General features: G+C 42.5%; 4 protein-coding genes across 8 annotated transcripts; 2 read left to right on the plus strand and 2 right to left on the minus strand.

The window, feature by feature from the left end:
- The first annotated feature begins 23,214 nt into the window (after positions 1-23,214).
- On the plus strand, positions 23,215-26,062 carry fzd9b (frizzled class receptor 9b). The gene has a single exon (XM_083984625.1). The coding sequence runs from the start codon at positions 23,684-23,686 to the stop codon at positions 25,481-25,483; it is 1,800 nt and encodes a 599-aa protein (XP_083840751.1). The 5' UTR covers positions 23,215-23,683; the 3' UTR covers positions 25,484-26,062.
- Positions 26,063-54,374: 28,312 nt separating this feature from the next.
- Positions 54,375-69,373, minus strand: baz1b (bromodomain adjacent to zinc finger domain, 1B). Of its 4 annotated transcripts, none has more exons than XM_083984501.1 (21): positions 68,558-69,373; positions 67,105-67,221; positions 66,018-66,162; positions 65,614-65,806; positions 65,377-65,498; positions 65,027-65,224; positions 64,730-64,918; positions 63,313-64,582; positions 62,981-63,154; positions 62,750-62,888; positions 62,486-62,646; positions 62,178-62,292; positions 61,984-62,082; positions 61,597-61,774; positions 61,237-61,419; positions 60,948-61,095; positions 60,075-60,222; positions 59,355-59,470; positions 58,368-58,507; positions 58,118-58,224; positions 54,375-57,258 (listed from the first exon to the last, which is right to left on the minus strand). In XM_083984501.1, exons 1-21 carry the CDS (start codon positions 68,674-68,676, stop codon positions 56,529-56,531), a joined length of 4,791 nt encoding a protein of 1,596 aa, XP_083840627.1. In that variant the 5' UTR covers positions 68,677-69,373; the 3' UTR covers positions 54,375-56,528. The 4 variants fall into 4 exon arrangements, with proteins under 4 accessions (XP_083840627.1, XP_083840626.1, XP_083840625.1 ...); XM_083984500.1 differs by having other exon boundaries at positions 62,178-62,295; XM_083984499.1 differs by having other exon boundaries at positions 63,313-64,612.
- Positions 69,374-71,399: 2,026 nt separating this feature from the next.
- bcl7bb (BAF chromatin remodeling complex subunit BCL7B b) lies at positions 71,400-73,729 on the minus strand. The gene is made up of 6 exons (XM_083984301.1): positions 73,553-73,729; positions 72,972-73,047; positions 72,763-72,850; positions 72,506-72,664; positions 72,236-72,339; positions 71,400-72,064 (listed from the first exon to the last, which is right to left on the minus strand). The coding sequence occupies exons 1-6, from the start codon at positions 73,663-73,665 to the stop codon at positions 71,993-71,995; spliced, it is 612 nt and encodes a 203-aa protein (XP_083840427.1). The 5' UTR covers positions 73,666-73,729; the 3' UTR covers positions 71,400-71,992.
- Positions 73,730-76,403: 2,674 nt separating this feature from the next.
- Positions 76,404-121,246, plus strand: hip1 (huntingtin interacting protein 1). 2 transcript variants are annotated; one of them, XM_083985217.1, is made up of 31 exons: positions 76,404-76,710; positions 95,848-95,911; positions 97,588-97,730; positions 97,917-97,973; positions 99,597-99,677; positions 100,919-100,995; positions 101,713-101,774; positions 103,071-103,211; positions 104,283-104,340; positions 104,602-104,677; positions 105,483-105,626; positions 106,833-106,930; positions 107,327-107,399; positions 107,594-107,777; positions 108,184-108,272; positions 108,525-108,641; positions 109,613-109,714; positions 111,454-111,648; positions 111,850-111,997; positions 112,179-112,265; positions 112,717-112,824; positions 113,744-113,880; positions 114,031-114,141; positions 114,328-114,386; positions 115,751-115,844; positions 116,714-116,814; positions 117,100-117,205; positions 117,440-117,563; positions 117,798-117,859; positions 118,597-118,714; positions 118,811-121,246. In XM_083985217.1, exons 1-31 carry the CDS (start codon positions 76,594-76,596, stop codon positions 118,819-118,821), a joined length of 3,144 nt encoding a protein of 1,047 aa, XP_083841343.1. In that variant the 5' UTR covers positions 76,404-76,593; the 3' UTR covers positions 118,822-121,246. The 2 variants fall into 2 exon arrangements, with proteins under 2 accessions (XP_083841343.1, XP_083841344.1); XM_083985218.1 differs by lacking the exon at positions 76,404-76,710 and adding an exon at positions 85,140-85,507.
- Positions 121,247-124,129: the final 2,883 nt, after the last annotated feature.

A 124,129-nucleotide genomic window follows, 5' to 3' on the forward strand; every position in this document is an offset into this window, starting at 1 on the left:
TTGCCAAACCTTTTGGGCCTGAGTGAACCAAGTCAGGTTAAATAAATGTTCCAAAGCAATGAGCCACAAAGTGAAGAAACTCACATTTTGGTTTGGCTTTCACCAGTAACAAAGTTTACGAATTTGTCAATCAAAAGAACTAATGCATCCCAGTGCTGTGAGTTAGCACGAAAACATTGTACTAGTACTCTCCTCTATCTACAAACTGTGTAACTGTTAAAGTACTGAGGATCAGTTGTTTGCAACAACTTTCTACTGAATAGGTACTGGCTGTTCATATGTACAAACCCCAAATTTGAACATACACATGATGCTTTATCTGAAGCTTTTGTCACTTGATACTTTGTCCAGTTTGTTTTAGCCTATAAGTCTGCAAACTACCAGAAAACGTCATGAGTTTAGTTTGAACCAAAGTATTGGACAAACTGAAATTTTATTTTGATGATGCTGCTGATGGAAAACTCACATACTCATTTTATCATCAACCCTTTTCATTAGCTGCTGAGATGTTATTGTCTGTCTGATAGGCTGGCCAGATCATACTTATCATACTTACATCAAACAACCACAATAGCATTGTCTTCGGACGATTCAACATCCGCTCCCTTACGAGCAAGGCTCCTCTCCTCCAGGACGTCCTGACAGACCGTCAGTTAGATTTTCTGTTTTACAGAAACGTAACAATCTAATGACTTTTCAAAGCTGAATGAATCTACTCCCCCTGGGTTTGTTTACACCTGTTAACCCTGTGTCTCTGGCAGAGGGGGAGGTCTCACGATAATTTACCAAAATTTGATAAGATCACTGACTGCAATATATTTGGTTGAAGATGTTTATGAAAATAGATAATAATAGAATAATAATAATAGAAATTTGATATCTTTGCTTCAAGCAGACTATCTTTGTTGACTTCCTTATAGGCACAAGTTGCTGGTTGTTGGATTTTAGGTTGACCTTTGTTTTTGTCTTAATTTCTCCTATGTTTGAATTTACATTGGGTTTTGCACTGTTCAGGCACTTGAGTCACTGAAAAACATTTAATATGTTGAACTGCCATGTGACCTATAGGGCTCTGGCTATTGTTTTATTGCTTTGTTTGATTGTTTATTGCCACGTGTGGTCTCATGGTCCTACTGAAGACCCAGAGTAAGGGGCCTTGGTTTTCCACTGATATTTAGTTTGCTAAGGCCCACAACTGGATAGCTTAGTTTAGCATGCTGACTGAAAACTGGGCAAAACAGCTCTTGGCAAGAAAGTAAATACGCCTGTTTTCCATAGAGTTAAACCACTCCATCAAGACAAAAAGACTCTTTTTTTTATAACTGTCAAGGTTGAGTGATTACATAACCAAACACAAAGACCACAATTAAAATGTGTAAAATAAAATAAAATAAGAATTGGTCAGAGTCATGTAAGGGCCTACACATGTGTACACCCACTGCCAAACAAACAACACTGAATTTCTGACGAGTCTCGTGGAGACACTAAAAGCTTTGTTTCCTTCCTCCCTGACCATATCTCTCACTTCTCCGCATGTCAAATTCATTCAAGGTTTTCCTTTCATGCCTGCTGCTCGGAGGAGGTTGTTATGAGTCAGAGTTACCAGCTCGAAACCAGCGTTTTAGATCTTTATTATCTCCGAGATCAGTTTTCTGCTGAACAGTTTGGCATGGGGGCGCTTTATCTCACATCATCCTCCCTACAGTCGACTCCTGCACTCCCCTGCGTGCCTGAGTGTTATGGGGGCATGAGGTGACAACACACATACACACACATGCATACAGTAGTATAAAGTTAAAGGCTTAAGACATTCTTTTTATTGCTATGTAGCCTTAATAGCTTATATCTAGCTTATATCTTACAGTTTACAGCACTGATTACAACCAGATTGAATGTGAATGCATTCAATATGCTACAAAGAGTCACTGCTCCCAGATAAAGAAAAAAACCCTGTGCATGTGTCAGTGCACAGCAGCTTCCTGCATTGATTAACGTTGGAGAGTTCAGGGTGGAGGTTTATCGGGTGTTATTCGTTCCACAAGAATTAAAATTTAATGAAGCAAGGTCACTGGCAGATAATGAGTTTTTATAATCTGTTTAAAACAGGAAGAAAAAAAGTCAGTCCAGACTCAATAAATGCCTGGAAATGCCAGCTAAGTTGAATAAAGCTCTCTCTGTAGTTTTATCTGGTTGGAAATCTACAGAAATCCAACTTTAGCTGTGATTGTCAATAGCTGCCTCTGGGTCGGGCATGAGTAATTAGAGGCCATTTGATGTGGAGTCCACAAAAATACAAACAGTCTCATTGGAAGAAGTCAGAATGGAAAGGCTTTGGCCAAATGTAAACTTAATTTGTTGTTTTTCCAGATCCTTGGAGTTTTAATTTTTGAGAGAAGGGAGTAAGGTGAGACGGGATTAAAATATCAAATAGGCTTTTGGGACGATTACAAAAGAAACAGGATTTTTATATGTCCTCTTCAGCAAACCAGAGTAGGCTGTGTCCATTGGCAGCTGGTGAATGTGTGCTCTATGCTCTGACAGACAGAAGAATGAACTGCTTTATTACCTTTGCACTGGGCTGCCAATCATCATAGGTGTCCCTTGCACTGCTGCAAAAACAGCTTGACTGTAATGTATGAAAATATATGGTTCCATGTGCACCGATATTAAGTGTTATTCTTATATTGTTACACCCAGCGCATACAGTAATCCTGTGATGAATAATAAATCCATAGTTTGTGTTCTCCACTGCTGTCATTTTATCGCTTATCAAATCCACACTCTCCGAAGTTTTTCACCTCTTTAGTGGGAGTTCAACCATCTCCACTATCCACCTACTCCCAGTGTCACACTCTCAATCCGGCTCAAATCCCAGCTGATCCTGTTTTATCACCAGAATCACACCAGGAAGAATCCTGGAGCCAGCTGCTATCTGATGGCTTTGGTTGCTGTCTCCTCTAACTTTCATTTCCACCGCCGATAAGCATCAAATACGATATTCACCTCATGCTGCACGGTGGAATGAACTGAAATGCAGAATGACCCAATCATGTCTGAAGGTCTTTGTCAGCACATGGAATTTATTCAGTTGTCATGAAGATTTACCTGTTGACATGCTTTAGCTCCGTAGAGTAGCTGTTCCCAACTTGAGGTCTATATATTAGCTAACTATAGAGCCAGAAAAAGCTAAACTGGACTTTGAGTTAACACTGTGTCGCCGAATTACAATGATTCATACTTCGTAATGGCAAATCTATCAATCAAACTTTATTTACAGAGCACTTTTAATACTGAAAAGCAGCCCAAAGTGCTTCACATGATAAAATAATAAAGGACATTTACGAACATAGAGGTTCACACAGACACACACATACACAAAACTACAAAACTATATGATGACTGTGCACCAAGTTGTGTTGAATGTTCATCACAAACACAAGAAGCAGAGTGTCCTGCATGCAACAAGATGGTGTGATTAGTTATGAGTGAATTAACTGATCATAAGCTGAGATACATGTTGGTTTGTAAATGTCTAATAGGCCTCTGTAACTCCTGTCTCCATAGTCTATCAATATGATATGAAACCTGATTACCATATTTCCTAATTTTAAAAAATAGATGGAAACTTGGGATAATATATATACACAACTTGGCAAGAATATATAACATAGGCCCAGTTATTTTAAGGTATTTTAGTCTGAATATCAGTCACTTATCTCAAAATCTGGTATTTATGGGGTGTTATGGCTGATCTATTCATTTTTTATCAATTAACCAGCCAATGTCCATTAGTCTCATTGGAAGGTGATACCAGAGATACCTTGTTAAAAAAGTTTTACAACCACATATATTTGTAACGTATGTGATTTGTGTATTTTTAAAGCCTGCAGCTGTAACTCTGCAGTATTACTGGAAGCCGTCGTAGCCTCTGAAGCATCCACGGACAGTAACATCAGTCTCCTCAGGGGCCTGTACTTGCCCTACTGTAGTGCTGTTGGCACGGGGGCAGTAAGGTGATCTACGGGCTATCAGCAGGCCATCAGCATCATCCAGGGTATCTGTGTCATCTCTGGCATGTCGCAACCCAGGAGCCAGGTTCTGTCTTCATTTCCATTGCTGCATCGTGAAATCAAAGATAAAAAAGATAGCAGCGTGCCCGGGACTACACACAGCCCACCATCAGCGAGGAGAAGCGATCTTCTTCGTTTGAGTTCTGCAATTAAGTCTTTGTTTAATCTCTGGCTGCTCGGTGTCTTTTCCACATGTCACCCAAATTCCATAACAGTGCTGCTTTATGCAGCAGGATATCCTGCCAAGACCTATCATATCAACATTCAACTGGAAGGAGCTAAACTTCACATTTTCCGGCGTGCTCGAACAAAAACTGCAGCTCAGTCAGTAAGTTAGTCACTCTTGTCAAATGGCACTGGTCGGGTCTTGCTTAAAACAAAAACCTCGAAATCTTAGACAAGTATCAGAACAAGGCCGAACTCTGTCTTGCCTGCAAACCCCCACCCCCCCTCTCTCTTATACACACATACCCCACCCGCTGACCCCCACCACCATATGCCAAAAATTATCATACAAGTTTCTCTTTGTATCCATATTTAAAACATGATGGAGAAGAATTGAGCCTTTATATGAGTAGGAGGTTGTGTGTTTATCCAGCAGCGCCAGCACCAGGAAACAAGAGAAAGCCCCCATTGCTGCTGGTGGAAGTAGGAAAGGGTCGGAGACTGCGGGACTGGTGGGAGGAGAGGTGACTGGAGACGGAGAGGGAGAGAAAGAAACTCTTTGAGTGACAGTAATTTAGTAACCTGGACTTTTTATGATTTTCCTGCTTTTGGGAAAACACACAGACTTCTGGGTATAGCACTTGGGACCAAATCAAAGACGTCTTTTACCATCAAAAGGTGTATGTGTGTGTGTGTAGGGTTGTGTGCGTGTGTGTGTGTGCAGCACGTAAACCAATCGGCAAACAAATACCGGTAAAAAAAAAAAAAAAAATCAAAGTAGACTGAGTTATAATTTTTCATCCAAACACATACACTTTACTGAGAGGGCAGCTATTGTGCATATTTTCCCATTTTGATGTAAACAGTGTCTGAACTTCAGGTCGTTTCCCATGGCAACACTTGGCTAACATCTGAGAGCTGGCATATGAGATCCATCTTGTATATCAACATAGATACAGGAGGTTTGTTTGTTGTTTGGTTTTCTCCTCCACATAGAGCACATGTTCAGGCTAGCCTCCGTTCCCCTGGCCTCTGTAACTCAATGCTGTCTCTTTGGTTTTCTTCAACCGGCATTTATCTAAGAAATATAAAAAGGGGTCAGGGTTGGGGTTAATTCTGGGGTAAACCCAGAATTGAATTGCTGAAACATTCATGGTTTTAATAAAGTTAAACACTTGTTTTGTGAAAACAGAAGAAATATAATATACGTGCATCTTCCATAACATCATAAAAATCATCATTGCTTCATTGCTTTACATAAATGCTGTTGTTTTTCCAACCACCTAGGTGTGATTGATTGTTGCTGTAAACACACTTGACATCAAGAACTATCAAGTCGTCTCCTCTGTTGTTGTCTCAGATTCACCTTCCTTCAACGACTGCACAACTGTTCTGCCAGTTACTGCACTTGCTGCCTTGTTTTTTGTGAGGTGGTGACCTTCATGGCGACGAGGCGGTTAAGACTTGGTGGTTAAGACTTGGTGGTTCTTCCAAGCTGCTTGAATCATTCAGGTTGTCTGTTGTAAGAGAGCGGCCGGCGGGGTCATTGCGTCTACCAGGGAGAGTGAGAGTGTAGAGTTGAACACATTTTGTACAGTCCTTATCTGTTGCTCACACACCCCACCAGCATGACTTGCATGAGGTGCATTCAAGACATAATCATGTTCTTTTTCTGCAAGAAAGATTTTCCAATCTGTCAGCATCAACTTTCTGCAGAGCTGCATTGAGCTCTATAACCTGGTACGTTGGTCTGACTGTAGCTCATTATGAAATAAAGCAAATGCAAAGTCAATGTCCACTGATGAAAGCATCAGTCAAGAGTTCATCGAGCATTGCACAAACGCTAAGGCATGTAAATAACAGATAATATCTACAGTATTGTGCTGTTTCTGTCCAAAACCATCCCTGCCACAGTTTATGAACAGTGGAGATGGTTCTTTTTGGACATCACCCATGTTATGGTTGTAACAGATTGACTCAATGATGGGATTCAATAGCAACAATCTCTGGAATTCCCTCCCCCCTCACATCCGAGTCTCCCCCACTGCTGACTCCTTCAAAAATGATCTTAAAACCTCCTTTGTTTTACATTGTACCTGATTTTGTTTTTCTTCCTATAATTATTTTTCTATTCCTTTAATTCTACCATCTCCCTGGTCATGGCCTTGTATTACTTCTGTCTCACTCAATTTTCTTTTCTGTTGTGTTTATTCTCCTTTTTGCTGCTGTCTTTGTATTCGTTGTACTGTGAAGCACTCATTATATTATTATTATTATCAGTGTTTCTGGACTGACCTGTCTGGTTCTTGAATGATCTCTTAATCCGTCAAAAAAGACGTGAAGATGATGTTTCCTGTTAGCTTTGGCCCAATACAGACTTAAATGAAAAATATCCCGATTTTTAAGCTGAAATTAATTTTAATATCAGTTTGACTATGAATAAGTGCACTTGATTGGACTTGGCCGAACAACTCAAACTGGTTCTTTTTTTAATGTGTATCACATGAGGCTCGCACAATGGCTGTAAACATTTTGTGTCATTAAACCCTGTATCCTCAGGCACAGTAAATTCTGGAGCTCCAGTAAAACTTTTACCAGTATCATCAGAAGCATTACTGTAGGCAGCGTCTGCATCGTTCCTGGCATTTCCTTCACTGTTGCGTTGAGAGAGTAAGATCTTCAAGACTATATTAGAATCATAGCTGTGAAGTTTTCTGCCAAAGGGGAACAAAATGTAGGAATGCAAGGGTTTGTAAATGGTCCTACTGATGGATCTGTGTTTTTGCTTGTGTCAAAACAGAGCCAGGACTGAATAGGCCCCCTCATGACCCTCTGGCCTCCGTTACCATGTTCAGGCAGCTCAGGAAGGCCTGAGGTTTGGAGGCTTCAAACCACAATGACCTTCTCGCTTCTTTTGCTTCGTTTTTGGACTTTTTTTTCCCGAAATGAGACACTGGATAAATTACGTTGACTATGAAGGGCCCCCTTGTTCACTTAGAATAATAAAGAAAGAGTACCCTGGTGGAGAACTTTGCAGTAATTTCGCCTGTAAGTGTGTGTGAGTGCGTCTGGGCTCAAGAGTTGGCTGAGCGAGACAGAGTCGGGAGAGAGAGAGAGAGAGAGAGAGAGAGAAAGAGAGAGAGAGAGAGAGAGAGAGAGAGAGAGAGAGAGAGAGAGAGAGAGAGAGAGAGCGGGGGAGAGCCTCATTTCCTCCATGATGGATGAGCCTATTAGCTGTCTGGTGTTAGCACAGGTTTAGCCTTACACCTCAGTCTCGTGGCGCACACCACGGCTGATTGTGGCACCCAAAGGGGGGAGAGGAGAGGAACTGCTGAGGATGAGATGACAAGCTCAAGTTTGGAAAATGCTTAAATCAATTGAAGAAACAAAATTCAGGCTCCTGCACACACATATTCATAAAAACAACCAGTCATATCATGTCGGGGACCTCACACTCAGACAGCAGTGTTGTTTTTTTTATGGATGGTTTGGACTGTTTGGTCTTGGCTTGGATGTTGTTTTTCTTAATATACATAGTTGGTCTAATTCTGAAAACATGGCTACTAAATATACTGACTTTAAGTGTCAGTTATTGTAGCTGGTAATTATGAAGGTTTGACACCTGTTTGAAACTGTTTGAAAATGTACAGCACCAATATTTGTTATGTCTCTCTGGGTTAAGACCTTTGTTTAGGTGCCATTTGGTTTCTTCTCTAATATAAACAACAATCCAAGCCAACATATTTGTATTACACAAAAAAAGAGCAGTCAAATCACATTTAAAGAGACAACGAGGAGTGTTGGAAAGCGAAGTGTTCTCATACTACATTTAGCATGAGCCTCCGCGCGCACGGTGAAATTCTTGGACCGGCGCAAGACGGACGTGTTGCCAAGAATGTTTTCATTCATCAAGAATGAAAGTCAGAGGTTCGAAGACGATCAGATACCGTCGTAGTTCCGATTCGATTCGGCGGCGTTATTCTCATGACCCGCCGGGCAGCGTCCGCGAAACCGAAAGTAAGGAAACGCTGGTCGGCTCGCCAGCATTTCCACCACTAATAATAATAACAAAATAACGAAAGAGACAAAACGATAAATTTATCGAAAATGGAGCCATTAACAAGTGTGGGTAGCGTAGATTCATCCACATAAACGTGATACTTTTTTATAACCAAATAGAAACTCCTCGTTGTCCCTTTAACAGAATAAACAAAATGTACTGACTCTGGCAACAACAACAACAACAAAAAAGCAGACACAACTCCTCAAGCTACAACACAGCACTTTGTTGTCATTATCATTGATCACAGCCCTGGCATCGACTACGACCAGGCAGCATCCCTCCTCCCTGAATTAACCGCTTTGTCTACACTTTGGTAGATTGGTCTATTGGTTTCCAACCTGGGGGGCTGCCCCGCTCCAGAGTGTCACAAGAAAAGTCTGAGGAGTCATGAGATGCTTAATGGAAACTTCTTTGGTCGTTGAAAAGTTAAATAAAAGTTGACTATTATTATTATGGCCTTTTGTTGAGTCATATTCTGTGATAAATCTTTTCACTTTTTAGTTAAACCGTAGATTCCTGTGTCTTCATCCTGCCAGGTCCTAACACCATGCAAGAAATAAAAAACAGACATGAAAGGAAATGTGTTTTTGCTGAAACCACAAACAACTAATAGACATCTGAGGCATGACAAGGAGGCCTCAACTAGATTTCATAAGTGAAGAAGGTTGGAGGTACAGTAAATAGTACATATAGGCTATGTTTTAAATATAAAATGAGAATTTGAAATGTAAGTACATTTGCCCCTGAATTATAGTAGAGGTATAAATGAGCAAAAATAAAAACAACAACTCTCACACTATTTACCAGTAACTTGTACTAAAGCACAATACTTGAGTAAATACTTTCCCATGCTTTATTCATGAATAAAAGAGAATAAATCAATAAGTTCATTTAATGTCCCAAATCACAAATTTGTCTTAAAGCTCTTCATGAATGTGTACAGTATAGCTACTCTCCAACAAAGAATACAGGAAGTAGCCTTTATTATTTATCTATTTATTTTATTCATTTGTTTGTTTATTTAGACGGGACAATGCCTATTAATGAACACTGCATACATGAGATATGCAGTGTAAATACACCAGAATTAGCAAGAATGCTAAATTTCATTCATAGTCCCCAAACAATACAAAAAACATCACAAAATCACAATAGACCAATAGACAAAAAAGCCAAAACCATAAATGTCAATGTACAATCATCTATGTGATTGACATGACATATATTGGTTATATAAACATACAGTTACACACACAAGGGAGATCCTAGACTGAACATGATCCTATAAGTCCGACTGTATTCGATCTCTGTGCTCACAACATGTGACCTTTGTCAGATATCAATAACAGCAGCAACACATTAACACAGTAGAAGTCTTGGGATGCATTCCCATGCAAACTAATGGGGACAAATGCACATTTGATAACATCTCCACATGCACTCGCATACACACACACACACATTTGTACATTAACGCGTACACACACCCTTCAGATGTGGAGTCTTTCCAGAGGAGAGTCCACCTGATTCCCTCATCCATCCACAGGTTATATTTAGGACTTGTTTGACGTCCCAGTGTTGAGGCTTATAGAGTGGGCAGACGGGGGGAGGAGGGGTGAGGGAGGTGGAGAATGGGTAGAGGGGGGGAGGAGGGGTGGTTAGAAGGCGATGGAGGGTCAAAGATAGTTGATATGCCTGTGTGTGTCCTCCAACCGCTCTCACTCTATATAACCTCCCGCCTTCTCTCTGCTGCCAGCTTTCACTCACACTCAGATCTTCTTTCTTTCTTTCTTTCTTTCTTTCTTTCTTTCTTTCTTTCTTTCTTTCTTTCTTTCTTTCTTTCTTTCTTTCTTTCTTTCTTTCTTTCTGTATCTCAGTGTCGGCCCACCATATGTCCTCCCTCACTCACTCTGTGGAACATGTGTCACTCGCACTCTCCCTGGCATGCGCCCTATCGCCCAAGCTCTCTCGCTCTTTCTCTCTCTCCCCAGCTGACAGCATGTAATTGAAATGGTCAAACACATGAAAACATGACAAATGGCAAGAGGTATTTGTGCCTCATCATCATGATTGCAAGAGCCACTCTCGCTCTCTCTCTCCCCTCAGCTGGAGCTCGGCTGACAGCTTGTAATCGAACTGCTCAGACACATGGCAAATGGCAGGAGATATTTGTGCTTCTTCATCATAATTATAATGGACAACCAAACCCTCCCCCCTCCAAATGTATCTACACACTTGGCTGCAGCGCAGAATGAGTCAACATGTGTCAAAATATGAATTATGACTCTTTGGCCTGCACATGTTGTATTTCCCATCAGAGAGTCCCTGAGAAACGGGATACGCAGATTAACAAGATTAAGGAAGATCAGTGTGATTAAATGTGTTTAAGTGAGTGGAGAACAACAAATTGATTTTAAACCCATCTTACGTCTGAGCATATCATTTTTGGCTCGCGCTGTGTGATCACTGCTGATCCACATCTGAAGTGCTCTAAACTAAACAAGCCTGGAGGATCACACTTCCTGGTGCCGTGTTGAGAGCCTTTTTTTCTGGTAAGAAAACAGTAATCAAGATAAGACAGGAGACACCATGCTGGGCCACTGACCTGGGTTTGATCAACAACAGTCAGCCCTGTCACTTATCACAACACGCTGATAAAACAGTTACTCGGTGTCACTCAGATCCTCCACAAATCTCTGAGATGTAATAAAAGCTGTGTTTACAGAGGAGTTACACTGCAATTTACAGCCAAATTAATCTTTCCTCTTGGTACTTTAATGTAACAGAGGAACAGAGGAGATATAGAAACTGGATACAGCCGGGCTACAACACTGAGAAACTTTGAAAACAAAGTGTTACCACTGATCTTATGCAAAACTACAATATTTATTAGGTGGCACAGTACAGTAAGGTAATGAACGTACATATGAAATACATAAATGAGATTGAACTAACTTTTTCCTGAGGTCACAGTCTTCTTCATTGCGTGGGATGAGCTCAGTTGACATGTTTGTTTGAAGTGGATCTTCAGTTAAATAAATAGTTCAACCTTGAAATATCGTGGATTTTTTTTTCTTCCTTTTGTGACCTTTATTCAGAGCCAAGCTTTTTCCTCCTGTTTCATCCTTTGTGTTTGTCTCAGCTTCCCATTTAATGAACAAAAATGTGAATGTTTTTTTTTATATGAAATGTCAGCACACAAGGATAATTATTTGTTCTTCATCTCTCATGCATATAATGGAGATAGGCATAACGTATGGTGAGAGTGAGGTGGAGAAAATATGCAGCAAAGATCCCCAGTAAGATTCAAACGATGTTCAAATCGTTTGTCTCCAATGATGCCCTATAATTACTTCTGTGTGACAAAACAAATAAAAATTTTGTTGAGATACTTGAGATACAAAAGATCCTGTTCATCTTATAGCGTCTTTTCTTTTTTTGTGTGTCTGAGCTTAACAAGCCTTTATTATGTTAACTTATTAGCTTGTGAAATAAATATTTTGTGATAATGAGAGAATGAAACATGAGAGAGAAATTGCACAGATGTCCATCTGTAAGACTACACCGTCCTGGTGGGAGATCCCTCCATGAACAGACTGGTTTTCTTTTCCTAATAGTGTCTTAAGAGTTTTTTTTTCTGCTTTCACTGGGAGTCTTAAATTAATGGTGCCTGGCAGGTGGTGGTGGGTGTTATGTCTTTTAAACAGAATATTTGTGCTTTGATTTGTTTACTTGTTTGTGTTCCTTTGCATGAAAGACACATTCATTTGATTAGTTTGATTGTTAGATTCATAATTAGATTTGTCTTGGTACGCTGGGTTTCTGTTAAAACTCTTTAGGCTTTATGAGCAACCTTGGGTTTGATAGCTGAAGGGGTGGACAGACTAACAAGAGCATGCTACACGATAATGCAATCCAGCATAACACCATAACCAGTTCCTGAATGAGAACCTGTCTACAAAGAAACAAACACTTCATACGGTTATATTTAATGTCGAGATTACACAGCGAGGTGTTCCTGTTATTCTGCCCGCCACATATTTATCAAGCCGCGCTGTCTATTTGTGTTGTGTGAGATCTTTTTTTGATTGAGGTATCATTTGAATGAGGGTCCAAGTAAAGATCAGTGGTTAAAGAGTCGCTGAGGTCTTTTCATTTCACAGCAGAGCACAAAGCACAGCAGGCAGAGTTAAATCATACTGTCCTGCTGTTTTATTGTAGCTAACTCATGTTGATAATGATTTGATAACACGACACTGCAGACAATTACGCGCACAGGAATGTCAGCAGGGAATGCAACGTCTGGAATATCAACAACTGCTCCCCGCTGCCAAATGCATAATGAAGTTGTTTTGGTATCTCCAGCTATCTAAAGCAGCCATCTTTCAGCTATCCTAAGCAGCTATCTTATGTCTCTGTCCCCTCCGACATCAGACGGAGGACAGAACAGTGAGAGGCAGACAACACTGGATACACTGATAGTGCAGGGGTCTTGTTTTCCCATGTGCGTTGCCAGGATGTGATGTATAAATAGGCACCAGGCTGTTTGTGTGTGAGTGCAGGCTCAAGTTATGTGACTATAGCTTGATAGGGGCCGTACGTGGCTGCGAGGCCGCGGCTGGGCGGGGAGCTATGGTGGGTCGGTGCTGTCTCATGTCCTGAGATCTGAGAGGCCTCTCCCACGAGGTGGTGACGGGCAGCAGAAGGGCACGGATTCAGAGTATTTTCGTGTTAATTGAGCTTATTGGCCTGCTATTCACAGCCTTGACGTGATTGATTTAAAGGCTAGTGTGAGACTGTGACAGGGTTGACCTCTCTGGTGGCGGCTCCTTAGATATGGACTCAGGACTGCACAGCTGTGAGGAGTAATCCTCTCGCTTCATATTTTTTTCAAAGAAGAGTGAGCAATCCGCCCTCCTTCAGTATTTTATTAGTTTTTCCGACAGCGCAGAGGAGAAGAAGAGGGGAAGGGGAGGAGAGTATAGGAGGGAGAAATGTGAGGGGCTGGCAGGAGCTGGGATTTGAACCTGTGCTCCACTGAGGGTTTTCCACACTGGTGCACTAGTTAGACCAACAGTTATTTAACATGTACAACATTACCAAGTTACAATGAAAAGAGTCTGTAACTAGAACCTAACACGACTTGGTTCTGGAAAGCTCTCTCAAGATTTTATTGCAATAAAAAAAACAATGTAAAATTATTATTTTTTACGTTCCACATTTATGAGAGCAGATTTAAAGGGACAACGAGGAGTTTGTATTTGGTTATAAAAAAGTCTCATATTAATGTGGATGAATCCACGTTACTCAGACTTGTTCGGTTCGATTAATATATAATTTTGTCTCTATCGTTATTTTGTTATTATTATTAGTGGTCGTCTTCGAACCTCTGACTTTCATTCTTGATCAATGAAAACATTCTTGGCAAATGTTTTGGCTTTCGTCCGTCTACCGCCGGTCCAAGAATTTCACCGTGCACGTGGAGGCTCATGGGAAATGTAGTGTGAAAACACTTCGCTTTCCAAAACTCCTCGTTGTCCCTTTAATATACGTAGTAGCCTACAATTTTATATCATTCTTACATCTGTAGGGTCAATTTTACATCTGCTATCCCAAGCTGGTTAGCTTTGGAAAAACAGCTACATAGCCAATATTAGCATTAATTGCTTACTTACCAGTCTTTCCTAGAGCTACTGCCATGGATACCTTTACCGTAAAAGAAGTAATACAACCTCTGGACACTACAGTGACTCGGTATCGGAAAGTGATGAGATGAGATTGACCAGACCACAGCTAGCTTGTTAGCAAGTTCTTCCAACTTCAGTGGAAAAAAGTAAAACATTTGATTAACGTTCACATTGCTTTCTCACAGCTGAATGAAAAAAAATAAGTTTAATGCTGAAACTAAGATGTTTGTCTGGTGTTAGAGCTAACGTTGGCTACAGTAGGCCTAGCTACAAGACGTACAACTACATACTGCTACTACATTCAGGCCCTTCTCTGAGTAAGACCTCAAATACCAAGAGGGGGGAACTGAGTATACCCAATTTCAAATTCCAGTAAAGATATGTTCTTTCCTTTGTATTAAGTACAGTTTACAAAGCTGATTGACAGGCCTTGTCAAAATAAACGGCAACTGCAAGTGTTATTTCAAGTCAGTCATGCTACTTGTTCCTTTAACCTTGCTCACTCCACCCCCCACCCACCACCACCTCCCCGGTCCATTTTTAGTCCCTCTAGCCCGGCCTGGCTGACAGTCTAAAGTCATTCACTACATGCACTCCGACCCATAGTGAAGTACAATCAATCCCAGTACTTACTAGTGTCAAGTATTCACATTCTGGGGAACAGGAATTTAACGTCTCCTGTTATACAACGTTGGCAAACTGACATTTGTTTCTTATCATATCCTCCCACAGAAATTCAAACAATTTAAACAACAAAATGTCATTGTTTAGGCTCTGCTCAGTAAAAACTTTATCTTTAAATATTTCTAAATCCTCTGACCCCACTTTTCCTCTGCGCAAAGCCTCAGCCATTCAAAACACCTCCCACCCCTCTCCACTACGCCTGCATGACAGCGCAGTAGTATTGCTTTCAACTGCATTGCTCCCCAAGGACATATGAGAGTGGACCTGAGTGTGCCTAGAAACTTCAGCTTTTAAAAACAAAGACAACGTTTAACTGTTGCAAATTGAGCCATTCAGCATTAGTCTTCCAGTGCAAACATTAACATCCACATATAGCACGCAGACTTATATAAACACACACAATATCTCATTAGTTAAATCCATATTTCTGCCATGGCCAAGGACAGAAGATTATATTCAATATTTACAGAAAAATGTATTCAGATCTTTTTTTATTGTTAATATTGTTATATATCTCTCTTGTCTATTAATACATACTATACTGTACACAATAAGGACACTTGATGCTTTTACAAATCTGTAACTCCATTTTGGGGTTTGTCTTGTTTGTTTGTTTTAGTTGATTCAGCTGCAGAATCGAAACCCTATAGACTTCTTTCCCACGAGGCCATTTTGATTTAATGTCACAGTCAGGGTGGGATAATTTAAAACTAGGACAGCTGTTTTACCAATGATTTCACAGTAAACAAAAACAAACACATTTGAATCATAGGAACCATGTGTTTTCAGTTACAGTTTATTGCTATTTTCACTTTTGTTAATCTAAACAAATCATTACGGAAATGGAGACAGTCTGTGCGAACATACAGTAGCTGCAGCTCAATATCAGACAGATGTCCATAGATTGCTCCACATGTTGTTTGTTCTAGCCAGTTTTGCAAAGCACTATCCCTATCTTCTTACTTAATATTCAGTAGCCGTTATCGAATCTGGCAACTCTTCACATAGTAAGTCACTTAAAATGCCATTATTTTCCGAATGATTGATTTTTGGCTTCTTATTGTTCCTATAAAACACAGTAAGACGTTGTGTTGTGTACCCAAAGCAGGATGCAGAGGCAGAGCCAGGTAAGATTAAAAGGCAGTTTACTTGGACTGGATTCCAAAAACAAGGTCAGCAACGGTCAAGCTGTTGGAAGAAGAAAGAGAGATCAAAAAGGGTGCAAAGAAGAAAGCAAAGCAAAGTAAAAGAAACACAAAACTTGGGCTGGATGTTGATTAGCACAATAGATGACCTGACAATGGAGAACTGCTGTTGGACCGGTATGTGGAAAACGTGGCTGATCAGGAGCAGGTGTGCAGGCAGGTGGTAATCAGGTGGCTGGGGAGTGGCAAGAAAAGCTGTGTTCGGGTGAAACAGAGAAAATGCAGGTAGCAGCAGACAAAGAAAAAGTTCTTCACATGGTCCAACTAGAGCACCAATAGTGTCGAACTAAAGGTTTTTATCTTTATTCCTGAAATGCAGCATCTCAAGGCTTACACCTTTACCAGTGTTTTACAGAAGGCCGAAACCAGTTTGACATTGGTTAGCGAATCCAATGCTACCATAACTCTGTACTGTGCAACAATGGGCTCTATGCACAGCTCGACTTCCTGAACTTAATGCTGCTCCTTTGTTTCCTGTCTTACATTATTGGACAAACTGATTAATCCAGATGTGTCTGAGTAGTCACAATAGTCAGACACACCTGGATTAATCAGTTTGTCCAATAGTGGAGCTGTGCATACAGCCCATTCTTACATTTTAAACAGGAAACACGTCTTTGACTGAGCTCAACGCTCTGCAACGTAAGAAAACACATGCAAATACACAGTGCTGCAAATTCAGAAGACATCTCCATCAATTTGACAACACATAGCTCTGCAAAGTGTGCTCTCAGGGCCACCATATAAGCAAGGCTATTAAAATGTTGTCCGAAACCATCTAGGAGCAAAGACAGATTACCTCTAAATTGAACTGGTAACTTAGTTTTCCGTGGTCAATGTTTGATTTACATAAATCCCATGTTCAAGTGTCGAGCACTAGTTTAATAAATATGACAGTGCAGAAGGGATGTTTAGTTCAGAACAGCTGCAGGAAGCTAGAAGATGTGTTTATACTGTACTCACTGTAGGTACAGTAGCACAACACTGTTTTAGCAGCACCAGAAGATATTACTCTACTAAACTGATGTTTTACAATCAAGAAAAGGTCTGTATTAAAGTGGAACACCACCACCAGTATAAAACATTTCTCCCCATGGACTTATTGCCTTAATTTCTGTGTTTAGAGCTGCTGAAGCCATTCATTCAGCCGTTCATTTGTTTCACTGTTTTTTTTCCAGCTGTGCGTAGCTCCTCCATTTCCGTTGTGTACAGCGCTGTGGGACCATCAACAACAGAAACAGTTCTCAAGTGATCCCAGAATCCACGGTGGCTTTTGTAAGTGGACTTTCAAGTTTTTCAAACACTGCCACCAAAAAGGTTTAGCATGTCTAGTCGCAGAGTTGTCTCGAATTATATATTTTATAATATTTTCAAAACAGTTATCTATTGTGTATGCAACTGCATTTGAAAAAAAAAAACTTTGTTGAAAGTTTGTTCTGTTGAAATAGCTGCATTATCCATGTGTTTAAATCTAGTAATGCTGATATTTTGAGGATATAACAGCAGCGTCGGTCTTGCTACCTGCCACAGGCTGTAAAGGACATTATCTAGTTTCAAAACACTGTAGGATGAGGAACACAGATGGACTGAGGTGATGAACCAGGCCTATTCACTTCAGTCACCTAATAGCACTACATAAAATTGCATAACAGTGTAACTGAGACATTTTGTGCACACTGTCCTCTCATTACAGCAAATAACAACTCGTGCATTTGGAAAGAAGTGAACAATGTCACTTAAACAGATCCTAACTCTGTAGCCGTGGTTAAAAAACAAGAAAACTCCAACTCCTGCTGCTAACTTTCACTTGTCTCCTGTGCCTGCTGATTCCCATAGCACTGCATAAATTACAGATTATTACAACACAATACCAACAAAGAGGTAATTACACGATCCAAGCCTCAATAATTTGCTATTATACTCCCTGTCAAAGGCAGCATACTGGTTCAGACGTATTGCTTTAAAGTGTGAGGTGTCTCTTATTACACCCATAACAATCTCAGACAGCCCGTGTCTCTGGGATAGTAATGTCATGCCAGGCTGTGGCAAGGCTCTCCCATTGTTCTCCATGGGATGTTTATAGCTGTGTGCCTGATATATGATAACCAATAAGTGAGAGGTAGTAATTACAAGGCCCGCACTGTACCAGATTGCCTGATGAATGCGTGAAAGAGAAGATGAGGGGGGGCAGGGGGGGTCTTTGTGGAGGCTAGTTATTACAAGACATACAGAAACTTGACATACAGCAGTACTATGAGCAGGAGAGTGTTTGCAGGGGGAGAAATAAATAGCATATATCCATTTCCTTCCACCAAATGGCAAAGTAAATAGCACTGACCTTCTTAAAACAACGTAGCTGCAAGCCAGCGAGTGTCTAGATCAAAATACTCAGTTGCACGTATTCCTAGTCTTTCCCCATCCTCTGTTCAGGTCAAGAAGAAATAACACAATTAGGTGATATAAAAACACACAAGGAAAGCCCAACGGTATCCTATTGTAGGGCCCAGGACACAGATTAGTGATGCGGTCAGACCTTGTGTCTCCTAAACTAATCATCAGCACAGTGCCAGTTATTCTTTATAGATGTTGCCCCAGGAGCACAGGGGAGAATTAAGAGCCACCCAAACTCAGTGTATTCTTAATTTTATTAGCAAACACAGCAAGTGCTATCAAAATGGATCAAACAGGTAGTCTGACTATTGGAGAAACTACACTTATTATTTATGTGTTTTCGCACAGTTGAATGGGAAGATACCAGTCTCAAACAGTAAATATTAGGATAGGCCTACAGCAAACTAGTTTATTTTAGTGTAGAGACTGGGAAAAAACAGCTGGCCTGGCTCTGTCCAAAAGTAACAGAATTTTCTAAATTTACGAGGGTTATGTGGCTGACTTTTTCTTGGCCTGGCACAGTAACTTCCTGAGATAAAAATCTGTTAATTAGTGAGTTTTATAGGTGCTGCTAGGTAGATTGTGTTACCTTTGGACCGTTAAACCAAGCTGGGCTAGCTATTCCATTGTTTGCAAATTTCTTACAAAAATTGTTTGATATTTTGGGAGATATAGCTAATTGCTTTCCTTACGTTGTTTAGTTATATAATTTCAGTCCTGTCCTGTTTTCAATAACATCTTTTCTGTTATTCCTATCAGTAGCCTAATTGATACTTCCTTAAAGCAGAAGTAAGTGGTCCGGTCGTTTTCGCTAATGCTGCGTTCCAGGCAGGCTTTTGAAATCGTAAATTACAGCTTCAAGTCACAACTTACGACTTTGTAGCGTTTCAGGCAACCCACTCGTGTTTTTCCGACCTGTTTTACCGGTGAAAGTCACTATAACGGCCACTCGTAACTTCCGACCGGTGAACTCGTACCAGATCGAACTGGTACCACTTCATGGTCGGAAAAATATGAGTTTCCTTGAACGCACCATAACAGTCCTCGTCCCTACGTCGCCACATTCACGGCGTTCCTTGGCTGCACACACAGCCCTGCATGCCGTTCTCTCTCCTCATTGGATAAAAACTGTAGGATACGATAAATGTTTTCTCCTCGGCTCAGAGCAGAGCAGAGGGACTGAGAGACCCGTGTTTCAGTCCAAACACTCTATGTAAGTGATTGCTGTCGGAAGATATAACTATTTAAGACTTATATTAACACAAATATATCACTTACTTCTGCTTTAATTATTGGTTGAATGTACCCTGTGTGTGAACTGAAATTCTGAGATTACATTTCTCATCGAAAGTTGTTGAAAAGTACATTTTGTTTTACTTTTTCACCACAGCCTTGAACAATGAAGGATTCTTCTTGTAGGCTAGTAATCCGTTAGCTTCCGAGGCTACATTGACTAGAAAAGCTAGCCTCGCTCTGTCTCACTAATTGTATCTGGTATTAGAAACAGGACAAAGTGTTTCCTCTCAAGCCAACAAACTGTTTCCTCTTGTTTCTGATCTATAGCTAAACTAAGCTTTAGCTAAACAACAGATCCAGATTTTCAAATATAAAAGTTGTGATTCTTTTCTCATTGTCAAACTGTTGAAGCTACACAATATCATCTTTGAGTGAATAAAACATAATCAAGGCTTTTTCAGGGTTACTGTTTGCAGTGCAGATAGCTAGGCCTACAGACTAATGGTCACTTAACCACAATCCAAACTGCTTTTAGGGTCAAACCTTGATCTACCAGTGTTCCCACCTTAAGAGGCTTTGTGACTTGGATACTAATGCATCCTGATTTCGGCTTCTTACCTTGGAAAGACATATCTCTGATAATAATCTGAGGCCTTCTAAGGGCACACTCAGGCTTCTCCTGGCCCTCTCCAATGACCCTGTGCCTTTGAAGTGTGAACTTGAAATGTTAAAGTGGAGAGGCTGCTGAGTAGTAATGGAACTACAGTCAAAGCATTTCTGTTTGATTCACCAAAACCCTTAGCACTGACGTACAATAAGATATCATCTCGGGGTCTGGAATGTATTTCCTCCCCCGCTCGATCGCTCTTAATTTGAAGTTGGAGGCTTTGTTTTTTTTTTCTACCTGACGCCAGATCAGATAGAGCAGCACATAGCCTTCATCTAGCCCAATTTGTCATCTAGAAAGCGTAAGATAGGGCGATTTCCTTTCATAAAGCAGGAGTAAATTTACTGATCATACAAAGTGCAGCATTTAAGCAGCAGTATTTTCACACCTCACTGGACAAGATCAAAATATTATGTGACACAGTTAAAGAAATAGGTCATCATTTTGAGGAAAAATTTGCTTTCTTCCTCACAGACCAGCAGAGATCCATCTGATATGACGCTGCAGTCGTCTGGGGGTTAGCTTAGCTTAGCTTTGCAGAAACACTGGAGCTGTAGCCTGCCACAAATCAAAACATTCATCGCGACTGATAAATCTACACAAAAAATGATGCATAAAACAAAAAATTTTGGAAGCTTCTCTCTGTAGAAAAACAAAAACACAAATTGATTATTTTATGCAAATCGAAGCAATGAGATGGTATGTTAAATTATACATGTTTTACATATTAGCCTATTAGTGAGCTTTAATGCTGGTTTTGGCATTAGGCAGGGCCAGGCTAGCTTGCCGTTTCCAATCTTTGTGGTGGCTCAGCTAATAAGAGACGTACTATACCATTAACATGTTAATATAGAGTATCTTTGTGTTAATTCATTGTAGTCTAAAAGAAACATTGCAAGTTCAGTTAATACATTTTTGTCGATAAGAGCTGTCTCCAGCAATATAAAACAAGAGAAATTCATCTCTGCTTCTATTTCTATCACTTATTTTCTTTTACCAAAGCAAGCATTGGCTACTAACCAGCTATCTGTTGCCTGCCCTTTTGCCGTACACAAGAGGCCACAGAAATATTATTATATCTCAATTCATGTGTTATTAGTATTGGTCTAAATTACAAAGAAGTTGTTCTCGGGCCAGACAAGTGCAAAACTGCCTTCACCAGACACAGTTTTAACACAGGGACTAATAGAGACAGTATGCAGTTGACAGCCAATTCAGTCCTACAGGGCGAGAGGCCAAAATCCTTGAGTTCCACCCGTTTGAGAAAAGATCAAATGCTCAGTGCAACAGCTGTGGGGCTGCAGGCTCTCCCCATTCAGCCACTAGATGGAAACAATAGTCCTCTGCTCAGCACAGTCCCTCTAGCATTCATTTGTTGCATGTTATGCCTGATTCTGTGCACCGCTTTGTCATTTTTTCATCATGCCAATGCTAATCAACCTATTTATGGACTCAGGGGGTGCATGGATCTGGTGTGTTTTCAGAGAGAACATTCTTCAGCCGCTCCTCCCTCACGCACCTGCCCCCGCTGAAGTGCCCGTTAGCAAGGCAATGAAGCTTGCACCAGCTGCAGGAGCACTTTGCTTGTGAAAGAACTGACCTGCAGGGCTCAATAAAGTTTCATATTATATCACATGAAAACATTAGCAGAAATGGTGACAGAGTAATTATGAGTCAGCAACGGTAAAACGCCAGTGGGACTATCATTTTACAATTTTACCAGTCATACTGGAGTAAAATAAACTACTCAGTGTTTGACTCAAAACTGTGGTGGCAGATTTTTTATGATGGATCCAGTAGAGAAAGGTTGTTACCTTTTTAATTATCCTCCACACTTTACTACAGTACATTTAACTGCTCATCAGTATTACTCAAATACAAATACTACCTCTGAAAAGGTTCAAACTGTCTGAGAATGTTTACTAGTAGCCTACCATTTAAAGTTGTATTTACTTTCTGTTTCCATGTATGTTTCTTTATACTTTATACTGCATTTCAATTTACACAGTGATTCCATATACAAAATGGAATATGCAGTTGTGAATGTTAAACATTGCTATATATATAAACCTACCAAACACTATATAAAGTTGTGAAAATTAGGTTAATCTAGAATTTATTTGTGCCGTAAGCATTGCTATTCACTGATATTATGTAGAATAAACAATGACAGGCGCTGCTTTTACTATAAATAGGCGACTTGGCAATGGCTTGGAACACTCTGAATTTACTGTGCAGAAACTATTGAGTAGTAATTTGGTGAAATTTACACTAAATTTGGCCTTAAAACATCTCCTACTATTTTAATACATAAAAAATCTACCTCTTGCTCCAAAAACTTCTTTTTTTTTTCATTTAATCAAATTGGATGAGGAATGAGGAACACAGAGCTCAATGACCAAGTATAATTTTGCAGGATCTCCTATTTGTGGAGTGGTTTTAACATATTAGATGTGAATAGACCTACAACTCCCACCACTGAACAATGACGGGAATTCAGTTTGTGCAGCAATAGCACACTAGAAAATGCTCAATACAGTGCACTCACTGATATCAATGTCTGAGCAGTACGTTTTAATTTAAAGTTAAATTAATTTGTTGTAAAGAGTGATGCATTTCCCTAATAGTGAAAGCTATTGTAATGCACAACACTTGACTTTTGACATTTTATATGCACATTTTCCTGATGATCTGTCTTTAATTTTAAACCATGAATGTGGTAGCTTTTAGTGGCAATTGAACATTTTACATTGTGGGTGTTTCTACTTTTAGCTACTCTCGCAGCACTCTCAAAACTATTCAGGGCAGAAATGTCAGAGGTATTTGACCATCCTCCAGCATCTGTCTGATAATTTTCCTTGTGTGCTGCACCGGTTGAAATGTGAGCGTCTCAGAGTCCCCCCTCCCCTCCCCTCCTCTCCTCACCCCTCCACCCACCAGCCTCCTCCTCCTCCTCCTCCTCCTCCCCTCCCCTCACCCCCGCCCCCTCCCCTCCGTGTCTCTCCTTGACTGAAGTCCCACTGAGCGGCTCTCAAACTTCAGTGTCGAGCCTGAAAGCGGCGGAGGACGAAGAGCTGGGGGCCGACCGACAGACGAGACACACAGACACCACGCCGACCAAACAGCTCCGTGGACCCGCTTTGATACCCGCTTCTCCCCCGCGGTCGCTTTGAGGATTTAACACTCAGCTCTCGGTGTTTGCTTTTTGATGATTTCTCCTCCATTGTTTGTCAAAGTTTCCGACTGTCACGTTGTAGTTACGGACCTCTCTCTCTCTCCCTCTCCTCTCGCCTGTCTGTGGGATTAATCGCTTTAATTCAATGCTAAATCATCAGACTGCGCGCCAGTGTCTGCGTGCAGCTGTTTTTGTGTGTTTTTCTAACGGAGCGCTGACGGTAAAGGCAACATTTTGGACCTGCCTCCCCATGGGGAAATAGCGGGGATCTCTCACCAACCGACCCAGTGTTTTTTTTTTTTTTTTTTTTTAATATATTATTTTCTAAACCTTTTTTTTAATGGTGCTTTTTGAAACACAGACCTCAGCTCTCTCCAAAAGAATGAGCATGGACGGTTGTCCGTTAAAGGTGGTGATTTTCCTCTGGTGCCTGCTTGTGATTTCTGGCTCCAGCTTTGAAATAGGCTCCTACGACCTGGAGCGGGACAAACCGGCGAAGTGCGAGCCCATCGTGATCCCCATGTGCGAGGGGATCGGCTACAACCTGACCCGGATGCCCAACTTCATGGACCACGACGATCAGAGGGAGGCTGCCATCAAGCTCAACGAGTTCTCCCCTCTGGTGGCTTACGGCTGTGATGTGCACCTCCGCTTCTTCCTCTGCTCCCTCTACGCCCCCATGTGCACGGACAAAGTGTCGACCTCCATCCCCGCCTGCAGACCCATGTGCGAACAGGCCAGGGAGAGGTGTGCACCCATCATGAAGAAGTTCAGCTACACCTGGCCGGACTCCCTGGACTGCTCCAAGCTGCCCATCAGGAATGACCCCAACGCCCTGTGCATGGAGGCGCCCGAGAACGAGACCAGGACGGAGGGCAAGAAAGGTGAAGGCATGCTCCCGGTGCCCCCTCGCCCCAGGCAGACGGGCACCAGCACCGGGCGCTCTCCGGGCAGCATGGGCTCCTGCGAGAACCCAGACAAGTTCCAGTTTGTGGAGAAGAGCCAGTCCTGCGCGCCACGCTGCTCCCCCGCCGTGGACGTCTTCTGGTCCCGGCAGGACAAGGACTTTGCCTTCATCTGGATGACGGTGTGGTCCATACTTTGCTTTGTCTCCACCGCCTTCACCGTCCTGACCTTCCTCCTCGAGCCTCACCGCTTCCAGTATCCGGAGCGGCCCATCATCTTCCTCTCCATGTGCTACAACGTCTACTCCGTGGCCTTCATCATCCGCTCGGTGGCCGGGGCCGAGAACATCGCCTGCGACCGGGAGCACGGCGAGCTGTACATCATCCAGGAGGGGCTGGAGTCCACCGGCTGCACCATCGTCTTCCTCATCCTCTACTACTTCGGCATGGCCTCCTCCATCTGGTGGGTCATCCTCACCCTCACCTGGTTCCTGGCTGCAGGGAAGAAGTGGGGCCACGAGGCCATCGAAGCCCACAGCAACTACTTCCACATGGCGGCTTGGGGCATCCCCGCTCTGAAGACGATCATCATCCTCACCATGAGGAAGGTGGCCGGGGACGAGCTGACGGGGCTGTGCTACGTGGGGAGCATGGACTCCGGGGCGCTCACCGGCTTCGTCCTCATCCCTCTGTCCTGCTACCTGATCATCGGCACCTCCTTCATCCTCACGGGCTTCGTGGCTCTCTTCCACATCCGCAAGGTGATGAAGACGGAGGGCACCAACACGGAGAAGCTGGAGAAGCTGATGGTGAAAATCGGCATCTACTCCATCCTGTACACGGTGCCGGCCACCTGCGTGATCGTCTGCTACTTCTACGAGAGGCTCAACATGGACTACTGGAAGCTGAGGGGGCTGCAGATGAAGTGCGGCTCCTTCAGCGGCCACAGCAGCGACTGCTCCCTGCAGACGTCCGTGCCCACCGTGGCCGTGTTCATGCTGAAGATCTTCATGTCGCTGGTGGTGGGGATCACCAGTGGGGTGTGGGTGTGGAGCTCTAAGACCCTGCAGACCTGGCAGGGCCTGTGCAGCAGGAAGCTGGCGGACAGGACTAGTAGCAGGAAGCCGTGCAGCGGCGTGAGCTGCGGCAGCACGCACTGCCACTACAAATCTCCTGCTGTGGTTCTGCACATGGCCAAGACTGACCTGCACTCAGACAACCCCACGCACGTCTGAGAGGAAGCATGCACGGACACACACACGCACAGACGCACACTGCCAAATGCAATTACACACACCACATACACATACACATACATATGCCCTGTGTAAGGAGCTGCTAAAAAGACTTTACAAGATGAAGAGTGGTTGAATTGAACTGTCAGTTACTCCTCTGCTGCTGCCAAGGGACACACAGGTACAGGCATCACTATGAGAAACTAGCTGTAAACAGTATTCAGTGCGTAAAGGGAAATGTTCAGTATTGTTACCCATATTTTTCTGTTCATAGTGTTCTGTGCAGTAGTCATGCCCAGTGTTGTTCACAAAGCTGAAAAAAAGAAAACACACACACAAAAAGAGACTGTTTAGTGGGCTGAGGCATCTTGGGAAATATTACTTTATCCTCCTCCCCGAAAGTGGCATGATTAACTGTATAAATCTGTATAAATGTTTTATTTATTGTAAATATATTTAATTTAAAGTTCACCTTGGCTCTTATCAGTTTTTGTTGTTTTAGATGCATTTATTAAAGGTCAAGGGAAATGAAGTGCCTTTTATAAGAAGTCTGCCCCCCCCCCCCCCTTTTTTTTTTTTTTTTTTGGAGGATAATAAATTAGTGGAATTCATGTTCAACTTTCTCGCTGCCTGGTGTTATTTTTATTGTTGTTTTGCTAACTGTCTCACAGTGTCCCGTAATGAATATTTAACCACTTCATCAGAGATCTAGTCACAAGTGAATGCTCATTTCACTTCAGTTTTTTTTCTGCCATTCCTCACCAGGGACTCACACACTTCTTCTTTTTTTGTGGCAGCGGGACGCCTCGCCAATTGTGTTGTTTTCCAAGTTTATGCCACACACCCCAGAGGCGTCCCCCAACAATAATCCTCAAAGAGAATCGCTGATGAATAGAGTGACAAACCGTGGCCAAGTATTAATGTTTGCATCATGGTCTTAAAATTCAGGAGCAGTTTTTGCAGAGGAATATATTTAATTAATGGGTGTTTTAATCCTTCCACAGATTCACTGTTGTTGCCCTCTCGCTGCTCCATTTGATCCCCGAGCAAACACTCAGCACTTTGATCTGAGAGGACAAATCTGAAGTGGATTTCAGCCTTATTGCATGGTTTCACTGACAGATTTAAGTTTAGCGCAGGCGCTCAGATTTGTGGTGGTTCATTGAGGAGATGGATTATGAACTTAATATTTAAGTTTCTGTGCGGTTTGTGGCTCTGAAGCTGTATTTTTTGATATGAATTGAGGGAACTCCAGGACTGGAAAGATCCAAATTTCCATATTCCAAGTGTTTGACTGTGTTACACTGTGAGTCTTTTTGTTCAGCTAAAGAAACAATGCACCATAAATCCTGCAGAAACTACCAGTTGGTATAAACTGACTGATTCACAGAAAAAGTATGCATAACATTATTTTCAAAAGTTAAGTCCTGCAACTAACTTTTCAGTAATAAAGTCCATTTTACTACGCACAAGAGCCACCGTGTTCTCAGATGGTCTATAAAAAAAGTGAAAATAAATAGCTTTTACATTACAGGACTTTAACATTTTAAGTGCCAACGTAAATTGAAGCCACACACAGCAAAGTCATTTCACAGCAAAAACACAGTGGGAATGACAGTGTTTGACAGCAGTGGAATCGATTGTTTATTATGTCTGTGTGTTAATTTTGTGCCGTGTCACCACCAGCGGCAGAAGCAGCAACACATGGGAGTGATAGCATGGAAAAAGACTGTGACGACCGGGAGCTTGTTTTCATTGCGTTACTGGAACCTCCGCAGTGTGAACCAGGCGTGTGCTCGCTGACATCTCCAGAGGTTAAAAAGTTGTTGTGTTTTCATTTTTCCACCATTTGCATTCCAGCAGAGTTAAAATAAGACCCGTGTACTACAGCTTGTTCCACGCACATGTTAGTGTTCATTTACCAAACGCACACCAGGTTGAATCAGAGATGCACTGTGTGTCTCTGTAGTAAATTAACCACATTTCCACTCGGTGCGGTGCAGTGTGTGGATCTGTGCAACGCATGAGTTCACTTCAATTACTTCTTCTTTCCTTCTGCAGAACAAGATGTGTGTTAACTACCAACATCCTCCCCTTTGTTGTTTTCATTACTCCGTCATTGTAGACACTGTCCGTGGCTTGGCAGGCGGTTGCTAGTGAGGCCTGGACTCTGACACTGTGTGGATCACATTTAACTATTAAAAAAAAAAAGGAGGGCTGTTTTGCTTGGAGCACGCTCGCAGCCAGAGACCCGGCTGCTGGTGTTTCAGCCACATGTTCCAGTTCATGGGTGCCTGAATGGGGGCGCGTGCTTCCTCCCCAGTTTACACTCCAGTGACATGACCCAGAGAGGCCAAACACTTGCTGTGTGAGACACAAAACAGCTTGTCCCACCTGCCCTGAGCCGTACTGATTAGATAGGAAGGAGGTAGCTGTAGAGGGTTAAGGACATGGGGGTAGACCAGAGGGCAAGTTTGTCTTTTTCCTCAGCAGAAACCTTTGTTTAAACCATTTCCCCCCCTTCTCAGTATTTCATTCTTCACCCCCGTTTCCCCCCTTTCTGTATTTCTGTTTTTAATTTTTCCATTTATTGCTGAATATGACTAAGACATGTTTCAAAAAATTACAAAGGTCAACAGAAATTACTCGGTATAGCAGCAACAGGATGTCTTAGCTCTGTTTCCTTTTCCACAAATATGAATTCTATCACTACATTTCCAGGTCACTGACAGCTATTTTTAGCTTCCCCTTCTCTCTCTCTCTCTCTCTCTCGCTGAGGAAAGGAATCACACGGCACAGTGCTTCAGATAGAGGCAAGAAAGAAAGAAAGAAAGGTTCATTCCAAAAACAGAGTTTGTTTGAGCTGTGGTTCCTTTGGCGCCAGAGATGTGGCTGCCGGGAACACCTTCCCCTCACACACACACACACACACACATATACAGTATATGCACACACACACACCTGAGGGCTGCAGTGCTGGAGCAGCGCCAGCCAATCAACACCAAGCTTGTTTTGAGGAAGACCCCACCCCATCTTCCAGAAATGTCCAATTTCAGGGGTAACTAAGCTCAGTCTCGTTTGAAAGATTTAGCTTGGCCGAGTCTCCACGCTGTTTTTCTTCTCTTCTGGCTCAGGAGGTTAAATAGTGTCAGAGTCAGTCGCACTGAGCAGCGAGTTTGTCTGGGCCAAAAGTGAGACTACTCCCAGAAAAGGCAACACTTTTCCTCAAAAGGTTTCTCAGGAATAATTCATTGTGTTAACCGTGAGCCGAAGAGTGTATTTGTTGATTCTAAAGCAACAGCGAACACGTCTATTTATCCAGGATTTGTAGAATTTGTTTTTGGTAAAAAGGCGTAAAAACACCTCAGCGGTTATCCCGCTTTAGATGCTGACACCATGTTTTTGTCTGCTCAGGAGAAATCCCTCCATCTGGTCATGGGTCTGATTAAAGGCGATCATTATGGCATCAATGCACCTCCCTCATAGACTTAAACCCCTGCCCACCCCTGAGGGGAAAAAAGAGAAAATAAAGCATCCTTCATTACCCTGCCCTCCCTCCTTCTGCAGTCCCTCACCCCCCTTGAGCACTATCCCTTTCCTGTGCTGTTTTGATGTGTAAATGAGCGTATTGAAAACCTGCAGGCCCCCAAAGAGATGCTTTCCATGAAAATGCAGCAGTCAGAGAGCACCAGAGTTCACACAGCTCAGCACTCCTCGCAACCGGACTCCAATCAAACACCCAGTAGTTACTGTTAGTTAGTTGTTGTTGTAACAAGGCACAAACACAAGAAAAAAAACACAGACAGTTGCACAAAAAGCATGCTGACCCGTATCATCGCGCAGACACAAACATTTACACAAGTGACCTCTGAGAGGATTCCTGCTCCAGAGGTGAAAACACTGAGAGGGAGTTTGAGAGTATTTGGCGTTGCAGTGACTTTTTTTTTTTTTTTTTGCTGAAATGAGGATACAGTGTCAAGTGGCTGAAGTGGCTGAAGAGATGCAGCAGCTGAAATTTTTCTGCAGCATTTATCACGTCAGTGAAATGAAAGCACACAGGCCCAGAGATTAAATGTCCGTTGCGCAGTACAGAGGGTCGTTCAGTGTTGTGGAATTCCAGCAGCTCTGCAGAGGAAATACTTTAAGGGTTTTTTCTTTATTTATTGTGTGTTATCTAATCAACAGTGACACGCTAATCAGAAGTTGATATGCAGCCAGATAAATCCTGAACCTTCATCACGTCTCTCTGTCTCCATTTTCTCAGCATTCATCTTTCATCTTGGGCGCACATGATGCCAACTGTCACTGTATCAAAGCAGGACTGGTAAATGAGGCAAATTGTTGCACTAGATTAAAGAATGTATTTAAAGTTATGTGTTGGAAAAAGCACATTTTCATCGTCAACATTAGGCCTCAATCAGTCACTGCAGTGGAGATGTGTTGCAGTAGATATACTGTAGTCTAATGTTGTAACTGGACTCGATGTGAGCTGAAGGACATGAATCGTCAGTCTCAATTTCCGGACGTCAGCCTTTCATCTTCATCTAAAGAGGGTAGAGACACGAACTGGAAGAAATGTCCTTTTGAATTTAAATCAGAATGAAGTATAAATTAAACATCAGCCAAAAAGGACTTAAATCAAGATTTATACTTCAAATGAACAGAAAGACGTGGAGAAAAAGGAATGATAAACTTTTAAAAACATGCGATATTAGACAAAGGACATCTCCTGCTCTTGGCTGGGTACGTATTGATCCGCGATTGGCTTCCAAACTAGTTTTCATGTCATAAAGTCACGTCTGCATGTTCAACACAAACAAATAGCAAAACACATTTATGATACAAGGGTGACCTTGACCTTAGATGAAGAGCAGCAGCTCATAACCACGTGGCACCACAGGGATGTAGGAGGTGGCCTCATCAGGACAGTGGGTTAAATGGAAAAAAAGATAAAGTTTTGTTCCATCCAAAGCTCCAAAGTGTTTCTGAGCAACACTGATACTTTTTTTCAGTTCATAGCGAAGTTCAAAGTGACAACCTGACAACAAAAATGAGACAATGTTTTTTATGCATTTCGTTTAAAAACATGAAAGGGTGTGGAGTGACTTTCAACTATACTGACTGATGTGTAACTTTTGTTAGAGACAGTTGCTTGATGCAGATCTTTGGTTACATCCAGATTAGTTATTCATACAGAGGCTGAATGCACTTATATTGTGAAGTAATGTAACATCACAGAGGTCAAAGGTGCAAGGGTCGGAGATGATGAGGAAGCTGCAGCAGGCGAGCAGGACCCGGGGGCCGTTCAGATTATATTAAGAACGCGGCACAGGAGGAGAAAGTTTCACAAAAAAAGTTTCCAGCTTTATGCTGTGTCTTTTTTTTTTCTCCATGTGTTTTTTCATGTCCTTTGATCAATAAGCAGAAGACAGAGAAGTAAAGCTTTCTCATCCCTCTGTACTCATTCCTGTGCTCTGTCTGCCTGTGGCTGAAGGAGAGATGAATCAGTGAACAGAGGGAGGTTCCGCAGCTCGCTCTCGCTCTCTGAAGCCAACAGCATTGCTGTGATCACTGTTAATCTCCTTTGCCACTCTGCTGCCATCTCCTCAAATACATTCATCTCATTTCCAATAGTGTTCACGGCCTCTTCTTCCTTTCTAATTAGGCACCGTCAAGATTTCAGAAGTCACCCTTTGGTGTTCTGCAGCGGGCGAGATCGCTCTTTGAGTTAGGGGGTCAGTGATGGCAAGTATTTGTTTGAGGGTTAAATCACAGCAGGCCTTTCATCATGTTGTTATGTTGCACGATCAGAGGCTTGGGATTATGTAGGTCAGACGTTGGAGAGTGAGAGCGCCCCTTTTGTAGCTGCCATTTTTATTCAGTTGCTAGGCAGCACCCGCTCTAATCTCTTGTACCAAAGAGTCTCTCCCTGGAGAAAAAGAGAGGGAGCAGGAGTTACAAAGGACGAAAAAAAAGAGTGAAAACAGCATCAACAAAGAACACAAACCCATGCAAGGGCTGCTTTTAGAAACACTCCAAAGGGAGGGAGTGTAAAAGGACAGGATGTGTGAGTCTAAGCTCAGCTCTGAAACCTGCCCCGGCCCTCCTGAACATCTTTAAACCCCCTGAGGTTTTGTTTGTGCCATTGACTGAATAAGTAAAGGATGATCAACCAAATCAAATCACACGACTCCAGCAGCACGCACGGTAGATTCAACTTTCAAATCTCTGCTCCCCCCGTTTTTTCCCCTCGCAAACGCTGGGAAACATTATTTCAGTGTCAGGGTATGACAACTCGGCATCTTTCAACTCTTTTAGTCTGGCTTTTTTTTTCTTTTCTTTTCTTTTTAAACAAGGTGGAAATGCCCCAGTGCCTTCTGTGAACGTGGGACAGCTGACGTGATCAGAACCCGCTCAGATCCTCGACTGGGTCGTCGTCTGGCAGCAAGTGCATGTCACACTGCCACTGCTGCGGTTACCCCCACCCCATCCTAAATGTGCTCATGTCACGCTCAGCCATCAAAGGCTCACCCCTCGGCTCTGTGTTCTGAGAGAGGAGGCAGACCCCACCTCCCCCACGTACTGATCCCCCCCCCCCCCCCCCCACCCTCCATCCCACCCCGGGTAAGGATCTGCTATTCTCCGCTGCATTTCACACTCTTTGATTTGGAGTTTTGAAGTTTGTTCTTGTCTGCGTCCCCCCCCCCCCCCCCCCCGTCCTCTTCTTTAAACCTGGTTGTTACATATTGACTTGTCTTGATTCATGAAGTTTCCAGGTGATGCACGTAGCCTACGCTCTGCAAACTTGGCACCACGTAGCTACAGCACTCCTGGCTCCGCTGCTGCCTGTGATCACTTGTAGTGTAGCTGCTTTTAATCATTTAACATGAACCCAGACAGACAAAAGACAATACCTGTGCGTGAGGGAAGAGAGGAGACGTTTTCACTTTCTCAATATACTTTCATGTCAGTAGGCTACAGAAAAGCCAGCAGCTGATTAGCTTAGCTTATCTTAGCATAACTGGACATGTGTGGACAGAGCAAGGCTAGCAGTTTCCCTCTGTTTTAAGTGTTTATGCTGAGCTAAGCTAACTAGCTACTGTGAGTGAGTGAGTGAGTGAGTGAGTGAGTGATTGGGTATAAAAGTCCTTTGTGAAGCCACTCTGAAGTGTGTATGCATGCATGCATGCGTGCGTGTGTGTGTGTGTGTGTGTGTGTGTGTGTGTGTGTGTGTGTGTTGGGGGTATAATTGGCTAATTAGGGGGGAACTGTGCATGTTTAGTTCATGCAAGTGTGTGTGGACTTATAGTGGGGCGTGTGTGTGTGTGTGGGGGGGGGGGGGGGGGGACCTATCGTAACAGTGGAAACTATTCTTTCTGCTCTTAGTTTCTGCAAATGAACTTGTTAATTGACTCACATTTATACTTTTTTTGCACAGTAGCCTATATGAGTGGCTGGGGGAGTCTGTCCAGGGTTGTTTGTATTTTTATGAACAAAATGAGGCATAAAATTGAACGGGACGTTTTTGAGGCAGTTCAAACACATTTGTGCAAAAAAAAAAAGAAAAAAAATTCCTATCATCAATTGAGCTCTTTTTCGGGCCAGGACTGTTGACTCAAGCTGATCACTGTACATTAGCCAGTCTGTGTAGTAAAGGAAACCAGCTGGGGCCACACTCGCTCTAACACTGGACCTTTTGTCAAGGTCTCAGCCCCCCTACAAGTAAAATAAAAACCTTGTTGCATGAGAGATACTCTTTGTGCAGAGGCAGACATTGTTCCTATTGTGGCGTGTCAAAGCTGACATGCCAGGTCCAACACAGTGCTGAATAAACTGTGGTTTGTGTACATACTGTAACTGTAGGCTGTGGAAAAGGAGTGAGGCAGCGGTCTGTGATGATCTTGGCGGCCAGTGAGGATTTGGCATGCAGAGCAAGAGCTAGAGCAGCAGTACCACATGCAGCCCTTTCCCTCAGGATAATAACTACTTGTGGAGCAGAGAGGGAGAAAACCTGCAAGGATCAGCCTTCCTGTTCACACCCCATCATGCATGAGCTGGCAGGGTCTTTGTGTTGTTCTGGTCATGAGACATTTCCTGTGTGTGTTTTGGGGTTGTTTCTGGGCTTGTTTACAGCCCAGGGTAGAGCCTCATTAAGTGGAACATGGTACAAGGCGAATGCGGACGGGGGGGCTCAAGTGCCTATTAGTGGGGCCAGTCTGTAGCCCCAAACCAGAACCCAACTGGGCCAGGTGCTCCATGCTTCAGCCTGGTTTCCACAACACAGCCAAACAGCGCTAAACAGGCCTTACTCATTAGAAAAGCCTGCATCGTTAATTCCCAACAAAAAAAAAATCCCCCCCTCACAAAGACCACATCTTTTATCATCTACCATAATTTCCTATCTTGAACACTGAATTAAAAGACAACTGATACTGACTTACTATTATTAACATAGACTTTCATTATAAGAAGAAAAAAAAACTAGAATATTTCTTAAAACCACTGGGCAGCACTGCAGATTTTAAGTAAACATTATCCAAACAGTGAGTGAATGGTGACTACTTCTTAAAATGTTTTTGCTAGAACATTAATTATTTTCACTATATTTTATTATTTAACCAACCCTTTGCAAATGCATAATTATCCTGGGTTTGTTGAATTTTGTGTTTTGTTTGGTTACATTTCACACGTCATTACATCATTACTTCTGGTTTTAATAAAACATGATTGCTGGCTCAGTTTTAAGTTCCACAAATTAATGGTTTTCTTTGTCTGTTACTCACCGTACCCACAATGTGCTCCTTTGACTAAACACTTCCTGTCTTAATACACTGGGTACATCATTAGTGATGTCATTGGGGTGGACTAAGTGCGAGGGGGAGGGTGGATTAATTGAGTGTTTATTTGGTGAATATTTATGAACGGGGGTGAAACGGTTGACTGGAGAGAACAATATATAGGAAAGGTTATTGGGTGAAGAAAAAACATTGATTTTGTGAGACGCTTATTCTAAGGAAATGTGGATGGCAGATATGGTACAGTCCAGGTTGGCTGCAACTGATACAGGGGGCTATTTAAGCAGTGCGTCTGGGAAGAACATCAGTGCAGCTGTGTGCACTTGATGTTAAGTTTTACTTATTACTCCGTGTTTAGGTTTGTTCAGTGAAGCCAAGTCAACAGTGTTTTGGTTTGTACATATTTTTCTGACACATGTGTCACGGTGTCACGCTTACTGTAATGTAAACAAATCACCACTTGGAAAATGGATAAAGTTTCTCAAGTCTGCCCCCTACGACACACAGTGGGGACTAGTTGTCTAGCTCATGGATTGTTTGAATAAAATGACAGAGCTCGATGTCACAGGAATGCGACATACTTGGCATTAGTTACAGTGATACCTCTTGGTTTTTATCCTTTTTGTGATACAGAAAAAAGAGAATATCACCAGCTTTATCCTTTAAGAGAATAGAATTTAACTGAATAGGTTCTGCAGTTCAACCCATGAATAAGACTGAGAACAATCTGAGCACACTGAGCTGTCCTTGATCCGTTCCTCCTTTCTGCTTATGCATGTGCAAGGAGCCCTTCCTCATTCATCTTTCTGTGCACACAACCATGAGACCCTCACAGGTCCTTCGCTCAGCAGCCGCTACATGAATTCCTCCCCAGCTCCAGTGTGAAGTGTCCTGCGAAGACTAAAGCTGTGCAGCAGAGGACAAAGCGGAGTGGGATTAGTGTCCCCCGCCTCTCGGCTCAGGCACACCCGTACTGTGTAACACTCAACATAATCAAACACTCACCCAGTGTGACACACAACACAACCAAACACTCTTCTGGGGCTGTGCTACTAAAACAAACCCTGCGCTGGAACCCCTGGGGCGGAGGAGAGTGGCGGAGGAGCTGAGGAGACGGATGTGAGGGAGGCCAAGAACTCATGGTGTTTATGCTGAACAGCCAGAGAGTGGGAAACGCATGGAACACGATCCCCATGTTTTCCTTACCCCAGCTAATCCGACAAAACGACAGAGGGAGCAGATTCCCTTACAGAGAAAGCTGCCACTTAGATATTTATCCTCACTAAGGCAAACATCTGGCCCCGGCGGGCTCTTTTCATAGGGCGATGTGAGTGGGTGTGATACTCAGCTACATTTATTTGGGTGTGAAGTTTTAATTAAAAGTGAAAGTGATGCCCGCCAGCCAACCCCCCTCATCTAGCTCCGTCTATCCCCGGAGCTTCATCTGAGCGTGAAGGGAAGACAAGACAAGACAGAGAAGTACAACTAAAGAAGAAGAGACAGACGGATGGCAGGAGAAAAAAGAAGAACAAAATAGACAAACAAATGCGGAGACAGAAGCAGAAGAGGTACAGCCGGCAGATATGGAGTAATTTATCCTCTCAGGAGGTGCTTGGGGTGTGAAATTTCCCTTCTTGTTGTTTGTTTTCATTTGCAATCAGATGGAACAGCCTGAGTTACAGACAAAGGGCCCATGCCCCCCATGCACAGTGGAGGGAGTCTGGTTTTCCAGAGGTAGGCCGACCCTTGCATGCAAGACCACCTCCGACTCAGAACAGGAAGGAATCAGGAGAACAAGACGGCGATCCCTAACTTTCACCCATCCGTCATGTTCTGTCATTTTCATGTCCTACAGGGGACTGGCCCTCGTGTAGTGGTCCTCTCCTAAAACATGAAGACATTTATTTATATTAAACTACGTCCTGACACCACTGCAGCTTTTTTGAAATTGTAGTCACATTCGGAGGCAGCGGTTAACGAGTGAGACTGAGCTCACACTGTGTTTACCAATCGCCTCAGGATACAAAGTGCCGGGGCCTCTTTTATGAGCGAGCACATGGATGCCCTCATCACTTTAAACTAAAAAAGCTCATTGTACACACACCTTGTTTAGAACAACACAGGTAATAAAGCTCAAAACTTCCATCTATCAGTTGCAACTGCCTTTAGGGTGCAGGGAGGGGAAAAAGTGTGTGAATGGGCTTCAGTGTCCCTACATGATAAATGTTCCAGTTTTTTAATTAAAGCTGGTTGGGCTGGTTTTCCTGACACAGAGCGCGGGACTTTCTCACATTTGTCAAGTTCAAGTTAAAATAAAAAAAATACATAGGTATATTTCTGCTAAATGTAACAGAAGGATGTTGGACTTTAACGATCCTAACATGGCACTCACTGTGATTTTTATTTGCACATGAAAATCAGGTTGACGTCAAAATGTAAACTCGACAGTGTGACATGTAGCAGACGCAGGGTTTTGGTCACCAAACCTCACAGCTACAATGTTATGTGTCAAGGTGGCGCCGGCATAAGACGTTTGGAAGCTGGTGGATTATTGTTCACAATTTGAAAACTACAAAACATTGACATGGCATTAGAAGCTTGCCTAAGTTTTGGTCACCCAAATCCTGGCGCAATGTAAAGTCTCCCAAATATCAACAGCTTACGACGTTGGTAGCCTGCCACATGGTTGCAGGGAATCATTTATATGTGCTTATTTACTTGTATGAGTTTCATTTGACTCCACTTTGGGAGTTTTTTTCCTGGAGCATTAACCTTATTTTATTTTAGTTGTATTACCATTTTAAGCTCTTAACTGACCATCTTTTATTCATCTTATTTAAATCTTAAATGCATGGAGTTTTACTATAATACTATGCTGGGATGGACTTGTTCAAGGTTCAAGGTTCAAGGGGGTCAATTTGTTGTGCAGACGGGAACTCAGCAATCCCAATATAAAAAGACATCAGACATCATGACAGACAAATCACACAATAAGAACAATACAATCATCCCAAAAAAATAGATATAGTCATAGAAAAGTGCTTTAACATCTCCCTGGATCTAACTAAAGTTCAACATGAACAAAGTCACCTTGTGGCCTTATACTATTCAGCATTACAATTGGCTTCCTTTCTCCCTGTGGTCCACCACCATTGGCTCTCAGTGTCAGAAAAAGCACTTGCCTCGGGTTGTATCCCTGACAGATGTCCAGCGCGTGGATAGGTTAATGAGTCTAACCCCACCTGGCTGTCTGCTGGTCTCTTAGCTTGAAAGAGCATTGCCTATCATGTGTTACCTGGCCATGCTCTCAGTGTGAGAGGATGTTAATTGGCAGTAAGGCGCCAGTCTCTCCCCAGCCCTCTTCTGGCGTCAGTCGGAGCCAGGAAAGGTGGCATAAAGCCTGGCCTCGGAGCGATCCAGACTCCCTGGGTCCAGAGGGAACCGGGAGCCATGATCCAGTACGTGGAGGCCATCCCCTAAACACACACCTGGCCTGAACTTCTACACTTGAATGGAAAAAAACTTTCCCAGAGAGAAACACAGGGAACTCAAAGTTTTTCTTTCAGGAATAAAAGGGCGAATTATTTTCTATTTAAAAGCCAGAGTGGCTCAAAGAAAAACTCCTGTCTCCTGCTCAGTGCTGTGCAGAGTTCCCTCCTGGCTGATTGGAGTTCACCCAACGTGTGTGTGTGTATGTGTGTATGTGTGTGTTTCCCTCCTGGCTCCTGTCTGCCGTCCGTCTGCCTCCCCTGGATTGGACTCCTGTCGCCTTCACAGTGAAGGGCCACTCAACCTGGGTGGATATTCTTTCCTTCACATCTGCTATGAATTTACCAGAGCCAAGCCATTCAAAGGCTCCTTTATGGAGCCGTCAGGAGCTCTGTGACTGCTCGCTATTAAGACACATGCACACTTAATACACATGCACACCTTGGCACGCACACGCACGCATAGAGCACACATTTTCTATTCATTTACACACACTCATGCCTTCATTTAAATATGCAGTGTGGTGTCTTTTTCTCTCTCTTTCTTTCCCATTCCCATATAGTTAGAAAGATACACACACGCACTCACACACAGACACATGCACTCACACACATAAATACACACACACACACATCTCCAGATTAGACTAAAATCTGAACTCAAGTCAGCCCCAACAGCTGCAGACTCTCTTTTTTTTTAGCAACTCACCCATGCATGGTGGAGTGGTGCATGGGTGGCCGTTGGGTCACTGCCATTACACACTGTAATCTATTTATTGCTGACATCCCTCTCAGTGGGCATATGCACACTCCAGAGAAACACGAGCTGTGACATCGGCAGGATTAGTGTGTAACAATCAACTTAATTTTGCAAGAAAAAAAAGCCTTTGGGAAGCAGGGTTGGTGTGACAGGAACTTATTCAGCATTTTTCCCTCTATTAGATTAAACTTTTACTATCAAATGACATCTTAAAAGCCAATTTGCTTTCTTGCTGAGAGTTAGGTTTTAATACTGATACCACTCCTGTGACTGTACGGTATTAAACTATGGCCTGCAGCTAGTTAGCTTAGCGTAGCTCTGTCCAAGCATAATTGCATCTTACCTCTAAAGTTACTTAGTTAATGTATTGTTATGCTATGTCTTTTTTCTTTTTTTTTCACACAAGTGGAAACACAAAAGGAAATCTGGGGTTCTGCTACGCCCCCGACCCGACCTCAGATAAGCAGATGGCTGGATGGACGAAACACATTAAAACAAAAAAAGGGCAACATTTTTAATATTTTGCTCTTTTTTTTAGCAAGCTTACTCTTTGAAAAATTATAGCTAAACACCTCCAACTCACTAGTTAACATCTTCTATCTCAATTGTTTGACTTGTATGAAGACCTAAGAGTAAAAACAACACGTTAAAGTTTCACAGTTGGTTATGGTGAACTATTTGTCAGCCTTTATACTTACCAACGTGACTACTGGCTCTGTGTGTAACAGACCAATACATCAGTGTTTACAAGTACACAAATTATTGTTTTTCCCAAAACGTCAAATGTTGAACAGGAAAAGAGATATGATGGACTGATATGATCTGGTAGTGGTTATTTAGCTAGTGTATAAAAAAATCAGGCGCAAATTCATTCTGTATCTAGGGTTAGGGTTAGGGTTGTATTGCTGTTTTCTTTTGACATGAACAGGCGATCACAATCCCATCAATTAGGAGACAGGAGGAGAAAACCATATGCTGCTTCTTGTAATGCATCACTTTCTGTAAAGTATCACGGACTCAGTTCAACTTTTTCAACCAGGCAACCTTATATCTCACATTTCATCGAGAAAATAAAAGTAAAGATCTAGATGTTGTCAAGGTTGAAAGACAAAAGGTGCTGTACAATGCAATAGTTGTCTAAGCAAAAATCCTACACAGACCAGACAGTCTCAGTCCGTTGGGCCTTCTCACTCTACGACAGCCACACCTTCAGAGACCGTAGACGCTGAACTGGGACGCAGCAGAGTGCACTACGTATACCACCTATTGCATTTTGTTACTTTTGGATTGGACGCTGTTTCCAAATTTCTAGTCACTAAGCTGAGCACAATTTCCCAAAACTATTCCTTTAGCAGGAAGCATTTCTAAAAAGACATAATTTCTGTTACATAAACTGAATAAAGTGCAGCTCTGTGTAAGGTGCATGTGTTAGGCGAGAGGTCTGTTAAATGTTATTATATATTTTTTAAAACATCTTTGTGCCCACTCAAAACAGCAGGATGAAGTTAATTGGCTTTCTATCATCCACTGCTAAGCTTTACAATGAATCCAGAGATATACAGTACATAAGCCTATTCAACATTTGGGATCACTAGCTTCACTGAACGGTAAGATGAAACCTCTATATGAATCATGAAAGGCCTCAGCCCACTTATTACGTCTACAAGTTTGACTGCCTTTCATCTTCCCCGTAACACACTTATCCAATTGTTGCTGCTGCCATATCTGGATCCCGGAGTTCAAAGAAATCCCTGGGTGATTTTGAGGTTATTCTCCGCGGTCGTTTTTCAGATTGCCGTTAACATTTTTCAGATTTGTGCCTTCATGTAAATCTTGAATTTAAATGTTTTTGATAAAGACGGAAGCAACACGAACAGGAATACTCTGCATTTACCTGTTTGATGAAATGCCAGCTTGAGGATATAAACACCGCAAGCAGGCCAAGTGTGTATCCTGGCACTGCTGCTGCGGCTCTCATGGCAGAGTGGATATATGACTGATATGTAAATGCTGCTGTTTGGAGCCTGGTCGACAGGAAGATTCAGACTGTTTCAGAGGAGTGCAGGATCCCCTTTGGGATGAGAGCTCTGTGTTCCCAAGAGAAAAACCATCCTCTGAACTCCTCCTTTTCTGCGCTCTCTCACTTTTTTCTCCTTTTACTTTGGTTATATCATCAAAGGAAGAGGACGCACATCAGTGGAGAAAATTGGGGGAGAAGGCTCTGTTTTGTGAATAATGCATTAATAATCATTTGTACTTGCATTTAAAGCAGAAGGGAAAGAGAAATTTAGGGCATGTCGCCGCTGCGGTCATATAAGTTGGTTTTGGCACTCAATTTCCAGGTCAACTTTATGCTCTGTGAATGATTATGTTACTTCACTTCTCTGTTCTGGCAGACTGTCAGGATTCTTCTGCCCCCCCCCCCCCCCCCCCCCCCTGTCCTCATTTTCTCTGTGTGCGTTCCTGCGGCTGCCAGCATGATAGACTACTGACTGAGCTCATTCTGAAGTGTGCCGTGATGTGACACAAATCGAGTTTACGCTTACAGCTCAAAACTTCCCTTCATTGCACCGCAACACCGACTCCAGCAGGAGAAGCTTGACTCACTGTGTCACGATGTGAGAGAGACGACGCCGGTGGGACAGGTGTCAGGAATGCAGCAAGTGCATCGCAGTATAACCTCATCTGAACCCATTCAAAATGTCGAGTGATGTTATTAAAGATCACTGGAGTCATCCAAAGGTGACAGCTATTAAAGGTATACATCTAAGGCTAAGTGACAGCTTCACTTTGATCTCTGAACTCTATTTCCCCACTCTTTGATCAGTGTTGATTTTTAATTTGTCACCTGTCCCTCACCATAAACCACAATGAAATATAAAAGGCAACTTAACACCAAGGTGAAGAGCCGTGTTTCACTGACCTTTCTCCACCACTAACTACAGCTAACAGCCAGGTCACAGTGCACCAACACGCAGTGTATTTCTACATCACTGGCTGCAGCAGGCTGAGAGGTGAGGCCACTGGAGGTCAGCAGTAAACAAACGTACAGCAGCAGCTCCCAAACATCTACATGTCACGATTAGCATTAGCTACAACTTCTTACCACATTTTATTATTTTCATTAATACAATAATAAGTCTTTTCCTGGTCAAACGTGTCCATTTTTGTAGCACTAGCTAACTTACAAGCAAGATATTGCAAGATATTCAGGTAGAGCAGCATGGTTTTGGCAATTGACAAATGAGTATAGCAAAGACTTCAATATGAAATGAAATACATTTTATAAAACAATAATTTGATTAATTTTCCTCTCATCTTCTTTCCACTTTTCTGAGAACCCACTTTGAAAACCACTAAGCAATAGCAATAAGTAGACTACAATATCACCAATGATGTTATGTGCAGTAGTTATTATTATTATCGCAGTGGTTTAAGGAACAAACCTCTTAAATTTGCAAATTACGGGTTAAAATTTGTTTTTATTTTGATAAAAGAGTGAGATTCAGGCAGGAAGATCAGATAAGACACAGAAAAGGAGGTGGGTTGGACTCAAACCCATGGCCACTACAGTCTGGACGTCTATGTGGTACGAACTCCACCAGGTGAGTCACTGAGGCACAGTTAGTCTACTGTTTTAAGTTTTAACGAGACAGTAGAATAGGGATATGTAGGAAAATTACTTTTTTTGTCTATCTTGTACCTTTTAGCTTTTTCCAATGAGATCTCAATGAGGTCCACAAATCACAAATAACTGAGTGATAGTTATATACAGAATAATGGTCTGTGATGACATCCGAAGAGTTAACATTAGGCTACATATAACATAAATAAGGCCAATATAAGAAAACAGAATCAAAGTGTTAAATAACGTAACATAATATCATGGAGGCTTAGATTGAAATAATATCATCACTGTTCATAACTGTATTTATGTACATCTCATCTTCATCACCTTTCTATGAGTACTTCATTCATGAGCTGTAGACCCCTGTCAGTATTAAATGACTCAACTCTCTTTAATGTGGTCACAGTAATGTTAGATTCACTTGCAGCTCATCGTGTGGAATGAGGGCGAGAAATACACTTGTTCGCTCCTTGCCAAATGCCCTCTGCACCGACTTGGACTTGGAGGTAAATATTTGCAGGGTGGGTTGCTCTGCTATGCTCTTAGACACACACACGCACAGTGGGCGGATGGCTCAGTCGTACCCTGCTGCTGTCAGTTTGCACAGGGTTCAAAGATTAGTCTGCACATGGCCGATGTTTGCTTGTTCGAGAGCAAGAGCACCTGCTGCTGCTTTAACTTGGCGAGCTGCACTGTGTGATGTAATAGCCAAGTCAACGTATAACCTAATATATGACCTATAGTATATATATATATATATATTGTTGTATTTGAATTTGGTTGAAGTCTATGTATCCAGACACATTAAATGAATGACATGTGTCCTGAGTTGACCTTCTGTTGCTCAGTAATTTGTCCTACACACACATGCACACATATTATAAGTATTATTAGGGGCCACGGGCCATCGCACCGGGCACTGGTCCCTACAGCACACACACACACAAACACACACAGGTAACTTCATGTGATAAAAGTTAGAGATACACGCACACACACACACACACACACACACACACACACACACACACACACACACACACACACACACACACACAGGTAACCTAATGTGATTACAGCTCCTCCATATCAGTGCTTATAGAAAGATGATCATGTGTCTATTTGATCAGGTCTGTCTTGACCTTAAGGTCGTGGGTTTGATTCCCATGTTGACAGAGATGGCAAAACCAGCCGTAGCTCCCGTGGCCCTCTCAAAATTTCCCAGAGGAAATTTTCTAGTTTTTATTTTTTTATTAGAATTTTTTATTCTTTTATTCTCTCTCAAAACCAGAGACCCAATGAGATATATTGAGGCTCAATTTTGACTTTGACTACAGCTAAAAAATAAAAATAAAAGAGAGAGAGAGAGATTCAGAGATTCATTTCTGGTATTTCTTGCATGTGTTTCATCAGTGATCAGAGCATGTCCGTGTTTGGCTTTCTAATGAGAGGTGAACATATTGGCTACTGCTACTCACATTCAAATTGTGACCCAAGGTTTACAGCGGACTCCAAATCAACCACCGAAATGAGGCCACAGTTGTCTGCTTCTTTTCGTGTGAAGTTTTTCCCACTTTCCACTGCTCATATTTAGAAATAAAACACAACACAAAATGAACATGGTGTTTGCAACATGTGAACAGTGACCAAACTCATCACAGTCATTTGAGGTCAAAGGATCAAGTGCAAATAATCTTTATTTATTGATGTTGTCCTACTTCCAGACACGGATGACGACAGTGCATGATCATGAAACATATAATTTGTGTTCAAACTGGATGGGAGAGACTCGACATGCATTGTGGGTTAGGCACATTCATTTTGTTAAACTTTATTTCCTTGAAATACAAAAGATCTAATGAAACTACATTATAATCAAAGTTAATACAGTAGAAATTCTATCAAGTTATATATCCAGGCCAGTTCAGTTAGAATGGGATTCTGGCTTATAAGTCATGAAAGGTAATTACGAGCGACAACAAAGAAGTGTGGCTACAGAACTAGGACCAAAATGTGAATGTGAAGCGTAATTAGCAGCAGAGTTGTTCCATTGCGAGGCAGGTATGAGTATATTTTCAAGAGAACAGAACACAGACATCATGTTGATGTCATAGATGTTACAAACACACACTCACTCACGGAATGAGCTAATACTGATTCATGACAATAAACTATTATTTGGAAGATGTATTTCCCTCCAATTTGAGGAAATATGTATCATGTAAATGTCAGGAGAGCCCACTGCTGTTTTTTTTTCAAAATCTGATGTTAAATGTGTTTTGATTTAACACAACTATAACACAACAAATGTGTGTGACATTGTGCAGCATGCAAGCATTTGACTGCGCTCCTTAGATCATGGTAGACATGGCTGGATATTAGATGTGATAGAAGAACACACTGAATGTAATCCAATCACACATTTTTGCTTAACCTTGAATGATGCTTACTGCTGTAAAGCCACTCTTAAAGGGATGAGTGGTTACATCAACAGCTCAAAAAATAAGATTTTCATTTTATTTTAGAACCTTGAAATATAACAATATGCATAACGGGTTGCACATTACTATTAATTTGTCTCACCTTGTTGATGCAAGTGGATTACAAGGCAAGTCACAGAGAGGTTTTTCCCAGTAAGGACACTGACTGGTTCCACTTCCACCTTTAACCCTATATGAGCCTTTTCAGTTTAGTTGCTGTGAATCTATTCAGGTTGTTTTTTATAATGAGGAAACATGACCTACATTATTGTTTTGTTTTTTAAACAAATTTTCTCACTCAGCTGTACTTAATGATGAACATGAGTTCCCTCTTTCCACATTTAGGCTTACTTAATGGGGCAAAGTCAAAGACACATTTCAACAACAACATGTTAGGAATGAGAAACCACTCTACTTGCCAAGATAAATGATTGTGATTGCTTCATTAGACAAGGTGAGCCCGAGCCAACAAAACAGGGAAGTATGTGACGTCACTAATGCATTTGAACATGCACAGACACCCACACACCCACACACATTAAACCACATGATTATGTGGAAGCCTAGTTTAAAGACCCACTCCCATGAAAATCGTGTTTTTCGTGCTTTTCACATGTTCCTGTGGCATTTTTCTTGTGTTAGAGGACATATCAGCAGAAAAGGAAGTGCAAAATTGCATTTCTGAGTTTTTCTGCCTTCAATTGCTGTGAACCAATGGCAGACTCAAACTGGCAGTTTCAGGGAGACTGGAGCTGACGTGTCACAGCTCCAGGGGAGGGCACTAGTGCTACAAGCTCTCGCCCCGCTCTGCATCTGGCTCAGAGGTAAAGGCTGAGGGCAAGTGAGCGAGGGAAACTCAACCTGTTTTTGGAACGCAGCCCAGCTGTCAGCAAGCGGGGGGTGGGGTCTAGGAGGTGGCTGGGCGGGTGCAGAGCAGCGCAGTCTCCGCCAACCCCCCAGAGGTGCATTGCTAATGTGCATGGCTAATGAGCTGGTTTTAAAATGACCGAAAAGGGTCGCGGGAGTGGGACTTTAAGCTGCATAACAGTAACTTACATGCTTGTTGAATCTCATTCAAATAAACGGTAGTTAAATACAGTGCTACATGTGTATCACTTTGCATTAGGAAGATCAAGTTTTGTGCCATAACAGGACTATAAAACAGCAGAACAGTGTAAAAAGTGTTCAGTCCAATGACTCATCCAGGCTCCGCCCAGACCCTACTAGAGGAAGTCCCTTGAAAATATGTTTCACACACAAACACAGCAGAGGAGAAAGCAGCATGATGGTAAGAGCTTTCTTCTTTCCTTTCTATTGTCTGATTTAAAAACAGTTGATTTTATTGTTGTGATTTATTATATAATTTGTCAAAATTAGCTATAAGCACCGTTTGTGTGCATGAGCTGCTTCAGTGGTCTTTGACCTTGCCACTCCAGTGCACTCTTGCATGCAGTTGTGGTTGATTCATGAGATACCAAATCAAAAGAAATCACTGTGTTTATTTTTCCAACAGGCATCCCATTACAACAGACAGCATCCTCTGTAAGTACCCTCCAGCTTTCCATCATGTCATGATCATATTTGAACTTTTAGCGGTGCATCATGCAGTGATAAGATTCAGAAGATTGCATTTTTGTTTTTATCATTAAAGAATGCATCAGTAGTTCCACCCTCACCAGCACTTTTGGAGGATATTTTAATTTGGGTGGGGAGGTTTCAGTAAAGGAACTGCCAAAGATGTAGTGATGGAAACAGAGATTGCTTAAATCCATGCATGTATCACTGTTATGATTTAGACGCCCCCTCTTCTCCATAGCTCGTATGATGTTATGACCCTGAATCAGTCAGTGGTGAAAGTGGGTGTCAAGGTTCATCAACATGCATCTATGTCATCTAAAAGATCTGAGAAGATTCTGAGAATCTCAAGTATCTAGATAAATAATTTGCATCTTCTTACTGGTGAACTGTGATCAGGGGCTTCACATTTACCACATCCTAGGTGTGTAGTTTTTGTTTTTTGTGGGGGCAGAGGTGGAGGTGGCACACAAAGAGTGACAGTTGAACGTCTGCTCAGACCACATGCCACACTTCACAGGCAGTGACTGGACTATTTCAAGACATTGAGCAAAAAATAACCCACAGTTTCTGTGACTGTATGTAAATCTGTGTGTTACCATAAAGCTTCTGCATCACCTGGATAACCAAGTAATCAAGTGATTTTACTTTGTCTCCTTAAGAACAATAACGATGTGCCTGGCAGCTCTGGTTTGGATCATCTCATGCGTCACTGATGTGACAGGTGAGAACTTTTGTCTTATCCATGCATCATCGTCAACTTCATCTTCGCAATTAAATTAGATGTTACTGTAAAGAGTTACTAAAATAAAGTCATGTGAGATCACACCACTATGCTTTGTTGCACATAAATGAATAAATGTCAACTGTATTGAGACAAACCAGCTCGGCTGCCAATTCCCTGAACTTAGCATATTGTTGCTGACTGTAGCTTCATATTGCACGGGTATGACAGTTGATCAGTTTTCTCTTTAAGGTCTGGGCAGGGGAGTGTTTGCCTAACTATTCCTCTAAAGCCCATAAATCTACTATCAAAGTCCCACTGTCCCCTATTTCTGTCTTCTGTCTGCAAAATAGCTATGATAAAACATCTGCCATGAGAGTGAGTGACAAACAAAGTTGATGACAGGATGGTGAGGGCAGCTGGATATCTTTCAAGCAAACAACAGGCATCTTTCTCAGATGTTAGTGGGCAGCTTTAACCTATAGCTCAATGAAATGTCATTTCTGAAATTGCGACCTTTATCATACAAAGTGGTAACAGACAGACAGTCATATATTTTACTAAGAAGGCAAGAATAAAGAGGAACTGAGATTTGTCTACTGCGTCACTGAGTGAAGCTCTCAGAGGGCCTAAAGTAAAACTCCTGACCTTCACACCCACCCACGGTAAAAAATAAAATAAAATAAAATAACCCTCTACAGTTAAAACTGTTAAGTCAAGTGTTTTGAACCAATCAGGAATACCAGGCTTATACAGGGTAGGGCCTCCCTTTGCTCTCAAACCTGCCTCACTTCTTCATGGCATTGATTCCTTTCCTTTGTCAACATGACTGCATCACAAAACTTCTTTCTGCAGACAAAGTAGATCCAATCCTCTACCACACCATAAAGATCTTCTACTGGATCTTGGTCTAGTAAATGAGGAGTTAAATCATTGTTATGGAAAACAAAATGAGAAAACTTCTTCAAGATTTGTGCAGGAAGTAGACATTAAGCACAGTAAATTGTGGCCATAAAAAGAAGCATAAGGCAACAATGCTAACATATGCTGCGGCAATCAAACCATGATTGATGATGATCTATCACCACCAGCCTTGAAGTCAGGCTGGGTTCATGGATTCATGCTGCTGACAATAAATTCTGACCTTAAAGCAGAAGTGAGTGATATATTTGTGTTAATATAAGTCTTAAATAGTTATATCTTCCGACAGCAATCACTTACATAGAGTGTTTGGACTGAAACACGGGTCTGTCAGTCACTCTGCTCTGCTCTGAGCCGAAGAGAAAACATTTATCGTATCCTACAGTTTTTATCCAATGAGGAGAGAGAACGGCATGCAGGGCTGTGTGTGCAGCCAAGGAACGCCGTGAATGTGGTGACGTAGCGACGAGGACTGTTATGGTGCGTTCAAGGAAACTCGTATTTTTCCGACCGTGAAGTGGTACCAGTTCGATCTGGTACGAGTTCACCGGTCGGAAGTTACGAGTGGCCGTTATAGTGACTTTCACCGGTAAAACAGGTCGGAAAAACACGAGTGGGTTGTCTGGAACGCTACAAAGTCGTAAGTTGTGACTTGAAGCTGTAATTTACGATTTCAAAAGCCTGCCTGGAACGCAGCATTAGCGAAAACGACCGGATCACTCACTTCTGCTTTAATGCAACCAATCTTCCCTTTGTCCTGTGACTCGTCTCATTGAAAAACTACCGCTCACCTGGATGTTTTTTCTCACCATTCTGACGAAAAACTTTAGGGACTGTTGAGTCTGAAATTCCAGATTAGCAGTTTCAGACCAACTCAAACTGAGATCACATTTTATTTTTATTTGTCTGTAACAGTTCCTAATAAAGAATCTCCCATGCAATGTGACAAAGCAAACTTTTGGTGTGACAAAGTAGATAATATTTATAACTCAAACTATCGTTCTTGCAATACATAATTATTCTGTGATTCAAGTTAATACATTTCAGATTTTTTATATAATTTATACATTTTTATAACATACAATTGTAACTGATTGAGCTCCAAGTCTTTTTAGGACTTTGAGCTAAATTTTCAATGAAGTCGTTCGTATTCTGTTTAATGAAATTTTTCCCAGTAGCTATACCTTTCTTACCCTTCTTTATTTTCCAGGAAGTTCTCCTCCAAAACAAGTAAGAGGGGAGATTGGAGGAAACGCGACCTTTAACTGCTTCCCTGAGGAGAAGGCCAACGCTACATTTTTCTACTTTCAATTCAAGAACACATTTGTCAATGGCTACTATGAAAATGAAGATGTAAACAAATTTGAACCATGGAACAACACAAAGCTGGATGGGACAACTGTGCACATGTACAAGCTGAAACCCTCACATACAGGAGTCTACAAGTGCATCATCCAGTACAGAAATGGGACTGTAAATCAAGAACACCTTTACCTCAGTGTCACAGGTATGAGTGTGTTGAATTAAAGGTTTAAATGTTTTGATTATTTACACACAGGTTGTTGAACACACTATGGTAAAGTAATGTAGACTGTACAGGATTTTCAGTTAGGCACTCTCCTAACTCATCTCTAACATCATGGAGAAGTTGCATTTCCACCTAAAAGTATAGTGCCTATAAAATGATTCGAATTTATGGAGAAAGAAAGCCCATTTTCTTTTCTCAGTATTTGTGACAATCATCGTTGAAAAGAAAATGCAAATCCTCTGTTTTTCCAGAGAATGTGTTTCAAAACATAGAAAAAAGAGCAAACTTGTCTGTGTAGCACATATGAAATATCTATAATCACATGTTTTTTTGATCATGACCCCTCCAACACTACCCATTTTTTAAAGTATATTTTGGGGGGCTTTTTTGCCCATTTAGAGGGTAGAGACAGTATAGTTGAGAGGGACAGGGAATGGGGAGGCAGAGAGAGGGGGAATGACAGCTAAACAGCACCCAATAACTACCCAAGATCAGTAAAATCGATTAGTTTTCCTCATTTCAGAAAACCTGTTCTGATGGTGATCGCTTCCCTCTGTGTCTTTTAGCCAAGTTCAGTGAACCGACAGTCACAAAGTCGTGTGAGGAGGGCAACAGTTGCTTCGTGACGTGTGCTTCCCATGGCGGGTACCCTGGCGCTCGGATGAAAGTGAACGTCCCCATGTCAAAGAACACCAGTGGTCAGATGTGGAAAGTCGTGAAAAGCAGACAAATGTCCAATCCAATCACCATGTTGTACAACAGCACCAGTACAGCCGTGTTTAACTGCTCAAGAGGAGAACTGACACACATCACCTGCTCTGTGGGCGACGTCACCTCTCCCATGTTCTCAGTCTGTGAGTATTGACAGTTAAAGTCCTGATGCTCGCTTTACCGACAATCTGAACAGTTTTGGGAAGTGTGAACAGCAATGAAAAACCCCTGGCATAGATCCCCTTTGATGGCTACTATTCAAGGAGTGTGTGAGGGAAATTTCCCATCCATTTACATTCTAATTACAATGTTTGACTGTTTGACTGTCACTGCCACAGATTTCACAGAGCCACCTGCCCCACGAGGCCGTGACTGTGCACAGTTGGGCTTTAAAGCAGAAGTAAGTGGAATGTTTGTGTTAATATAAGTCTTAAATAGTTATATCTTTAAAATTAGTTCTTAACCCTAAACTATTTATTCTGGATCCTGATAGACATCACATGTCTAGAAAAATAATCACTGCCCTGGATTTATGTTTACTGCTTGCAAAAAGAGTCATAGCACTCTCATGGAGGAGTACCAGTAAACCAAAACTCATCAACTGGGTTAAGGAAATATCCACAACTTTAGCCTACCTATGGAGAAGATAACTTACATTATAAAAGGAAAACTACCACTATTTCAAAACATTTGGGGTCATTTTATGGAATATATGGAGTGTGGATTTAAAGGGACAACGAGGAGTTTTGGAAAAGCGAAGCGTTTTCACACTACATTTATGAGCCTCCGCGCGCACCGTGAAATTCTTTGACCGGCGCAAGACAGACTCATGTTTTCATTCATCAAGAATTAAAGTCAGAGGTTCAAAGATGATCACATACCGTCGTAGTTCCGACCATTAACGGCGATTCGGCTGCGTCATTCTCATGACTCGCCACGAAACCAGAAGTAAAGAAAGCTGGTCGGCTCGACCAGCATCTCCGCCACTACTAATAATAACAAAATAACGATAGAGACAAAACGATATATTTATCGAAAATGGGCCCATTAACAAGTGTGGGTAACGTAGATTCATCCACATTAACGTGAGACTTTTTTATAACCAAATAGAAACTCCTCGTTGTCCCTTTAAGTAATGTGGGGAATGAAGCTGACGAGGCGTAGTTGTTGGTAGTCCTTTGCAGTGATCCAAAATAATTTATTTTCTTTTGATATTTGATTTCTTTATTCTGTGTGAATTGTACATCTAAATTTGTATTTTTGATCCACGTGCAATAGTGAAATAAAGGGCTAACTCTTGATAAGGCAGAGAAACCTTTATTGTTCGGGTTGTTGTTGTTGTTTTTTATACTTATACTTTCACCTAAGTGTTGCTCTATGTTATCTCATAAATACCTGACTTGCAAGGAAGGACAATTTAAATGCTGGACAATAATTTAGTTATCCCCGACGTCTTCCTTGATGTGAGAGCACTCTTATTTCTGTATATTTCTGTATTTTGGAAACATTGTGAAAACTCAATAAAGATATTGTTGGGAAAAAAAATAGTTATATCTTCCGACAGCAATCACTTACATAGAGTGTTTGGTCTGAAACACGGGTCTGTCAGTCACTCTGCTCTGCTGTAGCCGAGGAGCAAACTTTCCTTGTATCCTACAACCTTTATCCAATGAGGAGAGAGAACGGCATAAAGGGGCGGTCCTCTCTGTGTGTGCAGCCAAGGGATGCGCGTGAATGTGGTGACGTAGGGACGAGGGTAGGGACTGCTAACTCCATCGGCTGACAAGAAGTTAGCCAAAACCACCGGATCGCTTACTTCTGCTTTAACGACTACAAAAGTTTGAGACCAAAAACAGAGATAAAAAGGGACGTGAAGTGTTGAAAAAATGTTGTTGTAATCAACAACATGCAGATGTTAGGCTCAGAGGCAACTGGAAGAAATCTTCACTTCTGAATTGTTCTTTGAAAATGATGTCTGACTGACGAGAAAAAAATATTTTTGATTGACAATCATTTTTGAAAAAAGTGTCCTGGAAAAAATGAATACATAAATAAATAAATAAATCAGTATTACAAAATTAAGCGTGTTTTCTACTTTCTATTTCTTTTTATTGTTGTTGATGTTGTTTTGTTTTACTGATTACTGATATTGTTTTTTCCATCTGTAACAACAACACTGAGACATTTTTTCCCTAATGGAAAAAAAAAACCTTAGAAAAAATTGTCCTTGCAACAAAAACAAGAAAACTTGGGATAATGATCCTGAAAATATGATATTGTAGCTTCATAACTGCTATGAGTAGATAAGCAAATGTGTACTGTCTAGTTCAGTGTATTAACTTAAAAGAGGTGATTAGCTGTAGATGAGGGTAATGTACATGTGCAGAAAATGTTATACTTAGTTTATGGAGCTAAAGAAAGAAATCTAACGGTTTATTCTGTTATCTGCAGTTTTATAATATTCCAGCCAACTTTATGTAGCTGAATGTGAATTATTTCTGTACCTTTGCGTCTTGGTACCTGTGAAACTCAGGAGAAGCAGCATGTGCAGTCATTGATTCCTAAGATCTCAACAGGGAGTAAATGTTTGGTGATTAATGTACATCGCAGCCACATTTTGAAGGCGTAGGCTGCACCAAGTGAGAGATGAACAATACTTAATGTTTCATGAGGAGTTTGGAAAGACCCAGATAGACTTCTATGTGTTAATGAATCACGGCTCTATTGTATATTATCCAAGTTAACAAAGAAATTCTTTTATGCTGAGGAGACGAAGCCTCCTAAGAACTAAGTGATTTACTTCTCGGAGTTCATTAGGAGTTCAAATCACACCAAGTTCATTTTCAGTATACTGCAATCTTCACTTGGGTTGGGCTCCATTATGCAGAACAGTCAGCTACCAAAACTGGCTATGACAGTGTGATCCAGTCAACATTAAGCCTTGATATCAACAAAACAGACAAAGGCTGTGATTTCTCTCTGACACCTCAAGGCCAAGTTAGACCGACTTAGTAGACTTTTATTTTGAAATACAGAGGCTATAAGCAGTGAAAAGTCAAATTTAGTTTTTGATGTTTATAGACAAAAAAAATGTAAATGTTTTAAAGGTCAATAATGAGGATCGGCGGTGAGACATTATTTAGTAACACTTTATAATAAGTACACATTATTAAGCATTAGTTAAGCATTAAATACTGAACTCATTATTTATAACACATATTCATTAGTGTGTAGTTTATAAACACAGTTAAAAACGTTTTACTCATCATTGATAAGCACTAACTGTATTTATAAACTACATACTAATGAGTATTCATGCGTTATAAATGAGGAATTCAGTATTTATTAATGCTTAACTAATGCTTAATAGTACTTATTATAAAGTGTTACCTATTATTTTAGGTTTATTATAGCTGAATCCAGCTGTTGCCATGTTTGAACTGTCACTAATGAAGTGCCATGTTTCCACTGACTTTTCACATTCTGACCTTTACTCTGATCCATCTTTGCTTCTACACCTGTTGCCAAATTACAGATGGCTCACAGGCTGTCAGCGCCTCCCTGCAAGATATTTCATAAGATCTCACCGTCCTCCTTGCACTCTCCTCTGCTCCACACACGTCAGTCTCACACTTGCATTTGTGTTTTTGTTTAGTCGGTGGAGACCGTTGCTGATGACGTACCCACTACCTGTTCAGGCAGGGTAAAGGGCTCCGTGAGACAGTGGTTGAAATCACAGCAAAATTATTATTTTGGTCCATAAACAACTTTAGAAAAGTACATTCATTGGCAGTCTAGACACTTTAATGACCCTGGATAAATATCTGGTGCCTCTTGCGTCCACAGCTTTCTACTGGCCAAACTGAATTGGTCTTTATTTCCTTTTCAGTCTAATGAAACCATGCTGTTGTGTACAGATGTTGAGGTTGCACCTTTACAGACAAAAAGAACATTGGGTCAATTCTGAGTCGGCAGTGTGCGATTACTTTCAAACTAACAGCTTCAAATTTTCCACTAAACGTTTTCATGGAACCGACTCGGTCCAAGGTGCCCATCTTTCTCTGTGAATAATGAAACTGTTTGTCTTCTGTGATGACAGTTCTGGCTTCGATGCACCATATTTGAAGCTAATTTAGCCTCCATGTGAAGATGCAGATGTTTCTGAGAAAAGAGTCCACACCAGAGGGAAAAGACAACTGTTTGATATTTTATTAAAAAGTAAAATTAGACATCAGTCGGTGGTCACGGCTAGCCCGTTTTTTTTTTTTTTTGCTCCCTGTTCATTGTCTTATCACAAGGTTTTACAGATGGCAGTGATGTCTGTCAGTCTGACCTGGGGATGCTCATCAACTCGACACAAAAGGATAAAAAATAAAAAAAATAACAGGGAGAACTACGGTCTTCGTCCATAGCCTTTATTGGAAATTCTTTACATGTAAATCCTTCGAACTTGCCCAAACCCAACTTTAGAGACTATAAATATATATATAAAAAAGGAAGTGTAAAAGACTTTTGCAGTTCCTCCAAGAATAAAGAAAGCATTTACAGTCAGGTCTCATTTTGAAAGGGGCAGTTAGCTTTTGCTTCATGTCAGGAACAAAGCTGAATTTTAGCAAAAAATAGTGGGGAAAAATAAACAATTAGTGGCCAAATCAAATCGGTAAAGTCTTGATGATAACAGCACTAGAAAAAGACAGGAGAACAACACAGCACAGTACAGACAGAAGAGGGCGAACCAAGCACTGTCTTATCAGAATGTATATATTATGTATATACACACACACCTTGACACAGATTAGAGCAACCTCTGCACCCTCAAAAAGGTTTTCATTTAAAAAGCGCTTTGTCTGATTGTAAATGAAAACTATTTGCTGCAGCACTTTTCGGGCCCACTGTGTAGAAGTTGCTACAAAAAACAAGCTCAAGATCCAAAATACACCACCAGCACTTACAGAGCTCCCCTGCTTTAGTGGACAGTGAAAGCACCAAACAGTGGCAGTCAGGTGTCCCAGCAGTCCAGCAAACAAAGCGGTTTAGTTGATCACTGTGTTACTTGGAGGAGGCTGGGACAAAGAGCAGGAGGAGAGCACCACCTGGTGACTGGACCAGGACATGCTGGGGAAACCTGCATTCGCTTCTGAGGAGTTTGTGTCACTGATTCTACTGTAGGGAACGACAGAGGGGCATTGGGTGTTTGTAAAAAGCAAGTGACGTTTTCTGCTGCGACAGTGAAAAGTACAATAACTCTGACATGTTCTCTGTATAGACTACGAGAGCCCTGGTTAAACCTTGCAATTTATTGGATGTGAATAAGATCAAGTTATCATTTACAATACCAAATAAAATGTGCAAAAAATATCAAATATTCAAAAATGCCCATTTTCTTAACAAACATCACATTTGTTGTTTTAAACACTGTTTACAAATGTTTATGCACAAAAATTCAATAAAGTATGGTCCTGCAGCTGCTGGCATAGTAGGCGCACTTTACACAGGAGTGCAAATTGACGGAGCATTGAGGTACCGGTTCTTTTTAAAGTGGCAGGGCACTACCGAGGAGGAAAGGCTGGTCAGCTCTACGCACCAAGAGTGAGACATGAAGCCTGGCACCAAGAGCTGAGATGATTTTTTTTTTTCTTTTTTTCCTTGCATTATAGTGATGCGACTACACTGTGTGATCTGCAGTCTTGACTCAGCTTTTCACAAGAAATCTGAAAAACGACGACTACATCTAGTAAAATCCTATTGTGTTCATCTATAGACTTGCATTTTCACCCAAAGATCATCTTGGTGGCAAGAAGTTAAGAATAGTAAGAGCGATTTACAGGTGACAGAAAAAGTCATAATCAGCCATCAGTGCTGTTTCTAAAGCTGAGAAAGAGGGTTTTCAGCTACATTGACACCATCTCTTTGAGAAGTACTTAGTGAAAACATGATGACTTGTGGAAAGAGATGTGAGTGGGACAAACATTTTACAGCTGGACTTAGTACTATTCTGAAATACCCCAGTTAAATGATGGCTGGACTATGAATGAGGACATATATCTGGTTACACTGCACTGGTGTATGGGAAGAGCAAATGTAAAAAAGAAAGAAAGACAAAAGCAATGTCTGTGAGGTTGTCAACTTGGAACTGAAACTCAAATTAAGAGCTATAAGGACCTCTCCATTACCTCTATTCTTGGTTGGGGAAGAAAAACATCACCAATATTAAACATGTTACAAATATAAATCAGTTTTCTTGTTTTTCAAAATATGAACATAAATTCAATAAAACAAAGAGTCCTTCTGAGGATTGAGCCCCGCTGGCTGTGGGAGGAGGACATGGAGGGGTCTCAAGCTTTTTTCTTTTTTTTCTTTTAAAGGAGCGGGACAAAAAAAATATTTTTTTTTAAAGCAAAGAGACATGGAAAACAACAAAAAGCACCCTGGACTTCACGAGCGTTTCTGCCTCTTGGAATGTCGCTGCTGACTGGACCGGTCCTCGTCGCTGCTCCCCCCCGCTGCGTCACCCCGGCCCCCCCGCTGACGAGTTCTCCGTGTGTCCCGCTCGCCATCGCTATCCTGCTCCCTGTAATCCTTCCTGCCTCCGGAGGTAGAGGTCCTCTTACTTCTCCTCCTACCGTTGCCCTCCTCCTCATCATCCTCCTCCTCCTCCTCTTCCTCACTCCCGCTCTCCTCATCCCTGCGTCCTCGACCATTCCCGGTTTTCTTCCTGTTTGATTTGCCATTTTGCATCTTCTTCTTGGGCTCCTCTTCCTTCTCTTCCTCATCTTCTTCCTCCTCCTCTTCGTTTTCCTCCTCTTCCTCCTCCCCCTCCCCCTCCTCCTCCTCCTCCTCCTCCTCCTCCTCGTCGTCTTCCTCGGATGTCGCAGGGGCTTGGCGGACGCGTGTGCGTGATCGCCGGCGGAGGTAGCTGAGGCCAGGAAGCAGCTTCTGGAGGAGTTCGGTGAAGCTCTGCTCCGTCTTGACCATACAGGCGAGCACGTGGCTGCCCTGCTGGTTGTACTCCTCTGCGTTGGAGAAGACCAGCTTCATGTCTTCCATGAAGTCCTGGCCGTGACGATACGAGCCCTGGCCGAACTTTCCCAGCATCGTCTGGAAATCCATGGGCTGGGAAATAATGTCCAAGTAGTCCTCTGCCTCGTCAAGCGAGACGGGCTCTCTGAAAGAGGAGCAGAGCATGAGCCAAGGGCCGAGTCAGAATTTGAGTAATTCAGGTGGCAGGACACACATTTACAACAAAAACAAAAATAAATTATTTAATTTAGTGGATCTTAATGACATGTTTTGTGATGTCTGCCATTTCTTGATGTTACCCTGATTACTTTTTTTCCATTTCTATATTTATTATTATTATTTATTTAATTACATGAATATGCCTGATCCTGCAGGTACCACCTTGACCTTGTGTGTCATGATGATGAAGCGTAATTCTGTCATCCTAAATGATCATTTTAGCTTTTACAACACCAACTAAGTTCCTTAAAGGGGGACTATGCAAATCCGGTTCACTTTTCCGCTGTTTTGCTAACGCTCCTCTCGTCCATGTGCATTTGTTTACAACGAAGCCGGCGAAAAATCAATAAATGGAGCAATGGATAATGTTACATAACATATACGATGTTGTGACGTGTGTATTTGTGTAGTTTTAACCATCATAAACAAAAGATTGCCGGTTACGGAGGCGTTTGTGTCACGGTGTGCAGAGACGAGAGCTGGGACACCGGGGGGGGCGACCGAGTAACTACACTGATGATGCAAGGTTGGTTTTCAGCCATGAGACGCCAGGTGGACGACAGAGAGCCTCCGTTCTCACAAGTCATGTAGTTAACTATCACAATTAGTCCGGAGCTTTTTTATTAAGGTAAAAAATGGAGCATAGCCACGGGAGAAATCCTGCTTAGTTCCTCTTTAAGCCAAAGCTTTGCTGTATAAACTGGAGCACTTCATTGCTTGACGTGAACTCACCACACTGAACACCAACTGTATTTTAAAGCATGCAGAGTCGGCTCCTGTCTCACCTGAACGGCCAGCTGTAGCGGAATTTCATCAGTTTCTTGAGGATTTCTTCGCACCTCTCCAGCTCCAGCGCCTGCCTGCGCACTCCTGAATGGGAACTCTGTCGCACCTGCAGGAACCACACACACACACACACACACACAAAACAATGACACAGTAATTTATGCTCTAAGATTTTGATATGAAGTTTATGAAACACAGGTGAACTCCTGCCCACACCTGTGTCCTACTTCCCGGTCTTTTGTCTCTTACCAGTTCGTCGATGTCTGCGGGGCTGCTGGGGCCAGTCCTCTGCTTGCTGCTCTGACTACTAGAAGACGACGGCTTCTTGGATTTACTCTTTGAACTTTTCTGCCGAGATGAGGTCTGCTTATTTTTCTTCCTTGGTCTCACTGCAGAGAAACAATGAGGCACGATTAGGACAAGGAGCAGACACTAACATCATGGATATGCTGCAGTTTTGTCTTTGGCATCTGAAATGTCAAGTTAATTCCTGTTTAATTTGTCAGTTATGTTGTTGACATTTCCAGGTGAGCCAAACCAATCCCAGGCCACTGTGGACTTGAGCCCTAGACTGTCAGCAGACTATCGTACAGTCTCACGCTCAGAAATGAGAAACATAATCCATTTGTAGGTGCAGCGCTGCCGTCTTATCTTGGACTATTCAGCATCAACGTGCTAAACTCCATAATCGCTGACCCTGCCATGCAGGCCTGAACTGACAGAGGGGGATCATCCTGCCACATACTCTGGGTGAAGCCAGAGTGAGACACGGCTTCAAAGCAAGATCCCGACCTGAGCTGTGCTACATGACAACACACAGACAATAGAGACAGGGGCAGAAATTCCCCATCAGCATTCCTCTCGTTCTCAAACCTTCAGCCCCAAGGACCAGCGTTTTGCAAAACCAACTCGGGTTTTCAGGTCGCTATGAAGATCAAATTCTTTTTTACTAATATTATTCAATAATGTATACTTTTGTCTACCGTGTGGATTTTTCATAGAGAAACTTGATTAAAATGTGATTTGCAAAGGCACAAAGACTCAATTTGTGAATGGGTACACAAAATGTAAATGGTCACCCGGAGAGACAGGAACAATTGGTCGTATTCATCACCATCTTTTAATTCATTTGTTTAGGGAAATGTGCGACAGGTGGAAAAAAATCCCTCATGATGAACCATGTTGTGATAATGTTGTGAAATCTCATACAACATTTCTTTCCCTCATGATACTCACAGCTGTGCCCCATGGCTTTGTAGTCATTCTCCTCCTCATCCTCTTCGTCTTCCTCGGACTCCTCCTCCTCAGACTCCTCTTCATCGTCTTCCTCGTCTGTGTCTTGGTTATAGTTCCTGCAATGGAGAGGTTGCCTTTCATCAATCTCAACACAACTGATATATATTATTTGTAGATATAAAAAGGGATTGCAAACTGCTCTCCTGGTGGTGCTGTGCGATATTACGATATACAGTAGTGCGATATAAAAATGTCCACCGTACGATATAACCCTCTATTGTTTACATCGTAATTTTAACATGTGGGGTAGTCTACTGGGTTACTATGGGTCGCGGGACCAGTGATACAAGTCAGCAGTGTAAAACTCGAGGATGTGGGACACTGAAACATCCCTGGACACTACGAGTGACAGGCAAACAGTCAATCATTTAACAGCTGTGTTGTTGGGCTGCAGCACGTGTGTTTATTGACAACAGAGCAGCTGTAGTGAGAACGTGATGCTGAAGGAGAGGAGATGATAAACTAAAACGGACACGTTAACGAATGAAGGCTCCGACACGGTTAACGGTAGAAGATTGTTTTCTTTTTAGGTCTGACGGCCTACAGGGTCCATGAAGGGACATTTACTCTCTAGTTATCCCAGTGTAATGCAACACATTAAGTTGACGATGGGCAGGACACAGAAAGGACGACCCAGACCATGTTGGGCAGGACAGTTACCTTGAGCGGGAGCCACGTCTGGCCACGGTGGGCTGGCAGGCGGGACACAGCCACTCTCCATCAGGGATGCGGAAAAGGGCCGGTCGCAGACATAACAGGTGGAAGGCCTTGTTACACTCGTCACAGAGGATGAGTTTCTCATCGTCACCTGGAAGACAGCAGAATAAATTGGTCTGAGCTGAAAGGTGTTTTTTTTTCAATTAATCAGTGTTCCTCACATTTTTTGTCAGTCAGTCAGTCTAACTTGCTCTGGTCTTCCCTCCCTGACAATGACAATAGTTTGCACATCTTCCCTGTGTCTGTTGCTGTGAAAGTAACTAAGCTCTTATTACTACAGGTTCACCTGTTGTCCTGAGGAGCTGCCGTCTCTCTATGTAGACCTGCCTGACACTACTTGTCTGTTCTGCTTTGAACATGTGGCTGATGCTGTCCTGTCTGGATCTGGGCCTAGACTCCTTCAGCTGCAGCACAGATGGGCTCTGCCAGAGCACTAGACAGTGAAGCACAAGACTGGTTGGGTATTGCAGCACCGCCTCACCCAAAACAGGGCTGACCGACTGTGGGCTATGTTTATACGCACAATAATTAATATTGTCATAGCACAATAATCTAGTCAGTTAGGTGTACCGACTCCTAGTTGTAGACAGAAAGAAACAAAAAGCTGGCAGCAGTGCTCTCGTTCTGTTGAGGTGTCTGGGGTGCTTTTGTTCATCCTCTTTCTGCTTGTAGAACTACTTCTGCTTTATAGTCAAAACACAGACAGCAATGTGACAACAACCATGTTTATAAAAGCAATAATCAGCTTTAATCTTCTGCAAACAGGTTTGTTTAAATATCTAACTGAAGTGGACAGCAGTTGGAATCAGTTCTTACCTTTCCTGCGACAGACTTTGCAGCGAGCGTTCTCAGCAGACATGTCCCACTTTATGCAGGCGTCCAACATCCCCAGCAGCACGTGCATGCGGGAAAAGGTCTGGGCCTCTCTGATAGCAGTCTTCCATTTCTCTACCGCTGTCGCTACCTATGAGAAAAAAGTTCAAAAATAGCACTGTGGTTAACAGATGACATTTATGCAGCTGCTGTGGTTAAGTTAAGCAGTTAATACCTGTGCAAACGTACACAGCTGAAACTTGACACAACAGAAGGACAACTTTTCTCTTACCCTCGCCTCCTCTGCCAGTCTCTTCTCTTCATCCACCTCTTCAGCCTTGCTGCTTTCTTCACCTTGCTTCCTCTTCTTTTTCTGTTTGGGGGCCATGAATCCCTGAAGGAACTTCTTGATTACACAGGCCTGAATGGTGATGATGCACTCGCCAAAGTCTTTCAAGCTCTCGGTGTCTTTCAGCTGCGTACAGACAATGACAAATAATTACAGATTACACAACGCAGGTTTCACACACACCCTGACAAACATGAATGCATCAGCATCGAACACATCCCAGTTACCAGTTGACACATCAAAGACAACAAACATTTCACTTGCTTCAGTGAATATTATGTCAAGATTTTAAAAACGAGCTACCTCATCTTCAATGTCTACGTTGTCCTCCAGGTATCCCAGTCCTCCCTTGTGGAGCCGTGAAGCAACCTCCTGAATGTCACTGCGCATGAATTTGAGCAGCTCTGTGTGACCGTCACATGTCCTGAGGCCCAGTTTGCCCTTACGGGTCAAATGGATGGAGTGGAGGATATCCTGATACCTAAACAGGGAACAGTTTTCATAATCAATTTAGTCTTCTTTGTAAGGAAAACATGAAACTGTTCTTCTGGTGTGGTATAGAAATATCAAAGTCTATGTTGATGAGGATAAAAGTTTAGACTTGAAGGACGTTGGATACAACTTTGCCAGCAACAGATTCATGAATGTTAGCAATGCAGGACATATTAAGCACAGTGAGAATGTGTTCACCTGCTCTGTATGTTCGCCTTAAGTTCACTCTCTCTGACGCCCTGAGGGTGGAGACTTTCCACCAGTTCTTCCAGCTCAGCTGTGTTGTCGCATATGAACCTGGATCAAAAAGGCAGACAACGATGTCAATGGAATAAAGCAGTGAAATAATTTAAGTAAAAGAGAAAACTGAGAAAGAAGGAGACGGTTCTTACCAGAGGTTCTGTCCCTGCTTGGGAACAGTGGTTTCTATACAGATGTCTACTGCTGCCCCCTGCTGGGCTCCTTCGCTCATAGCACCATCGATGCTGCCATCGTCCTTTTCGGCTCCTGCTGAACGACATTAAAACAATCATGTCGAAGATTAAAACACATTGTATACAATTATTTACAAAACTGTGCACTATGCAAAAAGGCACAGATAGCAGGACCATGTTAGTGTTAGTACAAATGCTGATACAAAACAATGCCAGAAACCGTTATAAACAAACATTTCGACATGAGAGCAACTTTAATACTTTACCTTGTGAGTCCTGAGTAGCAGCTGGCTCACCCTCCTCCTCCTCCACCTCAGGCTCAGCTGGTTTGTCTTCAGGAGGAGGGGTGAAGTTGTAGTCGATGCTTTCGTTCACCCAGCCTTTCTCGATGTACAGACCAGGAACTACGTCAGAGAATAGCCAGTATCTGGAAGAAACACATCCAAATCACAAACGTGGTTAAAATGTAGTCAAGTTATTAAAGGGGTTTCCATTGATCTGTCTTTATCAGTTTGTGTGTTATCATTCACCTGTTGTGATTCCTGTCAGTACCCAGAGGTGTTCGGCGCATGACCAGTTTGGCTTTGGTGATCCCGTCCTGGAAGACCCTCTCCGCAGCAGCCCTCTGTTTACGCATTCGCTCCTCTTCAGCCTCCTTCTCCATACGCTCTGTGTCATAATGTAATATTGTACACGGAGTCACATCTCTAAGAAAGACCCAGTCACATTTGAACTTCTCTGCTGCCTGCTCAAAAGTTTACCTTTGTTCTGCCTGTCCATCTCCTCCTTCTCCTTCTTGGCCTGCGCTGCCATCAGCCGCCTGCTCTTCACCGAGCTGATCATGTCCTCCGGTTCCGGCTCCGGCTCTGGCTCCGCCTCCGCCTTTACTTCTTTTTTGGCTTCCTTCTTAGCACCCCCCTCTTTTTTCTTCTCACCTATGAGTCCAGCACAAATAAATAAATGAATATTAAGAAATAATTTGGTGTATTCAGACTAATAAATCTACAGTTAAACGAGTGAGGAAACTTCTCATTTGTCTTCCTGCTACATTACAACTACAGGTAAGACTCTGCTGATCCTCGTCTACCTTTACCTTCCATCTCTTTCCGCTTCATCCTCTCAGCCTTCTTGCGGTCGTTGACCTCTTTTAGCATCGCCAGACGCTCCTTCCACAGTTCAACCGACCGCTGCTGCTTTGCATCGACGTGGTCCTCCACCGAGTAGGTCATGAGGATGCGGTGGCACAGCGCCGCCAGCAGGCTGACCTTCTCCTCTGGACTCAACTCAAACACCTCGATTGTCTCAAGCTTTTCCAGGAACTCGCTGGTCACCACATCATCAAAGCCTCCCATGGGTCCTGAGTCATCTGAGCCCTGGCCGCTCTCCTCGCCGTGGGCGTCGCACGGCCGCAGACACAACCGCGCCAGCTCCGACGCAGAGTGCATGGTAAGGGGGATCTCAGATAAGGGCATGTCGAGCTCGCTGTAGCCCTCTGCCAGCTCGTCCTGCAGCAGCGTCTGGAGCAGAACCACCAGCACACGGTTCAAGTAGAGGAAGCCGGACCCTTCCCCGGTCAGTGCTTCGGTCAGAGCCAACGCCGTGATGGGGTACTGGTCGTCTGGCATCAACAGCCCTGCGTAGCAGTGCAGGAAGTCCACAACCATAGCCACCTCACCAAACAGAGTGTTGGGCAACCCCTCGGGCATGTCGACCAGCTTGAACGCTGGCAGGGTCTTGCCCCCTTCGATTTCCTGGTCCTCGTATCTACGTGATTGTTCGCGGCGGACGAGCATCTCCTTCTCGCGTCTCTCCTTGGCCTTTTCTCTCAGTTTCTCTCTGACTTCTTCGCGGCGCTTCTTCATCTCTTCCTGCTTTTCCTCTTCGCTCATGGCTGCCCATCGTTTCTTTTGTTCCAGAAGCTCCCAGCGTTTCTGCACCAGCTCTTTGAGTTCCTCCGGCAGGCGGCCACGGTCGTCCGGGGACAGGGTCTTTGCGGCCTTGGAGATGAGAGAGGAGAGGGCGTTCTTTTTGTCCTCTTTGCCCTTATTCTCCTTATAATAACGGAGGAGGTGGAGAGCCATGGGGTGCAGAGGCTTCCCCAATTTAGGTGTGCCCATGCCAGAGCTACGGGCTCTCTTCTTGGGGCTGCCAGCTGCAGTGCTTTTGGCCAAATGCAGCAAAGTCATCTGCTTCATCTTCGGTGTCTTAGCACCAGCTTTACCGTTTTTAGAGGCTTTGAGCACATTGAGCTTCTTGTCACCAGTCTTTCCAGTCTTCTTTCCTTCTCTCTTTCGGCCTGACTTCGGAGTGGAGGGTGCGGAGCCTTTGCCTTCTCCTTTCTTGGGAGTTCCTGAGTTCTTAACCTTGAGTGGAGAACCATTCATATTTATTTTCTGAAATACAGATAACATGAGCCCATTAAGCAAAGCTTTGACTATAAAAAAGGACATCCTGTACTCAATGAGTTTTATCCTTACAACACTAAATTATGTGCACAGAAGCCTGCTAACCTGCATGTGGCCCCAGATGGTGGGACTGAGAGGCATGCCCAAAGCATCTTTCTTGTTTTTCCTTTTCTTCTCTCCCTTCTCATTTCCTGAATCCTCTCCCGGCGTGTCAGAGGTCTTGAGCTTCTTGCTGGGTTTACCCTCTGGAGATGACAAGCTCTTGCGTTTTGTCGAAGGATTCTCTGCTAAAAACTTTAACCAAAAACAAAAAAGAGAAGGGAGAGAGAAAGGGTGTCAACCAGAAAAAAGCAACATTTTTAAAAAGAACGAATATGCAGCGAATGATCCTGAGTAAATTACCTTGTAGGGATCAAGAAGAAAGTCACTGAATTTGCTGGGAAGGTTGAACTTCTTCACCAGTTCGTCCTCAACAACCCAGGGAGCGCTCTCCCCCGTGCCCAGCCTCAGAGCATAGTGTCTTATGAAATAGCGCATAATCTCCTTGGTTGGAGGACGCTCCGTTCTGAAAAGACTGTCTGCTGGCACATCGCTGATCACCTACGAGAGAAGTAATACACTGATGTTAACAAATCATTAACCACAGAAGAGTCACAAACTAGTGTGTTTCAAATATGACCAACTGTTATCCAGAAACAACATGGGGGAAAAAAATCTGAACAATCGATTTCTATCAGTGACATGGTATCTACCTTATCCTCAGTGATAAGCTTCACGTCGTACTTGTGCGGGAGGAATTTGGGCATCACCCACTTCTTCCTCTCTTCCTTCATGGCAGTGGGAAGTTTCCTTGGAGAGCGCCGTGCTCTGTCGCCTGATGAGAAGCAGAAGAGTTTTAGAAGAAAAAAGAACCTAATCAAACCGAAGATGACTACACCACCTTTAAAACTCAAAGCTCTTCTTCTGATTTCAATTTCATTTGTACTCACTGAGGCTCTCCCTCCTGTTCTCCTCCTCTCGGGGAGGGGGCTCCTTCCGCTGGTTCTCCTGACTTGCGTTCTCCTTGTCACTGGATGGGGAGTCACAGGCACCTTCGAGCTTCTTCTCTGCTGTCTCACCCTCTGGGTTTTCCAGGGGATGGATCTTCACCACCTTGACCTGCAAACTTTTGTCTTTCCCCACCTGAGGAGAAGGAAGAAAAAAAAACAATCAGAGTACACCAACAGGAAGTTTCCAATTAAATATTTGTCATTTTAGTGGTGAGTGTAACATCACACTGCAAATGTTATGAGACTGATTCCCAATGGGGACTTGGTATGACCAAATACAGAGTTACGAAAAGCGTACTCAACACATAAGTTGTTAAAAAAAAAAAGTAAAGTGTCAAACTGACCAGGAAATCACACTCTTCATCAACAGCGTACTTGGTAAGGATTTCCACCCATGCCATTTCAACCAGTTTGTCTAAAGACACTGTGTTGTGGTGGACCATCCCCAGGACCGGCTTCTCGAACCACTGGGGATACTCCTCCTGAAGCCTGCGCACAAGAACATGAGGGAAAGTGTTAAGAATATTTTGTAAAGAATATATATTTTCCATCATTTTGTGCTATAAATGATCACATATAAAAGTCAGACATTGTTCATTATGTCCCTACGTCATTTGGAGATGAACTCAGTTGCCACATCAGACATAAATTGTCTTCAATCATTGGTGTTATACACTCTCTCTCTCTCTCGCAAGATTTCTTTCACGCTGTTTGGATTCTTGGCCTGCTGCCACAATGGGGACCAGAGCGTTACATAATAGGACAACAAAGGACTGACAGTGGCCAGTAGGGGGAGTAAAGTCTCCTCCTGACTGATATAATTAGACAAGGCTTAAATACAGCTCATGATCCTGAGTGACTTGAGCTCTGGGCAGCTGAGCACCGCTCTGCCCAGTCTTTGCTGCGGCATCTCTTTGGGCGACATGTATCGTTCAGGTCACCTTCCTCTCGCTGGCAGCACATGCTCAATATTATAATACATGTACACCTTGGTTGGTGAGTGAACTTAAAAAGACCTCAGCCGGACTAGCCAGCCATTTGGTCTATAATTCTTCCTGTTTCACAAATCAGAATATGGCAGCTCTCACCAGGCCATTGCAGATTCGAGGATGACTCAATCATACGCCCTCGAAATAGAATGAGAGGAGGAGCACCAGATTTATCCAATCGTGGCAAAGGAGCAAGCCTTGTGACCTTCACTAGGAGAGTATGGCTCTTTCACGATACTATTGCGCTTCTGTAAAAAGAGGCTAATCTGTATTTTTAGACGTGTGCATCTAGATAAGCAGTAAAGGTTTACACACACACACATACACACAAGCTTTACTGTGCATCTAATTGTATTGAGTGAGTGAAGAAACAGCTCTTCTTTTGGGTGAATGGGTTCAAGAACATGCACACACACACACAAACTCTGGATGAGATACTGACAGTTCGGTGACTTCTTGTTCCTCCTCCCATGCTTCCTTGTGTGTCAGCTGGCTACTTCCAGTGCTCTTGCAAGTCCAGATGCGCTCACTGTACCTCTGCAAGCGTGCCTCATACTCTCTGTAGCAATGTTGTCAAGGTAAATTATAATAGTCATATTCATACAGTTGCCAGCTGCTTGGCTTTGTGTTTCTCACTAACAATACAGACATGGAAAAGTCTCACTGGTTGCCACTGATGTCAAACGTTTAATAAGGTCCAGGCAAAGGGGCACCATAAGATTTGAACGAAATATAATGTCCATATACTCTACATAATAATGAACTAAGGATGTAACAAAAAGGCAAAACTGGGAAAAACTCAGGGGTGACGGCTGAGGGACACAAGAAAAGGGTTGAGTCTGTTTCGAATGATGTGAGTTTAGGACAGAAACATCAGTAAACACACTTGCGTAATGAATTGTGGATGTGAAAAGTTTGACTGTAAACAAAGCCACAATATTTCAGTGAAGGGACAGGCCCAACCCAAACTCTGTTCATCTAAACAGGTCGGTGAAAAAAAGTGGACTTGAGGCCTCTGATTCACTCAGCAGTTCTTCAATTAGTGATGAAAGAGAGCAAGATATTAAAGTCAGATACAGTTGGGTAAACAAAACAGTCATGCCAGTGTACGATTTCAACTCTATTACAATTTATACTTACAAAAACGCAGCGAAAGCAAGTATTAATACGTGTGTCACTCCGAGTTGTCGAAGTTAGCGCTCTAATCTTTTCCTGTCCAGTTTCAACTTTTCATAAACATCTCCTAAAGCGAAAGACTGGCTGTCACCTGACTGTTACACACCTGGACCATAACTACACACGAAAAAGGGTTATTCCGACACAAGAAGCTATGTGTTAGTCAGCTGTTGTCATCTCTTTGGTAACTAAAACAAAACAAAAAAACTCACAAATGTACCACCGGCAGCTAAGGTGCTTGTATGCTAACGCTAGCACAGCTAGCTCCAGTCTATTGTGGCATTATGGGGCAGCATCAAGCGTTAGCATCGTGCTAACTGGCTAACTGGGCTGAAAGTGAAAGGACCGCTTTTTAATGCCAGCTCTCTACATTAAACTAAACATTAAAAATAAAAAAAAAACCACTGTGTGCTTTAATTTCCATCTTATTTCTGCTTTATTGCCGTAGCGAGTTGCTTAGCAGATGTTGCCTAGCAAAGCTTGACAACCACTTGAAGAGAGTCGGCTACATGCGGGGAAAGAAAGATACTAAACGAAGGTAAAATTCATCGATAATATCAAATTAGCTTGGTTAAGCCTGGATGCAGTCCGTGTCTATGTAGCTGCGTGGACATCATTTTAACCCAAAAATAGACAAAGCCGAGCACACTGTATGCCGACTGGCTGGCTGGCTCTTAATAACGGGGGAGACTGAGCATCAACACCGTGGTAAAGGATACTCTTTGTTCCTGAAGGCCTCCTTGCTGTGCTCGATGATGTAGACCTCCTCTCCCGGGCCTGGTGGCTCGGCTAGCGGTTTAGCCAGCGGGTAAGGTTTCCGGCCCAGAAGCGGTGCCATTTCAAAACCCTCAAATGGCACGGCTTGTTGCCACTTGTTAAAAAAAATCAAATCCTCAAAAAAAAAAATTGTACTATGTTACACAATACAATGTCCTCCGCATGTATCCAAGCGTCCCCGAAATGTATCTTGGCGAGGCTCACTCACGTTACCGCCGGCAGGCCCGCCCGGCACCCAACGTGTAGCAGCAGCAGCAGCAGCTAGCCGACTGAGCTAGTAGGCTGGATCGCTATCTGGTTGCAAAACAATAACAGTGCGCGTCTTGGCAGCCTCCTCATTGCATCCTTCTTCTCTTCTCCTGTAGCTGTGTCATGGCGGTTTCACGCTATGTGCATCGGGTTCCTGGACTTGTCTCTCGTGGGTAAACTTGGTAAACTTTTTTTTTTTTTTTTTAGCTCCGATTGAACAACATGAAAGGATGCAACAAAACCCCACACCGAAATCAAACTCGCGGCAACAGCAGCGGAGGCTCAGATCAGCATGAGGTCTCTCTCAGCGCGCGCTTGGACAGTTCCCACAACTCTGTGCAAACTTAGGCCTTGATCAGTTGTCCTCGCTGCATTTTCTCGCTGTCGGAAGTTGTCCCTGTCAGATGAAAGCGTTAGGAAGCGTTACGGGAAAAAAAGTAACCCTGTATCAATCAAGAGGTTAATTCCTTGTCGAAATGGCGGGAGTTTCTAGCTCACCGGCACAATTCCCTACTACACCCTTAGAACTCCGTTTCCCCGGCAGCAAGCCGCGTTGCACACAAGCCCCGCCTCCTCTCAACGTTCATTGGTTCTCACAGCCGAACGCCCTCATCGAATTAGTCCGAAACGCCCTCTGATTGGTTGATGTGACCTGTCTATTTTCTAGGACAGCCCCGTCTCATAAACCACGCCCGCGCAGAAAAAAAGAGGCTGGGGGTCAGCTGATGACAATACAGATCATCGTAGCCTAATCAGCCTGCACGAAGGTTTTGTTTTGTGCATATTAAGGAATGTGACTGTTTCCAGTGCCTCAGTGTACCACTAACAAGCAGATACACAAATTTGTAGCAAAAAACAAAAGAACACAACTCAGCAAACTAAACAACTAGGCCTACTATGTACCAGGTACCAGTTTGGTGGTAGAGTGCAAAATTTTTTTTTTTTTTTTACAGCTGTAGATTAAAGACAATGTGTGTGAGTATGACTGCTAATATGAATAATTACTTAATCTCCTAATTATTGACCCAGCCTTTTACATATAATAATGAAATTATTGGCTATATAATAATTAAACACACCTAACGGGGTATAGCACTGCAGCATCCATTACAATAGAAAAATATCTTATTAGACTACATGTTATTACTACATATTTACTACATTAAAGTAGAATTACAGTGGCAGGGATATCAATAACAAATTCATTTGTCAAATTATATAAATCAATGCAATCACAAAGCAGAGAGGTTTACACAGGTGCTATCATTTATGGTATAACCCATATGAAGTTATTTTATGGATTGAGATCCATTTCAATCCAGATTGTATCAGAATCAGAACTTCTTTTTTAGTCTTAGCTATAGGGCTAATTCTTGCGTGTAAAATGAGTTTAAAAAAAATGTTCAATTCAGACTATTTGTCTCTATTTCTTTCAAGATGCATCAGAAACAATTCAAAGAAGAAAAAAAAATCTCAAAAGCTGAAACCAGGTCCCAATACTCGTTATTGCTGGGTGGCGCTGTCCTGAAAAATCAGGGTCCTACAACTGTGGTCCTGGCAGTGCAGCCATGAAACTGCAGCCTCTGGGTCCGTTGGAACCTATTATTGTCTGGTTGAGCAGGATCCTGCCTATAGGTCTCCTCTTTGACCTGACATTGCTGCCTTATTTTAGGTGTAATCCAGGCTTTGTTAGTGGGTCTAAGTGGGCTCAGATATTTTCACAAACAGGACCACCAGGTGTTTTGGACCCCATGGAAAGATAACACTATAGGACTAGGAATGGTGGATGCCATGCACCACTTGAAAAAATGTATCATTCAAAATATTGACCCAAGTTACCTTTCATTGTGTCTCACCACTAGCAGATGTCAAGTAAATCACCATATTCCAGTCTGTATCACAGTATTATGAAAGTATTCTTTACATTGGCTGTCACTTTACTACAGACTGAGATACTCAGTGCTTCAAACTGTCTAGCACCCATTTTGCTGAAAACATGTAAATAAAAAGTGTCTTAGTAATACACTTAAAATACAATACAATACTATATAAATGAAGGTGGATTAATGATTTAATAATTGATCGTCTCATAGGGCCCCTGTCAGTCACAGGCCACAAGAATCATATCAACTTTTCACCCCCATGCAGTGTCCCTGCTCACAAACACTGGTGTATGACGGCAATGTCACTGAGTGCATCCAAGTCTGTAACTGCAGTTTCAAAAACTATTCAATCAGTGCAGTCAATGTACGTCTGTATTTTCAGCTCCACACCATATTATTGACCACATAGTATGTGGTAATTTAACTAAAAAAAATCACATTTTATGTTTTTATCATGTATTTGTTGATATTGGTGTGGTATTCATACCTCTTTGAATGTTGAAATCAATTTCTAAACCCATTGGCCCCATTTTGCACATGTGTGATTAAACCGCCTTATATGACACCTTCATTATTTATATGTACACAGTGATCAAGATTTTATGGTGAATAAATCCCAATCTTGCAGTATCAATGAACTGACATGGAAAGTAGCATTTATTATGGTTTACAAAACACTTTCTTTTATAAACATGGGCAAATTATATTACAAATATTTAAAAAAAATTCTTGCATGAGATAAGCCAAAAGAGGACCCGTTTTAAAAAGGGCATCATGTTTAACACAATGATGGCACATCTAAACATCTATTTCCACAGAGCTACACATTTAACATCTTTTCAAAATGGCCTTTAAATCTCAAAAATAAAGCAATAAGATATGGAAACATGCAAAGGTAAAGTTGAACTGCATAAAGAGTAAATAAGGAACAATAAGTTGCCAGCAAACTGGACATTTATAGCATGTGAATGGAACTAAACACTGCCTGCCACAGCAGCGACTTACCACGCAAAGTTTTGGAAGTCGTCTCCATTCATTTCAGAAATCGCTTTAAACAGCAAGACTTTAAAGACTTTTAAAGTGAACAAAGATTCTGCAGTAAATACTTGTTTTGTCTTTTGCTGAAACGTAATATTTGTGTAGCTATGTTAAGAGAACCTTGGAATAATTTTGAAAGCTTCGCTAATCTGACAACAACTGAGGACAAGTATCATGTGCATTTTGACAAAAATAATTATAAATAAGCTATCTCAGAACAGCATTTTCTCCTGTGCAAATCTTCTTTAAAGGAGGTGCTCCTGATTCATCCAGTTCCTCCTGTTAGATAAAAAAAAACACCATATGAAAGAGGTTATGTATGTTTTCACGTGGTTAGAAAGGATTCTAGTTCAAATCAACATCATTTTTACATCAAGCAGCAGAGCATAAAGGTGTGAAATGAAACTGTAATCCATGTGATTAAGGAAAATGTTTGGGTCTGCCTTGAACCTGTGTGTCCGGAGTGCTGCGTCTGACAGTTCCTGATGAAAGGAGATCCTCCTTGATGAGAGTAGGAGGCTCATCAGCCCCCTCCTGTCCTGAATGAACTGGCTCTGCATTCACAAGGAGCGCTGGAGTTACAGCCTGATTAATGTCGCTTCTTCGACAACGAACAAACTCAGACACTGCACCACACAACTGGGTGACTTCTGAGTGTTGTTAACTGTTAATTACTGTTACCACTAATGAAACACATAAAGACTGATGCTCAAAACATACCGTCCACACTCTCCTGGCCCAGCATCGGTGGCTGGGAGTCCTCAGTGCGGAGGCTGGATGTATGTGGAGGGCTGACTTGCTGCGAGCTGGAGGTGCTGCTGCTGTTATCCATTTTAGGCTGGTAAACGTCCGACAGAAAGCTCTGGTTGCTGTTTTCATCTGAAGCGAGTGAGTGCAGCTTTAGTTTTTTTACACACATCATTATGCCTTCAAAAGCCATGGTGTGTTATTAACATACTATAGGCCACAAGACTCACCTGTGAAATCCAGCAAAGAGTTTGTGTTTTCCAGGACCACATCTTTCAGTCCTCTTGCATCTCCACCTGTGGATTTGGTTCGATAGATCTGACAACAGAGAATCAAATCAGATTATAGGCTTGGGACATTCACAAAAGTTTGAATTCATGACCAGCAAGAGTGATTCATATATGTGTCTATATGTATTGTTTTGACAAAGGGACCCCACCTGCTTTGTTTCTGTTACTGGCACCCACTTGAATATGCGTAAGGACGTGTCTCCAACTGTCACCCATTTCTTCTCCCTGGACGTACAATCAGTTTTATTAATTTCAGAGGGCAGCTCCGTTTAGCTCTGACACCTACATTATGCTTTGTTAGCGTTAATCTGTAACATGTCATGAAGGCTCAGGTCCGCTCTGCCCCACAGTGGAGGTGACAGGCAGCTAATCATGTATCGTTATCATGCTGCTGCTCACTTATAGGTGTCGTTTACGTTGCATAGGCATGTTAAAATAATGACGAGAGGTCGCACAGGGGAGGAGGGTTGTTATTTCATTAAGAAGTGATTATAGCCTGCATTACGGCGCGACATGTGGGGCTGTAGCCATATTGACAGCTCTCGACGGGAGGAAAAAAAAAAACTCAGCTAAGCCCCGCCTTTTCTGTCAACCGCAGGCATTGATTGGTCAACAGCCCCGTCAATCATCTAACTTTTCCGACTGAAGTTTGTTGAGCGACGCAGCAGATATCAGCCCACGGTGTACTAACACATTTCCCTCCATATTGCCCCTCAGACAGCCTACATACCATTTCCGCACTTTCTCGATGGCCGCCAGCACCTTTTTAATGTCATCTTTAGCCCGACTTCGTGTCTCAGCGCGGCCTGATCGTCCCGACATCTTGATGCTGTTATGATTCATCTACAGATGCATCTGAAAACTTCAAGACCAAGCCCCAATCCTCCGTTACCCTGGTAATCTCGCGAGATTTCATAATCCCTAATCTGTCTTTTTTTTTTTTTCTTCATTCTTCATTGGTATGCTCATACTGTTACTGTATGTGGACATAGTGTGGGCACTGTTATTTATTTATATATTTATTTAACCATTTCATATTTAGTTTTCTCTTAATCACCATGAATGGAAGTGGTTTATAATCAATATAGTAGCAGTATTATAGTGGCAGAAAGAAGAATAATCTGCAGTGTTTTTTAATTTTTTTTTTTTTTTAATCTGTGGTACACTCCACTAAATCAATGTTATACTTTTTACTCAACTACATGCATGTTATAAATGTATCGTTGTTCTCCATAATGCACTGTTAAAGATAAAAGCAGTGGGGCCCCAACCATTTGGCCTGTGGCCTCATATGAAAAAAATAGCAGCATCAGGTTGGGGAACCTTGTCATGCAATGGAGCTCTCTGGTCTCTGGTATTTCACCAGAGACCATTTTGTTCAACCAAATGTTTAGGTTTTAGGTTTATTTATTTAGTACACATTTATAGGCTATTCGATGGTGCAAGGAGGGAACGAAACCGATTGGCTTGTACATAAGTTCCACCCCTGTCACTTATTACAACAAAACAGATTTCTGTGGCTAACAAATAAACATAGAGGAAAAAAAGGAGATAAACTGCATACATAATCAACGTTATATGAGCCAAATTAGCAAAAATGAGGTAAGTTGCAAAATCACTGTTTGTAAAATAGTTTCACTGAAAAAAGCTCCTACAGCTGTAAAATGCTTCAGTATGCTATTGAAAATCTAATATTGTGACATAATGAGCCAGTTTTAAGATAGAGCATGCAGCAAATAATGATTCAGCATTGCCCAGTTTTACTTCTGTAGCCTATATTAAAAACATGTTTTTAACTTTTATTTAACATAGCTTATTTGTATTGTGGCATTATAGGCCTATTTATTATTATATTTTATATATTGCATTATATTTTATTCTGTGTACTAGAATCCAATTTTGCTTTCTTTCCTTTATTTTTGTTTTCTTTACCACAGCATCCGTTAAAGCAAAAGTTTGTGTACACTAGGTTTGATTGGTGGTTCCCCTGTTTGAACAACAGAGGGTGATCTTGAGGCATGCAGACTTGGCAGAGAGCAAGAGCTCACAGTATGTTGCAATTCTTTTTTCTTTTTTTTCTCTTTTAAATAATGTGGTATGGATGATTGCTGACTGGAAATTGTTTATAGCTTACTAAATGTTTTTAGGGTGTACAAGAGCACTGAGACTAATCCAGGCGAACAGGTCTGTTCAACCAGACAAAAACCTCTGTTAAAAATTGTGTGGTGATATAATGAGAAGCAGCATGACAAGATCTCAGTCAATAATTTATAACATACTGTACAGCATCACTGATCAGACAGTGCTGATAGTGTTTACTGACAATTGACAATATTCAGTCCTAGTCGTTGGTCTATTATAATGTTTGTACTGACAACAACAGGCATATAATTTCAGCACCTATTAGCACCTATTATGTAGGCCTATGCTCCACATCCATTGTTTGTCTTAGTCTTGCCTCAGCGATATGATATCATACCCATCAATAATCACTTCACAGTTTTTCAAGCATTTCAATGTGAGCCTGAATATTATAGTACCTGAAGTTGCCTGCATCACACAGCTCAGCTCAAGAGGGTTTAATATTCCCGTAAAAACGTATACACCATATGCGTTGAGTATGATAAGACTGCTGGTGTAGATTTGAAAATGAAAATCATAACAACACATTACTGATGAAGGATGGTGTGGGTGGGTCCTGCTGGGGCTCCAGCCAGTGGCTGACTACACTGGGAGGAGTCAGAGACAGTTGCTGGAGAAAATACCCGAATAAACTCAACAGTCTGTCAGTCATAGTGGCTACAGCAGCTAAGGTGTTCATGTAAAAGCTTCTGTTTGGAGACAAATATTGTGACCTACAGTAGCTGAAATTGTAGTTCTGCTGTATACTTTTATACTTATTTATTTATCTTTCATTGTTTTTGAGTAGGCTACTCTGTCCAAATCATGTCGATACAGCTGTTTTTGTGCAATGGTATGGTTGTATTGTTTGTGAAGTGGATCTATGTGTTTTTATTGGTGGCAAAGTAGTTTCCCCTTGGGGATCAATAAAGTGTTCTATCCATCTATCTATCTATCTATCTATCTATCTATCTATCTATCTATCTATCTATCTATCTATCTATCTATCTATCTATCTATCTATCTATCTATGCTTGTTCTAGGAATGCACCTGTTTACAGAATATGCCACACTCATATGAAGGTGTAAAATTTTGAATGGGGGCACATATCACATGCAACACCAGAACTCACTCTTTATGGTTAATTAGTAACAGACCATAAAAGAAGAGGTTAGTAATAGACCTTTTATGGCTGCAGTAGGCTACAAATATTGGCCGCTGTCGTAAATGTTAGGCTATATAAGGTCATTAAAGTTAAATATTATTGTTATATAGTGTATTTGTTATTGTTATAGTGCATAGCCTATTTCCATGCACTGACTTCACTTAATTTACATATTCTCACAAACCCATGTGTAGGCTATAAACAGGAGCTTTATTTTGAAACCGGAAGTGTAGTTTCCAGACACTCTGGTTAACTGTACACTGGTGCCGTTCAGACTGCTCCTGTCATTGACTGGGGTGTTGGACGGACAGGCCAAATGATTCAGTGAAGGGGGCGACGAGTCCAGCACAGCATGGACTGCAGCCCGCCATAGTTAGAGTGCAGCTTTTTTATTTTTTATTTTTAAAGTCTAGCCCGTTTATCGGCTCAAAGTTCGTGTTTTTTCTTTCGCTGCTGTGTGTTTTTTTTTCTGTCACAGACGACAATGGATCGAGTGAAAAGCTCCATGCAGCAAGTACCCAACGCTATCCCCAAAGTGATCCGACGGACTGGAGGGGCCAACAGCCTGGAGCTGGAGAAGGAAAACTTTGAGAGAGGGCAGGTAAGCAGCGGATCGCGGGGTTGAGTTAATACAATAACATTTTTTTTCTCTCGAAAGCGTGGGATGAAGGATCTGGCTGAGAGCCGCTTTACAAGGTGGGAGGATGATAGTCATGTCAGCCTGGTTTGCTGCCAGCTGCTAAACTAAACTATGCATTGTGAGATTTTGACTGAAGTGAGGAATAGGCTCAAGAATCCATTAGGGGAGGAAACACACTCATGGTTATCTCCATTGTACTTGTTTTTTGTTGTTGTTGTTTTTTTACGTGGTTTTGTAATTCTCCTCCAGTTTTGACACTTCAGTTATGTGGTGACTACTAGTAGGCTACTTGATCCAGATTATGGGTTTATTTTAGTGGCACTTTCCCTGATGTCTGCCTGTGATCAGCAGATACCAATGAGTTCCAGTGCACAACAAAAGAGCTGTTGAAATGTAGGTCAATGGCCTTTTGAATTCAGATAACTGTGTTGTTTGCCTATCTGATGGATAAACCCAGACAAGAGGGAGGCCAGCTGAAGCTCAGTGTGACAGAGCTCTGCATAGTAGACCCATCCTGATGATGATGATGATGATGATGATGATGATGATGGTTTAATGAGATCTTGGAAGTGAGTTGGGTTTTTTAAAATCATTTTAAGGCAGAGCAGATAAAGGGAGGATGTGTTGTGCATGTGTGTGTTTGTACTGTTTAGTTGCATTGTGATGGTCGCTGATGAATAATGAATGCTGTGTAGTTTCAAGAGCTACATCTGACTTTGCATGAAGTGCTCTCTCTCTCCCTGTGAACATACGTATGTATGTAGGCTGCTGTTTGGCTGCGGAGCCCGCTGCTTCCTGCCTGGTGGTCTCCCCTCCCCACTCCTCTCCCCCAGACCAGGCACAGGGGAGGGAAAAGGGGGGTGGGAAAGTAGGTCAGATGAATCAAGGCAGTCAAACTGCCATGGTAGTGCTGCAACATGCTTCTCCCATTTACAGCGGCTATCTCAGTCGGACAGTAGAGTCAACACAAGCCTTAAATGCACACAGCAGATATTTGGTTTGAGTCTGCATTTAGACAGTCACACATAGTTTAACCCCCCACCATCAACCTCATGCCATTCCCGTGCCGGACAGTAACAGCATGGATTAAAGGCAGGGAGAGACGCATGCGTGGCTTTATGTGTCCCGAGCCAAGCTTGGTCACTAGGTCACTGTCAGACTCCTGGGATCTCACCCTCTGGAAGTGTGTCAAGGCAACAACATAACACATGCACAGAGTTTCTTTGCATGTGCTTCTGATAGCAGAGCTGAAATGGCAGCAAGGAAAATGAATTTGGCCCTGCTCTGACTCTTTTTATGCATCTGCCTTATTCAATTTGGGGTCGTTTAAACAAAGCAAACAGCTTTGCAGTTGATCAGCTCACAGCTGCTGTGAAAGAGCGTGAAAATATTCACACAGGATAAAACAAGCCCAAGCTCGATTTGTCAGATATCAGCGCTCCAACATGACCAGACCGCAACACGACACACTCGGCTTGTTTTGTTCTTGACACTAATGGTGCCACTCTGCAAAGCTGTAATAGCAGGTTTCCTCCTGGGCTCTAACAGCTTTTAAATCACTGATTAGGATTTGTTACCGCCGTAGACTTGTCGCATGTGTTTTTTTGTTTGTTTTTTTGTGGTTGATTTTTGACTGGGGATCTGGAGCTGTGGCAGGCGGTACAGGAATCAATGAATCTGCTGTCGACTTTACAGGGGATCAGTGAGAGATAATCTCATCTGATCTGTTGTGCTCTAAAGCTGCCTAAATCTGCTGGGTGGCTGGCTTTCACCTCCTGTACAGAAAACCGACTGTCTGCCTGCATATCTGTCTCTCTGCCTTTCTGTCTGTCTGTCTCTCTGTCTCAGATATCCCGTCATCTGCTGCCTTTTCATAGTAAACCTCTGATGTTAACTATACATTAAAACATTAAGTTCTATGGTATCTATCTGACAAAAAAACTGAAAAAATTAGTTGCTGGTGTTGCTCAAAGTGCCACTTTTGAGGTGACGGAAGGATTATTTTAATTTGTAGCATGATAGACTAATGGATATAATACATTATCATAGCCACAAATATGGACTCTACTACTATAGAAAGAAGTTTTGCTTAAAATGACCAAGTTTTCATCAGTTAAATGACAAATCAACTAATTCAACTGTTTTCAATGGACTCTGGGAAGTGACAGATGTCAGCAGCAGTGTGCAAAAATGTATAGTATTAATATGAACGGGGTCTCTTTAAAGCCATGGCTGTGTAAAACAGCGATTCAGAGGAGAGCTCGCCTATCTCTCCACTGAGTTGGATAAACAACCAGGGTGTGTTCAAAACCGTCTCTGACATACTGTCCACACTGGGTTATAAAAAGAACGAACCAGGGCAGCCACATAGCACACAGTGCTTGCTTTTAATGACATGTTTAGCCTCATAATAGCAGCTGACTCTTTAATTTAGAGTTTAGGGGGGGATTTCATCTTTGGCCTGTTTGTCACTGGCGTCATTGCATGTTTTGGTGCACTATGGTGGACTTGACTGCAATGAGAGAGCCAACAAGTAAATAAATAGTTAGCGCTGAACACTACATATTGTGTAATCTTTATCTGATGGCCACAAATTTGTCAGAGATGTCAGCTCCCTCCTAGATTTTATAACAGTCTCTGGGCCGTCAGGAGCCAGAGGAGGTTTCTCATTTGGAAGCTGGTGGAGGTAGTTATCTCCAGACCAACAGGAACCACGATTAGTGCTTGTAGAAAAACTTCTGGGCACCAGTTCCTCAGCTGAGACATGGAGGGGGAGCCACAGTGTGACACCACACTTCATGTTTCATAATTAAGGCCTTAAAATTAGACTCCCTGCCTGCCTACCAGCCTCCTCTTCCTCTCCCCTTTACTTGTCTGTTGCATGCCATGTTTGTGTGTGTCTATTTGAGTGCATGTGGATGTTGGTGTGTCCACGGTGAATTCCAACCAAAATGTCACCACATCCCCTTTTTACAGATGACCTGAAGTGTCTGAAGTACACAGTCACTGACATCAACACACTGTCATGTTAGTTTTTGTCAAGTTTACGTTGCGTTACTGTTTTACCACTTGAGTATGACAAACTTTCAACTTTTAGCGATATTTAGCTACTTTTTTTTAGTTTTTTTAAAGCTACTAATCCATAACTTTTATTTATAACCTTTATTTTTTATCTATTAAATCTATATCTATCTAGACTTTATATAAAGAAACATTTACTGTTATCTGTTCATTTCGGCTCTTCATTTGAAACCGTTTCTCTATACTTATCGATAGATGCAACTGCTGAATTCAAGCTTTACTTTAAGATATCTATTTCAATCACTTTAACATAATCCATTATTTTAAATACCTATACCTATATTTAACACTTGCCCTTCATTTCAACTATAGCCTATCTATTAAAGCAGAAGTGAGTGATATATTTGTGTTAATATAAGTCTTAAATAGTTATATCTTCTGACAGCAATCACTTACATAGAGTGTTTGGACCGAAACACGGGTCTCTCAGTCACTCTGCTCTGCTCTGAGCCGAGGAGAAAACATTTATCGTATCCTACAGTTTTTATCCAATGACGAGAGAGAACGGCATGCAGGGCTGTCAGAGCGATTATATCTATCGCTCTGAGGGCTGTGTGTGCAGCCAAGGGACGCCGTGAATGTGGCGACGTAGGGACGAGGACTGTTATGGTGCGTTCAAGGAAACTCGTAGACTCGTGTTTTTCCGTCCTGTGAAGTTGTATCAGTTTGATCTGGTACGAGTTCACGGGTCGGAAGTTACGAGTGGCCGTTATAGTGACTTTCACAGGTAAAACAGGTCGGAAAAACACGAGTGGGTTGCCTGGAACGCTACAAAGTCGTAAGTTGTGACTTGAAGCTGTAATTTACGATTTCAAAAGCCTGCCTGGAACGCAACATTAGCGAAAACGACCGGATCACTCACTTCTGCTTTAATTAAAGCTAACAATTTCATTTTTCAGTTGCTGTTTCAGCTCTTCATACTTATCTATTCCATATTCATCAATCAGACCTGCTGTGCTCGCCTGCTAACTGGTATTTACGCCCTCCTATATCTTCAGATCAAATCAAAAGTTCAATTAGTTGAGTCACTCCGTATCCTCCCTACAAGTGCACCTGGTTGTGTGTCACTGGTGTACAGTAAAAGTGAACCTGCCCCCTCGTCCCCCTGCACCGTGTCGTGGTGCTGTGTGCGGCGATGCCCCGGCAGCTGTGGAATTCAGGGGAGGAGCGGGGCCGCGGCCCTCAGGCACAGTCAGGACTCAGCAGTTGCGACGTAGACAAGCTTTTTTTTTTTTTTTAATCACCCTGTCTCTCCGCCTTTCTTTCTCCTCTGTCTTTCTCTTTGCCTTGTTGTTCTCTCCTCCAACGCTCATTGTCTTGAGTCTTCCTTGCCTTCTTTTACATCCTGCAATTTAAAATGCTGGGAAGTTATGAAGGGATATCCGCATACATACATCCAGCACACACTCATATACACACACACACACACACACACACACACACACACACACACACACACACACACACACACACACACACACACACACACACACACACACACACACACACACAGACAAGCATGCAGGCATGAAAGCGAGACCATTAAAAGCACTGAGGCAGCAGAAACAGCAGGCGGTGGTTTGTGGCCTCATTGCACTGACTGGCTGTAGAATAATAGAGCTGGACATGAGTGACAGGTCAGTAAGTGGAACAAAGTGCACCGATGAGTTCCTGGCGGCAATAACAATGGCTTTGATTTACAGATTGTTTTGGCGATCTCCTCTGTGTTTTACAGCACAGTAAAGCGGAAAGAGAGCGAGAATGGAGAGTTGTTGTTTGGTTTCTCATGCAGCAGAGGTCAAAAGTCAGTCTGAAACCTACATTCTCAGTGGAAGTGTGTGGTATGCAAATTATGCAGCTTCACCGTGACACATATCGCTTTAAATAATCATCCAAATACAATACGGTCCTCAGCTATGTGACAGTACACATCCTGCACTGACGTTGATAAATAACTATAGTGGAATGCTGACCATGCTATTTCACATGGATTATTATTGTTATATAAAATAACAGGATGAAAGTGAAAGCATATACATGGCTAAATAATCACTATGGACGCCCTTTCTAATCTTATAGTCAGATAAACGCCTAAACCTGAACTATCTGCCTTAAATGACAGGTTTGTGTGTTATGGGCTCCGAAGATGAAAACTTAGGTTTCAGTCTTACTCTACCTAAAAAACGTCCTTTTGAATAATTCATGAGCAGCAAGTCATTGTGTGACTAGTCTACGTACACATCACAGATTCAAAACTTTGAACATTAGGCTTAATCAACTGTGTTGGCATTTTCCATGGAGAAACATAAAGTCATAACCATGTTGTGAGTCAACTACATTGAAGGACTTTAACCCCCATGCACCAGATTTAACCAGCTGGCTCAACACAGAGCATGTTTTGGCTTCACAGCTTAACGGAAGTGGGGCGGGGGGTGACACACTAACATTTAAATTCCTACCAATTCAGTGTGAATTTAACCCAGTTACATTTACCTTTACTTTGGCATACAAAGCCAGGTTGGTATCCTGCAGGTGGTGATGCATATCAGATGTATTTCCTCTTTTAGCGGCTACTTTTTTTTGCAGCATGTTTTACAGGCTGGTGAGCCGTCGTACGTTTGTTTGGAGGGAAGAAGTCTTCATCAGCCAAACTTTACCACTCGGGCAGGTCTCTGTTTTGCAACTCGCACGAAACGAAAACAAAGTTAGACACACGGTTGTTGTGTAACTTTGTTTTCCTGACGCTATTTAGGAATCTATACGATTAAATAACCATGGTGTAATCGTGACATCCCTACCCATGCATAATATTCACTCTTTCATCTCTGAATCTGATGTAGATGAAGAAGGAAGACAGTTAGTGTTATTAATGCTGAAACATGGCCCAGGAAAGATAGCACTGATAAACAACTAGACCACATATCAAACAACCTGCTTGTATTTAATGCACAGGAAATGATTAGTTATATCTTGGCAGGTTCTGTCATCGTCACCTGTTTGTGTGTTTTGACAGATCAGCTGTTTCATACACCTGTGTTTAGACAGGAAGTGGAACTCAGAAATGCCCTTTATTCCAGGTGGGTGGACATTTCTCAGAGTTTTTCAGTGGCTGGTTGAAAACCCAGGCGGTGACAGAGTGGGACTTGTGCATGTGAGAAATGCTGTGTGAGGCTGCCCTCAGCGAAGGGCCCACGCCGTACCAGGAAGTGAAGAGACTTGTTGGAAAAGAGCCGGCATTGTCTGGAGACAGACAGTTTATGCTGAGCAGCCTGGAGGTATAACGTGCTGCTCCGATGGCGTAATGAGTAGCATATTGATTATTGTGGCTGGACTGGCCTCCGGCGGTCAGCTGATGTCCTGTGATTGTATAGAGAAACCTTTTTTATTATTATTAAACAGTCGCCTGGATTTTTTTTTTAAAAAAAGGATCTTTTATAAACTGTTCCTAGATGGACCACCATTACAAAAGTAGCATTGTTGTTATTTGTTAACAAATCAATATTAGGAAGAATATATATGAATAATTTACATTATACTTACAACTCCTGAAGTGTTAACACATACTGCCATACAGTATAATAAACTTGAGTTTAGCTCTAATTTACATACACTCATTATATACACCTGAATATAATGTAATCCAGTCCAATAGGTGTTTAAAACCACATTTTTATTACTGAGGTCAGTAAGGCTGCATGTGGGGTTGTCAAACTGCAACCTCAGTTCTAATCATAGGATTGAACTATTGCACAATAATCATTATTTTTTATGAAAAACTCAGTATCTTACAAAAAGTAAACATTTGGTATGCTAATCATAAATGTCATAAATAATGATAACAAAATTCAGTCATATTAACGTATTACTGAAATAACGCAGGAAGATTATAATTAGATTTTGTGTTATGATCCAACACTTAAATTTACTCACATTTATCTGAAAACAGTTTTGAAAATACAATGTAAAGACTGAAACTGGGCCAGCTAATATGTTCTTGCAGGTAGTTTAAATGTGTATTTTTCAAAGCAGACATTTTCTTGTAGTATAGCATTCGCAGGTGTTTCTAATAACAACACTGATGATGGCTCTGTGGTTTGAAGTTATCCAGTCAGCCCAGACAAGCTTTATTCTATATCCGCCACACACACACACACACACACACACACACACACACACACACACACACACACACACACACACACACACACACACACACACACACACACAGCTGTATTGCCTTGAGGACAGGCGATCTCAGAGGAACCAGATGGGGGCATCAGTTACCAAGAGTTGCTCTCCAAATGAACACTGAGCTTTTCTTCACATTTTCACCCTTTTTCACATTTGTTCCACTCAAGGTTTCATGATGTTTTTTTTTTATGAAATCACAATAACACTGCTTACACTCAAGGCTAAGACCCAAACAAAATGCACATCTTAAACCGGTTTCATCCCAACAATACCAACATAATTATCCATAACGTTTCACTATGTTTTCTAGTGATGTTTCTGCAGTAGCCACTTGTCACATTTTGTGTGTGTTGTTTGTAGTAGTGGGATCCAGAGGAGGTGGATGAGCCCTCACACATGCAGAAGAGTTATTATTAATCAGCTACAATATTGACACCGTTACCTTGACAAACATCCTCTCAGAAGATTTTAATTTTCTGTTGGCATCTGCCGCAGTGGAGGTCAGATCGTCCAGTCAACCAGTGCAATCAATTCAACACTGTTAAAGACAAGTCAATGAATTGATCAGCTGATTGGTCAGAAATCGACAAACATTTAGCTATGTTTTGATAATCAGTGTAGGACTGCCTTTGACTTCTTCACTGTAAGGACACACTTGTGGGCACCACCTCCTACCAATAGTAAAGTCATTAATTGCAGCAGTTGCTCACACTATCTGTGCTGTAACTCCTTTAATCAGATTCAGCTGTTTTCTTATTTCCTGAATCTCTCCCCCCACTACACCCACCTCCCTTCACCTCCTCCTCCTCCTCCTCCTCCTCCTCCTCCTCCTCCTCCTCCAGGAGGACCCCTGGCGGTCCTCGCACCCCAGCTTGAGCACCACCGGGCTTGAGCCGTCCCACTCTGCAGGCTCCATGCTACTATTGTCTACCAAGAGAGCGGGCTATTTGCAAAATAAAAGCTCTCCTCCTCCTGGCCTCGGTCTTTGCCGCTATGTGGGCTGATGCATGTGAGAGGAGCGCCTGTGTGTGTGTGTGTGGCTTTAATGTGAAGCTGCGGTGAAATGAGCAGGTATTATCAGCGGTAGTCCTCTGTGTGTGTGTGTGTGTGTGTTTTTCTTCTTCACCCCCGGACAGCTTCGGCTCCTCGGCGGTCGGATGCTGGAAGTCCTCGCCGATAAGGGAGCACGTAGGGCCGGCGGAGAGAAAGAGAGAAGGGACGCGGAAGGAAAGGAAAGGAAAGGGAGGAAGGAAGGCAAGGGGAGCATTTTAATACCAAATCGGGACACATGTTGAGCTAACCGGCCCGCTCCACCTCCCCTCCACCACCACCTCCCCTCCACCCCTTCCTCTCCTCCCAAATGCATTTGTTGCCTCAATCGCTTTTCCCGTTACTAATTACTCCGCGTTAGGATAAAGCCAGCGGATCTGCGCCTTCGGCTCCGAGGACCTGCGACCACCGGACGATCATGGATCTCAGTAAGATTGTAAGTCCTGATCAACTGATTTGGTTTTCTTGATCATCCACAGCAACAGATCTAGGCTACACTCGAGGGGTCTGCGTGTTTTCTTTTGGGTTTTTTTTAAAGGAGGTGGGGGTGGTATCCAAGAACAAGTCCTGTTGCACACACACTCACACACATTTACACGTACACTGGGGCTCTTTTGCACGAATAGTCTTAATGCAAGTTATGCTGAATGCATGCAGGGGCTTGTTGTCGGTCTGATGTTGAGGCTTTAAATGTGGCGTGGGAAGTTTGGTTTTGGTTGTGGAGAAGAAGAAGGAGGAGGAAGCATAAAGGTCTGAGAAGACACAGTATTTATTCCAGTGGTTTACAAACTGGGACACAGGGTCCTTGAAGACAGAGAAAGAGGGGTGAGGTGAGGGGGGTGTGAGTCCCTTGGGTCCCAGCTACTGTTTAAAAATCCACTTTTACTCAGCGGAAACAACCAGGAGAAGAAGAACTCCCAGATCACAAGTATCTCCTCAGTGATTCCTTTATTATTGACAGCAGAGTAACACATGCTTTAGCGGTGGTCTATGTTGTGGCTCAGTGTGTGAGATGTGCTCCTCTGTTGACCCCGGCTTTCTGTTGTTTTTTTCCCCTCATGTCCGTCTGAAAAAGTTGAGCGGCTTAAATGTGCCATGAATGTCAATTAATGGTTGTATTGATGTCTGTGGGAGATAGATTCAAGGCACACAGTGTGTCAATGTGTGACTATCACAGTGTTACACACATTAAAGACTGGAGACACTAGGTATGAATGTACAGTTTGGTCAGATGGTCAGATGTTGGCATCACACGCGGGAGCAGTAAAACCTGTTTATAACGTGGTCTTTATTACACATTTAAAGGCCCAAAACAGACAAACTGTTGTGTGATTTTATTTCCCTTTCGCTCACAGTGCTGGGAATGATGCGCTGTCCAGAGTGTAGCTACTAGAGCAGGTGCACATAAGCCAAAGCAACAAGACCGGCCTTTCACTGCCAACATGGATGGATGGGTGTACTTTTAGCCCTTGTGTAGGTGTGGGGGAGGGTGGGTGACATGAAAGGACACCCAGAGTCCCCTTTTCTAAAGATCTCCAGCAAAGGGGGACAGTCTGAAGAGTTTGGTGGAGGAAATGCTTCAAGGAACAATAAAAGAAATGGCACACATGAGATCCATGCAGTTTCTTTAGATACGGAAACAGGAAAATCTCTCTCCGGTCTGTGTGAATAAATCAGAGTTGCCCACGTGAAGTCGGTCAGAGCACGGGAGCGCAGACACGGCGTAGGTGTAGTGGTGGAGATTCTCCTCCAGAGGATCTCCATTCAGTTGCACTTTACAGATGATTTCAGGCGAACCTGATGGTGTTGGAGAGAAACTGAAACTCCTCCAGGCCGCTTTCAGTGGTTGGTTGCCCTCTTTCTCTGCCACTGTGTTATGGCTCTTTGGCACAGTGGTATGAAAACAAAGTGCAGATAGATGCAAGAATCCCAGGAAGCGGGCCCGCCATTCCCACGCTGCCGAAAAGTTGCTGAAAAACAATTAAAGATTTTGTTTTTATTATCGCGCAAATGATTTGCAGATTAACTGATGCTGAATGTAAACATCAGTTGCAGCTAAACAAATACATCACGTTGAAACGGAAAATTATTGTTATGATATGGTTAATTGAATAACACAGGTTATTTCTTAGACGCCACACAATAAAAGTATGTCTGAAATGTTTTCTTCCTCAAAATAATATTTTAAAGAAGAAGGAAACGCATCAAAAGATTTCTTGCGTAAAAAAGTAACAAGTTGAGCTGCAGTTTGCGGTCAAACAGACGCCGAGGTAAACAGTCAGTGTGCAGCAGCCGTTTTACAGTTGTGGGATGGATTAATTGGTGTCAGATCACTACACAAGCCATTACCAAATCCTCCAGGAAAATACACCCCCACACAGGCATATTCTGTGATGGTCAGACTCATGCATGTACAGTGTTGGGGATTGACGAGCAAGTGGGCTGAAGAGCCTCGCTGAGCTGCACAGATGTTTCTTTTATAATGCATCTTCGTCGTGACATCACCAGTCCTGCAGGAAGCCGAGGCACCTTCACACGAGGCTGCAGAAAGCCAACTTATTAGGAAGGGCACATAAACCTGCCATGGGGGTGTAGGCCTGAGAGTTTAATGATGTTTGAGCCTGGCCTTCATCATATGCATGAGCGTGTGAGTGTGTGTGTGTGTGTGTGTGTGTGTGTGTCTTTAACCAGCTGCTGCCCTCCACCTCTGCCCTTAGGAACAGAAGCCTGGTGCTCTGAGGTCACACACTCCAAATATCCAATGTTTTCTTGCCTTTTTAATGGGCTCTTAAGAGACGACAGCGTCATCCCATTGGGCTTATCTATATCTCCAAATGCCCTGTTATTAATGGGATAGAAGATGCTCAGTGTATTCTGTGGAAAACAAGCTCCTACTTACAGTCTGAGAGGCTTGTACGTGACTGACGAATCATGTCAGCCCGGCAGCTTTCATGCTGTCGTTGATGATTATGTTTATCAATGCTGAGGCAACACTGAGGGGCAATTTCATCATTTATCAACAGAATAATTAATTACAATTACAGATTCTGTTCAGTTCATTGATAATCATGCAGATCAAATCCAAAGACAGCCTCAGTTCTCTCCAGTGAAGCCTCCATAACGTCACCTCTGCAAGTTTGTAATTTTCCCTCCGCACTGTGTGTGCATTGAAGTACGCAGGAAAAATAGCCATTCTAAAAAAGGACATCTTTTCCACTACCTTCCCCTCCACAGTGCCAGCCAGCCTCTTTCTCAAGAGGTGTGGAGTGACTGTTGCATGAGAGCGGATGTTCATGTCAGATGCAACACGTAAAGCGGTCCTTAAACAAGCAACACTTAGGGCTTTGTTCAGATGAGCGACCTTTTCAATAGGGTGGAGTTACTTTTGGGAAAATGTTTGGGCCTGAAATGCGTTTCCATTTATTATCAGATTTTTTCTTTTTTTTTTTGAAAGCACAAAAAGTGGCCTTTCATGCTGTTCTAATATGTGGTGAGGGAGGGCCTGTGTTTGTGAGAAATTCTCTGTGGTTAAGCCAGCTTTCGGTTTCAAATGTTTATTTTTGGTCTTGCGTATTGAACCATTGGAGTCGTACTATTTTCAAGGCAATGTATTTTTAACTAGTGAGGCCTTCCTTTCGTTGAATTCCATCAATGTATACTGACAATAAAGCCTCAGCTGGTGAACTGATGTTACTTAGTTGATGGTCCCTTTCTGTTTATACCAATAAATGCATCATATATGTCTGAAAGAGGCCGTTCAGTGTTTGACTAACACACAGCTCTGTGCAGCATTTTAGCCTCTTTCAGCCAGTTGTTTTGGTTCTAGTCTCCTACTGCTTTCATCAACTGTGTTGTTTCCTAGCCTCGTAAACCAGCCTCTCGCGGAAATGCATTTCATTTCATTTCTCGGGAGAGTCTGGCCTCATCCCCCCTCTAAGCGTTTGGGGTGGGCGGGAGCTGGGCGGGAGTAGTAGCAAAGACGGTTTAATATCTTTGGTAGTAGCGTTGACAGACAACCCCATTCAGCCAATCAGCAAGTTGGTGTAGTGACGGGGCGTTGCACCAGTCGGTCCCTGATTGGCCAACGTGCTGTGTCAATCACAGCGGGCGACGCTGATTGGCTCGGCCTTCTGAGGGTTTCAGTCCACACGCTTAGAATGGGGATGAGGCCAGACTCTCCCTCGGAATGAAATGAAATGCACTTCCGCGAGAGGCTGGTTTACGAGGCTAGTTGTTTCCGGCAATTAAGCTCTGCCATGAAAAAGCTCCTGATAAAGTCTTTGCACAAAACTTGCTCAGCATCAAACAGCAGACCAACAAAAATAGCGACAAGCTGGCAAACAAACTGTGGCAGCTTGAAAGCCAGATATTTCCTCAAGGAGTTAGAGACCAAAACAGAGCTAAAAAATGTAAATAGATGCATTTTCCATGTGACTCGCGACAAAATGTTGCTCTGTGTCCTCTAGATGTGTAAATGAACCTATTAAATTCAGATAAATGCATATTTGGAAACTTCAGTAATCAGATATTTAGACAGTATCTGAGCAACAAGTGAATAGTGAATTAAATGAGGAATTCTTATTCACATTAGTGTGATCGCCTCTGTTTTGGATCCAAATAACTGGTTTAGATAACTGTTATCTGACTTTTAGTGTTTGTTGCCACATATTTAAAGCAGTTACTCAGTCAAAGACAGTTTTCCTACAACTGCTAGACAGTGTTGTTTAAAAAAAAAAAAAGTTTTTATAAACCCCAGTTTTTCCTTGAAAGACACCTGGAAGCATCTGGCAGGAAATGTGAGAGCTTAAGCAAAAATGAAGCGTTCGGCCTGACTGACTGTCTCAGCCGCTGCCTGTCGGGCTTGACTGAGCAAGGTTTTTAGCCAAAGGGGGGGTTTAGGGTGGGGGGTGGAGGGGGTTGTGGTGGTGCTGGTGCTGGGCATTTTTCAGCAGGCAGGCAGGAAATGGCCAGTGCAGGGTGTGCCAAGACAGGAAACCTGACTGAGTGCCTGTACCACCTCCCCTTCCCTTCCCTCCACCACCTCCACCCCCAGCGGGCCAGCCACAATGGCCGTGCCACAGCTACTGCACCTCAACATTATAGTGCCGCTGCATTCGCAAACCGGCATGTTTCCTGTTTCCAATTGTCCCTCCATCATCTCACTGCTTTCCCTCTCTACACTGCACTAGCTGCCTCCAGTATGTGACATCTGAATCAGTTTTGCGCAGATGCCACTTTGTGTAAGAAGTGTATTTTTTTCTGTAGAAGTCAGTATGATTAACGGTGCACTTTACAATTCTAAAGTGCAAGAAAGACCTAAACATCAAATATGTAATTACCTAATAACAATACAATACTATTTTCTTGATTTCTTGAACACCTGTGCTTTGTCTTGCAAGTGCACCTGGGAAAAAGTGCACATGTGCGGTTCCAAATGTGGGTTGTAACTAATCATTATCCATTCATCTAATCATCTAAATCAGAGAAAAGCAGTAAATCCCCCCATTTGAGAGCAGGAACCAGAGGATGTTTGTGCTTGAAAGATGACAGAATTGAATAATAATTAACCTTTCTTTCAATAAGCTAATCAATTGTACATGTAATAGGCATGTTATTGAATACCTATCTGTTGCATAATTCTCATATTCTGATGAAGCTCTTCAGACCAAAGAGGTCTTTCCTTTTTAATAAGAAGACTGAGACAAGAGCCAGGAAAGAAATAATGATTTGATAAATGTGTGAAGCTAAAAGAACTGCTCAGTTTATCATGTGCCCTCCTCCTAGGCTTAAATAGTCAGATAATCAGAGTACTCTAAGTAAGATTAATCACTCTACTCCCATAATAAATCACCGGGGTCACATAAGGATACCTCCTCCGCCTCTACAACCATGAGTATTTAAATCCAGGGAGAACAAGTGTTTCCGAATTTCCCCTGCCCCCTTTCATTTGGCTCTGCTGAGGTTTTCCACAGTCATTTTACTCATGATTGAACACCGCTGGCTGCGGGTTGGCCTCGTCATTAATGTTGATTTAAAACGTGCCACAGCAGAGACAAAAATATCCAGGAGCGCTGCCTTTTCTCTCCTGTAATCATGGAGTGACAGTGATGCGATGACATATCTCTAAGGGCTAACAAGGGAAACGGATTGCCGAGGCATGCAGTAGTCACACGCTTTCGCAAATCGGTCAAACGAGGCAGAGGATGAGGAAGTGAGTCGACTCGACCAGTGAAGGCTGTTTCTCTTAGCAGGCAGAAGATGCTTCCTCCTTCTCTCTCTCTCTCTCTCTCTCTCTCTCTCTCTCTCTCTCTCTCTCTCTCTCTCTCTCTCTCTCTCTCTCTCTCTCTCTTTTTCTCTCTCTCTCTCTCTCTCTCTCTCTCTCTCTCTTCAGTGGACACAGCTAGGATGCTGATCAGCATATCAATGCCCAGCTTTCTACAGATTGGCTGATTGGGGCTTGCCAGGCACCAACTTACCATGCTTTCAGCACTGTATCAATAACACTTTGTTCAAAAGCAAGGCTGTGGAGGAAAAAAAAGAAGATGTTTTCTTTAAAAAACAAGACGCTAAGAGGAGTTACGTATTCAGGAGGGATGTAATTGATTGAATCCTCACTGTGATTGCTGGATGTAGTTTTTTTAATTGAGGGATGGATAAAAGGAAAGCAAGAGGAAGGAGGCACAGAGGAAGGGAGATGAGGTTAGCCCCCTGTGGACATGGTGACGTATGTTTCTATCCATATTAAGAAATCTTAGGAGGAGTCTCTCCGGTCCTCATCACTCACTTCTTACCTCTGATTTGATTTCACATGGTTTCATTTTGTCAGCCGGTGTGTGAATGGCCACACCGCGAGGAGCTAATAGACCACTGATGTATCGATGCCAGCGAGCCGCCTCAAGCCACTGCCAGGAGTCCCAGGCAGCTGGCACTCTCATTCAACCCCAAGACAAAGTACAAAGTCTCACTGTGGGCTAATTGGGTCATCCTCATGTGGGAACCAGTTGCATTGGGACTTTCTCAATCATCCCTTCATTTTTGTGGGTGAGTGACAGAGAGGGAGAAGAAAGAAAGAGGGAAGCAATCCTGAATGTAATCAAGATTAGACATTAACGTCTAACACCAGCTGATATCATAACTAAACACTCATCAGTTGAAGCCAAATGTTTTTACTGCTGTGACCTTTGTACTGATGAGACAGTGTCACCATTTGTGGTTTTGACACATACGTTGACATTGACAAGCATGGCTGTGCCAGGAAATGACACAAAAGTCACTTCCCTCTTCGTTGATGCAATGCAGATGTGGCCAGAGTGTAAACAAAAGGTTTACTGAATGTAGTTTGGAAATATGACCTCAGCGTCGACTGAAAGCTATGCTATAGGTAGAAATTAACCTCATGTCGCATAGACTGAATTCACACACTGTGAGAACTGTTTCATGACTTGAAAGTTGATTTAGGAAGTAACTACTGGTATTTCTACTACATGTGAGGAAACAGCTCTGAGATGTGCATCTTCATTTTGGGAAAGCTTGGTGTAACCAAATAATCCAAGGGCAAAACACAGGGTTTAATGACTGTGATAGTTTGTTCTTAATATAAGACATAGTGGTGTAGAAAACTACCCTAACTGCTTTCTGCCGTTTAACTTTTGTCAAAACTTTTAACCATATCTCAGTTTCAAGCTCCATAATTAAGGTGAAAGCGCTGAAAGGGAGCAAATTGCCCCTTTAACCTTAACTTCAGTTTAATTCAAAATATCAACAACAACCAAGGATGAAAGATTGAAGTGAGCAAACAGAAACCACTCATCATTCAAACTCTTAAAAACCACCTAAGACACTAAATATGACATTAAAAAGAAAATTAAAATGCAGTGTTAGTGTAAGTGGCCATACATGAATTAAAGTGACCATCTCTTTTACCACAGCTGTTCACAAGACTTCTGGAATAAACTGAACTGAACTCGAAACTGAATTTATAACTGAGTCTTGACAAGAATTTGCTAATAACCCCAATGATCAGTTCACTTTATCTGTTTTTCTATTGACAAGCCCAAGTTTGTTCATCAACAGGAAATGTGACTTCTTGCAACGCAGCTGCTCAAATTAAACTCTGTGACCTTTGTGGTCTCAATCAGAGGAAACGGGCTGTAGGTTTGACTTACTTCATCGCTGTTCTGCAGAGCCCAGGACAGTGTAAACCCTGCTGTGTCGTGTGTTGACCTTTACAGTACTGATACACACAGACAGACACACACACATAAAGAGAGAGGGGGAGACAGAGGGAGACAGAGTCTTGGCAGTTCAGGTTGTGCGGCTGATGCAACAGGACAGGTGTTGAACTTGTGGTTCCGGTGCTCATGTTTAGTCAACATCGTGCATGTTTAATGACGGGCCTTGAAGCACGGTCGGCCATCGTCGTTACGACACGCTGTTGCGTCTCCTCCTCGTCACCACAGCCAGGAATACATATTTGAACACAGATGAATGGACGATGAGGAATTCAAACCAGGAGATGTTGACGCAGCAGCCAGCTCTGCATTCCTCCTGCACTTCCTTCCCCCTTGTCCTCTCCACACTTCCTGAGCTTTTGTGTGAATTGCTCCTGAATTTCTCGCCTAAATTAGATTTTTGTAAAAACAAAACTTGTGTCTGACAGCCTGCTCGAACTGGTGATGGTGAATGTCACATAGATCACACGGTGCTGCTGCAGTCTGTTGTCTAATGATTGTTTTTCTCTAATCCCACCATTGTTTTGAGCTGTGTATTTGAAGGGATTATGGTGGTTACACATAAAATATTCTCTGGACTGAGTTTCCAGACATTGTAGATTAAAAGAAGTCTGTGACACTCGGTTGCGTAATTATTTGTTTGTTTGCTGTAAGGATACAGGAAGCCACAAAGGTTGTTTTGTGCCGGCATTGAGTTTGTCTCATCCTAGTGAAGCTGTTCCTCCTCACTTCTCTTCCTCCTTCTCTTTCTCCTCCTTCAATGACTCCTCGTGGTGAACTTCCAGTCCTGACGGCTCACATACTGGAAGAGGAGGAGCAGACTCAGAAACATCTGTTGGAAGTGGGATTATGAAATAGGCCTCCTGTCCTCTGCTGACCCCGGCCACCATACTCGCAGTTCATGTTACCCTATAAACCAAAGTGACAAAATACATGTTTTTAGTATTTTCACTGATGTTATTTTAACCTTGACATTTCGGGCCCATGGTCTACTCTGTGTTGAGGATTGTTTTGATTTTTCCTCTCATGTGTGATGATGATCCAGACTGCTTGGCTCGTTTTTGAAAACCCATCTGAAACGGCTTAAACACTCAAGGCCTGGAACTTATAGCAGGAACATTTTTGGGGGTTTGCTTTCATATTTATTTCATCATAGCGCTTTCCTGTTTGGCTGCGTAACCTTGATGGGAAAGTATCACAACAGGAACAAGTACAAGGTCTTTAGTCACAGTTAGCAGCATGGCTGTGGAAAAGGCACATGGGCTGCTGACGTATATTGATAGGTATCGGATTGATTTATTAACCAGTTTTGTGTTTTGTAGTGAAATGTCTCAGCAACTATTGCATGGGTTTATGATATTCAGTACAGGTTATCGGATGAATCCTGATGACTTTGGTGCCCCTCTAACAGGAAGTCCACACCACTGATGATTTACACATCAAAGTCTGTTGATGTTTTTGGAGAGTTCATAAATATGGTAATAAGTAGTGGTATAAAGTCAGTTGTGGCTTTAGGTTTGATGAGTTGCCTCAGGTGAGTTTACTATATATGATATAGTAAACTTTGCTCCTTAAGCTGAAGGCCAGAGGTCAAGGGTGGGTTGTTTGCATTTTAACTCATCAGGCTGTGGAGCTGAAATGACGTGGCACTGCATTAAGCTTTGTGACAGAAGTACAGCCTCACAGAGCTGCTAGCACTGGCTACAGGCTCTTGTTTTATGACGTATCAAACCAGTTTCCTTGAAATTGCATTTTATTTCTCTCTGATGAACTTAACCAACAGTTAAAGGTTTTTGGTCAACGGGCTGTAGAGCAACTGTTAGCATTGCCAACTCAAGCAGCGAGCAGCTTATACTTTCATCCAAACCTCTGCTTGTCATATTTTAGGCTGTTAATGTCAAACATTGCCACCACAACAATTTTGTGACCATTACAGCTGACAAACTATGTCTTACTGAGGATTGGCTTAGCTCCATTTGTTTTGCCTTCGCTCTGTGTCCATCCATAAATTTTTCAATTACGGTTCCTATGATTCTGCCCAGAAACAAGCTGCTTTCCTCCGTGTGAGCCTTAAAGCAGAGAGAGAGCACACACTATGTTGACAAGTTCCCTTAAAATAAACTCTACATGTCAACTTCCTGCTAATTTTGAAGTGGTGACTGCATCCTGCAGGTGAGACGTGTAGATGTGATGGCATATGTGTCGTTTGCTGAGACAGCTGTTTGCCTCTGAGGCTGTCGAGCTCCTAAAAAGCGGAGCGGCACTCAGGCCTCTCAGCTGCTGCCTTGAATACCAACTCTGCAGAAAATGGGTCAGTCGCCCTTTATTAAAAACTTTGCTGCTTCCCATTCCCCAGGTGGTTATAAAAGGAGAAAGCAACTTTCTGAAAGGTGGGAGGGTGTCAGGTTTTAAATGGAGCACTTGACACTTGAAGGTTTCTATGTTTTTTTTTTCTGTAAGCAGTGAGAAGAAAGCTGTGGGCTGATCTGTGTTCTCTATTTCTCTCCTCTGTTCTTCTCTTCCCTTCCTTTCCCTCTCTTCACAGGCTGTCAGCATCAATAAGGCCATCAACACACAGGAGGTCGCTGTCAAAGAGAAGCATGCCAGGAATATCCTCATATTGTCTGTGTATGTGTGTGTGTCTGTCTGTCTGTGTGCAGAAGCTTTCCTCTGTGGCTCCAGGGTTATGTTCGTGCAAGATCAAAACAACAAACTGAGTGTAACCCCATCATCTACACGTGGCCCAGCCGCAGAGCTAATTTAGTCATGTGTGAAACAGACAGAGCAGTGCTGTTTGGAGGCTGCACAGTTTTCTCCCATTTGTGTTTCATCAGACACTCCCAAAAGCACAGAGTAGTCGTTTAAATCCCGATAAGAGGTAACACTTTAATCCAGTATATATTGGCTTCATTATCTTTGGGTTTTAACTTTTCAAAAAAAGAGGCTTGCTTGTTAAAAACATGAAATTTAAAATCATTATCCTCAGTAATCTGTAGTTCAACCATATTTTTTAATGTTTATTTTTTTTAGGGATGCACCGAATATTCGGTAACCGAATATATTCGGTCTTCGGTGGAATGAGCGCAAAGCAAGGCCGAATATTTTTAAAAAAAAGCCTACACGATTGCGCGACGATGGAAACGGCAGCTTAAACCCCAGCTTTATTAGTAAGTGACTCCTACTGCTGCAAAACAACAGCAACAAGAGCAGTGGGGGGAAAGCTGCACACCGACCGCGCGCACCGTTGCACGTCGCTCCAAGAGCCCGGTGCCGGTGCGTCCTGTCTGCAGCGGAGATACGGCCACTGAGAGGACGAGTGACGGGACCGTTCCTGTAGGAACGCACCTTTTAATGAATCATTTAAAAACCAAACACACTGAACAGCATGCTGAGTACGAGAGGGAGAGACGGCTGCAGTGGTTAAAACGAAAGTTCCTCGTCCCAGCATGTCGCCCACTCCGTCCGTGGCCGACGTCTTTTAAAACAGTGTTTCCCAACCTTGGGGTCGGGACCCCACATGGGGTCACCTGAAATTCAAATGAGGTCGCCTGAAATGTCTAGTAGCCTAATTGATGAATTAAAAAAAATCTGACCAAGAAAGGTTAGGAACCACTGTTTTAAAAGACACTTGTTTTTTTTTGGGATGTACTTGCATAGATCTTTCAGCACTCACAATGGGCCGATATAGGCCTAAATGAAAAACTTTATATAACTTGTTGTGCTTTTTTGATGAGCAACGGCAACTGGAATATTCAAAAACTGTCAGAATAGTCAATTAACATTTACTTTCTTTGAAAATTAAGTTAAAAAAAATATTTTATTTAAAAACTTTATAACCACTTTCGGTATTCGGTATTATTCGGTTATTCGGCCAAGCGTTTTGATTTTATTCGGTATTCGGCTTCGGCCAAAAAATGCCATTCGGTGCACCCCTAATTTTTTTACTTGCTCTGTCAGATTCTCATGCATAATCAACAACTTGTTTGGATTTTTGTTTTTGTTTTTAATAACCAAAAGTATTTTGTGAGCTGTTAACATTTCATGAAGACCGGTTTAAAAAGAAACGGGAATCAGCACTTCTTGCACAAAGGAAACATAATAACCCGTGGTCATTTGGGGACATGTACATCTAAACAGGGATATTTGGGAACATTTCATTTATAAAATAGCAGCTTGTACTCATATGAATAGGAGTATGTATCAGCTAAGGTGGAAGGGACAGTGGCATGAAGTTAGATGTCTGGAGATGCACATTAACCCTTTGATCCTTGACTGCCTTCATCACCCTGCATATTGGGAACCCATCATGAGAAAGGCGCCCACACTTTCTGGGCAGCGGTCAACCGGCTCCCTCTTTCCAGCAACGCGGTGCTCTGCTGGAAGTTCTGCCATGTCTTCCACAAGCTGCTGCGAGACGGACATCCAAACGTATGTGATGATCTTATCCGTTCCAGTTGTAGCTTTGTCTGTTTTGTACCAAGTGTCTGCACGTCATCGGCACGACCCTGTTACACTGCTAGTTAATTATACTCAATCACAGCTTTTTTGTTGCACTGATTCGTTTCCCGTGCTGTCTCCTGCCTCTTCGCTCTGTTTCTTCTGTCTTCCCTCCAGGTGATAAAGGACTCCATGAGGAACAAGGCTGATTTAACTGATATGAGCAGGATGTGGGTAAGGACACAGAAATTATTATATTAATGTAGTCTCACTCTCAACCCAGCGTGCAGTGATATGAGTCTGAGGAACTCGACCTTGTGCCATCTGGTGACTAATAAAGCTGAGTAACACACTGAAGCATGAAACGTGATATCAAGAGGAGTGATTGAGCTTCTTGTAGCGAGCCACATCTATTTAAGACTGATAATCCTTTTTTTATTGTAAAAAAACAAAAAACACACCACTAAACAAACAACATAGAAAGAAGGAAACATTAAAGTAAATGTCTGTGTTGATAATTAAATCATACCTACATCATTCTGGTCACAGAAGCAGCTGCTGTAATTTACCATCAGGAACCACATGAGAGGAGGGGGAATATTTTATTAACCTCTTCTCCCTCAGCCTGTCTCAGGGGGCTTTTCTCACATCAGGCCTCTAGTGTGGCCACAACATCATTTACCATAAAAGAAAAGAAGGAAAACTGTGCATTAAATAAACACGTAAAAATGTTTATATGTTATGTAAGTGTATAAGATTTCCTGGTCTCCCTTTTTAAGTTGCCAGAGGAATAGACATTCATGGAGAAATGCCTTGTGCATCAATGAGAAGTTTTTATTATTTTTACTATTATTTCCAGGTTTAACCAGGTTTGTCCCATTGAGATCCAAGATCTCTTTTGCAAGAGAGACCTGGCTAAGAATGGCAGCACATAAAGTTCACATTAATCATAGACAAAAAAGAAACAAACAATTAGAATACAAGTAACAATTGAATTTTCTAAATTAGTTAAAAGAATTTACAAGATTAGTCAAACATTTGCACTCAAATAAAACATTTGCACTCCTGAATAATGGAATTTATCATGGACTTGAATACATTCAGAGATACCAGACTTTGGAGTTTGAGCTCTGACTGCAAAATATTCCATGTACTCAGAGTTATTAATGGTAACATTTGCTTTGATGTAAGTGAGCACGAGTCTCCTCCCAGTATCGATGCCTAGGTTTGATGTGTAAACTTGTGTGGACTGCACCCCAGTAAACCACAAAGTCTGAACAGTCACTCCCTAGTTATGTCTTAAGTAACACCGACTTGGGTGTACTCCCTTTAAGTCGTCAGTTTCTGCTGATGTCAGTCGGCAGGAGGATACAGGAAGTTTGGTCCCTCTAACTGAGGTTGTGGCCTCTCTTTCCTGTTGTGTCATCGCCACCCCCGCGCCCGAGCTTGAGGAAAAAGGAAGTGAAAAGCAATTGGACAAATTAGCCGGGGCTATTCAACTTTGCCCGCCCTCTCAGAGCAGCAGCCTGTTCGCACAGACTGAAGTGAACTGTACCTGCTCCAAAAAAACATCCATCATTGTTTTCCAGTAAAGTCTCTGTGGGCGGTGCAGCGAGAAGAGAGAGTATCATCATGGCTGCTGTGGTGCAGTTTAGCCCCACAGAATGAAAACGTTTATTGTACGCTAGTTTCAGCCAAAGTGCCACAACGGATTTCCCCAAAATACCAAATGATTTGCTTTCCCTGTTGCTCTTTTTTTACCAGCAAAGTCTTCCCAGAGGAAGAAAGTGAATTTTTTACCTTTGATCGTGTCTTTCTCTTAATGTCTCTTTGTTCCCTGTCTCCTCTCCTCCCCAGGGTCACCTGAGTGAAGGCTATGGGAAGCTGTGCAGCATCTACCTCAAACTGCTCATCACCAAAATGGAGTTTCACATCAAAGTGAGTTGGCCTGGCCTATAAAACCCAGCGCCAGTCTCCCTCATCACTCATTATCTTTGTCTCAGACTCTCCTTTTAGTGCTAGCATGTCTCTGTGAGGGGGGGTTTGGAGAGAGAGAGAGGGGTGGCTTCATAGAAAATTCTGGCTTTTACACTAATGGCCTCTTAAGAATCTGTAATGTGGCCTTTTTTACGAGACAGCTGAGCAGACGGGTGCAGGGACCAAAAGCCAGCGTTGACGCTATCGCAGGCAGACGTGGGTTGTTGTTGTTGCCCCTGCTGAAGGTTAGAAGTTAATTCTTAGCCAAGGGTGAGGGGCAGTTTGACATGACACGGCTCGAGAATCAAAGGTGTAATGTGACACTTTGGCCTATAAAAAAATCTTTCATTTAGTTTTATGTCACATTTCCACTGAGCTAAATGTTTTGTGACGTGTACTTTTGACTCTGACCTGTAAGCTTCATGCATTATCTAAAATAACTCCCACTCAGCTCACAGAGGCAGAAATGATACAGATTCTCTCGCCACACTTGATGAAAGTCAATAAATCAACAATCAGCTTGTGTAAACAGTGTCATATTAACTCTACACCCGCAAAGAGCTGGAAAACTTAAAGTATTTACTTGATTAATACTCTCATCTACTGCTCGCTTATTGAATTTCAAAATAAGGTTGTGTGTAAAATATTACATACAATGATTTTTTTTTGTCTAGTGTCCTCATTTGACTAAATGGCCAGTGTTATTGGCTAGTTAACCTTTGGTGACCCAGCTTTATGTAAATCCAGCCTTACTGGCAGCCACTCAGTAGTCTGTTTGATTCAGAGCCAGGGTTTTGTTTTGATTGGGTTCAGCTAGTAAGAATGTACGGTGGCCAAAAGGGGACAAAGTATGAGAACAGGCAAACTCTAAATGACACATTAACTCGAGGCTTTCAAAAGGTTTCACCTCAAAACCCAAACATCTGGTGATAGAAGAGTCATTCCGGTCAGCCACTTAAAGGTTCCCTGTTTTCATAGTAATAGTAATAATAAATCACATGACTTAGTACTTCTTTGTGGAGGGGGTCACCCGTAGCGATAAACACGCTTCACGCAATTATCACCAACTCGTTTATGTGCAATGATGCACTGTTTGCAATCTCATCAGCACCAAACAACCTTAGCAACCAGAACTGAACTGTGTGTGTGTGTGTGATTTAAGTTTTAACCTTCATCCTCCTCCTTCGTCGTCCTCTTTTCAGAATCCCCGTTTCCCCGGCAACCTGCAGATGTCAAACAGGCAGCTTGACGAGGCGGGAGAGAACGATGTTAACAACTTGTGAGTGTGGCCGGTCGCCTGTGTGCTCTGGATGATGTTATTGTCGAGCAGGACCACCGGCGGCCAGACCTGCAGGATCCGCATGATAATGAGCTTCAGCGTTATTTCTCCAGTGTGGAGGCAGAAGTGTGACATGAAACGAGGCTGCGCCAAAGCTTCGACTCATACACGAATAAACCAAGAGAGGGGTTTTATTAAAGAACAGCCTGAATATGTTGTAACAAGCAACAAGCTCACTTGATTTTTTTTTTTACATTATAGACACATTTCAAGAATTTCATTTGGATAATCTAGATGTCTTCTACCTTTAGTGTATCTTATAAATGACAGGTGACCAAATGAACCTACTGTTATGATGAATCCATAATGAATATTTCTAGATTTGAGACTTTTGGGATGATATAAGTACACAACAAAAACATTAATTACATAGGTCTAGTCGTTTTTAGATCTTTTAATGTAGAAAAAGGTCACTTGAGGTCAAAGTATCTGTACGTCACAAAAAAAGCTGACAGGGGGACAGAAAAATGTTTATGTTTATTCTCTTCCTGATAACTTTACTGAACATCTGAAGCAACAGATGTTTTCCCAGTTTGAGAACCATTGTACCACTGTTTTACTTTTGAACACAGTTTAACCATTACATTATTAATACAGGAAAGTACTGTGATGTAAAAGTCTAATCTCTCTCTCTCTCTCTCTCTCTCCTGTCTCTAGCTTCCAGTTGACAGTAGAGATGTTTGACTACCTGGAGTGTGAGCTCAATCTCTTCCTGGGTGGTAAGTTGCTCTGTGCTACCAGCTGTGCCCATCTAACACATAGGCCGTGATGTAAAACACACAAACACAACAGATGCACGCAGGCAAGTTCATGCTTTGACAGACAGGATGTTACACTGTCTGACAGAAATAGACAAATAGTCAGACAGACATGGGCTGATGATGATATCAACAGCTTCATCACAGCTCCCCCTCATCTGTCTGCTACGGGGCTGTAAGTGGTTACATACTGTACCTTAGCCCTTGCTGTTGTCTGGGTGAGTCATCCTAGGTTAATATCCTTTTAAAGTATGGACTGGGCTATAAATAGATGACCAGGATGTGACCAGGAGCTTAGAAGAAAATGCTGGAAACTCTGAAAGCTCCCATTCATAAATGAACAGGAGGAAATTACATTCTGGTTTCTATTTATCATTGCCCTTCGTTCTGTTCCCTCATGATGATATTATCTCCTTCTCCTCCTCCTCCTCCTCCTCCTCTTCGTAGAGAAATTGAGATATCTGCAAAAACTGTATCTCTGCATTGGTGTTGAAAAGAAACCTTTTTCCTCTTAGACCTTGATATTTTCTGTGACTTTGCTGCTTCCTGTGATCAAATATTTCCACTTTATATCCAAAGAGCCACACATTAGAGTCTGTGTTAAATCCCACCCAACTCTCAAGGGTCTTCTCAGCTCTCTCCCCTGGTCTGGTGTATTTTAAAAGCAACACGTCATTTAAGGGTAAAGAGGCCAAGCTTGAGGTGTCTGTCTGTGTGTGTGTGTTTATGTGTGTGTATTTGTCTATGTTTCTGTGTGTGTGTTTTGTAGCTGTGCAGGAAACCACGCCTCTGCAGTGCACAGAGGCTCTCAGGGTCTGGCTTTGGGGATGGTGTGAGCAGGGAAATGAAAGAAGGGTGTAATGATGGAGGGAGAGAGAGAGTCAGACAATCCTGTTAGTGTTTCAGGTTGCTGCTTCCTCCCTACTTCACTTTTTTAAACCTCTTTTTTTTTGGTTGCCTCTATCTGAAGCAGTCGTGAGCTGTGTGTTCTCTTTCAGATACTTTATTAGTTCATTTCAGTTGCCGATGCAGTGAAAGGAATCAAGAGCGAGGCAGCGCAAACTTGATTGATTCATAAAAAATTCATGATTGATGAGTCTGTGTCTCTTTGTGTTTGCATTACTAATCACCGATGCGTGAATGTGCGGTGGCTCTTGCTGTGTTTATAATGACAAAGTCACAGAAGTCTCTCTGTGTGAATATTGATTGTGTGAATAAATCAATTGATCTTGTGTGTGTGTCTCTCATCATACCCAGTGTTCAGCTCTCTAGACATGTCTCGGTCAGTGTCTGTGACGGCAGCGGGTCAGTGTCGTCTGGCCCCGCTCATCCAAGTCATCCTGGACTCCAGCCACCTGTATGACTACACCGTTAAGCTGCTGTTTAAGCTGCACTCCTGTGAGTCACCTCCTCCTCCTCCTCCTCCTCCTCCTCTCTGTTGGTCAAACTGCTCAGAAACAGCCTCAGTAAAAATAGTACATAGTAAAGGTTGCTCAATGTTTTTTGGTCTGGACACAAGGGTTCTGCAGTTTTGGTAATATTTTGATTGTGAGTGGAAATTCCAGTCTTGGCGAGCTGCAGGTGTGATTCATGGCTAAAGGGAAATGCCACCTACTTTGATCATGCGGTTATTGGGCTTCATGCAAGCACCAGTCATACAAACAGATTTGTTCCCCAGGTGGCAGCCAGTTACAAGTTGTTTCAGGGAATTTGTGGCTCCTACCGAGTTTCTGTCATTTCTGTATAAAGTTGATTGTACAAAAAGTTAATTATTAAATCATCTAGCAGTTTCAATAAGAATACAAAAGTGTTCTTGCATCACGGCATAAATTAAATAAACTAACTAAGCAGCAAATCCTCATATTCAAGAAGCACGAACCAGCAAAGATTTAGCGTCTCTGCTTAAAATGGGAGTTGTATTGCAGAACTTAAAACACTTAGAAAATATTATTACAGCTGTCAATGATATAAGTATTGTGTGTGTGTTTTTTTTGTTATTTCTAAGTGTTTTCCCCTGCGTTGAAAGACTAACTCTCTTCATAAGACTCATATGACAGGTCTGGACCATTCAGGAATTTCCTTGAAATGGGCAAATTCTCTTAAATCACTTGTTCATGCCACTTAAGAACAAATCTGTTTTGATTCCTGCATGAGGCCCTTTGGCTCTTGCATTGAATAAAACTGTGGAGTTTCCATCTTTGCCCTGGGCTCTATAACATCCTGTGGAATATAAATATAAATGTGTGTCTATCCTTAAAACAAGTCAACATTCAAGAATTCAAAGACATGCTCGTCTTCTATGAGTGAATGAATTTTTCAGTCCTATAGACTCATGAAAACTTTCAAGTACCTACTGGATAAAGCAATAACTTCTCCAGCTTTGATATATTCATGCACAAATCCCATAACATATCAGAACATTTTGCATGTCCAAGCACTGATGTGTGTATGTTTTGTGTACGTTTGCAGGCCTTCCAGCAGACACTCTCCAGGGCCACAGAGATCGCTTCCAGGAACAGTTTAAAAAGTATAAAACACACACACACACACACACACACACACACACACACACACACACACACACACACACACACACACACACACACACACACACACACACACACACACACACACACAGAAAACCAGTCTGTCACATCATCACTTTACTCTCTGAGTGTGACACAGGGGATGGAGCCCTTTGTACCATCTTTAGCACCATCTGCTCCTCTCCTCCTTCTTTTCTCTTCTTCTGTCGGTCCATAACCATCCATCTTCCTCTCTGTTTCAGGTTAAAGAGTCTCTTCTATCGCTCCAGTAACTTGCAGTATTTCAAGAGGCTGATTCAGATCCCACAGTTGCCTGAGGTGAGAAGTGCCCTCACTAATTCCACATTGAACCACTTCTAAACCCCAGGTTAATCCAAGGAAGTTGTTTCAAATTCATGTTTAACACATGTTTTAAATTCACCTAAAAAACTAAAATAGTTTTCACTGTGATGGTCATCATTCATATCTTACACTAGCTTATTATGTGTTTTCATAACATGCTTTTCATGTTTTCTCTACCTGAGATAATAGAAATGTGAGCTGCCTTCACTACATGCACCTTTGGCTCATACTAAATTGTAACTCATATCCATCACTGACATTGACTGGGCGGGGACAAAGACATGCATGCTCCTCACCGCACCACAGACTTGTATGCTCCTCTTGAATCTCCCCAAATAGCAGTGAAGTTTGCTGTTAACGCTTCACACAAGGCAAATGATTGACTTTCACAAAGCTGCAAGCGCACTGATTGGAGTCATGTAATCCATGTGGAATGTAGGTAGCAGATACGGATGTAATTTATATCTGAATGACATTTTTTTGCATACTTTTTGTTCTTCATGTTGAAAAGGCTGCAAAAGCCTCAGATATCAACAGTCTAACATTTGGAAATCAGAAGGGACCAGGCCTCCGACACATACATCAGATGTAAAAGAAAAAACTAAACTAAATTTACTGTAAATGATCCAGATCTGCCCCAAAATCTCATGGATTCCTCCCTGGCCCCTTCCCCATCCCTCCAGCAGATCGGTTCAGTACTTTCTTTGTAATCCTGGTGAAAGCATCTCGTTGGCAGAGGTAATAATATAATGCTCAACCGTGTTGTTTCTGTTCCTTGCAGAACCCTCCTAACTTCCTACGTGCGTCAGCTCTGTCGGAGCACATCAGCCCCGTGGTCGTGATCCCCGCCGAGTCCTCGTCCCCTGAGTCAGAGCACATGGTGGAGACGGACGACCTGGTGGACACAGACGTCCCCTCGCTGCCGGTAACTACACCAGACAAGTGTTCCTGAATGATACCGTCTTAGATGCAATCCATCTGTTTTCTAACTGTCTGGCTCCTCAGTTGATAATATGTGCTGATGTAATCAGCAATCAAAAATTTACAAAGGCTGTTTTGGCTGTGGGAGTTTCAGCAGGGAGTAGATGCAGAGTGAAAATGGAGGATATAAAATTGGAAGTAACCTGCTCCACGAACAGACTCCCTCCTGCAACCACATATTTTTAGACTCTTGTCTTGGTAAAACAGCGCTAAACATCTGGTTTATGTTTATGCTGGCATGTCATGGTGTTAATGATACTGACTTTCAAAGAGCTGGCCGTTGAGGTGAACGTGAGTTATAAAACATATTTGTCTTCTTGTGAAATGGGAGATAATGGGGTAATTAATGACATTTTGGACCCATTACACAGCTGCAGAACACCTGGAACATAGACTGTATGACGATGTTGATGATGTTTGAGAGGTAATGAATGTTGTTTTTAGCTGTTAATCCAAACTAGTTCTGTTATGTTATATTCAGCTAATGACAAGACACAGATCTCAGAGGAACTACGGTGGTTTGTGTGATGCAGGTTGCAGGTTGTTTTCGTAAACAAACAGTTGTGTGGACTCCCTGAGAGAAACCAGTCGCTCGGGAGCTCCCCTGAGAACTGAGTGTCTTTTTTTGTGCTTGCATGTGCATCACCAGTGGAAACACTGAAGTGACATCATCACACATGTCTATAACAACAAGACAGAGGAACAGAGGATGCTGTGGTCATAGCTGTGTGTTTTTTGTATGGTGTGGGTTTCACATGAATGAGTTGCAAAGGAGACAACACGGGAACTTATTGTAATATTAGTTTCATGTCATGTGAACAAAATGTTTCAGTCTGGATCAGTCACTGTATGTTTATGCCACTGTTGTGCTGAACCAGTACCTACTCTGAAGTAGAAATTAAAAAAAGAAAAAAAAAAAAGAAAAGTGCCACAGTATTTCCCAGTACCTGCAGTGTGGACACAGTGCAAAGAAATGTGTAATCACAACTTTTGGGAAAGGTAAAGTAACTAATAATTACAATATTCATCCAGTTTAGATATTATGATTAAATCTCAGCCAACATTAAAATGGTACTAGTCTGTTTTAAATGCATATTTCATTACATTTGTTCATATTTTTACTTGAAACCTCCTTTTTCTAAACTCCCAGGCCGCTGTGGAGACCAAGTTTGACGACCTGTTTGGTACCACTGCTGCTGTCGACCCGTTCAACTTCAACAGTCAGAACGGCATGCGCAAGGACGACAAGTAAGGCTCATCACAAGATCATAGAAAGAGTTGTCTTTTATATGAAGATTCCAGCTGTCTGAATTAATTGAAAGTGATCAAAAAACAAAATAATGCAAATGTATCTTGTCACAAAGCACTGACCAGACTCATCTTTAGAAACTGGTTACATTGGACACCGTTTCTTCACCACACTATCATTTCTAGCAAAAACCAATAGTACCAGATGTATAAACATGAAAATTATTTGCGTCCCTACCCTGGACCTAAACTGCACAAAACACCCCCTGAATTTACTCCTCTCATTGAAGTACTGGGCTGAATACTACATACGTATATCATTGACATTACAGTTTATTAGCTAAGTTTGTATTTATTTATTTGGTCTATGAGAGATATTGTGTCTTTGTTCCTCAGAGACCGGCTGATTGAACAGTTGACGAGGGAGATCCAGGCCCTCAAAGACGAGCTTGAGTCATTCAGACTGGAGGTAAAGAACTGACGAACCCCTTTTCTTTTTTACCCACTGTTTCATCTTTTCAACTTTCCATAGAGCATTAACCGAATCAAAGGAGAACCAGCGCCATGTGACATTTATCTATACAGACTCTTCCAGAGGTGACTCAGCCTTTTCTTACGTCTTTATCTCTGCCTCTTTCTTTCTCTCTTTCTATCCATCGCCAGAGTGGTCGGTTGTGTCAGGTGTTGAGGGGGCGCGTCAGTGAGCTGGAGGCGGAGCTCGCTGAGCAGAGCCACCTGAGGCTGCAGGCTGTGGGCGAGAGCGAGTTCCTGAAGGCCGAGCTGGACGACCTGAGGAGGGTCAGAGAGGACACGGAAAAGGAGCAACGGAGCCTGACGGAGATAGAGCGTAAGTCGTTTAGAGATGTTGAAGATGTGTCGTCGTTATTCTGTTGCATTATTGTGTCTGAAATAACCCAACTGATGCAATCGTGTTCCACTATAGATGCTTATGAATGTCTTTTGACACGCCAGGACACTTCACGTGCAGTGTTTTACATTTTAGCCCCTTTATTTTTCTTTTTGTTCCTCAAGTGGCTGTATCCTGACTCAGCTGAAAAAACAGGAAGTCAGGGCGTTAAAAACAAGTTCATTTCTGAAACAGTGACTCACAGTGAAAGGAAGGAGAAGATTAATAGCTGTCACGTGAGAAAGCAAAAAGAATCTCCTAAAACAGGGTTTTTGTTGTAGAAATAATTTGCTTTCCTCAGCTGGTAATTGTCTTTGTCTCTCCATGCCTTCACTTGTCTCACCAGGAAAAGCACAGGCCAACGAGCAGCGCTACACCAAACTGAAGGAGAAGTACACAGAACTGGTTCAGAGTCATGCAGACCTGTTGAGGAAGGTGAGGCAGACAACTCCTGCTCCTTCATGTTCCGAAAAAACCTTCCTTTGTCCTTTCACCAGACTGTAAAACCTTAAGCCTCCAAGTTAAATTAAGCCCTGTCATCTCAGTGTCATTACTTGTTTGCCCCAAGCTGAGGCCCCAGCTCCCGTCACAATTATTTTGGTGTGTGTGTCTGTCTGTGTCTGCATCTGTGTCCCATCATGTGTGTGTTATATATATGTGTGCGTGTCTGTGTGTGTGTGTGTGTAGAATGCAGAGGTGACCCGGCAGATGACGGTGGCGCGGGCAGCACAGGACGAAGTGGAGGCGGTGAGGAGAGAGATGCAAGACAAGGTGAAAGCAGCCCAGGAGGCGGCAGACAGACAGGTAGGTAGGGAGGAGATAAACGTTGTTAGGGGCTGCAGTGGCCCCGGTTTGATTCCACCGGTGGCCCTTTGCTGCATGTCAGTCCCCCTTTCTCTGTCTCCCCATTTCCTGTCTCTCTACAACTGTCCTATCAATTAAAGGCATAAAAAAACTCACTGTTCTGCAGCCAAGGGATTTGACTCAGAGTCCAACAGCGTTGTGGCAGAAGACTCAAACACTACTAGATAGATAGATAGATAGATAGATAGATAGATAGATAGATAGATAGATAGATAGATAGATAGATAGATAGGTAGGTAGGTAGGTAGGTAGGTAGGTAGGTAGGTAGGTAGATAGATAGATAGATAGATAGATAGATAGATAGATAGATAGATAGATAGATAGATAGATAGATAGATAGATAGATCTTTAATCTCTAGTGCAGAGGTTTGAATGCAGTGCAGTTATTTAGTTACAGAATTAGCCTAGAAATCTAGACGCACCCTAGCGGCAGCAAATACATTTGCTCCGCAGGTCAGTCTGGAAACGAGCCATAGGAACTTTTTGAGTTGCGAACACCGTTTGTGTTCACCAATCACAGCGCTCTATCTGTTTAGAGAGTCGTTGGGCGGCTTAACGCGATGACGACATACATTTTAATTGGCTTGTCAGGCTAACAACATCCTGCTCTTTGCTCTGATTAGTCGTAGCCCTCAAGCGCTACCCTATTGCGTGCAGAGGCAGTTTGAAAGACAGCCTTCATCCCGCCCCCTGGATTGAGCCGAGGTCTACCGGTCGTTGCCAGACTATACATTGTAATGATATAGTCTGGCTTGTCAGGCTACTACAGAATAACTCTGACAACACAAATTGCTTTGAGAATTTTTTGAAACCATACAAAGGTGTGAACTTGAAATGTGTCAAGTCTGAGAAAATCACAGTTGCTCAAAAAGATGTTATTGATGTATCCATGTTTCACTTGTGTTGCTCAGGAGAGGGAGCAGCTGGAGCAGCTCCAGGAGCTACAGAGGGAGGTGATGTCCAGTCGAACAGAGCTGAGCTCCCTGAAGACCACCATGGCCTCGTCACAACAGGTCGCTCTCCTCTCAGTTTAAAACACATTTATTCAGACACAAGACTCGAGGAGCTTAAATCTGCTAACGAGACCCCAGTGAAAGTTACTGATATAATTCATGACGTCCCAATTTTCTGTCCCACTAATAAGAAAAGATTAATGATATCACCCTGGTTTCACCCTGGCTAACAGACCTGGTTAATCCTAATGGACCGCTGTTGGGATAAAACCTAATAATGAGCTCCTGGCGCTCGGATTCCAGGCAGCAGTTGTTTGATGATCTTACTCACACTTACCCCACCTTTGTAGCATTAGTTACCACATGATTGAGCCTGTACCAGGGATCTTTTTTTACTTTTTTAGATGCAGGTAACATCAGCAGGTCAGACTAAATCCTGACAGTAATGGTGGAAACTAAACTGACCTCTAGTCCATGTTCCAAATTAAAAACTTCCACCATGGTCAAATAATATTTTCCATTTTCTTCTCAGAAATTCTCAGAAAACAGTTGTTGTGCTTCTTTTTCTCCCCGTCCGTCATCGGCACTGTCACTCCCTCCATTTCAGTTTTTTTTGTCTTCCCTCTTAGTCACCGACTGTTCTCCTTCAGCAAAACATTTCAGAGGCTCAGACACATCACATTTCTGACAGCGCTGATGTGCTAATGCAATGCTTTGACGTCGGTAAATTAATTGGTTTTCAAAGTGGGGGAAATTGTCTAAACAGTAGCAAAACTATGTTCACTCATTTCTTCTCTTCTTAATCCTCTCTCGGCCTGCGTTTGTCATCTCGGCATATCTGAGCCAAGGGGGATCTTGCACATGCCAAGATGATGTTTATAACAGACGACTGAAAGCATTTGTTTAAGAGAAGAGCCCAGAATGAAAACACAGAAGCACTGAAATTGTGTCCAAACAGCTGTGTGTGTGTGTGTGTAAATACAGACGATTGGTCTCTGCACAGCTGCATTAGTGGAGGAGGACTTCAACGTAGTACAAGCTTTACTCTGTGTATCTATTAGTAGCCAACAAGAAAGTGTGCGGGGATATTTATAAGAGGGTAATTGATTGACAGAAATTAAGTATAGAGATCCATTCATTTACATCATTAATCCCCACAATCCCTTGCAAACCCACTCATGTATTGTGACTTGGTTCGGCCCTGATCCCCCATGTTTTTCTCTCCACGCTCTGCTTCTCGTACCTCTCATCTGTCTCTCAGCCTCCCACTCCTGAGTACTATTTTTGTGGCCACTGCTTATCGGCTCTGTCACTCTTTCTGTCCTCCTCCATCTCTCTAATCTCAATAGTTCTTTTCACACTCCCGTCGTAAAAAAAAAAAAAAAAAAAGTCACATTCTTAACCATTCTGTTTCTCCTTCGTCTCTCAACATTTCTCCTTCTCTGTTGGACCTGTTGGCTCCCAGGCTGTAAGTCACTAACTTCTTCTTCTTCATGTGCATGTCTCATTATTTAACTCTACCTATGATCCCTCGGCTGTGCAACCACATCCTCGCAGAGTTCCCTTGATTGTATATCTCACCTCAACCCAAACTTCCCCGCAAACTGAACCAAAGACAGCGCTATTATGATCAGTGGCTGAAAATAAAGTGTTTTTTTTTTTTTATGTAAAGCCAGCGGATTCGCATGATACCACATCCTGACAACAGCGTTTCAACCTAACCACGTCCTACCTGCCTGAAAGTCATTTGAACTTTGTCTCTCTTGCCCTCATCCTTATCTCTCGTTTCCTCTGTGCAGTCGAGCGAGGTGCTCGGCTCTCAGCTGGTCGCCTTGGAGTCGGAGAAAGCCGAGCTGGTGCAGTCCTTGTCCACGGTGGAGGCGGAGCTGGCGTCCCAGGGGGAGGAGCTAGAACGAGTCCAGAGCTCACTGGCGACTGAGAGGGAGAGCGGGGTGAAGACGGCAGAAGCCCTGCAGAATCAGCTCAATGAGAAGGTGAAGAATTGTAATTTTACTAATTAAGTCTCTTAATTAGTTTTAATAAACCAAGTGGATGTTTGAGCACCAAGAGATAGAACCACTGAGAACCGGGGGGTCTAATGAACAGCTTCATTTTTTTTATGAACCCTCTGGCTTTTCTAATAAAGGTCAATGTGATAAGTTTAGCTTTTTGCCTGTGTGCGTTTGTGTCCACAGGAGAGCAGGGAGCAGGAGCTGGAGAGTCAGCTGGTGGCGGCCCGCTGGTCCAGTCTGCAGGGAGGCGTGGAGGAGGCAGAGAGGATCATCCAGGACTCGCTGGCTCAGATAGACGACCCGGCACACATCAGCTGCACCAGCTCTGCAGGTCAGAAGCTAATAAGACAATGCTGCTTTAACTGTGCATGCAACAATGCTGCCATTACTCAGTGCAGGAATACTAACTAGTTCTCTCCATCCTGTGTGTAGTAATGTTAGTGTGCATGTTCTCATGTTTATGTACTGGGTCCCATCTCATTGTCTTGTTTCTTGTTTGTTTATCTCTGCAGACTACCTAGCATCCAGATGTCAGGCTTCTTTAGACTGTGTGAACCGACTCCAGTCTGCCAGTCAAGCCTTTGTAGCTGACACCACAGGTGAGAGGCCTACGTTTAGCTTTGCATATGTAATCGTATATGATAAGTTAACACATAATTATGTTAAAAATATGTCAATATATGTTTTTGGCTGATTAGATCCAAGCTCTGAGCACCGTATAAATGATAATGTTGTCATGTGTCCTGCTTCAGCAGGTGCAACAAACACCTGTGAGAATTTTTGGTTGGTGTGTAGAGGCTTGAAAAATAAAAAAAGAAACAGGGTGGAAAGAAGTTGACAGAAGATGTGTAGATACAGCATCTGTAATTACAATTGGGAAAATGGTTGTCAATTAAACAGTAATGCAGGTGGACAACTTATAAAGATAAATGTATATCATCATAACAGCAATGAAATAGTGATGTAAGGTGACCTTATGTAGATTGAGGTGTGTGTGAGGTGCCCGTGTCCTAAAGGTTTGTAATCATTTGTTACAATCTCTTTAACTAGGTGTGTCTGAGCTACTGCGAGTGGTGACCCAGTGTGGCCACCTAGTGGGGGACACCATCATTCAGGGCAGCGCCACTTCCCACATGGTGCCTGTGGAGCAAGCTGATGGTAAATTTGTTTTTGAATGTGTGTGATGTAGAGACAGCTGGAGATGAATAGATAGTAGTCTCCAGTTGTCTCCTGGTGTTAATCTGTGGCTGAGTCAGTCGGCCGAGACATGTACGTGTCCTGACAGGTCTGTGAGTGGCTCATGTGTGCAGTAATGTAAGTTGGATATATGACTCTTCTGTGAATCAACTGTAAAACCTTATATGTGAACATCCTGCTGCTGCTGTTGCAGTCGCTCTATGATAAGAAACAGCTCTTTAAATAGACCCCAATGCAGAAATTCAGCCAAAACATGCACGAATAGAACAAAAGTGCTGACCTCACACAGAAGTAATGTTTGCAGAATTTGCTCTCGTGGGAGATAGTTAGTTTAGTAGCCAGAGTACGTCTAAACATGCCCAAATATAATGGCCCTCTGGCCAGCTGTCTTATTATTGCAACAGAAAACAAACACAGAGATTTGAAACTGGGTCGAACTGAAGCCGTGTCTGGAGCTGTGGCTCTGGAAATCGATGGAAAGTGCTTTGCATTGACCCTGTGTGTCTGTCTGTACTTTGGATAAACATTTGAAATGTGCTTTTAAAAGCCTATGTACAGTTTAATGCAAATCAGCCTGCTCTCCTGCAGCTAAAACCACCGAGCAGCTGCTGTGTGGAGGTAGTTTTAGTTTTCCTCTTCCCTCCTGTCAGAGTGGCTCTTTGATCAGTTAGTTGACACTTAGCCTGCGGGGCATCAGTATGATTAACACTACAGCTGCATCCACTAGTGCCACTGCTACACAGTCTACAGATGACAAAACATGGTATTTTTAAAAACTATAAATAATACAGTGGAATCTGTGTTTGTTTGTATATTTTATGGGTAATTTATGGGCAGTGGCACATTTCATCCTCCCTGTCCTCGTCTCTGTCCCTGTCAGCTCTGTCAGACAGTGTGAAGGCGTGCGGGGCCGAGGCTCTGGCTCTGCTGGGGCAGATGAAGCAGCAGGACAGCATTACCACAGCTGACAGCGGCAAACTGAAGGCAGTCCTGGAGGCCATCCTGGCCACTGCAGAGGTATCTACTTCTCTGAAATTAGCTTAGACACAAAATGGGTCACAATGTTGCCAGAGCTTCTGCGCTTTGGGGGTTTTATCTCCCGTTATCCTGACCCCAGTAAAATGCTCCTCTGCTGTGGTATTTGACTTGTCCTTCTAACTATTTCAGAAACTACGTCCTCGGGGTTTGGAGCTGCAGCAGGGGGAGCTTGGAGATCTTGTGGAGCAGGAAATGGCTGCCACCTCTGCTGCTGTTGAGTCAGCTGCTGCCAGGATAGAGGTGCTTAAGTGTGTGTGTAGATGTGATCAACTGAGGGAAAATGTGTATTTAAACATGCTTACTGTGTGTGAGAGCGTGTCGTTGTTTGCCTGCTGTGTGAAATCAGTGCCCCCCGTTTCACTTTACAGCAGCATTAACTTCAAAGTGTTTTTTTTTCCTCCCCCGTGCCTCTGTGTGTCCCGACAGGAAATGCTCAACAAGTCTCGAGCAGTTGATACAGGAATCAAGATGGAGGTCAATGAGAGGTAAAACGCAGACTACAGCCGAGTTCGAGAGCTGCACAGACGCATTTTCTCTCTGTAACATCTTAGAGTAAATAGTAGCGTCAAAGGCACAATGTATATATAATATAATATATGACGTAGCATCTTACATTAAATCTAAACTTAACTGAACTGGATCTGACAAAAGGATCGCTCTCGTATCTTGAAGAATATCACATACTCCTCTTCCACGTATTCCTTCTGGAGCTCTGTCTTCTGTCTCCTGCTTCCCGTAGCAGAGATGTAGCATTACAGTAATATTAAAGCAGAATGCATAACTCGGGGAAACTGAAACTATCTGTAAAACCCAGAACAACAACAACAACAACAACCCACAACCATGTCTGTAGCGAAGAGATAGTGGCTAAAAAATATGGAGATTAGGGAACTCCTTCATCTGTTACAGACAAACCATCACAGCAAACGAAGCCTTCAGCTGTTTGTTTGTAGAAAAGCAGATCAGAGAATGATAAAGACATAAACAAAGGCAATGAAGTGGAAGAAGAAATGCAGACAATTTTCAGCAATCACATGATATTTCAGTGCAGTCACAGATGGTCACACACTGAGGGGCGGATGTGCAAAGAATTTCATCAGTTCAGCCACAAAGCTTCTGCAAACTTTGAAGTCTGAACCTGGCGCAGCACGTAATGTCTGTCTGCAAACCTGTAATTCATTTTCTCCGCTATGTATTCTGTTTGTCAATGGAGCGGCTCCACAAGCGCATCACGTTATAGATGTCTGACATGAAATGGGTTTATTCACAATGTTGCTGCTGACAACATCAGGAAGTTCACACGTCACATGAAACGTTTTGCTTTCTCTTCTACCTCACAGAAATATGAGCATTTCTAGTAATGATGTTTTACATCCTCTCTTTTTTTAACTCTAAAGAAAAAGATAAAATTGTGTCTGTTATATTTTTTGTGTATATGAAGCCAATTGAGCGACACACTGTTTCCTCTTATCTCCCACACCCACTTAATTATTAATGTTGTTTTTTCAATATCTGTTGAATCCCACCGCTGTGAGAGATAATAAGGCAAAGTAACAAACAGCCACTGCAGCTACAAATGTTTCTGTTATTACTTTATGAACTGAAGAGGCTGATTTCCGTCTGTTTTGAGCAGTGAGTCTGGTTTGATGATATTTCTTGAGGCTACACAACGCACGAGCAGCAGCGCAGACTGAAGGAGAACGAGGAGCATTCAAGATTATTTGCACTGAACAGACTCCTTTATGTTTTGCTTCCTATCAGACAGAGAGATCAGCTCTGAACAGAAGCTTTAAGAGAGAGAGGTACAGTGTGTCAGTGTTTGTGTCTTGTGCTCTGTTGCCCCCTGCAGGATCTTGGCCTCGTGCACAGAGCTGATGCAGGCGATCAAGCAGCTCATTCTGTCTTCCAAAGATTTGCAAAGGGACATTGTGGAGAGTGGCAGGGTGAGTTATGCTGCAGTTTTATGTTTTCATTTCTTCCTGAAGTTAAAGGGATAGTTCACCCTAGAATGATATTTCGCTCATTATCTACTCACCCTCATGTTGACTAAGGGCTGGAAGAATTTCCAGAGTCCACCGTCCCTTCTCTGAGTTACAGGGGGTCTTGGCGTAGCAGTGCATTTCAATGCAACGGTTGCAAAGGGACACCAGAGCTCTTCGTAAAAAAACACACACAAAAAAACATCCAAATACCTCCATGATGCTCGTATGTAATGTCCTTCTTGTGCTGAAGCCCCAAATTGCGTAATTGTCCCGAAAAAAATTAAATAAGTCTATATTTTAAGCTTGTTTGTAGCGGAAGCTTCTCGAAGCTCCTCTTCCTGGTCCGTCCAAATCTCGCGTGATTCGCAGTAACCGCACTGACGCCGGCGTCAAGAGTTTTCTGTTGTTGACAGATTTCTCACAAGATGTTTGAGGATCAGCAGGTTTTTATTTAAAGAATAAAGCCTTATTTTCACTTATTCATTTATTTATATTTGCAGGTAGAGAGCCTAATTTATTTTTAGCATCCAATGTTAAATATATGGTATATGAAATTATAATGCTCATTATGCAGCTGTAATATATGGGTCCTTTCAGTATACTGATACTGTCTGCAGTAATCTGGTGATTGCTTCACTTCACAAGCTTCTCCAGTGAGGATTTTCTGTATTTCCTTAAACTGCGATACACTTAATATCTTCTGTTTTTGACTGATGAGGCATTTAAACGCTGGTTATTTTCAAATAATATGAATTATCAAATTCATCCATAACGAGAGCAGTTCTTATCCGAGACGTTAATATGTCCCATGTCTGTCTTTCATCCACTAGGGGGCAGCATCCATGAAGGAATTTTATGCCAAGAACTCCCGCTGGACCGAGGGGCTGATCTCTGCCTCTAAAGCAGTAGGATGGGGCGCCACAGTCATGGTGTAAGTGTGAGGGTCTCTTACTCACAACACACTGCAAAAGTGCTTATGTTCATAGAGTTAGCAGTGGAAATATTGTAGCTGTGATTAGTCTGAATGCTAAATATCCAAAAAAAAAAGGTGTAAATAGAAATAAGTGAAGATCAAACCAAACATTCAATCAGGCTTTGAACATGTGTGACTGTTTGTAATGTAGTTCAAGGACAAAGTGGTCTTAACCTCAGTATTGAAATAGCCCGGCTCAGTGAATCCCCTGAGTTTATTTTGCTCTGTGTTGTGTTGTTACAGGGATGCTGCTGACCTGGTGGTTCAGGGCAAAGGGAAGTTTGAGGAGTTGATGGTGTGTTCACATGAAATAGCTGCCAGCACTGCACAGCTAGTGGCTGCCTCTAAGGTAAGCAAAGACCAGCGGAGTCATGCAAAAACATGCAGTGGAGAGCAGAGTGAGTGATACAAGAGTGATGAGTGTATACTGATGTTTCACACAAGGAAATGGCAAAACGTAATTATGACTGGATGGTTTAATTGTTTTGGTGTTTGCTAATTTGATGCAGTTGGAAGAATACAGACATTTACACCATCCCTGTGTTGTTGATGTCATGTTTGATGCCTTGTTTTCTCCCCTCAGGTGAAAGCAGACAAAGACAGTGCCAACCTGCACCGCCTGCAGCAGGCCTCTCGAGGCGTCACACAGGCCACCGCAGCTGTCGTGGCCTCAACCAAGTCTGGGAAGTCCCAGATTGAAGAGACAGGTGAGAAAATCACATTCACAAGGTTAAATAGTTGGGTTGAACAACCAACAGTTGGTTTCCGATGGTATTTATGTTTATAAATAACAAGTAGATATGCGGTCATGATACAGAAAGTCTGGTTGTTATCGTTTCTGTATTCTTCCACTGTTTATTCTCTCAAGTAGCATTTTTCAGTTTGACCTATACATTTGAACATGGAATCTAAAAAGTTTTCTTCTGTGTTTGTCTTTCCAGATACGATGGACTTCTCCAGCATGACTCTCACACAGATCAAACGACAAGAGATGGATGCACAGGTACGGTACGCAGCAAGATACAACAGACATGGCACTATGTGGCTCACTGAGATGGATATTTCCCTCGGTGCCTGAGTCATGAAAAATCTGTTAGAAGTTAAATAGAGAAGCAAAAGTAACGTCACTCTGTGGAACTGGAAACAAGAAGATCGTGAAGGCAGTGTGTGTGTTTTGGCTGAGTATAAATTAATAGAGTTTCCACAGTAGATTTAGGAGGAGGAGTGTTTTTGATCCATTGAGGAGCTGAGTTTCAGACTTGTGTGGACACTTTACTCTCTGTGTTGTGGCTCTGCTGCTTCCACAGTGGAGAGAAAACATAGAAAGGTCTGGACCTGCTCACACACACGGCCCATTGTTGTCAATGCACAGAGGGCTCCTGTTTGAAGATTGCTCTGTGTGTTTAGGAGTTTGACTGAAACCTGTGTAAATAATGATTGCTAACTGGAGTTTAAATTTTTATTGTGACCTAATTTTTGGTTTTAACAGAAATAATTAATGACTCTCCAGAGAAAAAAAACAATGTAAAGCCTAAAGTTTGATTACCTCTTTAGTGGCTCACTTAAACTGTATGTACATCATCATTCACGGTTCAGTGAAGCTTGTTTGGTCCCTCCCAGTCTGTGTATATAACGTTTAAAACGTGGTCAGGGGTTTTGGGTGGTTTACGAGGGGAAATAAAAGGCTACAGGGAGATGACGAGGGTGTTTGGCCTCACCCTGTGTCTGTGTTTCCTTAAGGTCCTGGTTCTGGAGCTGGAGACTCGACTGCAGAAGGAGCGAGAGCGTCTGGGCGAGCTGAGGAAGAAGCATTACGAGTTGGCCGGGGTTGCAGAAGGCTGGGGCGAGGAAGAGGAAGGTGAGGATGAAAGGAAACCGCCCCACAATTAGTTTATTAAAAAAAGTCAATAAAATGTCAAGATTGACTAAAATCTGGTCTCCGTCTTCTCCACAGGCACAGGTTGAGACCTCGGGCCCCTCCCCAACAACAACCCTTCATCCCCCTCCTCCACCATAAGACCGGCTTCTGTCTGCCTCTTTCTATTTATACACACACTCTTCAGTCTCTTTCTCCCTTTTTTCTTCTCTCTTTTTTTTGCTTGTTTGTGATCTAAGCCAAATGAAAAGGTGCTTCTTTTCTAAAAACCTGCTTCTCCACCTGTGTCCAGAAGCTTCCATAAGGGACAGCACAAAGGGCTCAGCGACACAGGGGCAGCAGGGCGTTGGGCGGGGGGTGGGGGGCTGTCAGAGGGAGAAACAAATGGATGTAACGGAGTTCAGTGCCCCCCCTCCCTCCTCACCACCACCGTCGCCACCAATTGCCTCACCCCCAGGACTGTGTCGGTGAAAAGCAGCAATGAAGTTGACCCGTTGGGCCGAGTATTTATTGTCTTCTACTTTTTTTTTTTCTTCTTTCCTCGTTTTTTTAATAACAAGGAGTCGCAGCAGAGACGCTATGAGCACAAGGTCTACTCAAGACATCCCAGGATGCACTGCACAAGGGGCCAAACTCTCAGCAGAACAAAGGGGAGATCAGTAACTGTTTGCCCCAAACCCCGAACCCCCAAACCCCCTCCGACATCATGCCGTCTGTGTGTCTGTGTAACATAGACGGCATGCGACGCTGTCCCCGTTGAAACGAGTGTCTCTGGTCCGTGTTGTGAGCTCGTAAAGCTGCTCTTCAGCCGTCGGTGCAGTGTGACGCTCTCTTCCTCCCCAGTTTCTTCCTTTTCTTTTTCTCACTGTGAGTTATCACCTTATTAAGTCCATATACCGCTTCACTGGCTGGTTCACTGGACTTTCTGCCTTTTCACCTCCTCACCATTGTAACGACCATGACTGTTAACTTGACCTGACCCACCCCCACCCCCTCCCCTCCCCTACCTTCTTTTTTTGTTGTTGTCGTTGTGTTGTTATTGTTGTTTTTTCTTTCTACTTTAACAAACTCTTGCCTGAGAACTCTTAAACATAGAACAGGGAAGTAGCACACAAAACAGTCTTCTCCCTGTGAGCGTTGAGACTGCCGTCTACCTCATGCTACATCGTCAGAGGTCAAAGGTAGCGGTGCATCATGGGCAGGTTGAGAAGTGTTAATTCAAACACTAATGACGTGGGGTCAGTTTTGTTATTTTCCCCTTAAAAACATTTGAGGAGGGTCTGTGAGAGGAAACCCTCTTTTTTTATATATAGAAAAAAAAGCCACAGCACTGAGATCTGATACCTGTGTTTATCTCACATTTTCAAGTCTGGCAACAAACACAGAGTCGTAAAATGAGGTTGGAGACCCATTCTGTTTTTTTAGATAGGTCTATCAGTGGTCAAGCATCACTACTACAAACCTTACACAGCAGCAGCAGCTCTGGAGGTAGAGCCTGGACACAGACACGTAATGAACTGCTCACGGCGTTGTCTCCTGACAGACGGCAAGTATCTGCTCCTCCTGGAGACGTGATGACCCCGCCAGCAGGACGACCGTGCTCCCGGTGTGGATGATAATCCTTTTAGGGTATTGCAGGAGACAGGACTGTCCGCTTAGTCGAGATAAATCTGCAGTGGAAGCGAATGAAAATCCTTAAAAGGTTTGACATTTTTTGAGTCAAAGTTGAATGTGAGAGTTGAAGAGTTTGAGGCCATCCCCACTGCGTGAACCTTTTCCTGATGAAATGTTAAAAGATTTTACCTGCTTCTTCAAATACCCTGCAGGATTGATGGATGACTGCAGTTTTATAAATCCTTCACTAACAGCCTGCATTGCCAGGACCACAGTGGACTGAAGTATGCAGTACTCAGACTGCAGTGTTTAATAGCTTCCTCAAAACATAGTAGCTCTGTATATATCAACTACAAGGCTTTATTGTTGGAAATAATCGTCTGCTTTCTTTTGATCTAAACGCATTCAGTGGCATCCATTTTATTTTTGCATCTCTCCAAGTATGGATTCAGTTTAATTGAATTTAGGGATACAAAATGGTGCACACGAATGCCACACGTAACTAATATAAGTCATTATTTCTTCTGTAAGAGGTTGTTATTTAACAGAATTTCCTGCTGAGACTCATGAACTGACTTTCAACTTGTTTCCATTGGACTCTGAGAAGACTGACCGTGTCTCTGTGTACAAACCATGAGAGGAGCAAGCGTCCTTTTTTTTTAAACCTTTCATTTCTTCTTTCTGTTCGATGATGGCAATGATGATTCTCTTGGAGTTTGTCTCTCTCTCTGTGTCTTAACATACTTAGATTCGATGCTCCACTTCAGCTTTGTATCTCAAGAAAAAAAAACAAAAAAAAAGTTGCAACACTGGGTATTTAACAAGCGCTGGTCAAATAGTATTTGCCAATAATAACCACTCGGGGCAGCAGGTGGCTGAATCGTTAAAAAAAAGAAAGAATTATTAAACAGTCTTTAAAAAACATTTCCAGTGCGACACCACCCATCTGCTGCCCCAATGGCTAAAACAAAGAGCAAGTATTATTTGCAGTTAGTGTTGGCTCCAGGTCTTTGTATTTAATAATGAATTTAGCCGCGATCTGTTGCTTCTCCCAAACGTGGGCAATACGTAGCTGATTTCATTAGAATGATTGGAAACAAACATAAAATAATACATCCACTTTTTATGGTATAAGTGTCTTGAAAGATGGACTGAATGCACCTTGAGTGATGTTTGGTTGTATTTTTTCCCAAATATTCTTTATTAACCTTCCTCTCTCTTTGTCTCCTCTCTCTCTCTCTTTCTCTCTCTCTCTCTCTCTCTCTCTCTCTCTCTCTCTCTCTCTCTGGACTGTGTCTGTAGTCATACCAGCTCAGCCAGCCTTTCAAACTGCCTCACACTGTAGTCAAAGAGAAACAAATACTCACATAGCAACATTGAAATATGTCTTTGTATGATATACTAAAACTTTGTTGGTGGGTTTGTTTTATTTTTTCAGTTTTTAAAATAAATATTTCAACTCGTTAATACAGACCAAAGTGGGAGTGTGGTTTTTTATTTTCCTTCCTTTCCTGAGACAAAGCAGCAGCATTCAGCAATGGGGGAAATGTGATTAGTGAAATGGGAGACGTGAAGTTATTTTCAGGTAATTCAGTTTTTATGTTTTTCCTCTGCATAGTATTATTCTTGGAAAAGTTGGTTGTTACGTAACAATAACAGATTGATAAATTGCTTTGACTGTTGTATTAATCCTCTTACTTTGTAATGCAGCACAGGGAAAAACCTCGAGGAATTCCATCCAAATTAATAAGCAATTACATTTCATCTTTTTGTTTTTGTGAGGAGATAATTTGTTCAATGATGCCATTAATGAGAGTGTTTTCAATGCAAACAATAGGCTCAGTGTGTGTGTGTGTGTGTGTGTGTGTGAGAGAGAGAGAGAGAGAAACAGAAGCACAATTGGGGTATGTTCTGTATTAGCTCAGTAATTGTCCTTAACAGGACCAGTAACCTCATGTCTACATCAGAGTGGAGCTAAAATCCTAATGCACCTAATTGATTTTTAGTCATATATATATTTATTTATATATTTAGTTTTTGATGATGGGGGGGGGGTCCTTTTCCAGTAAAAGCATTGATTCGTGGAATTTAAAGTGCTTTGTTGGCATAGAACTGAAAATAAATTAATGTCAGGTTAGAGACACACAAAAAATAACATGTACCAAGTCTGTTACTGCACCTCCTGCACTGGAAAACAATGGAAAGGAAAATACACACACACACTCCCACCAACATGTGCACATATATTACACGCACGCACACACACAGATTTGTTAGAGGTATTGCAGGACTTGTGAGTAAATGAATCAGCGTAATCTGAAAACACTGTGCTGAGATTACAGAAATCCATAATCTGGGCTAAAGTGTGCTCCAGGATCAGAGTCTTATTTCCTCGCAGCTTCAATGCAACAGACTCCCACTGAGACGCTGACAGAAAAATAGTAGCTACTTGTTATGGCACAAAGCTAATGCCAACCTATTTTGCTGTAACAATATTTCTTGTTTATATTCTCTGCATTGTATTGATCCATATTTTTTAATTAAGATTTCTTGCCAACACAGTTGTTTGGTTTGGTTTTGTTAACTTCTGGTAAAGATTAGAAACCTGGAAAACAACAAAAAACTAAACTTCTGGATATTATGCTGGTTGCAGGGCAGGTGTTTCTTCCTGCACCGTTAACGAGCCACACCTGGTGTCATGGGCGCACAGACCCTGTGCCTCGTTAACTAAACAGCACAGACCATAAACATCCAGAACGGAGGTACAAAAACAGCAGTAACTCTTTTGTCTTTAAGCCACAACAACAACAAACTGAGAAGCTGCTGCAGCGAAGGGGCAAGTAGTGGGATTTGGGGCTGCTCTGATTCACTGGTTCATGCAGGTGTTTACAGGGCGAGTATAAATAATTGGTGGGATTAAAAACTAACAGTGTTCTTGTTCACAGGCCAGCGACAGCTGCCATTAATATACTCAAAGTGAACATTCAGTTTCACCAGAGACACACAAACTAACTCTGGAGGATCTCAAAGCTGAGGAATCCTTGATATAATAATAATAATAATAATAATAAAGGTGATACAGGGACAACAAAGCTAATAAGAGAGTCAACCACAATCGGTTTTAACTGAGATGAGATTACATAATGTGGGGTAGAGAATCTGGGCTAATCCAGACCAGGTGAAGATTTTTCTCCCACAAGTCCCTGGACTTCACAAGCAGAGCGTTCAGCCAGCACGACTTGTTCTCTTTGCCCTGATTGCCTCATTGACGTGGTATCGCTTCATGTCCTCGTTCAGTAGTGAGCAGGCTGCCTCTGATGTGGTACAGTATGCAGTGGTGCTGTGTTGTTTTGTTCTGCGCTGCTGGGCCGTCACATGGGTAATGTGGTGGGTGGTGCCCGTGAGAAAGACAGGCTGAGCTATTTATAGTCTCTGCAGTTCTGCTTTACAGCAGGTCTCCTGGCGGCAGCAGCAGTGTCTCTGTTTGTCTCTGCTCTCCAACACAAGCAGGATCCAACAGGGAGCAACCAGCCACACATCTATATACTGTACTGCACCTACGGGCTGTAAATCAGCAGGTGCAACCACGCTGCTCAGGGATGGATGAATGAAGGAATGAATGAATGAATGAATGCATCAGAGTGACTCAACATTAGATCTGTTGGTCACTGCTGAAACTACAAACTCAACATTAAGGAGGACATTGTAATTACAAATACTGTCTCAAACACTGGCATCAGCATTTGACATTATCTTACATTGGGCCTGGAGGTGTCACAATGC

Source organism: Trachurus trachurus, assembly GCF_905171665.1.
Source record: "Trachurus trachurus genome assembly, chromosome: 13".
In the NCBI taxonomy this organism is placed as follows: Eukaryota; Metazoa; Chordata; class Actinopteri; order Carangiformes; family Carangidae; genus Trachurus; species Trachurus trachurus.

Coding starts and splice junctions, on each gene's coding strand:
- fzd9b (XM_083984625.1), top strand. CDS start 23,684: ATGGTGCTTTTTGAAACACAGACCTCAGCTCTCTCCAAAAGAATGAGC.
- baz1b (XM_083984498.1), bottom strand. CDS start 68,676: ATGGCACCGCTTCTGGGCCGGAAACCTTACCCGCTGGCTAAACCGCTA. Junction 62,296..62,485: donor TGCTACTCAGGACTCACAAG/GTAAAGTATTAA, acceptor AATGTCGTTCAG/CAGGAGCCGAAAAGGACGAT. Junction 61,420..61,596: donor ACGTAGACATTGAAGATGAG/GTAGCTCGTTTT, acceptor GTCTGTACGCAG/CTGAAAGACACCGAGAGCTT.
- bcl7bb (XM_083984301.1), bottom strand. CDS start 73,665: ATGAATCATAACAGCATCAAGATGTCGGGACGATCAGGCCGCGCTGAG. Junction 73,048..73,552: donor ATCGAGAAAGTGCGGAAATG/GTATGTAGGCTG, acceptor TTGTACGTCCAG/GGAGAAGAAATGGGTGACAG. Junction 72,665..72,762: donor CTCTTTGCTGGATTTCACAG/GTGAGTCTTGTG, acceptor CACTCGCTTCAG/ATGAAAACAGCAACCAGAGC.
- hip1 (XM_083985217.1), top strand. CDS start 76,594: ATGGATCGAGTGAAAAGCTCCATGCAGCAAGTACCCAACGCTATCCCC. Junction 104,341..104,601: donor TTCCAGGAACAGTTTAAAAA/GTATAAAACACA, acceptor TCTCTGTTTCAG/GTTAAAGAGTCTCTTCTATC. Junction 111,649..111,849: donor AGAATCAGCTCAATGAGAAG/GTGAAGAATTGT, acceptor TTGTGTCCACAG/GAGAGCAGGGAGCAGGAGCT.